At 42.2% G+C, this 111,191-nt stretch overlaps 1 protein-coding gene across 1 annotated transcript; it reads right to left on the reverse strand.

Moving 5' to 3' along the window:
• Window positions 1-16,859: 16,859 nt before the first annotated feature.
• Window positions 16,860-91,861, reverse strand: LOC130115932 (protein furry homolog). Its single transcript, XM_056283819.1, has 61 exons — window positions 91,681-91,861; window positions 74,029-74,228; window positions 68,722-68,775; window positions 67,331-67,470; window positions 67,126-67,216; window positions 66,773-66,852; window positions 66,605-66,685; window positions 65,293-65,461; window positions 63,529-63,621; window positions 63,278-63,376; window positions 62,431-62,532; window positions 61,979-62,082; window positions 59,944-60,052; window positions 59,187-59,273; window positions 57,436-57,607; window positions 56,380-56,512; window positions 56,180-56,287; window positions 55,374-55,629; window positions 53,514-53,696; window positions 53,314-53,400; window positions 52,412-52,671; window positions 49,094-49,283; window positions 48,716-48,840; window positions 48,154-48,211; window positions 47,888-47,979; window positions 46,906-47,078; window positions 42,056-42,216; window positions 40,044-40,154; window positions 39,379-39,533; window positions 38,769-38,868; window positions 38,502-38,673; window positions 37,848-38,104; window positions 37,519-37,665; window positions 37,240-37,408; window positions 36,817-36,907; window positions 36,653-36,735; window positions 35,825-35,975; window positions 34,705-34,808; window positions 33,545-33,730; window positions 31,942-32,143; window positions 31,120-31,241; window positions 30,848-31,035; window positions 30,346-30,440; window positions 29,665-30,245; window positions 29,434-29,531; window positions 29,161-29,331; window positions 28,388-28,528; window positions 27,549-27,728; window positions 26,564-26,728; window positions 26,162-26,236; window positions 25,846-26,016; window positions 23,543-23,743; window positions 22,988-23,128; window positions 21,980-22,140; window positions 21,257-21,464; window positions 20,709-20,858; window positions 20,504-20,602; window positions 20,325-20,408; window positions 18,991-19,101; window positions 18,645-18,850; window positions 16,860-18,488 (listed from the first exon to the last, which is right to left on the reverse strand). Exons 1-61 carry the CDS (start codon window positions 91,859-91,861, stop codon window positions 18,230-18,232), a joined length of 9,123 nt encoding a protein of 3,040 aa, XP_056139794.1. The 3' UTR covers window positions 16,860-18,229.
• Window positions 91,862-111,191: the final 19,330 nt, after the last annotated feature.

Raw genomic sequence — 111,191 nt, forward strand, 5'->3', positions numbered from 1 at the left:
AACTCTCTTGAGGTTCTTCATATGATTTGGTAACGCGTACACTGAAAGAACAGAAAGGGCAACATGTATTATTTGGTTTCCTTATCTTCATACCTGTTCAACAATCACTGAATTGTGAGCTATAACTGTCCTGACAACAATATCTCTGATCTCCTTGGGTGTTTTCATCGAGCTTGATTCATTTCAAATGTTTGAGACCCATGAGCAAAATTAAACCTTCAAAAACATATGAAAGTATATGTACAGTGCATCCGGAAAGTATTCACACCCCTTCACTTTCCCCACATTTTGTTATGTTACAGCCTTATTCCAAAATGGATTAAAAAAAAATTTCTCATCAATCTACGCACAATACCCCATAATGATAAAGTGAAAAAGGTTTTGTAGAAATTTTTGCAAATTTATTAAAAATAAAAAACTGAAATATTGCATGTACATAAGTATTCGCACCCTTTGCTATGACACTCAAAATTGAGCTCAGGTTCATCCTGTGTCCATTGATCATCCTTGAGATGCTTCTACATCTTGATTGGAGTCCACCCGTAGTAAATTCAGTTGATTGGACATGATTTGGAAAGGCACACCTGTCTATATAAGGTCCCACTGTTGACAACGCATGTCAGAGCAGAAACCAAGCCATGAAGTCAAAGGAATTGTCTGTGGACCTCCGAGACAGGTTTGTATCGAGGCACAGATCTGGGGAAGGGTACAAAAAAAATTCTACAGCTTTGAAGGTCCCGAAGAGCACAGTGGTCTCCATCATTCATAATGGAAGAAGTTTGGATCCACCAGGACTCTTCCTAGAGCTGGCCGCCCAGCCAAACTGAGCAATCGGGGGAGAAGGGCCTTGGTCAGGGAGGTGACCAAGAACCCGATGGTCACTCTGACAGAGCTCCAGCGTTCCTCTGTGGAGATGGGAGAACCTTCCAGAAGGACAACCATCTCTGCAGCACTCCACCAATCAGGCCTTTATGGTAGAGTGGCCAGACGGAAGCCTCTGCTCAGTAAAAGGCACATGACAGCCCGCTTGGAGTTTGCCAGAAAGCACTTAAAGGACTCTCAGACCATGAGAAACAAGATTCTCTGGTCTGATGAAACCAAGATTGAACTCTTTTGCCTGAATGCCAAACGTCACGTCTGGAGGAAACCAGGCACCTCTCAACACCTTGCTAATACCATCCCTACAGTGAAGCATGGTGGTGGCAGCCTCATGCTGTGGGGATGTTTTTCAGCGGCAGGAACTGGGAGACTAGTCAGGATCAAGGGAAAGATGAACGGAGCAAAGTACAGAGAGATCCTTGATGAAAATCTGCTCCGGAGCGCTCAGGACCTCAGACTGGGGCGAAGGTCTACCTTTCAACACGGCAATGACCCTAAGCACACAGCCAAGACAACGAAGACAGACAAGTCTGTGAATGTCCTTGAGTGGCCCAACCAGAGCCCAGACTTGAACCCCATTGAACATCTCTGGAAAGACCTGAAAATAGCTGTGCAGCGACGCTCCCCATCTAACCTTACAGAGCTCGAGAGGATCTGCAGGGAAGAATGGGAGAAATACCCCAAATATAGGTGTGCCAAGCTTGTAGCTTCATACCCAAGAAGACTTGAGGCTGTAATCGCTGCCAAGGGTGCCTCAACCAAGTACTGAGTAAAGGGTGTGAATACTTATGTACATGCAATATTTCAGTTTTTTATTTTTAATAAATTTGCAAAAATTTCTACAGAACCTTCTTCGCTTTGTCATTATGGGGTATTGTGTGTAGATTGATGAGAAAAAAAAGGAATTTAATCAATTTTGGAATAAGGCTGTAACATAACAAAACATGGGGAAAGTGAAGGGGTGTGAATACTTTCCGGATGCACTGTATGTTATACACTCACTGGCCACTTTATTAGGTACACCTTGCTAGTACCGGGTTGGACCCCCTTTTGCCTTCAGAGCTGCCTTAATCCTTCGTGGCATAGATTCAACAAGGTACTGGAAACATTCCTCAGAGAGTTTGGTCCATATTGACATGATAGCATCACGCAGTTGCTGCAGATTTGTCGGCTGCACATCCATGATGCGAATCTCCCGGTCCACCACATCCCAAAGGTGCTCTATTGGATTGAGATCTGGTGACTGTGTAGGCCATTTGAGTACAGTGAACTCATTGTCATGTTCAAGAAACCAGTCTGAGATGATTCGAGCTTTATGACATGGCACGTTATCCTGCTGGAAGTAGCCATCAGAAGATGGGAACACTGTGGTCATAAAGGGATGGACATGGTCAGCAACAATACTCAGGTAGGCTGTGGCGCTCAATTGGTACTAAGGGGCCCAAAGTGTGCCAAGAAAATATCCCCCACACCATTACACCACCACCACCAGCCTGAACCGTTGATACAAGGCAGGATGGATCCATGCTTTCATGTTGTTGATGCCAAATTCTGACCCTACCATCCGAATGTCGCAGCAGAAATCGAGACTCATCAGACCAGGCAACGTTTTTCCAGTCTTCTATTGTCCAATTTTGGTGAGCCTGTGCGAACTGTAGCCTCAGTTTCCTGTTCTTAGCTGACAGGAGTGGCACCCGGTGTGGTCTTCTGCTGCTGTAGCCCATCTGCCTCAAGGTTCGACGTGTTGTGTGTTCAGAGATGGTCTTCTGCATACCTCGGTTGTAATGAGTGGTTATTTGAGTTACTGTTGCCTTTCTATCAGCTCGAACCAGTCTGGCCATTCTCCTCTGACCTCTGGCGTCAACAAGGCATTTTCGCCCACAGAACTGCCGCTCACTGGATATTTTCTCTTTTTCGGACCATTCTCTGTAAACCCTAGAGATGGTTGTGCGTGAAAATCCCAGTAGATCAGCAGTTTCTGAAATACTCAGACCAGCCCGTCTGGCACCAACAACCATGCCACGTTCAAAGTCACTTAAATCACCTTTCTTCCCCATTTTGATGCTCGGTTTGAACGGCAGCAGATCGTCTTGACCATGTCTACATGCCTAAATGCATTGAGTTGCTGCCATGTGATTGGCTGATTAAAAATTTGCGTTAACGAGCAGTTGGACAGGTGTGCCTAATAAAGTGGCCGGTGAGTGTATGTTAAATATGTATGTTATATATTAAATAATTTTCACATGTTTTAGGAAAAAAATTACTCGTGTAGCTGATCTTTGTAGTCTACCATTTGTGTATCTCATTCAGAAGTTTGTAAAATACCACTAACATTTAAACAGAGCACAATATTTCAAGTTTCACTATGCCCACTAAATCAGAATTAATGAAAAAAAGGAAACAGGAAAAATGTCACAACCAGTAAAGACAACTTGTCACCACTGCACTCACCCACTTTTTGACGTTCTAAACAAAGACAAACTTGTAGCTGCTGCCAATGTTGCAGTTTCTTTCTCTGGGAAACAGTAAAGGGAAAAAATATTTTAAGATGTAAGATGTCTTTATGCATGCTTAATAATCAAGGTAAGGAAATCACAGAAAGTTTAATCAGTTCATCTCGATAAGTTTACTGAGAGACATGAATAGTTGCAAACAAAGCATTGTAAGATGGTGACAGATGTACACTTACAAGTGTACATATAAAACAGACTGTTGTTTTAAGTCGTTATAAGGGTGGGGATTTCTGCAGTCAGTTCAGACTGAAGAGGTCACTTAGATGAGCGATGAAATGTTTCTCTCAATAAACATTGTGTCCAGATGAACCGATTCAACTTTTTTGTGATTTTAAGATGCAACTTTAAAGGTTTTCACTGCAAATATACAACAAGCTTTGCCAATTAGCAAAGGAATTCAACCGTAAACGGTCAAGTTCCCATTTTCCAAAAAATCAGTGATAGAAATTTGCATCAAATTGAACCTGGCAATACTGCATGAGCTGTTTTAAGTGAAATTTAACATTGTAAACACAACTAACTGTTACCTTGGTCAGAGCAGAAGGATTCCTCATCCTCCGTTTCAGGCGATGAAACTCTTTTTTGCCTAAAAATCTTGGGGGTTGAAAACTGACTCTCCACTAAACTCTTCTCAAAAGGGGTTTTGGAACTTCCAGCTTCATTAACCGTCTTCAAGTTGTCTTGTACAAAACCACCTCTGTCATTAGAAGAAACCTCGATTGAAAGTTTCTCAAACCAATTTGGATCAAGTGATCCTAGCTCTGCATCGAAAGGTACATACAGAGATCATGATTGAACATCTGCAATTTGAACATATGTTAACAAGCTGATGACAATTATGCAAGGCAGCATGGCATGCTTTCGAAGTTGCACGTACATTATTATACTTGCGCACACAAATAAATAGACAAGTCACACCCATCTTACCTTTACAAATGTCATCTTTGAACGTAACGAACATGTTACTTGAGAGTGAATCTGTGACATGGAAGTGACCTCTTAAATCCGCTTGGTGAAACACCTGCAGGGAAAAAGTTTCCATAAAGAAAGAAACAAAAAAAACAAACAAAGAAGAAAGCCATTTAGTTTCTATTAATGCCCATTTTTATCTCAGTCGAGGTTATACAGATGTACCAGATCTCTTACGGTAGCTCACGTAATTTATATGAGCAGCTACTGATAGTTAATGGTTATAACTCACCTAGGCAGTCAACGCATACTCATCTCAGGGCTCATTTTGGTTTTCCTGACAAACGACAGCGATGTTAAAAGATTGTTTTACTTAGCCGCTGAAATCAGACTCAGTCGGGAAACCGCAGCAATTTAATAGTGAGCTTTGCATAAAAACCAGTTAACGTTACTGTTAATCCAGGTAACCTATTTCTAAACAGACAACCAACTTAAAAATTACGAATAGCCTTTAAGAAACTTTGATTTACCATGGGGGAGAATACCCTGCAAACGCGACAGCTACATGCAAAACAAATAAGGCGCCTAGAAACGATCGTCCTTCTTCGTCTCCTTCTTCTTCGTTTTCCCTACTTCTTCTTCTATCGGTTTACTGGCGGATCGCAAACAACTTTAAGGTGCATACCGCCACCTACTGTACAACAGTGTGTAGCATCATGTCATTTTACCCTATTTCTTAAATTCTACCCATCAACCTTGTGTGTCACCGAAAATAAATAGTGCCTTCCTGGTGATTTTAATCCCCTCCCCCTCTCTTTCTGTTCCCGGTATCCCCATCACACTCCACTCCCATCCCGCCTCTCGGGCTTCATCCTGCAACCTTTCTCTTTCCACTTCATACATGTTACAATGTAATATTACATGTTCAGCGTTTTCTTTAACTCCACAGTTCTCACACTTATCACTGTCCCTTTCCCCCATTGTAAACAAAGTGCCATTTAATCCTGTGTGATCCAATCTTAGTCTTGTTACTATGGTTTCCTCCCTTCTGTTCCTTTCTTTGTAATTATTTGTTATGACAGATTTTTGTATTTTGTAATAACCCCTTCCTTTCTGGTCTTGTTCCCACCTTTTCTGCCAAATTTTCCATTCCTTTCCTCTTAATCACTGCTTTTCCTTCCCCTTTTCCAAGTGGAACTGATACTGTTATTTCTTTTTGCAATGCTGTTTTTGATAGTTTGTCTGCACACTCATTCCCTTTCAGTCCCTCGTGTGCTGGTACCTAACAGAATTGTGCAGCTATACCACCTCCGTGTAGTCTTAGCAAATTATAGCAAATTTCAATGATTAAATCTTCTGACAGTTTTTGTTGACTGTATACTTTCCAAGACTGCTATTGAGTCTGTACATATCACCACCCTATCAGGTCTGACCTCTTCAACCCACTGTAACCCAATAATGACTGCCACTATTTCTGCTGTATATACTGATAACTGGTCAGATATTCTTTTGGAAATAGATATTTTAAACCCAGGGACATACACACCAGTTCCCAGACATTCCTGTTTGCTCTTGGAATCATCTGTGTAGATTTTGAGATAACTGTGATAACTATTACTCAGGCACACACTTGTTTTAACTCCCACTTCATTCATTCACCATTCTCTTTTCTTTTCCAGAATACTCATGTCTATCTTTACTTCTGGGAACAACCAAGGGGGTACGCTGCTAAATGGAGTGGACCTGGTGAACTCTAAGGCCTCCATTCTATATGTCCTCCCTCTTTCGTCTCTTGCCCATCCAAACCCATACCTCTGGAACTTGGAATATTCTCAACGATCCTGTAACGTCTTTTTTGTAAGGTTTTCTTCCCCACTTCCTTTTAATCTAACCCAATATGCAAGTGCAAGTTTCTCTCTTCTTAACTCCAGTGGTGTTTCTCCTGCTTCTATTAGTACTGCAATACTAGGGGTTGACTTAATAGCTCCTATACATATTCGTAGTGCTCTATACTGTAGTCTATCTACTTTTTGCAATGTCTTTGCTGCTGCTCCATATACTATACAGCCATAATCTATTGCTGACCTCATAACCACCCTATAAATGTCAAGTAATGACTGTTTATCTGCTCCCCAGTCGCAGCCAGCCACAGCTCGAAATAAATGTATGACTTTTTTGCATTTTGTTTCTAGGTGTTTGATATGTGCTCTCCATGTATATTTGCTATCTAGCCATAGGCCCGGGTACTTAAATTCAACCATCCTCTCCAATGGCTGACCATATAATTTTAACTTCTCAGCATCAATCTTGAGCTTATTTGTAAACATCATGTAACAAGACTTGCTTGTTGACAATTTGAACCCCCACCCATATGCCAGTTCTCCACTTTCTCTATTGCTTTCCCTATATTCTTTAACACATATGGTACATTTCTTCCCCTCATCCATATGGCCCCAACATCTGCATATAGCGCTGATTTGATGCATCCATCTAGATTTGTAAATATATAATTAATCATCATGTTGAACAATAGAGGGCTGATTGCACTCCCGGGGAATACCATTTTCTATTTCATAATCCTTAGATACCTCTGCTCCAATCCAGACTTTGTTTCCTGCCTGTTAAAAAGTCCATAATCCAATTACACATCCTCCCTCCAATACCCATTTTACTTAATTTGATAAGCAACCCTTCCCTACACATAGATCGTATGCCTTTTCGTTGTCAAAATATACTATTGTCATCAACTTTCATCTTCACTGTCTTTTCCACCTCATTACTTACTCTAATTAGAGCATCTTTTGTAGATCGACCTTTTCGAAATCCACTCTGAAAATTACTCAGCAACCCTCTTTGTTCCAGTACATGTGATAGCCTACGAACTATTATCTTCTCCATCCATTTACACAAGTGAGACATCAACGCTATGGGCCTATAGTTACCAGGATTAGCAGGATCCTTCCCTCGCTTGATGAATGGTAATAAGACTGCCCTTTTCCAACAACTCGGCAGCATTCTCTCCCTCCAGATTTTATTAAAAATTCTAAGCGCTAACTTCAATGTTTCCACTGGCAGCTGCCGGAACATGGCATAACATAACTGGTCTTGTCCTGGGGCTGCATATCCAGTATCTTGTAAGGCTATTTTAGGTTCTGACATTGTAAAGTCTACATCCAGAATTGACATCTCATCCTCTCTCTTCTCCCTCACATTCTCATTCTCTCTGAGTACACGCTCTTTCTGCTGCCTATGGAAATCATCAAGGCGCTCACCACTATGTACTGCACTAAATGCCCTACCGAACACATCCGCCTTCTCTTTCTCAGACACTGCCAGCCTCTCCCCATCAACCAATGATGGGATTTTAACTGACTTCCTTTTCCCACTCATTTGCTTGAGCATGGACCAGACATCCCCTAACTTTACTCCTTTGGCAATGGTGGGACAGAATTATCTCCATGCCCTCTTTTTTGTGTGTTTAATTATCCTAAGAGCCACTGCCCTTTTCCTTTGGTAATCTATAACATTCTATTGCGACGTTTTTCTTCAAAGCCCTGAATGCTCGGTTTCGTTCTTTTACAGCTCTGCTGCATTCCTCATTCCACCAAGGCACCACTTTCTTCTTACCCTGTGTTGTTCTCTTCGGTATACTCAAATTTGCAGCATTTAGAATATGTTCCATAACTTGAGTTGAGCATTCCTCTATGCTTCCTTGTAGTGTTACCAAGCATGCTGACTCCTCACAACATATCCTACATTTCTCCCAGTCAGCTTTACAGAAGCACCACCTGGCAAATGTACTTCCTTCTTGTATACACACATTTGTGTTTACTATAGTGAGAACTGGGAAATGATCACCTCCTATAGTTGAATCATTCTTGACATACCATTCGCAAGCATTCACCAAACTATCTGATGCCATTGTGAGATCCAAGCATGATATCATACCCCTGTTCACATCTACTCTCGTACCTTGTCCATCGTTAAGGCAGACCAATGACCTTTCATCCAACATTTCTTCCACTATATTTCCATTACTGTCTGTGTGATTGCTACCCCATAAGCTGCTGTGTGCATTAAAATCTCCACACCATATTTCCTTTCTATAGACAGTCCCTGCTATTTCCTTGAACATTTCACTGGTTAGATTTCTACATGGATTATAAAAAATGATTAAGTTAATATGTCCTTCTTTCCTTGGGCTGCAAATTTCAAATATGATACATTCCATATCCTCAGGGGAGAGAACCTCTCTATAGGCCAACCCATCTTTGAAAAAAGTAGCACACCCTCCACCATTGTGATTGATTAACTCTGTCGTGTCTTATAGAACTGAACCCTGGGATCACGAAATCTAACTGAGGCCATAACCAAGTTTCTTGTACACATACTACATCTGGAACTACTTCTAATTCATATACATACTTTTTCAATTCTTGCCCATTGGCTATTAGGCTTCTCGCATTCCATTGTAGTATGTGGAGTACCATAATTATAATCTCAACCCACATGTATATTTTCTCCAACTAAAGTTTCTGTCATAATGCATGTATCTGATCTGCTTTTACATCCTTCATATCAAGGAAGCTTTCTGCTGCCTCCACAATGTTCCTGGTTCTATCACTTTTCTTTTTCATCTGTGGTGCAACATTATTGGTGTGGCAGATGAAGGCCACAAAGTTCACCTTGTTCACCACTAGTGTTTCCTCATTAACTTTACATCTATGATCACAAACATTTTGCATAGTTATTGGGGCTTGGGTTTAGGCCTGGTTTTCACATGTGTTACTGTCAATTTGTACTGCATTTCTTTGAGCCATTCCACTAACATTCCTGTTGTTAGTTCCTACCCCACTTACTTTCTTTAGTGCTACTGTGTGTGAAGGTTTGTCCATTATCTTAACTTTCTGGACTTCTCTGGCTTCTGTCTGGCCGTCTTTACTTTTTGAGGAGGCTGAGGTCCTTCAGAATCTGCCAGACAATGCTCAGGATGTGGTATGAGTCTGTGGTGGCCAGTACTCTCCTGTTTGCTGTTGTGTGTTGGGGCAGCAGATTGAGGATAGCGGATGCAAACAGGGTCAATAAACTGATCCGCAAGGCCAGTGACGTTGTGGGGGTGGAACTGGATTATCTGGCGGCAGTTTCTGAGAGGAGGACGCTATTGAAATTATGTGCCATCATGGACAATGTCTCCCACCCACTCCATGACGTACTGGCTGGGCACAGGAGTACTTTTAGTAATAGACTCATTCTGCCGAAAAGCACCACAGAGAGCCACAGGAGGTCATTCCTGCCTGTGGCCATCAAACTTTACAACTCCTCCCTCAGTGTCAGACACTCGGAGTTAATGGTCATTGGACTGGCCCCTTGACTTGTTTTACCCTGTCGGGTTTTGTTTGTAGTGTTTGTTTTGTGCTGCGGTAGTGCAGTATAAATAGGGTGTTATGTGCACCGTGCTTGTTGATATATTTTGTTCTTATTTCTATTTTTCTTGTTATCTTGTATCTTGTTAATTTTTAGTTTTTACTTATTAGAGCTTGAGTGTCTGTAATAGAACCCAATTTCCCCTCAGGGATGAATAAAGTATTCTAATTCTGATGATTCTGATTCTCTCTACACTACACAGCCTCCACACACAGCACTGTGCTCTCCTACAGTTACAACATTTAACCTTGGCATCCTTTTCACATTTTCCATACTCATGTTGGCCTCCACATCGTGTGCACCTTAGCTTTCCTTTACACTTGTGTGCCGTGTGCCCCATTCTTTGGCATGCATAACACCTGAGTGGTTTGGGAATGTATTCCCTCACACTATCATTCATATATCCCATTTGCACTGATTTAGGGAGGGTTTTCTCAAACTGACGTACAACTGATAGGGTTTCCTTCAGTGAGCCATCCCTTTTACTTTTAAGCCTTGTGGCATCAATAACTTTTCCTCCTAGTATCTCATTTCTAACATCTTCCATAGACATACTTAGTGGGACTCCTGAGATAACTCTTCTCAACTTTGCCATTGCTCCAGGGATATGAGCCTTCACCCTTTCCCCTTTTAGTGACGACATTCTAAATATCTTTTCTTGTTGTTGTTTGCTATATGCATGTATCAACACTCATTTGTTATTCATAAACCTAACGTATTTGATTCTACTGATCTCTTCCTCGATAGCTCTGGTAAGTTTAATCGGGTGATAGTGCCCACCATCCTGATTGAATTCAATTATTACTTTCAACTCGGTTTCTTGTGCTTGATCCATAATTTATCTGCCTTTCATTCTGACTGGTTCCTGATTTTTTTTTTTTGTATTACTACCTTTTTCCTCACTGTTAACCGACCAGCTTCTTGCTCTGTCTCATCTATCTCTTTCTTCCAAAGCCATTTTCTGCTTCATAGACCTAGGTATCACCTAATCCATTTCTTTCCCATTATCGCTATCTGAACTACTTGACTGCCTCTCCGTCTGTACACACCGAGACCAACTTCCTCTTCCACTGATCCCCCTAAACTACAAGTATGGAAGAGCTGCCCCAGTCCATTCACTATGTCCTGTGCTGCCCGGTTCACACCCAAATGAACTAATCCAAGGAAATCTGAGATAAATTCGCCGTAGCTGGACACAGACACAATGTCCTGCTCCATTTGTGTTATGTCTTCTGATCCATCAATGAGCACACCCCAAAATTCAGCTGTCTTCAATTTTTCACTCACTTCTAACCTGATTGTCTGTACGATGCTCTGTATGATGCGGGTCCCCCCCCCCTTCTCGTGAAGGATATGCACTCCCGACATTAACTCCAAGCCTCTTGAAGAGCGGAATATCTTCCTCACATGAACGCATCAGGCGTGCATGTTTCACTTTGAGAAAGACCAACAGAAAAATATTACACATTGCTTGACACTGTCCTCCATTCACGTCTGTGAATGTTCTCATGCATCCAGGTCATGGTTATCCAAAGGAATTGAATCGAGTGCAACTGGACTTGGTATATATCCGTGAAGACGTCACAATGCGTGGAACACAAAAGAGCCACGCATATCAATACCTCTGGGCGACGGGCCATGCTAAACATCGGAACACAAAGAGCCATGGACATCAATAGCTCTGACAACGACTCCAAAGAGGAAAAATATCTGAGTCTCATCACCAGCCAGTCACACTAGCTTGGTCTAGTCAGAAAGGCACGAACTGATGAAGCCTCTTGGATGAGAGGCGAAACGTCTTCACGGATATATACCAAGTCCAGTTGCACTCGATTCAATTCCTTTGGATGTTCTTCATCCAGTTTGTCCTGACAGGTGTCAAGAGGGCGAGTGGATTTCTGATCCTGGTTGCACCTCTTATCAATAGTCTGCACCATGTTCATGTGCTCTTTACTCTTCTCGTGCTTTTCAAAAGCTGGACGCCTGAAATTTGTTTTTTGTTTTTTTTTGTCCTTGTATAAAAGGCGCTGCTTTTATCCGCGAGATTGGGCTTTTCCAGGCATATTTTGCACCACATCTCTGTGCGGTCGTCATCTGTTTGGAGCCAGGCTACTTCCTGCAGCCAGTTTTCCGCGAATAAACGTTATGTAACGGTTCAGTCTGGCATTTCTTTGACGGTAGTGCAACACCAAAGTAATTACTTAATGCAGCTTACTTCTTGGAAATTTTGATGAACGGACGAAAATCCTAAAACCAGAGAAAAAATGTAATTTTAAGCTAGTTGTAATGTAAGCTAACTATTTGCTGGCGCTCAAGGTTTAACAGTTAACCTTGCTAACTTGGAAAAAAAAACGCATCCACTTAATCAAGAACGAAGGCTAAAAGTTGTATGATTAACAACTGATTATTAAAATTGACACATTTGTCATAATCACTTTCTTACCAGTGATATACTGAAAAAATCCTGTTGTTTCAGTAGGTAAATCCGTCCCAAAAATGTGGGTACACAAAGGCGTCTTTTCGTATTATCTGCTGCGCGTCATTCATTTTGACCACGCATGCGCATCTGCGCACCAGTTACGCGCACCTCTGTGTGTAAGGCACGCATGATTAAACTGTGACGCATTCAGACAGTTGTAATAGCCTAGTTTGGTTAACAATTCGTTTCAGAGCCTATTAAGTATGATTTGTCTCGGAAGGGGTAGGCCCACCTGATTTTCTCTGTGGCCACCCACACTGATGTCTGCCTACGCCACAGGTTCTCGCATAGTTGAAATCCAGTTCCAAACACCGTTAGCTATTAGCCTAAGTCTATAACATTTTACAACCTGAACCCAACACGAATCGGAGATACAAAACAAGTTTATTGCTGTTATAACAGCAATATTTTTATTAAATTTATTTCTAGTTTATTGTTATTATTATTATTAAATTTATTTCTAGTTCTTCCCCTTATTCCACCCGATTAACCCAACGGCATATGGCCGGAACTCTTGTCGAATAACTCCCCTGGCTCACGTTTCCACAGGAAGGAGCTAGTCGTAACACCAGCTTCCTTCAAACTCGTGGCGGCTGCTCTCGCCCGCGAAGCAGACGTAGTGAGAATGCTTTCGGTTGCTTGACTGCAAGAACGGCGGTTTATTCCGCTCGGCCATCAGAGCGGAAACAACAATACTTTTAATTATGTACTACGGAGTGGTGGAGGTTCACACAGTAGTTCGATGCAACATAAAAATTCTTTACTTACAAATGTTGACGCTAGTTTCAACGGGATTTAGGCACGGAAGTAGCCGTGACTGGCTGTTGTGTCGGCCAATAGACAGCGCGGAACCTCGAAGCGCACTGCGTCAACCGCTTCAAAACGCACACTTCCGTAAATCCGTCAACTGTCGTAAAACACCAAACACGGTACTCACATACGCAACATATAGTACTCGATAGTAGACTGTTCTTGCTTTGAACATTATTTGTGCTGTTTCATAATGTAATTTAATTTTACATTTCACAGTGTTTTCTGATTTGTCCTGCATTGCTCTAAAAATTTCTTAAATTTAAAATATATCAAGTTTAACTGCCTGTCCTTCCAACTGTGCCCCAACACATTACATTACATTACATTACAGTCATTTAGCCGACACTTTTATCCAAAGCGACTTACAATAAGTGCATTTAACGTAGGAGATCAGGAGAACTACAAGCATCTAAGAGCAAAACCAGTGCTAAAGTAAAAGTTCAAGAAAGATATTTTTTTTAAATGAGTGAATGCAATAAGTGTTAAGAACAAGTAACAGGGTAGTAGTTCTTAAAGAGGTGAGTTTTCAACCTGCGCCGAAAGATGGGCAGTGACTCCACTGTCCTGACGTCAGTGGGGAGTTCATTCCACCACTGTGGGGCCAGGACAGAAATGAGCCGTGACCGGGTCGATCGGCAGCAAGGGCCTCTGAGCGACGGGGCAACCAGGCATCCCGAGGCAGCAGAGCGAAGTGGTCGGGCGGGGGTGTAGGGCTTGACCATGGCCTGGAGATAGGAAGGAGCTGTTCCTTTCACTGCCCTGTAGGCTAGCACCAGAGTCTTAAACTGGATGCGAGCAGCTGCTGGGAGCCAGTGTAGGGACATGAGAAGGGGAGTTGTGTGGGAGAACTTAGGGCGGTTGAACACCAGACGAGCTGCAGCTTTCTGAACAAGCTCCAGAGGTCTGATGGCTGATGCCAGGGCGCCAGCAAGGAGGGAGTTGCCGTAGTCCAGCTGGGAGATGATCAGAGCCTGGATGAGCACCTGTGCTGTCTCGTCGGTGAGGAATGGGCGAATCCTCCTGATGTTATAGAGGAGAAATCTGCAGAAGCGTGCAACCAATGCAACGTTTTCAGCAAACGACAGTTGGTCGTCCAGGATCACACCCAGATTCCTCACAGTCCGAGTTGGCGTCACCACGGTGTTGTCAATGGTGATGGCCAGGTCTTGGTGCGGGCAACCTTTCCCCGGGAGGATCATCAGCTCTGTCTTGTCCAGATTGAGCTTCAGGTGGTGTGTCGCCATCCACTCCGAGATGTCAGTCAAGCACGCAGCAATGCGTGTCTCTACTTGTGTGTCAGAAGGAGGAAAGGACAAGATCAGCTGGGTGTCATTGGCATAACAATGGTAAGAGAAGTCATGCGAGCGAATAACAGAACCCAGGGATGTCGTGTACAGGGAGAATAGGAGAGGACCCAGAACCGAATCCTGTTGAACGCCTGTAGTCAGTCTGCGAGGCTCCGACACAGATCCCCTCCATGTCACCTGGTAGGAGTGACCCGTCAGATAGGTTGCAAACATTGAGAGTGCAGAGCCTGTGACACCCAGCCCCTCGAGGGTAGAGAGGAGGATCTGGTGGTTCAATGTGTCGAACGCAGCTGACAGGTCCAGGAGTATCAGGACAGAGGAGAGAGAGTTTGCTCTTGCAGAGTGCGGCGATTCTGTCACTGCAAGGAGGGCCGTCTCTGTCGAGTGACCCACCCTGAACCCAGACTGGTTGGGGTCCAGGAGGTTGTTCTGGTGGAGGTACAAAGAAAGTTAGTTAAAGACAGCACGTTCGAAAATTTTGGATAGAAAGGGTAGAAGGGAAACTGGTCTGTAGTTTTTGACGTCATAGGGGTTAAGTGATGGTTTCTTGAGAAGGGGAGTGACTCTAGCAGTCTTGAAGGCATATGGAAAGCTTCCTGCCTGGAGGGAGGTGTTGAAGAGGTGGGTTAGATAAGGAAGGAGTTCAGGTGCTATAGACTGAAGAAGAGGGGAGGGGACCGGGTCAAGGGAGCATGTGGTGGGGCGACTGGATGTGATGAGGTTTAGAACCTCGTCAGGGGAGAAGGGTGCATGGTGGGATAGGGTGGGACGTGGAGAGGTGAGGGAGGGTGCAGAGGGTGGGATAGTGCAAGCAGCACTAACCGGGTGGTGAGAAAAGGAGGATCTGATGTCGTTTACCTTCTTGTCAAAGAAGTTAGCGAAGTCATCAACACCACCCCACTATATGATTTACATAAATTACCTTGTTATATTTTAAATGTACGCCATTCCAACAGTGCCCTGGTCCCTAAATGCTTTTCAAAACAAGCCCCAATCCCTTACCCCATTGGTTGTAATGTTTTCTACCCTACCATTGGTTGCTGCGAATCGTAACTACCCACCCCATTGGTTGTTATAGTTTAGTTTAGTTTATTGTTTATTTGACAGGGACAACGCACAATTTTACAATTGCACCAGAGTTAGCTGGCAGCTAATTTGCATCTGCAGTCCCTGGGCAGGCAAACAAACAACAATCAATACAGAAGTAAAAACATAACAATACATAAGAAAACTATTGGACAGGCAGACAAAAACAATCAAGACAAAATAAAAACATGACAATACATCAGAAAACCAGTCTCGAAAGTTATAAATACAATCTGATCTATTTAAAACAGTGGATATAAATAGCATTCTGGCCTATATGACAACAACATAATATATATGGATTTCATCTATTCAGCAACAATAAGTATAAATAGTAATCTGACCTGAAACATCAAGGAATAACAATCTGACCTAAACTATGACAACAGCTATAAAAATCAATCTGGCCTATTCAATGGCAGGACATATAAATTACACACAGTGTGTGTAATTTGCACCTGGGCTGGTTCCAGCCAGAACCCTAATTTATAGTTATGTTTCCTCATCTGATTGGTTGCTGTCCAACCGAAATTAGGGGCGTGACGCTGGGCAACGTAAACTGTATGTCTTTGTTGAATCATATTAGCAGCTGATGAGTGCGCGACGCACGAGACAGGCCTGTACTGCAATGTATTAAAGTCTTTGTTCCTGTATCTGTGTTGATAGTCCGCTCCTCGTTAGTTGAGCACTCACAACACTATTGACGGTTTCGGAAAGAAACGCGAAGAGGTGATAAAGTGCAATGGGGCAGACAATCTATCAGAGATGCTGAAATAGATGTTACAGGGGTGGCCAATCTTATCCAGAAAGGGCCAGTGTGGGGAAGATTTTTGTTCCAACCAAGCAGTTGCACACCTGCGCCCCCTAATCAAGTTCTTCTACTGGTTTATTCGTGGGATCAGGTGTGTAACTGCTTGGTTGGAATAAAAACCGTCACCCACACTGGCCCTTTCTGGATAAGATTGCCCACCCCAATTAGCAGGTTACTTCCATACATGCCTGAAGCGGATGGACATCTACTTAACGTATCTGTTTTCAGTCAGCTGTAGCATTTGTAAGAGGAATCATTGTGATCCCCAAGGTCTCTGCTTTCCAAACGGTGGGGTAAAATGTGTAGCCGGGGTGAAATAAATGTTTAAATCCAATATTTCCACAGCCTGTACTGTTGAGTGAGTTCTAGGACGGCAGCGTTGAATTTCGCTCATTTGCTGTACATTACGGTAATGTACTGCGGATAAACCCAGGTTTGTGCTTGCGTTGTGCCAGGCCTTGTGGCGGCGTCTGCCGCACGTACGTTACCGTAACGTATAGCGTAGAAGTGCAGCAGATCGAGCCGTCGTTGAGCGCAAAAGCAACAACAGTACGTGCTGCTGAAATATTGGATTTAAATATTTGTTTCACCCCCGTTAAACGTTTTAACCCAGCGGCTGGACAACGGACTTCGAGGATCATGACGATACCTTTGAAAAGGCTACAACTGATTGAAAGCAGGTAAATAGTGAGTCTCCTGTGGACTACAGACAGACCTGCTGTATGCTGTAGACTGCAGCATCAATTAAAGGGCGCTTTGGTAGGTCTGCAGCGTCACCCCAGCGCTGATAATGCCATTAATCTAACTCCCATTTCTATAATAAAAATGACTATTTAGTCTGTGTCACACAGCAAACTCACACCAAGACCACAATTAACAAATGCAGTTTTAATCTGTTTTGTTACATTAGTGTACAGAACAATAAAGTACAGTACGTCGCAAAGGCAGTAGTATTTACAAGTTGAAAGGCTACATCAACTGCCCCATAGAAGCTTTACAAATATGTATTACTTTCAGTCTACATGCAAGTCAAATCGTAATTTAAATTCATAAAAATACAATTTTACAAGCCTGAGCAAAGCAAGTATGTACAATTTTTCATTTAAAATATTTTATTATATTATATGTTCATAAATATTACTATTACCCTTTATAGAACATACAATTTCCATGCTTAGCAGTTTTAACAAATGGAACACAGTATGTGTCAACTATAAAACTAGTCAGTTAAAAGCATGTTTTCTTTTGCAAATAATATAAATAATTCTTCTATTTGCTAAAAACTACAAAATACAAAGATACAGTAAGGTGTATCTAGGTAACAGATAACCCACACAGCGGCATGTAAGTTTTGTTGGACATTACAGTAGAACTGCAGTATGTCAAAGTAGTTAAATGTGTACAGTATCAGTATTCATAATTTCATTTACGACAGGTATCAGATTGCACACACCCACACACACACACGCCCACACAAACTATCAAGCAAGCAAAAACACCTCCCTTTTCCTGCACTAAGAATTTTCATGGAAGCTAAAAGCTCAAATTCAAATACATTCTTTCATGATACAGTAGAAACCTTTCTCTTCCGTGAAGGATTGCACATTTCCCTGTGACAAATAAAATGACATAACTGAAGGATAGAGAGAGAATACATTTGCTTTGGTATGCCATTTGTTGAATGTGAAAGTTGATGACCTCAGTGGCTATGGCCACTTTGTGACATCCGTTATTAGTGCAATAAAAGCGTAACTTTCTTTGCTACAGCAAAGTCTCACATCTCATTCACCCCAAAAGTATTGCTGCGCAGCTGAGGGTCTAAACGAATGACATTCTTAATTGTCCTTAATCTGAGCAAGGTCAGCAAGTGAATAATGGATATTCCATGGTGATGGTAGAGTGACGAATAAACCACTGAGATGACAGCAGCAACCTCAGACAGGACCAAAGGGTTAATGTTGGATAACGTTCTTTATCAGAGCTTCAGTCAAACAATGCAAGTGTGGCATCAAAGACTTGAACCTGACACACTAGAGTCTGGGAGGAAAGTTGTAATGGCCCGATAGCCCTGGGCTCGTCGGATCATGTCTCGGATCTCTCCGTTGAGTTCCATTAACTTAACACAGACTTCCGTGAGATCCTGCTTTGAGCCCACCAGTGCAAAAGTTCCTGTCTGACCCAAAGTCTGATGTCTGAAGTAGATGTTCAGCAAGGTTTGGATCTCTTCTTCGGAGTGACTGCCAAATATGTCATTGGGCCACATTCTTCTGTAATGGAAAAAAAAAGAAAGAAAACTAAACCACAAACACACCCACACAAATGGTTTATGAAGTTATCCGATTTGATTAGACTGAGTGAAACGATGGAAATTTACAGAGTACACTCATGATGTACAAATAAACAAGGCTTTTCCCTATTCTTACCTGCACTCTCGGATGTAGCGGATGGCTGTTGGAAACTCACAGTTCTTCAGACACTCCAGGATGGCCTGCACAGCAGCCTCGGAGGAGCTGAAGGTGGGCTCAAGGCAGGAACTGAGCTGGACAGGAAGGTCGTCTTTCTCTACTGAGGTGGCTGCAACCTTCAGGCAGCTCTTCAAGTCACTTAGCTCTTTGGACATATTTGTTAGCTGTTGGTCGGAGAGTCATTAACATTATTCATGAGTGAAATTAATCAGGTACTGTCTCTTACTACTCCTTAATAAGCAGCAGGTGAGCATACTCTTAAAAACAGATGGAAATGACAAAAACATGATGATGATGAACCAACCTCAGGTATAGAACTTATGGTGTGGACCTGTCCAATCAGCTTACAGTAGGACTGAAAGAGCAGTAACAGCTGGAAGTGGAGTTTGTAGAGTCGTTGACAGAGCTCCAGTTGCTTGAAAGTGAGGAATATAATTGTTATTGGCCTAAGGTCAGTTTACTTTGCTAGATTTCGTTATTTAAATAACACTTTAGTAATAAACTTTTACAGTGTCATATCAGTATTTCTGATTAGGCTGATAATGAATTTATAACCTACTGCCATACATTTCTCTTTGGATATCAACTCTACAGAACTCGGGTCACTATCTCTCTGACAAACACGGCAGCTTAAAGACAGGAGGACACTTTTTGCTCTTCTGAGACAAAAGCGGGGACTATTCAAATGAATCAGGAGGATTAAGCCACTTTTAACTTACTGCCAGAGATTCCATTTGCTACAGAGCAAGCATGGTAAAAGACAGAAAAGAGGTAAGAGGAAACCACAGAGATTCAGTTGGAAGGGCATGCATTACTTAGATGTATTATGTAGAGCATCTGAACAGTCAGGGCATAGGTCATAAAATGCTTGCATTTAACTAGCATGCACAGAAAGAGAAAAGAGAAGATTAATTAAAGTGGGATAAGGTGGATCGGAGGTCCCAGTGAGTAATCCGAAAGCCATGTTAAAAAGCCAAGCACATTAAGATTTTGCTTTTTTAACAAAAAGCACAAATGCACTCACTTCAATGGGAGTCTCTTGCCTTACCGCATTATTATTTCACGCTTTATCAGCTCACTGAAGGCCATGTTTTGTACTAAATGCCACCTTGTGAATATTTTTTTTGCTGGGCTGTCCTATGCTATCAAGTGAGTGTAATTGTTTACGGCTAGAAAAAAATGCAACTTAAGAGAACTTAACTCTCATGCCCAAAAGAATCGATCTTGAGCACAATGCATATTGGGATGAGAGAATCAATGTGATGTGCAGACTGCCCCGTAAAGATTACCCCGAAACTTTGCACTTACAGCACTGATAGAGAGGGGTGTAACACTCACAGATCTACAGTACCACACAGTAAGTGGAAGGCAGAAAGTACAGTGTGAGAAGTCAGTTGAAATGGAATCTGTAGTACTCTGTCATTTAATGTTAATAACCACTTATTTAAAATCATCAGTCACTTTGTTAAAATCATGCAACCTTTTTCACGTTGTCACAATCAGTAAAAGCGTCTTTTAATTGAGCCATACAACATTTCGTATCCTTCTTCAACCAATATGGCAACAGAAAGGTCACTAAATTGAAAAAGCTAACAAATTTGATGATATGATCATAATTAGTCATAATAAAGGTTTTACCTTTTCTTCTTGGTCTCCTGGTTGGCATGTTATTACTGTATCCCCAGCACCCCTGGGAAAGGTGGCCTTACAGTTACGCAACCACTGTGTGAGACAGGCAGCATCGTCAGCACGCAGACAACTTGGCACCAACGCAAAGGTGATATTTTATAAGAATGAACACTTTTTTAATCCCTTACAGAGAGCGCCGCCTCCCTTCTGTTGTGGTAAGTGTCGAGGTACTCTTGAAGCTCCAGTACGCTGAATTTCATTTTTTCAAGCAGTCCATATGAGATGATCTTTGAAAGAAAAGTTTATTATTTATGCCATAATATTTTGCTGTTACTATATATTGTGCTGTTAAGACAAAATTAAACATGTTTCTCACAAAGTCAAGTTACTCACAGTGTCCGCGTCAATAAATAGAGTTGGACACTCAGAGCATAGTGTCAGCATGTGAGATGACCTCAAAAACTTTGAGCCGATACCCCTAAGTCCATCGCCGAGGTAATTCACAGCGTCACAAGTCAAGGTGCAGAATTTGCTCTGAATACTCTGCAAAGAAAATAACAAGGTAACTGTGGCGTTGTCGACATTAATCGCAAACCATCAGAAGTGCAACACTTGAGATCTGTCATTGTTTCATTATTTCAGGTTAATTCTTGAGTCTTCCCCTGTCAGCTTTGGTCAGTGAAGTGAACAACATCTGGTTAATGAATCTGGAGTGATTATCAAGACAAAGGTAAGAAGAAAATATCGACTTCCTAGTTAATGAGACCTCTTCAGTGAGACATTCTCCCTTTATTGCAAGGTTGATCAGCCGGATAACTTACTTTGTTAATCTAGTAACAACTGTTCACCTTCACAAAGCCCCAGCAGTAATGAAATGAAAGTTTAGGCCAGATTAAAAAAAAAACGATTAAAAAGAAAAAACCTGAAAAACATGACGCTACCTGAAACAGTGAAGAGAACACGTGGTAAGTGTAGACAGCACAGGATCCGTCTGAATCAGACACTAGCTGGTTGATGTGACTCCGCCAGGCCTCTTCGGCATCATCACATATGGTCGGCTGGAAAGCCGCGAGGATGGCAGAGAAGAAGGGCGATGGTGGCGGGGAGGAGCGGGACTCCAGCATGTCATCATTCTCCTCCTCGCCAAGACTGATGGGACCGGAGATGCATGTGCATGTTATTCAAGAAATTCAAGACTTAAATGGCTTTATCAAAGAAAGTTGAATCAGTTCATCTGGATACAGCGTTTATTGACAGATGTTTCATCACTCAACTAAGTAAGCTCTTCTAACAACTGAAACCAATGACCAGTTTCATATGCAAATATGGGTGTGACCATTAACTAGAGTTTCAAAGGGGATGTGTACTATTCACTACTCAAACTCTAGTTAATGGTCACACCCATATTTTCATATGACACTGGTTGTTGGTTTCAGTTGTTATGTCACTGTATTGTTTAAAAGGGTGGGGGTACCTGCAGCCAGTTTAGACTGAAATGGTCACTAATGAGTGATGAAACGTTGTGTCCAGATGAGCTGACTCAACCCTCTTTGACTTTCTTACCTGGATTACTGAGCATGCATAAAGACACTTATATGGCTTTATTTGACCAATGCAATGTCCTTTCCATCTAACATACTGTAACATGTTTTGTGAGTCTGTACCTGGGTGGACAGCAGTCGGGGTCTAGTTCTCCTCTGAAATCACCAAGAGTCATGTCAAGTGTGTAACTGTCACTGCAAAGAATTTCAGGGGGCAGCTCACTAATGGAGAGAGAAAGGTCATCCTCATGGCCGTTGGTGTCTTCATCTTCTGTTGACACAGCCTGAGCAGAAGGAAGAAGAGGAGTACTTATGCTGCTTTAGTGGATTGGGAAAAGATTACTTTCATGAAGTAAAATTACTAAGCTGTCATGCAGTAATGATCAATATTAACTGAAATATTGTACGTTCACTCTTACAAACGTGATCAAAACACAACAAACGATATTGGGAATAAAATTGATACACTAACCTTTCCATGGAACACTACGGACACTCCATTTGGTGTTTTTTTTTTCTTCAATTTGGTAAATTTTGCATGGATATATTGAGCCAATTAAATGAATATAAAATACTTCTAGAGGACCGACACCATGGCCCTGCACACTCGTGTTTTGGAACAGGCAATGTGTAAACCTTTTGGGATATCCTTCATGCCAAGAGTTTTTTAGTTGTTGCATAGAGCCACCCACACAGAAGCCGTAGGTATACACATTGCCTTAAATAAAGATGATTCTCTACTGGTTTCTACCACCTCTGAAATCCCATTAGGACAATTTACGCCATGATAAAAGTAAGGCACAAACCAGCCCATAGCCAAAAGCATTATGGAAAAGCCCATGTGTATGTTTTATGTCATTATCCTCCAGCATGCAACTACAGAAAGCTCTAGAAATTATTGAATCATGCTGTACCCTGAAGAGATGAAATGTAGGAGAGTCAGTGTAGCCACAATGCCCCAAAATAAAACTTAACAGAGAGAAACTATAATAATTATAAGTATTTCGCTAGAAAGGCTGACACGGTACAGTTCTACTTGGCCAAGTTAGTAAAGAATTCCAGTATGGAGCTGCGATAGGAATAAGAATTAGCGGGCCCCAATATCTCGGACACTCTGAATCCCTTATTCACCCGGTGCTTCGAGTCCTCTGGCAGGTGGACCTCGAAACTAGGATTTCTGGTGTTCAGAGGTGGTGGGTCAGCTGAAGTTGTATCAAAAGCCGAAACAGAGTCCATGTTATTGGTCTCTGCTGTTGAGGAGAGGGTGATATTCTGCAAAGAGACAAAGTCAATAATATTTACATTTTTGAATGCATTAACAAAATTTAACGAAAAAGATAAAGCAGAAAATTTCAATGATCCAATAACAAATGTGGCAAAAACAAGTTAAGACAAGACATGTGGCAGAATGAGAAGGACAAATTAATGAGTATGGGGAGGGAAGACAGTTGAGTGGACACATCCCTTCCAATCTGCTCACAGCACTTCCCTAAAATCTTAACTGGTAACATACGAGGACCTACGGTCATGTAATAATTCTGTTGAGACAAAACAGCCGAGTCTTTTTTTTTTTTTTAATTCCAATTGCAGTCCAGCTTCAATGGAAAGTGTTGGTTGGGTTTTAGAGGTGTTATTCTGTGATGAAATATTATAATAGGTAATGCAAACAAAAAGAGGTGAACTTACAAGTTGCGAGTGCGAGAGGATCTGGCTGGCAGTGAGGGAGTCCTCCTCGGACGACTCATCTGAGTCTTCGTGGGTGATCTTGTTGAGGCTGGGCATGCTGCCGGACAGCTGGCTCTCCTCCAGGGGTTGCAGGTCGTTTCGGTCCAGGCTATCCATTGAGCGCCTCCGCACACCCCAGTTGAAGTTATCCATGGTCTCTCCCTGCAAAAGGGGTTCAACAGCCTTGAGTAACCAAATGCCAAGCAGCAGTGCACAATCTCATCAGACACACACACACACACACACACACACACACAACTCAAGTCAAGTCAAGTCAAGTCAAGTCAAGGGAAGTGGGGCAGTCCTTGGATGACTATTTCCTCCCTGTATACAAGCATAGGTGGAGTGAAGGCCCTTTACAGTGTCAGAAAACCTTCAGGGTGCATCCTAACATGGACACTGACCATGATGTTGTGCATGAGCAAAAATCTAGGTTCAAGTGAGATCGCCAGTCTTTGTGAGTATTTAGAGGTTGAAATTCCCTCAGACTGGTTGTCATCTTGTTTGAGATGACAGGCACATTTTCGTCTGGACACCACACTGGAGATGTTGGCCAACCTCCATATTCCAATAAACCCCAGTCAAACAGAACAAGAGAGAGAGCTCCTCTCATGCCTAGCTTGATACATAGCAATACTTAAAGACAATGTTTTTTTTAGGATTGTTTGTTTGGTATTTGCACTGAATACAAATATTTTAGTCGCAGTTTTTTTTTTTTGCCAAACAAAAGGAAGAATTGGAAATTCAAGGAAAAAGAGTGAACAATATATGGTGTAAATCCTACTTTCTGTGTCCTCTTCAGACTAATACACTTGGTAAAGAATCACTAAGGCATAAGAATGTGTGTGCTGCACTCTTGTTAATTCTAACTGGTGTCTAGTTTCTTAAAAGTATGAAAATTTAACTGGCACAGGGCGACAGTGAGGTCTGCGTCCCTGGATTCAAAGTCTATATCTTCTGAATAATGCAAACACATGTCCAACGTGCTTTGCAATACAAACTAATGAATGGACGGTCACCATATATATTAGATGTAAAAACAATGTTGGTGTTTTTTTTTTTCCAGGTTTGACATCAGTAAAACACTCAGTGAAAACCGTTCAAATTGTCAAATATCAATAGGACCCTTGCTTACTGAAAGCCAATATTAACAGCGTATAGCAGAATTAGTATGGTTAACACACATGTGGATCTGTATATACACAATGGGCATTACAGTAGCTGAATATTTAAAAAAACAAAAAACAAAAAAACAAGACCTGCTTTTATTGTATTATTGCCTGGATGTAATAAAGCATCTGACCATCAAGCCACACTAACAGCAATACATTTTAAAATTCTCTCCATTGAATTGTTTATATTCATCACCCTCTAGTACTTAGCTCACTCTCTACACATATTTCAGGGAGATGCAGTTGATAGTATATCTATTTTTTCTTTGTAAACATAAAAAAATACTCTAATAATACTCTAATATGAAAATACTCTAATATGAAATCTGAAGTTTTCTAGATTGATAAAAATTCAGCCAGATATAATTATTTTTAAGTAATTTACTCAAATAAGCCACTGTTTACTGTGTACACAATGCGACAATTTTCCATTGCTTAAAGCTAGGTAAAATGATAAAACTGTGCATCAATAAAATAAACGGAAAATAACACAATAAGGCAGCAACAAAACCACTCATTTTGGTGACAGACGCTTTGTGTCGCCATGCATAGTCATTGTTACTATTAGTCTCAGGTAATATGTATATCATATATCAAGGTCCCTTAACATCACATGAAGATCTTGAAAGCTACACTCAGACATGTATAGTGTACTGTATGGCATGCACACACGATGTTACACACTGCTATCATGCCAGCAGTCCACTGTGCAATCTGAACTAACAAACGCCACACTCGCCTAAGAAACATGACACTAGCACTGCAGCACTTACCTGTAGCTCCTAGATGGCACAGACAGAAAACAGAGAAAGAAATACCCCATTATGCAGAGTCCGCAGAGCTTACCCCAACAAATTATTACACACATCAGTCCAGTAACACATTTCTGATGGAGGCAAGCTCAAGCTCTGCTATCAGTTTACTGGCCTTTATCAGCCATGATTTTCAACAGTGTTTCTGTCATATGTTGTGAGTTTGGTTTCTGATGATGTTGCTTTCCTAAAATAATCCCACAGTTGGAAGGAGGAAAGTGGGAGTACGTCTTAAGAGAATGTTTCAGGGTTTTGCAACCAAATATGTACTTGAACTAACCTCTCCATCTTCCAACTCCACATCCAGGAAGTCAAAGTCCCTAAAAACTCTAAACTGCTGCTCTGAAGCGGTGTCATCCATGTTGTCTGGGTCCCTTGTGCTGTCCTCGGAGGACACCAGGCTGGGTTGATGCTCCATGAGATCCAGCTCTCCACAACTGGAGAAGATCACCTGTTAATGAGAGAAGGAGAATTGGAGCATTCAAGTGACACAATGTAAAAGCAGAGAAAACTTTGCATGGTATTCTTGAATGGATGATTCTAAGAAAAACTACAACACGAGGGCTGAATTTAAAGCAGGCAATGTATTATCTTACTGAGGGATTTTTGGTGAGCCCCACTTCTTGTCCACACAAAGTTAATACATTCACCAGCTTTTCTCTTGTTCTTTTCTGGAGAGGAAAAGAGGAAAGTGGAGAAATGTCATAAAACTTGGACCTATCAGGAGTGGATCACGAAGTTAGATAAGAAAATGCATTCTCACTTGAACTTTGAAGTAATTTAAGAGATTCAAACCCAGATTTTGAGGCTCTGTTCATGTTTACCCTACAAAACAATTGTTAAAAGCACTTGAATGTGACATCCTTACCAGCCCTATATTTTACACACAGAACTTTCACTTTCAGATAGGCGAAAATGTGCTCGGTGTTTGCCGTTCTTCTTCTTCCTGGTCTAAGCGTTATTCTAAAAGTGAGTGGAAAGAGCTGCGTACTGCTCACCTGTGACGACTGAGGCCTCTTCCAGCTGACAGGAACCAGAACGGTGTTGGAGACAGATCCAGAAGAGGTAGAGGAAGTACTGCGGGTCACTGCTATGACCCTGTTCTTCCCATCCCGCCCCGGGGAGCCCTGCAGGTCATCATACCGCCTACCAATCACTGGTGTCTACCAGCACGGACAAAAATGAACAGACCCAGGAGCCATGGTGAGTTCACACAAGAGGAGAGGGATTTAATATGAGTAAGTCCCTCTTTGCAACGCAGATCTACGGTCAATGCTCCATGCCTGCTCCTGATTCCCCTCCCTCTGACAGAGCTTAAGGTGTCACGCTGGTGACTGGCTTTGACCCAGTATTCTTTCTTACTCCATTTGTCTTCTAAGCCCAAGATTTTTCAAACTCAAGAAAATAATTGTTCTTCCTTCAGCCCGAGAACATCTTGGTATTTACAGAAAAATTAAGCAGCTCATAAGTTGTTTGTAAAAAGAGCCCCACGCGACAGTACACTGGCCCATAGCTACAGTACCCAGCAGTTTAAACTCAGACAGATTCACACACAAAGGGGCAGCAGCAAGAGCTGACATCATTTCCTGCCATTCATAAAACTCACAAATAGCTCCCTGTTCAGTTCCCACATATGCAACACTCCGCACAGTATCTTCACCATCACTTTCCAACTTTGTGCAGCTTAGCTAATTGTGTTTACCTTCCAAACTAATCTCATGGGGTTTGGTCAAAACGAAATATCAACAATAAGGAAGGGGAAGGAATGTTTCCTTTCCAAAAAAGCTGGAAAAGATTCCATGTGCACACAACCTCACTTTGTACCACACCCTGGAAAACACTGGGAAAAAAACAAAAGACTTACAAAGCTTGCATGGAGAATTCCAGTTTTTCATAGCAATCATTTCCCAACATTACTTCTTAAAATCAGTGCTACTGAAGGTACATCACAATCAGATGAAAGTCACAGGTGATGAATCTAACCTCGGATATGTCAAAGTGGAAATCCAATGTTTTCCCGGGCAGGGCCTTGGAGGACCTGTTCCAGACACGGTTGATGTCCTCATAAGAGAAGTCACTTTGGGGGAATGAAGGCTGAACCAGACTGGCAGAGCGAGAGACCACCAGCTTCAGAATATTCAGCGCTTCTCTCCAATGGACAGTCTACAGTTATACAGATAAACAGACACGCAGACATGCACACGCATAAATACAAACACACATTGAGGTCAATTCAGACAAACAATTGATATGAACATATTTAGAATGAAGCAATAACATCTATTTGCAGAAAATGTGCTATAAATACAGACTACTTTCATGTATCATATATATGAACTATTCATGTTTTATCCATTTTTTTTCTGGCAGCTTCCATAAATAAAGCAAGTGGCCATACTGAAGCCGTAAATTCTGCACGAGAATAAGCAGAGGGATAGTCTACTGTGAATGTGTACACTGTTTATATTTGGGTGTGCCTTCAAATTTACTGTCTTGGTTTAGTTTTCTCCTTTTTTCCCCCTGCACAGTTGCAAAGGGACCAGGAAATAAAACGGGCCCTTTCTCTGTGGCCTTAAATAGTTCCACTAATAACATCATAACATGTGAGAGTCATTCATATGTCTCACTTAAGTGTACAAGTGTATATCCACTGGGACTGATGCAACCAAACAAATATTCCCCCACATGCCAACATCACTCTGGGCTGTTCTCTAATTAGCAATTAAGAAACCCTGGGGGAAATATGCCGTCAATAAAGATTCGAATTAATCAACACATAATAAAATGCTTGTGGTTTTACTCAAAGGTCTAATTAAACTCACCTGGACAAATCTCTCAATGGTCTTGAGTACTTCCACGTTGAAGGGTTTAGCCTGGATTACACTCAGGTCCATGTGACTAAGGAGGCTGTAGATGATCTGGAGGAGAGTCTGCTGCATACTGGGGAGGCCCTTCTCCAACAGCTTTCAAAGCACAACGAAATTACAGTTAAGGCAGTCACAGCGTTTTTTGTTGCATTTGCATCTTTTAAAAAGTTCTATTGTTAAAAAAAAATTGTTTTTAAAGGGAAAATTCATTGATTTTCAACCTTATCTGTCTATTTGCGACAGGGATAGTACATGAAAAACACCTGCTGTTGTTCCTGGTTGTTTCTGCATCTCTGGGGCGGCAGGGTAATTTTTTTTTTGTGGACGCCAAGTGATGTATTGTGACATCAGCTGGCAGCCAATAAAACTACAGCCTAGCAGGGCTTCCGATACGCTAATCTACACTAAACACACCATTCAAAAAACACATGCTCATTCTCTCGGCTGAGCTTCGTTTCCAATAGTGGAAATGATGTGCCATAACACTACCGCAGAGGATTTTAGGGACGACAGTATGGTTTATGTGGGCGCTGAGGGAAAGATGCTGTGAGCAGGAGAACACTGATTTCTCCATCAATATAGCTCGCAGAGAGGACTTTATTGCTTCAGTTGACAATATTACTCATCAGTACTGATTGCACATACACAAAACCATCAGTGAAATGCCCCTTAAACACTTTATTTACTGTGTTCAGCGTGAATATGAGCCCAAATGCAGCAATACTAACCTCTGCCATGTAGGTGACCATGCTGAGGGTGATATCAGAGAAGGATTCATGAAGATATCGACAGACCACATTGACCCAAGAGAAGCAGTCTCGTGTGTAGGAGTGTGTTTTATACAGAGTCATTACGTGAGCAAGGTTGGAGAGTTTGGCATTCTTCTCCTCAAGGCATACCTACACAGAAAAGTTGATTTGGTCAAAACACTGCCAGATAGTTCTGTTTAATGTCTTTCTGTTGCAAGGAATAGGTAATTAATAGGTGAGATTGAGACAAACCTGTGCTATTCTGTCAGCAACGTCTTGACAAAACTGTGTGGGGCTGTCAAAGTTTTGTACAAGATGTGGGAGCAGGCAGAGAACATTTAAGGGAAAACCTGCAAGATAAAACAGAGATGTTTCCACCAAGTTAACCACAAAAACAAGTCCACCGGAAAAATTCTTTTGGGGAATGCTCAGGGCAGTGCACTCTTTGTAAATGTCAGTAAAAATGATATGAAGACAGTTTACCTATGGCTTGTGAAGTGTCCACCACAGGCACTCGTGAGACTGGTGTGAGCTGGCAGAAAAGCTGAAGAGTGAGGTCCGTGGTGGTCACTGAGGTAAAGCCTTTTAGCAGCAGTTGCTGAAGCCCACTGAAACTACTCCATTTCAGCTGGCCTTGCAGTTTTTCCAGCTTCTCTCTGTTCTCTTGTTTGTCTAGCGACACATGTCCCAGCAGCTTGTTCAACAGCCTGAGAGACATCTGATACTCAAACTCAAAGTCTGACTCCATCAATGAAACAGCCACCCAGAAAATGGTGGCCAGTAAGTTGTTGGGGTGGTTGATGTTGTTGGGGTCAGCGATGTTGTCTCTGGATGAGGAGGGGCTATGGACTTTGGCTAATCCACCCTGCTGAACGCAGGCCTGGATGCGATCCATTGTCGCGCTGCGAGGTGGGTCGGTGTATCGGTCTGCCTCTCCAAACTTCTTGGGCACAGAGGAGCTCCTTTGATGCCGGCTCCTTTCAGCTCTTTTGAGGTTGAGCTGCCCTGTGCTCTTCCTGTTGGACATCAGCTTCCCCTTGGTGAGGAAATCAGGAGATGATTCTCTGAAACACAAAAAACAATACATTGCATGAAAATCACTAGAGTTTTGAATCAAATGGTGACTTTCTTTACGTAAGTTTGAAAGGTGGGAGAGGCACCAACCTTGTCAAAATAGCCATTAGGTCATGGTTTTTAAGGCAGTCTGCCAAGTTATCCACCACAGATTCAAGCGTAAGAAGTACCTCCATTACATAGCCCTTAAGGAGAGAAAAACAACTGTATTAACATGGACCTAAGTTCTGAACAAGAGATCATTTCCATTGACAAGTGTAGTACTAATGATCAGTGCAGGACTTCTTTCAGGTTAAGTCTAGGAGTTTGCAGCTCACTTTGACATGAAATCTGAGTAATCCCATCATGCAAGTAGTTAAATAACATAAAAAAAACTTGGGAAAAAAGCAATGAGGACTTAATTCTGAAATGCTGATATAATGAAATTTAAATTTAAAAAGATAATCAATAATACAAATTAGTGCTGGTTAGCAATGAACAATGACCTTGGCTGGATGAAGCCCTGTATGTACAAGCCCATATACCAACATTTGCTTGCACACACACACACACACACACACACACACACACACACACACACAGAGGAAATAACCTGCACTTCTTCTCCATGTTCCCCAACAACTTCCACCAGTCTTGAGAGCAGGTCAGACACAGCGTGGGCAGAAAGGGGCTGGCGTAGAGCTCTAAACACCTGGAAGGAACGTCCTGCGTAGTGTCGCGATGAACTACACAGAGCTGTCTGCAAGGCCACGTCACTAAGCTGCTGCTCCAGGTGGAGGTCTAAGTTGCAAGGGGAGACATATGAGTCCTGTGTGCTGGAGGTTTTGAGTGGTTAGGGTAAGGTTTAAGCTGCTGAAGCTTTACCTGACTTGGACTCTTTGAACACAGATACTACATGCCGCAGAAAGTTGGTCAGCTGCTCAGTGCTTTTTGAATTCTGGTTCTTTGGCGAGATGTCCTCGTGGCACCACAGTGGCCTGTATGCTCTATAAAATATCAGAGACTGTCAATGTGGATCAGATTTTGTGATCAGCTTTCATAACACCCGGTATATGAAAATGACCTAAGTGGAGTGCTATTATGGGAAGAACAGGCTCAGTTTACAAATCATCTACATAACTACAGCACGTGTTTCACACATGTTCATGATGCAATATCCTGCACCATTTTAGCCTGCTCAACATCCCCAATGCAATGGCTATTCAAATGGAATACAAACATTAGTAGGTATAATTCACTTGAGGGTAATTTATGTTCAGACATTGTAGTTACAGGGCTTAAAATGACCATCCTGGCTCACTATCTTGTTCGACTCTACTGAGCCCATGTACGTATGTCTACAACTGTAGATGCTGCCACAAATTACTGCTTTTAATTCTTATAAAATAACCAAAGTAATGAATGAGCGATTGCAACAGAGCAAAAAAACAAAACAAAAAAAAAACCCTGAAAACATATTTCACTCCTCAAAGTAAACCACTAGGTGGCATTGTAAATCAAGAATTCGGAAATGGAGAGTGTCACAAGAACAAGGATGCATCCTTCAAGTTTAAAGCAGAAGTAAAATGGTTCTGGCATCTCTTATGATCTGTTGTATCCTAGCCAAGTGTGTGTGTGTGCATGTGTGCGTGCATGTGTGTGTGAGCGAGAGAGAGGCACACAGACAGGTGGTGCTGGTTTCGACACCTTGTGGTAAGAAACTCGATGAGCTTGTTGGTCTTTTCGTCCAATTCATTGGAAGTCACCAGCTCTTCCACCTCCTGGGATATCTCCGGCAGATTGTTGTTGCTGCTCCCCAGGCTTAGACTGGATGATGTGGAGGAGGAACTCAAACCAGAGTCTGGCACAGGGGATGCCTGACACTCCCGAAGGAAGTCAAAACCTCCTCCTGGACATAGTAGGGGAACAAAGATATTTAATTAAAAAGGCTATATCTTGCTGATATGTTGAGAAATAGTGAGAGGAATGTAGGAGTGAAGAGGGAAGTGTTGGCATGCAGCATAAACTATGTTATAGCATCTCTGGAATTTGAATCCAATTAACCTATCGATGGTACTTGCTTTTGTGACTGAGACTTGGGAGCCTGAGGTGTGAGACATGCTGATTTCTAACCCTAGGTTCCCTGTCATTCCTTGTGTCTGAATTATTGAGAAGCAGTTTGGATTCGCCAGGACTGATGAAGATATTGCATTCGTTTAGTGGCATGGTGAACAAGTATGTGCATTTAGGTGAGGGCCCTTGAAGAATATTGTTACTTTCTGTAAGGCCTTTTTATCACTCAGCCGTTCTACTCTAGAGTAATAAAATGACCTCTCTAATCATCCAACCACTTGAAACGATGTCTATTTATAAGTAAAAACGGACAAGGAAATGACGTGTTTTGTTTCATGCTTCAGTTTTATGGGTAACATAATGTTATCATTGTGTGATAGTATCAACTACAGTGTCTATATTTGGTGGACAAGTTGTAGTCAATTTAACAAATGAATACAGAATCTTTTGAACAGTTTGTCCAGAAAATTGCAAAACAAATCGCCGAGGGAATAACAACTAACTAACCAATCTATAATGACCATTACAGATGGCTCCATTTTGGGAAAGAGGACATAAATAGCACAATGGAATGCATCAAGACTTTTGATGTCCTCACAGCACAATATTGTTTTTGGCGCAGTGACCAAATGCTATCTCCCCAAATAACAACCTAATCCATCCTTGAAAAGGAATGCAAGCCATTCCTTTCTGATATGTTTTGATTTCCCAAACGCAGGAGCAATATGTAAAATGTCAACTGTCAAGCTGCCATGTCAGCAAAACATTGGGGGTAACTGAGTCTTTCACGATCTGGAAACAAAATCCTACCAGAAGATACTTGAAGAAATAAGAGTTAAGAACAAACTATAAAAAAAAACAATCAACAATATAGAATAAAAGCACCCCCCCCCTTTTCTCCCCAGTTGTATCCGGTCAATTACCCTACTTTTCCGAGCAGTCCTGATCTCTGCTCCACCCCCTCTGCGGATCTGGAGAGGACTGCAGACTACCAAGCAGGTGCCCCGACTGACCAGAGGAGGCGCTAGTGCAGCAACCAGGACGCATACCCACATCTGGCTTCCCACCCGCAGACACGGCCAATTGTCTGTAGGGATGCCCGACCAAGCTGGAGGTAACACGGGGATTCGAACTGCCGTATTGGTAGGCAACGGAATAGACCGCTACGCTATCCGGATGCCCCAGAATAAAAGCACATAACTTGTTTATTTATTTATTCATTCATTTATCTATTTACCTGAAGTTAAATTCTCTGGCTGAGGAGTTGGTTTAATTGTAAGGGTTTTGCTCCCATTGATCTCGCGAGTCTGCAGCAGAACAGAGGCAATAACCTGGAAGTTGTTGTTACAGGATAGCGAGATAAGCAGGTGGAGGAGGAGACGCTTGCTGTGCTCATACACTTCTGGACGGTAGTGATCCATGCCTAGAGAGAGGGACATAATCAGAGTACAACACTGGTCAGTCACTGTGTACTTAGATGACACTACTGCCTCACAGCAAGAGGGTCCTAGGTTCTGCATGCGTGGGGTTCCTCTGGGTGCTCCAGGTCACAGCCCCGAGGAACCCCATGTCAGGTGAACAGGCGTGGTATGAATGATGTGTGATTGACAGACCATGCTGCCTTGTGACGTACACATGCTACTACTAGTCTCGGCCAACTAGGATACAAAATGAGAAAGTTATGCCGTAACGAAGGAATCAATAAAGAATAACGTCATACTCATGTTGTGATGTCATTTTGTTGCTAACTTCAACTGTAATTTTCTCATATCCATTAACTCTTGTATGAACTAGCCTGACAAATGGCCATGTTTACTGTTCAAGCGATTTCAGATGCTTTCTTGAACTGGATGAAGAATTTAATTTTTAATGAACGTCAGGGTTGAGTTTTGCATACTTTTCCAATCCTGCGACATCTAACCAGAACAACCAACATCATACTCCACTCAAAATACTTGATCAACTGGTATTTCAGTCACCCTACTTCAACTGTCAAGACGCCAACTGTCTTGTTATTAGTATATAGTAGTTTTTTGGATATTGTTGTAATGGTTACAACTTTCTTTTCTCCTAAAATTCATCTAAATCAAATAACATCTCACACTATTCTTTTACAGTGTCCTACATTAAAGAGATTTTGTAAGTTTTATGCAGCGTGTATTTTTAGACAACACTAAATACATGCTGAATAAAAGTTAACTAAGCTTTTAATTTCTATGCTGGAAGCATTTAGGCAGGCCAGCATTTCATTTATTAAATCATTTTTTAAATCACTGCCAAAAACACATCTTTTTTAGATTTGTAGATAGTAACTTGATTTGTTTGCCTGTGTGATTTTTTGGTTAGCCCATTTTAATTCTGTTTTACGAAGAATGACTTAAGTGGTTGTAGACTCACCCAAAAACAAGGCATGTAACAGCAGTGGGAGGTGCAGAGCCCAGTCCTCCCTCACACTGTGGTCCACGACCATTTCTGTCATGAAGATGACTGCAATGTTACACCTAGGGCAACAAAAAACACAACATGTATGTGGCCTCTAACATACAGACAGTGAGTGCAATTTATTCTTCTGGGGTAAAAGTCGCATGGTGACCTGTGTCCGTCTGCAGCAACAATTTATGGGAAAATGTGAAAGGGCTAAAACAAGAAAAATGGAATCTGCACATTTGCTTAAATGCTCCCATAGAGATTTATTCTTTTTGTCAACGTTTCAATCACACAGGTCTTCATCAAGATGCGAGTTATTGATTAGCAGGTGTGTAGATACACCTAATCTATGGCAATACCCAACTACAAGACATGTGATACAAACCAACACCAATCATATGTCAGTGCAATCTATACAAATATAGTGACACCTTCACAACATAAGGAATGTTGGAAGATAGATATTTACAAAATATACAAACACCTATCTGAACATAAAAGGCAGAAAAAGGCATGAAATACCACCATACTGTCAGCCCAGTGCAGAAAGGGAAGGCATACAAATAACCACACGACTTATACCTCATTATAATGAAAAAGAGGTTACTGGCATAACATGCCGACACCTGTAAATCAACACACCGGATTGCCTAAAGACGCCACTGCCACAAAAAAAGCTTATGAAGAGAAGTGCAAGAGAAACAAGGAAAAGAATGCATGGAAGAAATGTGAAAAAAAGAAGAAGAAATAGACAAGTCTTAAAGAAGAAACTGTCTGACATCCAACTCCTCATTCAAACCTTTGGGTGACAAAATGTTTTGAGTGCAGATCCAAAAACACTCCCTCCCTAATAACATATTTTCCACTTTGCCCCCTCGATGTGGTAAATTTAGTTTTTCAACACCCCAAAGCCCCAATGCCCATGCGACTTGCCTTATGTAGGAAAACGTCACAATCACAGAACATCGATGTTTCGTTAGGAACATGGATGAAAAGAACCCTGTAGCAGCTCACTTCAAAAAGGCTGGACATGGACTTATAGGTCTTGAATTTTGGGGTGTTGAAAAACTAAACTAAAACTAAAACTAACCTGTGCAATGGTCCTCTGGGAGTGATGCTCTCAGGCAAAAAATCCACCAGTGGAGCCCAACATCCTCCATTCAGAGGCATGGGCAACGGATGGGGCTGATTGGTCTCCAAAACCATCATTAGCCAACTGGCGTAACGGGGTAGAGGTTCGCCTAAAATAATACATGACATTAGACCAATGACATTGCAAGTCTAAATCAAAAAATCTAAATCAAATGGTCTACACATAGATACATATTTTTGGTTTTGTATTTATGTTCTAGTTGTTGTTTGGTTGTTACCTGCTTACATTCGCACCTGTTCCCTGGTTTTGCAAAGCACTTTTGGGTTTGATAAAACCCCTATGTATTATTAGGATGAATAATTTTCTCGGTTCTCCATAACTGGACATGACATAAACACACTTTGAAAAGAACAGCACATTTCTCTTTAAAGGTAACATTCAGCGCATTTCTTGTGCATGAAAAATTTAGATAATTTTTATAACTCATGCTATTGGAGGGGGTTAAAGATGTAGTATACACAAGGCCATTACAGAATCCTTTTAAACCAAGATTTCAATGCCATTTTGGACCCAGTGGACAACAAAGCTGTTTTTAGGTCAATGGCAGCAAGAAGTCCCTTGCGTCAGATGCCTTTAATTCATTGCCAGTTCTCAGAGAAGGCTCCAAAAGCTCCAGGCCCCGCTGCACTGCTCATGCATCATCAATGACACCATCCAGACCGCCATCTTACTTCCTATCCAGTCAAGTGTATTTCAAATTTGCAAGATCATGGTAGTCACATGTTTTTTTTAACATAAGTTAATTTTATGGAGTAAGATACTCACTCTTCTCCTCGTCATAAGATCCTCCGGAGCTGTTGCTATAGCGGGACTCTAATCTGTTGTGGGCTCGTACTATGTTGCTGAGCCTAACAGCAGAAAAACAGGAGTTAATCTAAATGGCTAATAAATAGAATACAATTTTCTACTGTCAAGGTCTCATTGCCCACCTCTCCTCATTTTCCTTTGCTGCTTTGGTATCATCAGTATCAAGAAAGATCTCCTGACCAGCCACAACAGTGTTGCTGCTGGAAGTGGTGCCTAGATCATGACAGAAAAAGGAATTGGATGTTTTTTAAAAATTTTTTTTAACTTATCGCATGTTATATCACAGCCAAACACAAATTTCCATTGCTGGCCACTGAGGCAGTTGGGGGCGGAGGTAAAAGCCATGCAGAGGGGTATATTGGTGGCAGTTTTTTTGGTGGTTCTCATCGGCCAGGGTGGTTTCCAACAATTTCTCCATCAAATTGAGGAATTTCAACTGGAAACCTTAAAGGACATATGTCTGCTTCTGTCAAGCTATACTGCCTCCCTGGTCCAAGCCAGTACACAGTAGGGTGTTATTTAAATGAATGCATGAAGAGCCATACCTGAAGCTGCTGCGGAGGCCTTGCTGGTGGCGGTGAAGCGATAGAAGGGAGGGCTATCACAATGCTGCACCACAGGGTTGACTGGATCAGTCTGCTGTAACTCAAATATTAGCTCCTCCATTGTTTGAATGGTGTTGTTCCGGCATAGGTAGATCACTACCTTCTTGATCTGAACAAGCATACCATTAGGAACACAAACATGAATGCCATTAGCACAAAAGGAACAGCTTCAAGAGTTTATGCTTTGTGGGAGTTGTTGAAAGTGTTAACAGGTCTCACATAGGGCAAGAGGGTGGTGTCACTGCTAACACCACACAAGCTGATGAGAAACTGAAGTGTGGTTCTCAGATTGTTGCTCCACTTGTCATTGCTGACCAAAGCATTCCAGGCATTTTCCATCTCTGGCCCAGGTACATCATCCCCATACTGGCATGGGAGACACAAAGAACATGGTAGATGCCATCACATAATAATAATAATAATAACTTTAATTTTATATAGCACCTCTCAAGCATGCAGCATGAAGTGCTCCACAGTAAAATTATACTCTGCAAATGCACAAATGTGAGATATTACAACAAAGGACTCAGTTTACAGCCCGGATGTACCTTGGCAGTCATGAACATAAGGTTGTTGAGAACCATAGATGTGGCTTGCAGGGACCCCCAGCCAGAGCCCTTCAATGCATGGGAAATCCCCACACTGTTCGTCTGACCGGCAGTCTCATAGTCTGGGGTGCATGAGGTGGAGACTGGTGGTAGCAGGCCATTATCTACCAGCTCAATGTTATGGAGCCATGGCAGGAGGTACGTTAGCATGATCTGTCTCCCATTGGGATGCGTAGTAGGGAACCTCTGGCTTACCTCTGGAAGAGGAGATGGAAGACCATAATGACATCAGTCGGGTCTACGGTGTGGTTTTGCCACATGAAAACCAAATACACGTGTAAATATAATCATCCACAAGGATTTCCTCCATAATTACTGTTTTGATCCTGACACAAGTATGAACTCAACTGAAATTAGTAAACTAAAATTTACTGGCTGCTGCTTTTAACAGGTGTTGGGGTCGTGAGAGTGTAAAGCTTATCTGAAAGATGAGAAAGCAACTGAGTCAGAAGACAACAGAGGAAATAAGCTCATGAAAGGGAAGAAATGTACACTAATATTCTATGGCTTAATATATTCTGGACATACATATCATTACACATGTACACACACTAACACTTGTATACAGAGACGCACAGGGAACAATAGCGCTACCTGAGAACAGTGGCAGAGTAAGTTCTGGGTACATTCTGGCCAGCTGGCTTGAGAGCCGAGGCAGAGAGACACTATAAAGAGGTGGCAGGGGGCCATGGGTGCCATACAGGATATTGTTTGGCTTCTGCTCGGCAATCTTCTTAGAGTAAACGAACAGCTTAGCTTCGAGAATCTAAGGTAAGCGGAGAAACAAAGAAATCAGTCACTTCTGCTGCGTTAATAAAGCAAAAGTACCCAGTGACCAACACCGTTGCTCCTGTTCTTCACCTGCATTAGCTGCATTGAAATCTCATAGATTTCTCTGTTGGTATCTGACGCCTTGAAAAAAACCAGATTCAGCAACGTCACTGTGTCACATGGGTAGTTTCTGCAAGAAAAAAAAGAAAGAAAATAAAACAGACATCACCATAAAGTAAGGACTCAATATAAATTATATATAAATATATAAATAAGGACTCAATATAAATAACTAAGATTGTGAAGGTTTGCATATTTCATTTGTACCAGTTGACGCTTAGTTCACTGTTTTTGTGAAACAAACAGGGAGGCCAAAGGAAGCCAAACCAGAAGAATGATGACCTCTTTAAGAGGATTACCTAAGGTTATGCTTTGAAGTCCAAGCTAATTTACCAGTACTTTTCACACTTGGAGAATATATGAGGAAAATCTAGAGCATCTCTAATCTAATTACTAACAACGTTACTTTGCTTCATCTCAAACAAGTGACATGCACATCAATGGAGTGAGGCTCCAAACAAACTTTAGTAAGTAATGTCTCCATAAATTTACATCTATAAAAGATGTAAATGTCATTAGCCATGACACAAAGAGGGAAGTAATGTGGAGCAAAGGACAGAGAGATGGTGAGGTCCTGTACCTGCTGGCACAGACAGCAGCAATAGCCTTGAAGCATCCTGAGGCAAGCTGGTAAGAGCCTGTGTAGCAGCGGTCTACAGCCCAGTTGAATAGATTGACCTGGTCAGCATTGAGTTCTAGGAGCAGGATGACCACTTCACAGCCAAGCTGGTGGACCTGAGCCAGAGAGAGAGGACAAAAACACTATTCTTTCCTTGTTCTTCCCACCGAACTAAAGACCCATGTTATTTACAATTCCACGCTATAAGAATTTCTGAGGCGATATCCTTTTAGAATGATTAAGGCATTTGGTTTGAAAGCTGGTTTTTGGGAGGAAAAAATGGAAGGAATCAACCAAATAGATCCCTGAAAGTATTTTTTTGGTGTACCACAAATATGAAAACCTATAATACGTGGGCTACCTGCCAAGCAAACTCAAGTCATCCCTAGGCTAAATGTAAACATGAGGGCATGAGTTGAAAGTTAACTTTGCCCGAGAGAAAAATAAATCTGAACCAAAAGCCATATGTCAACACTTGCCAACATTCTGGCTTGGAGAATATCAAGCAGTTGGCAGGAATAAGCCTCGTTTTCTTTATAGAGCAAGCCCAGGGAAACTATCAGAGGGGCTTTGTGAGTCCGTCTTTTGTCTAAATGCACCATGGAGATAAATTACTAGGCACATACCCGCTGATCCTGGCAGGCTAGTATATTATCTAGCCACTTATAAAGGTATCCATCTGGAGAGAGGCCGACATTATCAAACACTGGCCCACAGCACAGCACAGCGGACATGGCCTGGTAGAACAAACAACACGACACAAATTAATATCAGAAAGATGGCTACTATATCAGATGACTATTGTATCACAGGGATGGACATGATTCTGACTTTAAACAGGCATGTTTTGGAAATAAAGTGAGATATAACATTAAATTAATAATTCAACAGTTCAGTTACAGTTGCACCTGTATAGTTGCTCTGCCAAACTCTTTGATTGACTATAGATAGTCAATAAAACTGGCATCATCTTAAATGTCTCAACATCCAACATACTCATCCACAGCCCTGCATTTCCCCTTCTTGCTACTCTGCTACAGCTCCATCCACAAGAGGGATGGATAGATTGGAAAACCCTGCAGTGCTAATGCAGGATAGACACAGGGTCAGTGGGACTATTAATGTCGCTACAATTACAAGTCAGGATGAAAATAACATTACAAAAGTCCGTCACCAAGTGAAACGCACTTAGCATTTCTTCTTGACTTTTGTGCTGTATTTGACACCACTGATGGTAAGATTCTCCTTGACTGTATCCACAGCACCATTGGTTTATCTGACACTCCTCCGAATTGTCAGTCCTACCTCTCAGGAAAAAAAACTGAATTTGTCCCAGTGGAGGGAGTCACAGATCCGGGAGACATTCTGTTACCTGTGGTGTCCCCAATAGGTTAGTGCTAAGCCCCATTCTGTTCACCGTCAATATGCTCCCCCTTTGCCATGTCATTAACCATGATGGGAGATCACTTAAGCCAATGACACTTACTCTACATAAAACTCGTCCAAACGCCTCACTGCAACTGTGTCACGCTTAATGGGATGAAGCAATCTTATGTGCTCTGCCCTAGAAAAAATTATCAATTTAATAACCTTTTTTTTTTCTCTCTAAAAGACCTCAGAGAAAAATGTGTAAGGTGGGTTGGGCTTGATCCTAGCTATATATATTGCCTGGGTATCTCATGTATGGGTAACATGGTAGCTTGGTGATTAGCATGCTTGTGTCTCTGTTTTTATGTAGCTTTTTGCTAATTTCCTCTCATACTTCAAAAACATGCATCTCAGCTTAGCTGAAGGCTGCCCATGAGGTATGAATTGCATATGAGGAATGAAATGTGTGAGGGCTCTATGACAGACAGGCAACCTTTTCAGAGTATCTCCCCACCTTCTTAGCTGTATCCCGAGGCCCTGTGCCTGCTGGGATAGGCAAAAGCCTGCTGTGAACCGGGATTGAATATGCCAGGTACAGAGAATGAATAACTGAATGTTGTGGTATGCTGATATAGCAAGTGATAGGTATGTTAGACTTGGTCAGGAGACAGGGAGAATTAGTTGTATCCCACCGAGTCGAGGAGGCCCATCTGTGTGTGTAATTAATATTTCAACATGTCTTTCTGTATATTGTGTATCTGAGTATTCATAGATAAAGAACAAAATGTATGACAAACTCTACTGCATGTCTGGAAAACTGACAAGAAGTGTACTGGACTGTTATAACCCCTGAAAACAAGTTGTAATCTACAAACTCAAGTGGAAAACACTAAGTGCCAGGCTTGCTTATTATCATTTTCCTGACAGTGTCTAAACCAGGCTACGTGGTTACACCACTATGCTATGTTACTATACTATGTTATGAGTGTCACCTCTACATGAATAGCCTGTTGAGGGCCAAAATTAGAGAATCCATATCTGAAGTCATTAATAAACTCCAGCTGGAAAATGAAATATAATCTCAGCAAGCTACAATTTACAGTGGTGCTTTATTCACAGATAGGTTCTTAACACAGACCTTGTGTTTTGAAAAAGTAGGAGCATCCAAAAGCATATTCCAGCAAATTTAACAGAACACCTAACCAGAAAAGGGTGGAGGGTTAATTTGAACGAGAAGATGCTACTGAGGTCAATACAAGAGTATGGTTACCTTGAGGGCACAATATTGATATCTAGTGATCTGGTGATTTCTGTCACTGTAGCGGTCCAGAGGGGTGAACATGATGCTGAAAGGGCCGGCCCATTGGCTGAAAAGTATGAAGAGGTGATGTCGAAGGCTCTGTTGAGGGAACAGGAAGCGCCTGTGGTGCACTGGGGAAAGGTGTATAAACAGTAGTTTAAATACTTACTAAATTCTAAGGGAACACTTTGTGAGATAAGATCGTATTTTATTCACTTTAGATCCGTTACCACTGATCAAACAATCGAGCTTAGCTCGTGGCAACCTATGAGTCATCACCTGCCCTCGCCTCCTTCCTGTTTAAGCTGTACTATTTTTGAAGCTACTCCAGCCCTTGGGGTATATCCAAATCAAGATCAACGTCAAGTGTCTCGTGCACCATGTGCTCTACCGGTCCTTGTTTTATAATTTACAACCCCAAAATGGCTGAAAGGAACATTTACTGATGGATTGTAGAGTATGAGATAGCCACATAAAAGAAATTAAATATTGGCCTGTCAAGAGTGTACTGTTAGAGGGATCAGTTCTGTTTAATATTTATAAAATCATGAAATAGATTACATAACAGCCAATTGGTAAAAACACTTGTTCACTTTAATCTTTTATTTGGTCAGCAATAAAATTAGAATTTGTGTTCTTTGACATTAGCAAAGATTATATTTCATTCATTCTTCTTTTCTTTTGGCCCCCCCGCAATTGTACTTGGCCAATTACCCTATTTTCCGAGCCTGCTGCTCCACCCACTCTGCCAATCCGGGGAGGGCTGCAGACATGCTTCCTCTGATACATGTGAAGTCGCCAGCCGTTTCTTTTCACCTGACAGTGAAGAGTTTCGCCAGGGGGACGTAGCATGTGGGAGGATCATGCTCTTCCCCCCCCCCCCCCTGAACAGGCGCCCCAACTGACCAGAGCAGGCGCTAGTGCAGCGACCAGGACACATACCCACATCCAGCTTCCAACCCGCAGACACGGCCAATTGTGTCTGTAGGATGCCCAACCAAGCCGGTGGCAACACGGGGATTCGAACCAGTGATCCCTGTGTTGGTGGGCAACGGAATAGACCGCTACACTACCCGGACGCCCCCTATTTCATTCTTTTAGTGCTCCAGCTCACAGTTACATTGTAGAATAACTATTTTATATATTAGGGAAAAAAACTGTTCTACATCTTTTTAAAAAGAGAATATAGAGAACACAGTTTAAGGTTATCCAAAATGTTGTCATATTAAAAAAACAAAACAAAACATATTTGCTGCCTTTTCCCACTGGCATTTTTAGAGAAACACCAATTCAGTGTATTAGCAACTCTATATGCTCCTTGTTATGTTATTTTTCATTGGTAACTGCTCCGGCACCCAGCAAGTTTTCACTTGTAAAGGCACTGGCAGATGAAATGCATCAGGTAAGCCACAAAAGGAGAGCAATAGGCGCTAAAATACAAAGTTAAATATTATTGTAACAAGTGGGGTGCAGTCGCATTTGTCTCAAGTCTGTCTAACTGGCTGCCAGTGGCTGTACCCACATTACGTGCGGGGATGCGGACTCATGAAGCTCTCCTCCCAACTTTAAATAGACATTTATTTTTAGTCTTTGTTTGTTTTTAACACTGGTGTTTTTAGCGATTTATCTTTGTAATTCTAACTAAGGCTGTTGAGCCATCAACCAACGTCTGTGTCTACGTCTCTGTGCCAGAGAACCCTGGCTGTGGCTGAGGTTTGCCATGATTATCTAATGTTTAATTAGTTTTAATCAAATGTTTAATATGGATTGATATGCTTCTTGATATTACTGCGTCAGATGGCACTGTTGATCAGTCTTCTTCCTTGCATGATGCCACTGGATTATCTTGGCAATATTACACCAAAATATGTGATGTCAGAAATTCTGACCTGCACAGGAATGCTTTCTGTGCATTCAGGATCACATCCGGGTCGAATGGAATTGCTGGGATTTTCAGCATGAAAACAAACAACTGAAGAAATTAAGGATAACCGCTTTAAAGAACCCAATCAGAGACAGTTGAGGACTTCACTCTTGAGGACTGGAGAACAAAATGCACTGATTGTGGGATGGATTTTGTTCAGAAATGGTTATGTATTAGATCAGCGGTTCTCAATCTGGTCCTCAGGTACCACCAGCACTTTTCTATCCTGCCAGGATACAAAACTCATTATTTCATGTCTAAAACCACTGTGACTAAAGGCTAGAATAACTGACACAACAGATGAATGTAATTAACTATCTGGCAGAATAGAAAACCAGTACTGCCGGTACCTGAGGACTGAGGATTGGGACACACTGTGTTCTAGGGTCCAAGGGTCTAGGGCAGGGGTGGGCAAACTTTTTGGCTTAAGGGCCACACTGGGTTTTAGAACTTGAAAGACGGGCCACTAATACTAGCTGATGAGGGGAAAAATTAACTAGCATAAATTACATAAATGTGAAAACTGTTTCCCAAAAAGTAATGAAAATACACTCACCCCCGAGTGCTTGATTTAATTAGAACAGTGTTGCTGAGTCATCATTTTTTGCGAGCGCATTAAAGTCCAGTGTGAATTTTGTCGTGGCAATTCGCAGGACAGAGCTCAAGTATTCATCACTAAGCTGGGCTGTGACGTGCTTTGTTGATGTTCATCACACTGAACGTTTGCTCACACACATAGGCGGAGCCAAATAACACCAGCATCTTCTGTGCCATCTGTCGGATGTTTGGAAACTTGGTCTCGTTCAGTGAGGCATAAAACTCATCCAGTTTGACGGAGTTGAACTTCTCCTTCAAGACAGAGTGGCACTGGAGATCACTCGGCTCCAACTGCAGTTCCTGTGGTGCTGTCTCACCGTCGAGTGACAGGGGACATGACACCAGCTGCAGTGACTTCTCTATCTTTTCAGAATCAGAGAATCGACGACAGAATTCTCCGTGCAGGTCATGCGGTGATTTGCTGTATTTCTTTGCATGCTGAGGCGTCTTTTCCAGCGTCGCCAGTGTCGGGAAATGAGCGAATGATTTGTTCATTACTTGCCTTGAGAACAAAGTTAACTTGGCTTTGAAAGCCTTCACATTCGAATACAGTTCATGCACAAATACATCCTTCCCTTCTAGCTTCACGTTCAGCTCATTCATGTGTGCTTAAATGTCCACAGCGAACACAAAATCGCAAAGCCAGTCTGCGTAGCTCAGCTCAGGAAAATTGTCGGCTTTACCCATTGACTCCAAAAACGAGCCGATCTCCCCTCTGAGCTGCCACACTCGCTGCCACACTTTCCCCAAACTTAGCCAATGGACATTGGAGTGGTAAAGTAAGTCATGATGGTCAGCATCAGTTTCTTCAAGGAATTGAATGAATTGATGATGACTAAGTCCCCTCGCCTGTATGAAGTTCACAAGTTGTACATCTGGCTTCACTACGTGATCAAGCTGTAATACAGACTTGCACAGGGCTTCCTGGTGGATAATACAGTGTAGGAAAATTACCTCCAACTCAGGGTCCTCTTCTTTCACCCTGTCCTGGATCCTTTTCAGCAGTCCGACATTTTTTCCTGTTAAGTTTGGCGATCCGTCTGTGGTGACATTTGCCAGTTTACACCAAGGTAGCTTCAGCCTCTCAATGCAACTAGACACCCTGTTGTATAAATCCGATCCTCTCGTTGTGCCTTTCATGGACTCCATGGATAAAAACTCCTCCGTGATTTCAAAATTGTCATTAATTCCTCTGACAAAAATTAAGAGGTGTGCAGTGTCCTTTTTGTCACTGCTTTCATCCAGTGCTAACGAATAAAACTTAAAGGACTCTGCTTTCTTGATTAACCCACAAGCCAAGTCTTCGTCAATTAGTTCTATACGGCGAGTCACTGTTAAGCTTATGTTTTCAAATTTGCTTTTGCTCTCTGGACACAGAAGACTTGCTGTCTCCACCATGCATTCCTTCAAAAACTCTCCTTCAGAGAAAGGCTTGCTCGCTTTCGCTAATTTATATGCCAGTAGATAACTCGCCTTTGCGCTGGACTCCTGAATTGTAGACTGTCGGGCAAAAATATTTTGCTGAGCCTGTAAATTGGCTGCTAACCTCAAAGCTGTACTCGCCCTTTCTTGGGATGACAAATTGCTAGTGTAGTTAGCATGCTTGGTGGAAAAGTGTCGGCTGATATTGTATTCCTTGAATACCGCAACATTTTCTTGACAAATCAGACATATGGCCTTTGATCGGACTACAGTAAAAAAATATTTTACTGTCCACTCTTTCTTGGCACTTGCTGTCCACTTTTTGCTTCTTTGGTCCATCCGCTCATTTTGTGAAAGTAGGCGATTGCTACATGCTCTGATGCTCAATGCAAGAGGCAAAAGTAAAGGTCAGGTCAGGTGAAGAGATGAGCGACTCTTGGCCTCTATATTAGAAAAGGCCGGTTGTATTTGCAGCGTGCCATCTAATGGAACCAACCGTAACATATTGCAGGGGAAAAAAAAGGTGAATACCAGTCATTTAAATTGATAATAGTATTAACTTAAATGCCCGACGGGCCGATTAAACAGCCCAACGGGCCATATGTGGCCTGCGGGCCATAGTTTGCCCACCCCTAGTCTAGGGTCAAAGGATGGAAGGGGTTGTATGTCGTATATTTTTGTATATTTTTGTATATTGTTGCATATTGTACTGATTGTAAAGCCCTTTGGGATTACCTTGTGATTCTGGGCTTTTTAAACTTGACTTGAATTGACTTGACTATTAGACCAATAACTGACACACATTAGCAAACAGAGGATGATGACTTGTATATTGTCATTGTGTTCCCAAGATTATAAGAAAGCTCTGACAATTTACCTGGGATGCATTGGATAAGGTTGGCCACCATGGCACTGAAGTGAGCTCGGATGTCCTTGAGGATCTCTGCATCTTTGTCATTCTCAGCTTCCAGAAGCATGCGAGTTAGATCCACATACTCCAGGAACAGAGCACCCAGGGCCAGGGTGTCACGTTCCAGGGCTCCATTTGTACTGTGGGAAATGATAAGAGCCCAGTAAAATGAAGAGACAGGCAAGCACACAATCCCAATGAGATCAACACACAAGGAAACAGAACACAATGTGACAGTTATGTTTTTGGATTAATTTTCACTTCTTGCTATAAGTCAGATGTGCAAATGTGCCAATTTCAAGCAAAATTCCAAAAAGTTGGCAAAAGAAAATCCGATTGTGTGTTTCCATCAACTATTGTTGTTGTGTGACCATTCTGAAGAAGGTACAGCAAAACTGCAAAATCATAAGAGCTTCAGCTGCACAAAATGGAAAGATGGCATGTAGAATTACTTGCGGTTTAAAGAGTGTTCATAGCAACTCTTCATCAGTTGTATACCACTCTATTACATGCAGGTCAGAGGGTAAATGAGGCATGCAATGGCTAATTTAATGAGGGCTGAAATAACACCAAAATTAAGTCCACCATACTTCTGGAAATACCAACACACCAAGCAGTTCTGGGAGATAATTATGCAGAGGCATTTCATTAACCAGCTTTGGGAACCATGTGACACTGTATGTCATAATTTACTCGAAAAATCTTAAGTCACCCTTTACTGCATTTTGTCATTATAGATACACCAACTATTCTTGTGTTCATTTTCAGTTTTTCCTATGTGCGAATTAAAAATGCGCATAAAAATAGATGAATGGAAACCCACTTCCTTACCTTACATGATTCTGGTGTGCAATGACTTGCACTGCCAGTGGTGTCGGGGTCTACATTACCGGTTCGCATGATTCTGACCAATGTGAGGGTGAAATGTGTGAGCTAGTTTGATACTGACCTATCACTGATGACGCCGGCATCAGCCAGCAGCTCAAAGATCCGCAGCAGCTGCAGTCTCAGGAGATCCCTCCGCTCACGTCGCTTCTTGTTCTGTGACGATGAAATGGAAAAAGAGCTTTGTCAGAGCACCGCTGTTACATGCAGTTTCTAAAGCAGGATCATAATCCCCGACGTAATTAAATTAATAAAGAGGTAATGCGCCTTCATTTCTCTAGTTTGAATGTTTCTGCTCGTATATTTTATCATGAAAATGGCCTAACTAACCTCAGGTCTCCTCTCCAATGCTTCTTTCATCAGGGGATGTAGCTCCTCCACAAGTTCCCTGCAAATAGACAATGAAAGAAAAAGGTGGAAGTCATAAGAATTGCCTCTGCATAATACCTAAAATTACTTTTCAACTGCAATTCAGTCAAAATTAAATTTCCAGGAAAGGATATGTAACCGAAAATGGCATGAATGCACCACTTAACCGTAACCCCCTGCTTATCTCTCTGTTAAATCCACAAAAATACAGGTCAACATGGACTTTAATTACAAAGAAACTAATTCACTATGCAATAACCCACATTTCATTTGCTTTTGTCCCATTTAACAGAGACAAACCTGTGGCTTTAAAGTTAGTTAAAAAAATCATGATTTCACACTCTGCTCCTGTCCTGTTTAATCTGGTTGTGACAGGAATGCGTACATCAAATCCATGACCAGAAAAAAACAAAACAAACACAAAAAGACCCACTCTCCTTATGTGACACAGGGAAAGTCATTTTTAGTCTCACATCCAAAATGACTCTGACTGAAAGAGCGATGAGTCTGCATTGTGATATACCTGAAAACAAGGGAATTGGTGCGTCCGAAACCAAGAACTAATGACTCTGTCAGCTCAATGCTCTCTGACCTCATCAGTGGGACCAGCTGCTTCAGAAGCCAAGCCACAGATGGGCTTCCGATAACCTGAAATATCCAACAGTCAACTCAGTGAGAAAGACAAATACCGAGGGAGCACATATACACTAACTACTTAGGTTCAAAGCTAATATGTTTTTTTCTACCGCAAAAAAACAAGAGCTTCATATTACATAAGACTGTTTCTATGTTATCTGATGCTTTGAGCTTGAATGTCGACATGCTGTATATAAACATCTGATCCTGGAGAGACAAAGCACTGGGGAGAACTGATAAGGCTAGAGGACAGGGAGGTAACAACCTTGTTATCGTAGCTGACACCACTGTCAGGTGTGGTGGCCATGATCTCAGGTGTTGATGCTCTCAAATGACCAGGGCTCATGATACTGGGCTTGGCCACCCCAAAGCAAAGGATCAGGTAGTTCCTCCACAGTGTCACATAATTGTCTCCACTGCCAGAGGTGCTGGTCTTCTTGGCATTCACTGGGTTACTGGTGGAATAGGGCAGTGCACAGAAGAACAGTGACTATCTATATATATATATATAACCACCCATTATCCAAACTGCTTATCCTACACCCCTACTCTCAGGGTCGCGGGGTTGCTGGAGCCTATCCTAGCAGTCACTGGGCGGCAGGCGAGGAGACACCCTGGACAGGCCGCCAGGCCACCACAGGGCCTATGGCCTATACATACATACATACATACATACATACACACACACACACACACACACACACACACACACACACACACACACACACACATACATATATATACATACATATGTGTATATATATATCTCAACACGGATACAGGAAAAAAGATTTTAATGCATTGCAGTACAGGCCTGTTTCATGCGTCTCGCACTCATCAGCTGCTAATGTGTTTTCACAAAGAATCATACAGTTTGCGTTGCCTGGCGTCACGCCCCTAATTTCGGTTGGACAGCGACCAATCAGATGGGAAACATTCAAACTATAACAACCAATGGGGTAGATACTTATGATGCACAGCAACCAATGGAGGGGTAGAAAACATTACAACCAATGGGACTGGGCAGAGCCCTAGAAAGAGAGAGTTACGTCAACTCCGTAGATGTCAATGGGCCAATTATTTAACAGCAATGGCGGATCATGGGAGCCCTGGATAGTTCCAAACAGTGTGACCCGGGGCAATAGGATTTCTACAGTGAAGGTATGTTTCTCGCATTAATCAAAGGTTAATTTACAGGTAAGAAGCTACAGTTGACATTTTAATGATGACCATTTTACAAGCACGTTTGAATCAAATTAACGATGTAATTTAAAGCCTGACAGCTTGTCAATTCCTGCACATGCGCATAGAATATGTGTCACGTTGGAATATATCTATATCTATATATAAATGTAAAAATCTGAAAATATTGGTTAGTAGTTACCAGAAATCGCGGCTAAGCAGTTCATTTAAATGACCCGCCAAGCTTCGTTTGAACTATTTGGCGGCTACATGAACCACGTGACCCTCTCGCGTTCTGACCCCTCATTGACGTAACTCTCTCTTTCTAGGGCTCTGGGACAGGGGTTTGTTTTGAAAAGCATTTAGGGGCCAGGGCACCGCTGAAATGGCATACATTAAAAATATAACAAGGTACTTTATGTGAATTATATATTGGGTTGGTGTTGGGGCACAGTGGGAAGGACAGGCAGTTAAAATATTATTATTAAAAAAAAAACCCAATAAAAGTCATATGTGTATCATCTAATGGGGGGGGATAATAAAGACGTTTTACTTACAGTTACAAAGGAGATATTTTTTTCGGTGTCTAAAACTGGTGGTAGAATTGGCCACCTGATTGGTCGCTGTCCAACCGAAATTAGGGGTGTGACGCCGGGCAACGCAAACTGTATGATTCTTTGTGAAAACACATTAGCAGCTGATGAGTGCGAGATGCACGAAACAGGCCTGTACTGCAATGTATTAAAATCTTTTTTCCTGTATCCGTGTTGATATTCCGCTCCTCATTAGTTGAGCACTCACAACACCATTGACAGTTCTGGAAAAAAACGCTATATATATATATTTTTTTTTTTTCAACAAATGAGCGAAATATTAAGATAGATGTAGGAAAAAAACGTTAATTCATAGCAGTACAAACTTGTTTCGTGCGTCACGCACTCATCAGCTGCCAAGTTGGCTATGAACCCAGTTGGTATAGCTGATGATTGCTTATGGCATGAAACAGGTTTTACTGTCTCATAAAGAATTTACTTGACTTACTGGACTTTATATATATATTTAGCTGCACCATAATGTGCACTAAGCTAATACTGAATAGAAAGTGTTTTGAATGCCTGAATATGTATGTGTAACGATGTCAACTATTTACTCTTGCAGCAAAAAGAATTACAGTAAGAGTGCAGGCTGCAGGGGCTCCAGTTTCTGGGCGGTGCAAGGCCAGTGGGTAGTGCTAATGCAGACGGAGTGACAATTTCATTGGGCACAGGGTGATTTTTCTCTCGCTTGGGTGTTTGCTCTTTTCCAGGCTCGCCATGATATCGCTTGCGCCGAAATGGGCGTGAGGGCGCAGTAGAGGGTGTGTCAGTCAAAATCAGGTGGAGCAGTGCTAGTTTGGTGTAAAATAAAACCAAATATTACGCCTGCGTCTCCACCTGGTTACACCACGTCTTAGCGCAGATGCAGATGTTGTGTGATAGTTTCCGGCTTAAGGTGAAGGTGCACTAAGCATAGACTTATCCAAAATCACACACGCCAGTTTTCTGTATGTTATGTTGCCCTATTTCTTGAATAATTTAACTAGTGACTATTGTCCTAAACTTTTTTAAACACAAAACAAAATATATGCACATGTATCATTGTCTTCCAACATAAAGTAGTTAATGTACATCATTACACATGGAAAATAACATGGTGATGGGGATTTCAATAATTCAATTAACCTCATTAAACCTGAAAGAGCAAACGGATTACCTCGGCTAATTGATCCGTGATCACAACTATTTAAGGTCTCCTGCTGTGTTTATAGAAAGCGCAGGAAAGAGAGAAAGACGCTGGTGAGAATGAAGACACGTTAAACGGTAGCCTGTCAAATAACCACGTTTGCGTGTTGTCTTATATCACACTGGAATTGGTGTTAATGTCTGTTATATGTGCACTTGGCGACTCTACACCTCCCGAACAAGGACATCAGTTTCCTCCCAGGAGAAGCTTTTCTGCCTTAGCTGGTCTGGACTTCTACCGTGTATTACAAAACTGGCAGTTTGCCATGACAGAGAGCACGCTGCTTTTAAAGGGAATGAGAGGAGCTGATTTGATTGGCTGTAATTGAAGACAGCCCCCACCACTCCTACTGATCATTTATTCCTTCTAATCAAACCCTTTTACAACTGCACCTCCATTGCGCCCGATTACCACCAGCATAACATATCCCGAAATTAAAAAAATAAGAAGTATTGGCCACACCTTAGATCGACTAGCACCGTGAACTAGCGCCAGCGCCTCCGAGTGTGCTATGACCCAGAAACTAGAGCCCTAGATGTAATGAAGATAGAGCAAATGAGCTGCGTCTATTGGTCTCCCCCTGCCTAGCTCTGATATAGGGGATAAAAGCCAAGCTTACTTTGGGTCTACCAGAGGCATGAGTAACTGCATCCGAGTGAAGGCGTAGGGCCAGGCATAGCTGAGTGCTGTAGGGCAGTGTTTAGGCAAGTTGTCCTGTCGGAGGAGGCTGTACACACACAGCACCCAGGGGTCCTTTGTAGACTGGGCGAAGATCCACACATGCGAAGGACTCCTAATGTCATAGTGACTGTTGACCAGCACTGCGTTCCACTCCACCAGCCACTGAAGGTCGACATGGTGACCCAATGGCATAGGGGCCTGGGGAAACATGAATACACCGATCTGAATAATTTCATCCTTTAGTCTATTCATTTACTGGCCACGAACAGCCATTTAATAGTGGGAATGCTGTGAATTGTAGTCAAAAAGAGAAATGTTAGATAAGCACTTATTTTTAGGACAACAAAATACTTATTGATTTGTGTCACAGTGTAATAACCTTTCCTTCCCTGCGTCATTTTCCTCTGGTTTATTGGTTTATTACAGAAAATAGAAAAATGAACTGTTCAAATCCACTCCATGTTTTCCATTTCTGACAGCTCAATGGAACTTCTGTTGCAGAGTCTATGTAACAAGTATTTCTCATCTGGAAAAGTAAATTTCATTTCATATAGCTAAAGTGATAAATGAGAGCTGACAAGATCATTTGCTTTTAGTACCTTGAAGTTGTACTGCAGACAGAGCTAATTAAAATCTCATGTTGATATCTTCAAGTCAAATAGTCATACATCAATCAGTAAATTCAGACATCAATTAATTCATATATCAATCAATAAATTCAAAGAGAAAACTCTAGAAAAAAAAGAGGACATAGGCAAATTAAGTGCAGCAATAGCTTTATACTATATACGGTGGGTTCCATTATAAATAGATAAATAGTTTGGTCTGAAATCAACTCACTGTGTCAGAAACTGCCACGCTGACAAAACTTTCCAGGATTATGGGGCTGAGCTGGTCCATAATCTCAATCATTGGTTTATCGTCATCCTACAGATTACAAAATATGTATCCAAATTAAATGAGCATCCTGTATTTGCAATCTCACTTCAGATCGTCAATTTTTTTGTTTCCGATTCTTTTGCCGATTGGCCGACTTTTACCTCAGACTGCCCAATGGCCATGAAGAGGCTGCGTATCTCCTTGAGTATGGCGATAGCCAGTCTGCGAGTGCTCAGCTGGCAGGAGCAAAGCAGCACCAATCCAAGTCCTTCTATGGCATGCAGCACAGTGGAGTGTGGACCTCTCTCTGTAGGGACCCTGTGACTTGAACTTGTGTGCAATAGCTGTAAAGAAAAAAAGCACATTCAAATAATAGGGGATTTTTAGCTGATTTTTTTTGTATAGATTTTGTATGTCTTGTATGCATATTATGTGTATAATTTTTAAGTACTTTTGCTTGTTCTCGTGTGATCACATTACATTGCATTTTCTGTAGGAATTGTGCTATATAAATCAAGTTTGATTGAAATTTGTTTAATTTACAGTACAAGAAGGTTGGTGCTGATAATGATATCCTGGCTTTCAGGGTTTGACTTAGTTTTGTTTTTTCACTGGCAATTGTTACAGTGTTGTGAACGGCTATAGATAGTATCAGGACTTAATTTCATTTAAAATGAATTAACAACCATTAGGCCCTCAGGTTTTATGATTAAGTTGGATGGGTAGCTAGCTGTAAGCCAAGATATTAACACTTGATTAGTGGTTGATTTTGATAAGCAATTAAGATTAATGAAAAATAACAAAAGAAAATAAAGAAAAATAATTTTCAAATGTTGAGATATTTTGAACAAAAGAAATTCATGGACCTCACTCCAATTTTATGTTTTTATTTACTGTCACTCTGACATTATGGGCCAAACAACATTTTTCACAGTGCTCATGGCAAATAAGTTACATTTAACACAGGGGTATTAGATCTGTTAATCTGACGCAGCAGTTCCCATTTTATCCAAATTACCATAATTCAATTCCATGAATTCACAAATAATAAATCTGCTAAATAACAAAGATAATATCAGTAATATAATTAATTTATTATTATAATTTTTAAAAAAATTATCCATCCATTATCCAAACCGCTTATCCTACTTAGGGTCGCGGGATGCTGGAGCCTATCCTAGCAGTCACTGGGCAGCAAGCGGGGAGACACCCTGAACAGGCCGCCAGTCCATCACAGGGCTGACACATTCATACCTAGGGACAATTTAGGCGCCAATTCACCTGGCCTACATGTCTTTGAACTGTGGGAGGAAACCAGAACACCCAGAGGAAACCCACGCAGACACGGTGAGAACATGCAAACTACACACAGAGGACGACCCGGGACGACCCCCAAGGTTGGACTACCCCAGGGCTCGAACCCAGAACCTTCTTGCTGTGAGGCGACCATGCTAACCACTGCACCTCCATGCTGCCTATAATTATTATTATTATTATGGGTGGCACGGTGGCGTCTTTTTGATGCCTACAGGGTCGAATGAGGAGTTGTCATTAAGTTGTATTTTTGTGAATGATGGGTGAATTATTTGGGATACCATTAATTTTGTGGGGAATATTTTTGTGGCAATGTTTTTTTTTGTATTATCATCATTATTATTATCACTATTATTTTGAAATGTTTTTCTTGTGTTATCTTTGTTGTTTAGTAAAATTATTTTTTGTGAACTCATAGAATCGATTCGTGGTAACTCGGACAGAATGGGAGCTGCTGTGACGGTTAATTCTGAAAGCACCTGTGTTAAATGTGACTTTTTGTCACCGTCACACTGAAGAGGGGTGTTTCACCTGAAACATCTGTGCGGCAATAAATAAAAAGATAAAATACGCATGCGGTCCATGACCATCTTTTGTTCAAAATAATTTTGAGGATCCACAACCGAGTAAGCTTGAAAGAGCTTTACAGAGTCAAAATTTGCCATAATTTAAAAAAAAAAAGTACAAAGAATGAGTAGAAAGTGTACCTCAGCAGTGTGTATCTTAGCAATGTCATGGGTCTTTCCTGGGACCACCAGGGCGAGTTTCCACTGGGTGAGCAGTTGTAGCAGCAGTTTGAGGGAGGTATCCAGCATTCCTTGGTGAGTATCTTGGACTTCACGCAACAGGAAGTTAGTGAAGCCAAACAGGACGTCGTCACGCCAGTCAGAGAAATCCACCAACAAGCTTTGCAAGGAATTCTGGGCGATGAGTCGTAACTCATCATCCATGTGGATTGTCAACCTAGCAAATAGGGTAAAACATATTGGGATTTTTCAATAAGTGCAAGTCCACATATATACAAAAATAAATCGGACAAGACCACAAAGTATACAACAAAATGAGGAAATAAAGAAGAAATGTTCGTGGTGTGAATTAGAGCAATATCTTCACGACCACAGATGAAGCTTAGGCATCACTCAACATCTGCTCTGTGTGCAAGCTACACCCAGACCGATTCAACGACTGCTGCTAACAGAGCAAGACATTTTATAGAAACTGAAGGACCAATTTTGGGGTTTAATGCTGAAATTTAAAAAAAAAAGAGAAAAAAGTCATTGTCAGAGTCAAAATGTCTATGTGTTCCTATGACTCACATAAGGACATGATTATCTCGCCGGTATCTTGAAATTTGTTTAAAAGTCCGAAAATGTTTTTAACCATAACAAACATTTAATTAGCTCATTAGATGGCTAGACAGTGTGTGGCTATAAATTACAAATTCTAATTTAAGAGGGTTAAAGAAATATAATCAGTCTTTTTTTCTATAAAGTTGGTTTCCCAAGACACTCACCGAGAGAGCATATCTATCAGCTCTGGCCTGGACATACAGTCTGGCAGGATGCGAGGGATAGCAGCGACACAAGTCCTGAACAGGTCAATCTTAGGTTTCCTTTCCCCTCTGCAAAGCCAATGTGGGACTGTAGTTTAAAGGACATTTTCCAAAGTTCAAGTCTGTTTGAAGTTCAAGTTGGAAATGAGTCCTTCACTTACGTGATCATGTCCTCTGGCTCCTTGTTCAGCATCTGAACATTAGTCATCATCATGCAGCGCCCCACCTCCTTGTCCAGGTATCTCAGGATGTTGTCGAGAGCTTTCCGAACTTGACAATAATACTGGGACATGCCTGGAGTAAAATACCACTGATTTCAACTGATAATAAAACCCTTGTAAACCACTGAAAAACTAAGTTTATTATTTAGGCTTATTAATTGAGCATCAGAGAGGGGGCAGGAAATTATAAGTAGTAACTTTCTCCTGCTCCTTTTTGAACAAAAAATATTTGCTGGATTCTCTGTTGAGAATTCTTGTTAAATTCTTCTGGTTTTATTTTTATCATTTGTTGTTTTTTGTTTATTTATGCTTGGTAATTTTTTCTTTGATTTTGCATGTTCGAAATAAAGACATTTGATTTGATTTGATTGGTTGTTTTCAACTGCCCCCCCCCCTTTTCTGCCTAATTTCTGAGCTGTCCCGGTCGCTGCTCCACCCCCTCTGCTGATCCGGGGAGGGCTGCAGACTACCACATGCCTCCTCCAATACATGTGGAGTCGCCAGCTGCTTCTTTTCACCTGACAGTGAGGAGTTTCGCCAGGGGGACATAGCGCATGGGAGGATCACGCTATTCCCCCCCAGTTCCCCCTCCCCCCAAACAGACTCCCCGACCGACCAGAGGAGGCGCTAGTGCAGCGACCAGGACACATACCCACATCTGACTTCCCACCCGCAGACACGGCCAATTGTGTCTGTAGGGACGCCCGACCAAGCCGGAGGTAACATGAGGATTCAAACTGCCGATCCCCATGTTGGTAGGCAACGGAATAGACTGCCACGCCACCCGGATGCCCATTTTCAACTGTTTTGAACTGATAAATCATCTCCCTTTATTTCCATCCTCTCAACGCCAGTTCTCAATTCAGTATAGAGCAGCACTCAGTTTAGTAATAAGCATGAGTCTGATATACACACAGCTGCATCTCCATCCAATTGTAGAAGCAAGTCATTGTTCACACACATATCATTACATATCCCTGAGCGTGTCTCACTCACCAATGACTTTGGCCTCGTCATCAGTCAGTGTTTTGCTTAAGTAGGTCTTCTTCACTCGCAGTGTGTTCCCAGAGGGCAAGGTGCAACCAGTGTTAGGCATGGGAGGCTCGCCATCCTTCTGCTGCAATTTATCGGCTATGACCAGGAATGCTCTCAAACCAATATTCATTCTCTGAAAAAAAAAAAAAAAAAAAAAAGGTCTGTTACATTGTTATAAATTTACAGGAGGAAAGTGGTGTGGAGTGTGTGTTGGAGTGTGTGTCATGGTGTGGAGTGTGTGTCGTGGTGTGGACTGTGTGTCTACAGTTATATGGATAGGACAAGTGTATTCACTCCAGTGCCCAATTTTTTTTTAACGATAACGTGCATGCAACTAGCACGCAGTCTATCGCACACAGTGGGTCAACGCTACACAGGGAAAAGCTGATAAAATTAAATCGATATGTTATTTAGTGATCGTTGCAAACTGTATCCACACTGCACCAAAATCCCCAGCAGCGAAGAGGTCTGCAGTTTCACTCAGTACATCCTGCTGCAGAAATGTCTCAAAATTGTGAGAGTGGTGATTCATCAAATTTTCTATCTTTTGAGAGTTTATTGAGACTTTTCCTTTTAATGTAATGTTTTGTTATGAATTTTAAACCATACATTGACGACAATAGTATTATATTAACTGAATCACTAATCTTGATGTGATTTTGACAGTTAAAACATAAAACTATTGCAGCACAGAAAATCTGTTGTATCTACTCGTTACTTCAGACAATAAGAAAGTCCTGCCAAGAACGAGATGTTTACAGGCAATAAATCTTCCTATGTGTGCATGCTGATATAATTCAAAATTAAAGTGCAGAAGAGTTTAAAATTCGGAAAATTGAACTCCATATAGGAAATGTATTTTCGATGGGACCAATAGCTTGCCTTCTCTAATTTAAAAAAAAAAAAAACATGAATAGAATATCAGTTACTAAAAGTACTTTATACAGGAACGCCAACTATTTCTTGGGCAAATCAGTTGATCTTTGAAAATGATATTATGGGAGAATTTAATCCGGCAAGATAAGAAAGACTAATACTAACTGATGTTTTTAAAAAATTGTTATTATTACTAGGAAACAGGAAACAATTCCAATTTTGGAAACAGACAACTTTACTATCGTGTGAAGGGGGGACAGCGAGTGGACATTTTCGCAGAGACAGCAAATCTTTCTGGCACATATTTTCTTTTTTTTGATTTCCCCCCTTTTTCTCCCCAGTTGTATCCGGCCAATTATCCCGCCCTTCTGAGCCATCTCGGTCATTGCTCAGTCCTCTCTGCCGACCTGGGGAGGGCTGCAGACTACCACATGCCTCCTCCGATCCATGTGGAGTCACCAGCCGCTTTTTTTCACCTGACAGTGAGGTGTTTCACCAGGGGGATGTAGCGTGTGGGACTCCCATGCTGTGGGAAGATCATGCTATTCCCCCCAGTTCCCTCTCCCCCCCGAACAGGCATCCCAACCGACCAGAGGAGGCGCTAGTACAGTGACCAGAACTCATACCCACATCCGGCCTCCCACCCGCAGACACAGCTAATTAATTGTGTCTGTAGGGACGCCCGACCAAGCCAGAGGTAACGCAGGGATTCGAACCCGCGATCCCCATGTTGGTAGGCAACGGAATAGACTGCCACACTACCCGGACGCCGCCTCCGGCATACATTTTCAAACACAAAAAAAAAATGTTCAGAGGAATGGAATCTCAAACAGTACCTCTGGATTAAGACTAAAAGCTTTTGCTTGTTTCCCAACACACAGAAGGTCAAAGATGATCTCTCTCATTGCATAGTCAAGTCTTTCCTGCAATCAAAGAGAAGGAAAAAAACCACAAATGTTTAAACTGTGATGTTGTTTGTGTTCCAACACCAATATCTGTACTGCTTATGTCACCATGCCAATGTCATGGGCCGGTCGTGAGCTTTCGTCAAGAGGATCTTTTTGTATAATGGATTGTGTTAAAGATGTCATAAAACTTTTTTTTTACATTTCATTTGCGCTGACAACATATTGGTATGGGTCTGAGGATGGTGGAATTGATTGCCCTCATGATAAATTCAACAAAAAAATGAGACACATCACCCAGCTGCTTTGAGGGAGAAATTCTACTCTCTTTCTTAGCTCTGAAAGAAACAACAAATACTGCCTATTTGGGAGTGTCGGAAGACATCGAGAGCCATTCGACATAGGTGACACAGGGGGGATCCGGGGTGTGGACCAATAAAATAAGAGGGGGTTGGAAAGGTGACACGCTGGTATTAGCCAACGAAACTCTGGGTAGACTTGTGAGAAGCTGGGACCTGGGCGTTTCTACCACAGCACTGCTATCTTCAGTCTAACCCTCACCACCACCATCACTGTCTTCATCCATACCTGTTTTTTAATCTTTCATCTTAATGTGAGTAGACGGAGACAGGCTAAAAACAAGTGTTTACTCACTCTTAAATAGAATATTACAGCTTACTGTACTTACCTGTGCAATAAACTGGATAATTTTGACAAAGATGTTGAGGGGCGTATCTTTCGGTACCACACTGCGTGATCCTTTGGGGAAGAGAGTTGTAACGATGGTGTTGAGACGACTGCAGACATGGACAGAAGAGAGAGAGTTCATAAACGTGCCTTGTAAGATTTAACACATTTACAGTTTAGAGTCTGTAGACATTCAGAATTATCTATCCATCCATCCATCCATCCATTATCCAAACCGCTTATCTTGCGCTCAGGGTCGCGGGGATGCTGGAGCCTATCCCAGCAATCATTGGGCGGCAGGCGGGGAGACATCCTGGACAGGCCGCCAGTCCATCACAGGGCCCACACACACACACACACACCTAGGGACAAGTTAGTACGGCCGATTCACCTGACCTACATGGCTTAACTGTTCGAGGATAAGAAGCACTTAGATCAGTCTCAAAATTTTGCTGATCTGGGTACAATCTATGTTGCTGTACTGTGGACTCTTCACTGGAACAGTCATTTTTATTATCAGAAGGCCTAAATACAAAGCATCTGTGCTTCATGTACAGGTGTTTTCCAAAAGAACAATTTTCCCGATTCAGAATTATATCAAAATATAATTTGTTTTTTGTAGTCCAGTTTTTTGTACAGGCAATTCTTAAGACAAAATTTGCTTTAAAACAAGTTTATTAAAGGCCAAGTTAGAACGAGTGAAAAGTCTGGCCTGACCAGTTTACAACGCCTCCTGGCTCAAGGATCCTAATCATGTCTGTGAGCTGCTGGAAAACCTGTAGGCCACCAGCGCTCTGAATCTGGCGTGCCCTGACCCCAGGCTTGTACTTCTTTCTACGTGTGTACAGTCTAAACAGAGCATTGCACTTTCTTCCACATCCAATAACACCATAGCGTGCCTGCCCTGAGGCGTAACAGGGGTAGCGCTCCTTCTCCAAAGGTAGAATTTAAACTTCCTGTGAAGCCATCATTTTCACCCCTGGACTACATCAACCACACATCCACCACAGTGGCTTTTAGCACAGCCAGTAATTATCCGGCGGAAAAGAAGTCAGGCTGAATTACGTAACGGTACGCTTGTTTGACTGAATATGTCCTTTCAGTCAGGAATTGAGCCAGCAGCCACAGGTAATGAGGACATAGTGTTTGTTATAAAATAGCTAAATGACACAACTTTTTTTGCTCTACCATTAAATCAAGATTGCAGGTGCATGGCAGGATGTTTTAAGTAAGGGGGCTGCCAGCTAAAAAGAAAAGTATTGTGGCGAGCTGGCGTGGAGGAATGAGTCGAGAGGCGGAGATCTCTTTTTAATCGCAACTCCTGTGCCCCCATACGCTGCACAACCCGTAATGTAACGAGTCCCCCCCCCCATGTCACAAGTGGTGACATCAGTCCGAGTCACGGTCCTACAAAAGTTTAGTCAAGTAAACAGTCTCCTACTTAGTCTGAGTCGAACCCCCAAAACAACAACACAAGAATAACCACAACATGAACGCCACATCATTAAAACACAATTTCAAATGTAACATTAACAGTCCCATCAGCCATTGCGCTCCCCCCGCGCAGAACCGCTGACAGCTGGAGCGACCGCCTCCCCCGGTCTCTACAGTATGATATCATTGTTTTGTTTGTAATGTGCATGCGTAGCAGATTTGGAATGTGAGTGTTTATTCACTTTATTATCAAATTCATTATCACTTTATTATCAAAAATGTACATTCCACACAGCCTTAGCCCACTGTTTAGAATAAAGGTATGTTTTTGTTTTTTGCATTTGTACGTTAGGAAAAGTTAAGCATACTGTTGGGTCTAAGATGTTACACAGCTACCTGCCTCTACTGGGGGGCTGCACCCACCACTGGGGGGGGGGCTGCAGCCCCCTCTTCCTGCGCTAATGCAAGACTGATACTTTAGTTAAATGGTTTGACGAAGCTTAGTCATGACACAGGTTGTGTAATTTATCTTGATCATACAATATCATCATATCAGTCACATCACATGGCACATAGGTCACATTTTGAGTGGAAATACCTACCTCTGTGTTGCAGTGTTGCTCTCACACTTCAGCCTAATCATGTAGACCCATAACAGGCGATATAGGGACTCCAGAGCGACACGTGCCATTTTGGGGTCTTTACTCTGAAAAGTGATTCCACTTGTCAAATCACAGAGAAATAAATAAAGAGAATGTTTGGTACAAAAGGCAAGGCCTCACCCTAGAAAGCAATAAGTAAGTTTGACGCTTACAGTCAGGTTAATTACCACCATTCAAAGCACTCCTGTTATGCCACGCAGACGGTAAATACCAAGTTGGCATGGCAGGTCAGTCAGCAGGGCAGTAAGGATTCTGTTGACAGCTGCGCTACTGTCACACATTATATCTGACCATGCAGACACACAACATTCATGCATCAAGACACTCCTGTGTTTTTAAAGCAAGACCACTGTATACTGTCTCTATGTCTGCTGAATCCCCGGTTACTTTACCTTAAGATTTGAGAGACAGTTGTTAAGGAAATTATGCCACCTGTTGAGGAAAAACGACTTCTGGCTCACACACAGTAGACACGTCACCAAGGGATAAAGAGCCTGTGTAGAAGGAAGCGAATAATATGGCTTTATCGTCTTATGCCAGATCTATTCCATTAAATCAATATGAGCCTAGAAGTTACAAGAAACTGAAACTTTGCAGTGTATGCACCTATTGTTTGTGCTTTCATCTTAATTAGATAACGTAATAGAATATGCAAAAACTATGCAAAAGATTTACCCTGATGATATCGCCATACATGACACCTGTTTACGATGTAAAGTCTTTTGCCCTCTAAGGCATAATGAGTAGTACTCTGCCATCTATGATGTCTTTGCCGACACTGTGTATTTGAAAAATGTTTTCTCTGCAGCAGCCACAGTTACTTATTAGGGGGGAATGTAGGCCCTCTATAAGGGAAAGCTGCAGGTCCATGAGGGTTTCTATCTTTCCATCTCCTTGTGAGCTGCCATTGTGTAACGTTCAATAAAGATACTGTAGGGACACATCTGTAGAATTTTACACAAATCTAATCAGCGCTGTGCCGCTTTTGTGCTCTTTCTCTGCCTTGAAATGGTTCCTGTCCACCCTTGTAAATGGTGTCCAGGGCAGACACTGACACTGAGAGGGAACATTACACAAGAGTGACCTTGAAATGCTTGAGGATTCACAGAGACCACAGGCATCCAAGCAATCTAAGTGTGTTGCAGAGGATGTGACAGCAACTGGGGTGAGGTGGGAGGGGTGGTGAACTAAAACAAACAGACCAAACAGTCTGGGTTGTTTTACTGCTAGATGGCTAACCAGTGACTGCTTCTTTCTGGAGGACAAGTCCAGGGTTGTGTCGTACAAGCTCTCCACAAAGTTCCTCAGACAGGGCACGTTCACCTCGTTCTTCACAGCCTGGGACAACATCACACAAAATCACAAGATGGGATGCCTCCCTTATCTGAGTTGTTCTCTTTTCTCTTTCAAATACCAACCGTAGGAGCTGTGATGCAAATAATAGCTGCTGTAATTTGTTTCACATTTGTTTGAATTGTTGAAAGACTTACCGCTGCAACAGGAACTAAAATCTCTACAAAGAGGCCGGCCAGGGCATGCTTAATGTCCTTGTCCTTTACTTCAAGGAAATACTGAGCACACTCCTGCGGAAGAAAGGAGCACATGGCTTAACACAAAAAAGCTGCTGATATTCAAACTGTAAATATGGACTGAATACACTTTACACATAACATTTCCACACTGATGAACTGACCACTAAATGATGCATGTCCACATACACACGCAGAGGCCAAGTGTGTGTATGATTGCCTTTGTGTACATATGCTCATGAACCAAACTGGGGTTCAACACATACCCTGGTTTGTAGTAATGAAGGTTTGAATGCTACCCAAACTTGGCTCATCGGCACACTAGTGCTGAAACAATTCATGAATTAACCATTTAGTCGTCTGACAGAACATTAGTTGAAAACAATGTTGGTAGTCAGTTAATTTTCTGAGTAATTCATAAAGTAAAAATACCAAGTATTTGTTTGTTGGAGTTTTATAAATGCTAAGATTTAATTGCCTTCCTCTGATTTATATCATTATGGGATGAATACTAGAGGGTTTTTTGGCTGTTGGTCAGGCTAAGTAAACTGTTTTCAGACATTACTTAAGACTCTGGAAACTTGAGATGGGCATTCGTCAGTATTTATTACTTTTAAAAGACTAAATGATTAATTAATTGATTGGAAAAATAATTGATAGATGAATCAATTACGAAAATAATTGTTAGTGGCAGCCCTACAGCACACACACACACACACACACACACACACACACACACACACACACACACACACACACACACACAAACATCTATACAGAGTGTGAATGGGTATTTATGCATGTGTGGGCTATTCTGACCAGGGTTAGTATTCCAACCACTGGGGGCATCCGGGTGGCGTGGCAGTCTATTCCGTTACCTACCAACACAGGGATCACCAGTTCGAATCCCCATGTTACCTCCGGCTTGGTCGGGCGTCCCTACAGACACAATTGGCCGTGTCTGCGGGTGGGAAGCTGGATGTGGGTATGTGTCCTGGTCGCTGCACTAGTGCCTCCTCTGGTCGGTCGGGGCGCCTGTTCACGGGGGAGGGGGAAATGGGGGGAATAGCGTGATCCTCCCATGCGCTACATCCCCTTGGCAAAACCCCTCACTGTCAGGTGAAAAGAAGCAGCTGGCGACTCCACATGTATTGGAGGAGGCATGTGGTAGTCTGCAGCCCTCCCCGGATCGGCAGAGGGGGTGGAGCAGCGACCGGGACAGCTCAGAAGAGTGGGGTTATTGGACGGATTCAATTTGGGAGAGGAGTATTCCAACCACCAACACTTTGTTTTTGCTGGTGGCATTTTCTTTTGTAACATCTGAGTTCTGTTGTCTTGATTGTGAAGCTTTTTGTTAACTTATTTCGACTCATTTCTATACAATCAACTTTGTTATTATCATTATTAAAAGAGACAACTGACACAACTTTGTGGAAGCCTCAGTGAAATCATTACATAAATCATTAAAAGTAGTCCTTTTTTTGAACAGGGATTTTTTTCCCTGACATATCAAACAACCAGCACAAAAAGATGATAACAAATGAAAAGAGCCATGGGAGTCAACACTTCTCACGAGGTTCGATAAAGTGTAAAGGTAGCTGTTAGGTATATAGACAGGAAAGTGAAGAAAGTCTGACACTACTACTTCTGAACAATACAACTGATGATAATTTGGAGCAAACACACGGGACCTAAATTGCTTTTGGACGTTCAAGCCTATCTTACCTGCATGAACTGAAAAGAGGCTTCAAATTCCTCGACGGGATACATCTTAACTCTGAAAAACTTGACCCCCATGATGAGACTAATGGTGCACTGGACTACATAGGGACTCTGCTCTTTCTGTCGCAGCTCCTTGAGCTCAGTCAAAAATTTCTTCTTCACAGCAGGAAACCTAGAAGAAGAAAAAAAACCACTAATTGACACAAAAGCATGCCTGCACAGCTCGGTTAGAGAAAATCACATAAAAGCAACTTTCAAAGTGACTCCACTCATCCCCTTTGGACATAAAACAGACACATCTAAGAGGGTTATGATGTGAGGGAGATAAGGCATCAGTACATCTGAGGAATACCACCTCCAGAAATATCAGCCTCATCATGTCCTCTGTCTGCAGACTCCATGTCTGTGCCCAAGGATAAACTCCTCCAGCACCAGATCCTTCGCTCAAATTGACCCACAGACAGGATTCTTCTTTTAGTCTAAATTTAGTAGGTAATTCATCATGGGAGCTCAAATGAGTGCTCCTTAAAGCCCTTTCCTTGTGGCTGGTACTGTACTTCAGTACCTGAAATTAGCTGGGTATAACTGTGTCCGTGATGAGTAACATGTGAGCTTTCCTGGATGAGTTGCACAAGAGGTGGAAAGAGTAATTGTTATTGTACACATGAGAAAGTTGCTCATATACCTCATTAAATAGTGCAACATTGAAATGAAAATAGCACAAATTCCTTCAAGGGTATTCCATTTCCTATCATAATGAACAGTGTCTTAATCAAAGTCATTTAACAATGCAGGCAACTTGAGTATGACGCCACTTTTTGTCTCTGACTACAAGGAATGTCACAAGACTTCTACATAAGCCTCTCAGTGAGGTATCCCAAACGAAATTAAGCAGCGAGCACTCTGTAAAGGAAGTATGCAGGCTGCTCACCAACCATATCTCTATTTTAAGGATTTGTTCCTTGCTGCAATGATCTGAAACCCTCAAATAAACAGACGTCCATTTCCAGCCCTAGTTTGGTGTGATGGGGACTTGTCCAAAAGTATGTCTCTACAGCATGTTCCAGTCTCTTGAACAGGGGAATGCTGAACAGAAAGGCATCGGAAATGGTACCATAACAGACTACTGAATAAAGCTCAATAGTCAGTAGTCCTTTACCATGATGGAAAGGAGAAATGTGTGCACAATGACAAAATCACAATGTTGTTAAATGTTCAGTATGTTGTAATGTTGAGCAGTAATATTCAATAACATGGTTTAGTAATGTTCAACAACTCATTGACTGTGTATGTTTGTTATAATTTGAAAGCCTACCTGGACTGTGCTAACACACCTATGACTTCTGCATAAAGGTCTGCTACTGTATGCATGTTGCCAGTATTCGGACCGTGGTATCTGTGGGAAAGACGACGTTTTGAAAATTACTCTACAGAAAAACACAGTAACACAGTCAAATGAAAAGCAGAAAAGCAAAACGCTTACCCTTCTTTGTATCTAAAGTGCTTAAAGGCTAAGTTAATGACATCATTAACCAAACTGTCAAGGACAGGGTGGAGCGGCATCTGGTTATGAAGACAAACAAAATGTATTTAGATTGCTTTTTTCTTCACACACAAAAAAGAAGAAATCCAGCCATTGTTCATATTTAATCGGAAGTCAATCAAAACAGCCTTGCTTCAAGAAATGTGTAAGCAGAACGTTAATGTAGACATATTTCTACAGTTTAAATAACAGCCACATTTTGTTTAGCCAGTAGTCCAAGCGTGCCATTTAGTCTGAATCACTCTTTTGTGCAGCGGTAGGGCGGCTGAGTTTGCAGTTTACAGTTGGGTCACCTGTTTTAAAACTTCTATAAGAACAAGGGAGAAGATGAAGTCAATAGCCAAATCCCTCCTTTCAAGTAGGTAATCTCTCTGCTGTTCATCACTGTAAGACAGAAGCAACAGGTTTTTAACAGCATTTACAGTGCGTCGGAAAACATTTCCTCAGCGTCTTCATTATATTCCTTCGCTATCTGTGAATAAATGATGGTTATCTCACTTTTTAGACTTTGTGTTTGATCTTGGTCTGTACTCATGGGATTCTTCCTCTAGCCCATTTTGTCTCTTGTACCAATCGAACAGGGTGCGCAGGATGGAGGGGAGGCAGTACTCAGCCAGAGAGCTCATGGAGCTTATTAACTGAAAGAATAAGATATGCAAATTTAAAACACATCATGATGGTTTACAGTTAACAGGAGCAAGTAACTACCTGAAACAGCTTTGTGCATTCTTTATGACCAAATTTTTAGAGTCATTTTGAAGAACATCCTTCGGCACCATTGACAGGTTAATTTCCATTATCTTCCATATTTATAAAATATGTGTCATGAATTGACTTAGGGTTACAGAAGTATGTGTGTGTGTGTTTTTGTAAATCATTGAAGGCTGAATAAGGAAAATGATACAGGAAGAATAGACAGATAGTCCACTCTTGGTCTCTGTGCGAAGACAAGGTGCCCATGTGGTGCCCTCACTCTCCCTCCCCCTGTCTCTCTCTCTCTCTCGCTCTCTATCCTGTGGAGGGAGAGGGAAGGAAGGAAAGGTGGGACATGACGGGTCCAACTCCCAAGCACACAGGAAGGGAGGAGAGTCTGGTCAGCCCAGGGAACACAGCGGGGCCTTCATTCAGCACAGGCTTGGAGAAGAATTCCTGCTCTGTGCAGCTGCTGAATGGCCTCAAGCAGAAGCACAAACACACCCCTGTGGCTGTGAAAGGGCCTTCTCTGCAGAGCCAGAGACCTGCTGGACACACCTAGTACAGTGGCGCTGCCAGCTCTCTCTAGGTAAACACTCCTGCCCTTGAAAGGCTCTGAAAGAGCTCTTGGTGATGTAGGCAGGGGGCTTTCGGCCATCACCCCCTTTCATGTTCTACTGCGTCATAATGAAGCAGTATTCAAGGGGTGCAAATGAACTTGCACTGGTTTATCATATGAACAGGCATAGTAACAGTTTACAGGCGTAATGTCACTGTCTGATAAACGAAGACGTCACTTTGTGGATGTCCTAGTAAATTACATATTAGGGACCTACAGTGTGCAGACCTTCGTTTATCTTCGTTTTAGTTTCTTTTTGGGCTAGCACCTGATTTAAAGTTTTTGTGATGTGCGCATTCTATTTCGCTTCATTTGTAACGCTAATGTCTTCGATAAAATAATCACATCTTTGCAGGTGGGACAGTAAAGCTTGCAAATTCATTTCTTGTGTAATAAAACTCAGAAAGATTCATGAGAAGGACCCAGCTGACTGCTGATTTCAACCATGTGTAATAGTAGGCAGACCTCATCTTCGTCTTTCATCATTTGCTGTATTATGTATTCATTTCACGCTATTCAGCTAAGCATATCACATTTCTACCATTAAATTCAGTCCATTACACTTAACAATACTTACTTGGTCGAACTGAGGATCCTCTCCCCTCTGCAGTGACTTTGTTAATGGTTTTTCCTAAAAAAATCACATAAAGGGCGAACGTTACAAATTGAACTGATAGCCTTGTAGCCATGAAAAATTAATTGCCAAAGTCCTCTAAAGTTCGGGTGATATTTCTTTCTATATGTCAGGCTACGTCTGAGAGGAGTATTTTTGAAGTGTAAATTATAACCCTCCACTGGTGAGAATGCCATCGATCAGTCTAATTTCAGGCAGGAGCACCCCATGTCACAAATTAGAAATGAGATATTAATGATGGCCCCATTATTACAGTCTTCAATCATCTGGGGGGAAAAAAGCCCCTCATAAGCACTTTCACACACTTTTCTCCAGCACTGAGGTACATCCCTAATTATTTATTTGCTACTGCACCCAGTCAGATCAAGAAAAAAAACAAAACAAAACAAAACATCATGGCAGCATGAGACGTTTGTGTAGACACATTAAAGCTACACTAGGCAAGTTTGGCAGCTGCAGCGCTTGTTGGCTTCGAGTGCTAATACATACCGTGATGAAAGCCTGATGCCGAAACATGTTTTGTCTACCACCATGTATGTATAAGTTTGAGTGAATATATACGTTTATAGATAAACAAATTGCCCCCCACTTCACTTCTAAAGCTTGGTCTGATACGACCAGCCTTCTCGCAGTCTTCTCTATATTATGTTTATGTCTGGTCTCGTAATATTTTCAATAACAAAGAAAGAGGGCTCTTGCTCACTATGGAACGACAAAAGCTTACAGACTTTTACAGGCACCCTATCTGGTAGTACTTAACACGAAACCTGCTTACTGACGTCACAGAAAGGTGAATTAGTTCATCTGGACACAACGTCTATTGGGAGAAAAGTTTCATTTTTTCATCACCCATCCAAATGACTTCTTCAGTCTCAACTGATGCATATGAAACGTATGTAAATTACTGTGACCATGATCACAGTACCTTGGCACAGTAATTTGCATATGAAACCGATCGTTGGTCTTGGTGGTTATGCCACTGTATTGTTTATAAGGGTGGGGATACCTGCAGTTAGCTGAGACTGAAGAGGTCACTTAGATGAGTGATGAAACATTTCTCTCAATAAACGTTGTGTCCATTTGAACCGATTCAACTTTCTGTGATTTCCTTACCTGGCTTATTGACCACGAATACTGCTTACGGACAGTTTCATAACACCAACCGGTATGGTAGACAATAGAATACTTATTTTTCATTTTTTAAATTTGTATCTTAGGTCCAGCTTTCTTGTTTTGATACAGAGAGCTATAAACCGTTTATCACTGGCTCGATGAAGCAACACGGACCAGTGTAAATCCATAGAGGGTTTCTGGAGATTTAGTTTATAGCAATGTTTGAGCAATATCTCCAGGAATCTTCAATATTTCCCAAGCCTTTAGAAGCATGCTCATAAGGTATGTCTATATTTTGGTGTGTTATAAAAGTACTGCGTTATACACTAATCAGCCAAAACATTAACACCATGTGAGGCCACTGCTATCAGGGAATACTGTTGCCATAAAAGGGTGTACTTGGTCTGCAACAATGTTTAGGTAGGTGGTACATGTCAAAGTAACATCCATGTGAATGCCAGGACCACAGGTTTCCCAGCAGAACATTGCCCAGAGCACCACACTGCCTCCACTGGCTTGTCTTCTTCCCATAGTGCATCCTGGTGCCATCTCTTCCCCAGGTAAATGAAACACATGCACCCAGCCGCCCACATAATGTAAAGAAAATGGGATTTATCAGACCAGACCACCTTCTTCAGTTGCTCCATGGTCCAGTTCTGACACTCACGTCCCCATTGTAGGTGCTTTCAGCAGTGGACGGGCCATCATGGGCACTCTGACCGGTCTGCGGCTATGCAGCCCCATATGCAGCAAGCTGCGATGCACTGTGTGCTCTGACACCTGTCTATCATAAATAGCATTAACTTTTTCAGCAATTTGAGCTACAGTAGCTCTTCTCTGGGTTTGGACCAGACAGGGTAGCCTACGCTCCGGTTGTCCTTCCTTGGACCAATTTTGGTAGGTACTGATCACTGCATACCAGAAACACCCCACAAAAACCTGCCATTTTGGAGATGCTCTGACCGAGCCATCTAGCCATCACAACTTTGCCTTTGTCAAAGTCGCTCAGCTCCTTACGCTTGCCCACGCTTTTGCTGCTTCCAACACATTAACTTCCAAGAACTAACTGACTGTTCACTTGCTGCCTAATATATCCCACCCCTTGACGAGTGCCATTTTAACAAGATAATCAGTGTTATTCACTTACCTGTCAGTGGTTTTAATGTTTTGGCTGATTGGTGTATTTCCCCAAACAAACACCTACTCTAAGCTTCCTGTTATCTAGTATCTCTCTTATGTTTAGTTGGCCAGACGACACAGTGCGAAACTAAATTTATGTTTCCACCCATGGACAACATGTTGGCTTGTGGAAATGTTGTTATTTCTGAGTCAGCTGGAAGACTAGTTAAGCCTCTGTTCTAATGAACCTTTTTTGGGGCTTCTGAGAAACACTTACATCCATGAAGGTTGTCTGCAATAAGCTGACAAGAGTCAATTTACCATTCAATATCGGCGTTAGAAAGACTTCATTGCCTTTGTTGGCTGGCTCCCACAGTGTCATATTGCTCACATTTATTATGTTCAGAGAGCTCAAGCATTGTAGGGTAAATCAATTTTCAGCACATGATGTAATATGAGCAACATGCATTGTTAGGAATAATCCTGTTTTTAAAGTTGTCTTAATAAGCAATAGTGTAAACAGTACATATTTTGACTAAAAAAAAGAAAAGAAAAAAACCCCCCAGCTAAATTGACGAACTTAGTGGCAGCAACTGAATGGCAAGTGGCTAAATAATTACTCAGGTACTCTTCAGTGAAGGGGAAAATAAAAGAGAGGACAATCCTCCCTACAGACCTCTTGAGAACATCATCCTGTTCTCTAGAGGTTCACTGAAAAAAATGGCACGAACACGTTTCCTCTTGTAAATAACTATGGATCCGGGGCCATGACTAATAGCTTTCTAAAAATGGCATTCACTAGAACCGAGGACAGCTTGGCAATCCCGACCACACCAAGAAAACTGCAAAGATAACTAAGCACAAGGTAGCAGGTTGGCCATCTTTTACCGATGAATATGTTCTTGCTGCGTCGGAGTCTGCAGCTTTTGTTGGAATATGGATTTGGCCTAGTTGGTCATTTTTGGTTGACTTTCAAAAGGACTTAGATTATTACATGGGACTAGGAGCAGGTGGTGAGTGGTGACAAAGCTCTTCCCCTTCTGTCTGTCAACAGAATTATCTAATGACAGCTGTTTGTGACCTTAACAACCTGTACCAACCCCCCACCAGACAAAAACTAATTCAAAGACTTCACTGACAGATTTTCGCCTTCATCGAATTGGTCAGTATAGCTCATGGATCCATACCGTTCATGACAAGGTCACAATATCAAATAAAGACAATGATAGGCAGCTTGGCAGTTTTATAACTTCTTGATAAATTCCCTGTGGAAATGCTTCAGTCTTAACCAGAAAATGCAGTGATTTCCCTGTACAAAATATCACACAACTGGGCAAACCCTAAAGCAAAGAATTCGTTGTTCCAAGATAGATGGGTGCACTGCGATAATGATCTGATTTTCTCTCAGATGAATTTGGTGCACACAAGACACTGCACAAACCCATCTGTTAAGGTTAAAGCCACGTTATGAGAGAATTTGACAGTGTCTGAAAATAACGATATTCTAAACAAAACTTCAGCAGAAAAGTGTGTTTTTTGCAATTAACGGTTCCTTTCTAAGCAATTCTCCAGTAAAACTGACACGAGTACCTGCATGACATGACATGACATGACATGACATCAGTACATGGTGCATTAAGTTTCTAAAATCACAAAAACAAACATTAAACATAAACTCCTAGGGTGTTAATACTGCCACCCTTTCCTGCTATATTCCAGTGGAGCAATCTTATAAATTCTGGTCCAGAAATTAAACTTCTAAACATTCTCCCGAAGCGTCAAGACCTAAGCCTCTCTGCTGACAGGTGGAGTAAAGACTACACCTTGAACTTTTCCAATGACAACTGACTGATTTTTATTTAAGTGAACTATATTTAAGCACATAGGACCTGTTATACACACATTTATTGCACATGGACCGTCACACTATTTACAAAGCTGGGCTCCAAAATCCATTTCACGATTACCTCATCAAGAAATGGCTTAGCTGTCTGGATTCTTTCGGGTAATGACTTAGTAATGTTTACAGAATTTAAGCAAAATATACCACAGACCATAGAAATAACCTATGTAAAGTATATTTTAGCACAGACTTTTCCTTTAATGAAACTGTTCGTAAAATGGACTCCGTAGTAAAAATGGCATGGGCACTAAAATATGAAAGTGAACTAATAAAAGCTGTACTGTGTGAAAGCCAAGAAATCAATGTCTTGAAATATGACTTCATCCAGCATCAGAGCTGTGTTTTTTTTATGTGTTAAACAGCTAAATCCATTTACTATGAAGAGTGCAGTCTGACATTGGCTGAAACTCCCACACTATGTCCTCGGGCTGTGTCTTTGTAGATGTGCTAATAGGACTATTATTTCAGAGATAACTACCAGGCTTCCCAGCCAACAGTGATTAAATATGACATGTTTTCGGGGAGGTATATTCAACACCTACCCTTTTGTGCCTGGATCTCACTTGTATGCCCAAAGGCTCAGACAGTAATGCATCACTATGGAGTTTCAACAGCTACGGGGTTTTATTAGCAGGGCTTTACGGAATGCTGCCAGCATTTCATGGAAAATAAGTTTTAAGGATCGGATGATACACTTGCTGTTGACAAACCTTGGTAGAGACTTAAAGACAGCAACCCCTCCTTTAAAATGCCTCAACAGGGACAACTTTAATTAGTGGCACTGTGTTAATTGTGAAGGCATTGTTCTCTACAGTGTGTAACAGGATATTTGTGAGTACTGTGTGACAGTGCTTTCATAGTGAATAACGTCATAATCACCAGAGCAACGACAACGGACTATATACAGCCAATACAGTTGTCCTTGACATAGTCACAAATCCATCAATATCAACCAAAGCTTTCTTTGTGGTGTTGTATGATTTTCTATGGCAAAAAGGAACTCATCAGCTAAATACTTCACTTCATGCTTCCTTATAAAGGGAAAACAAAGCAACCGCAGTGAACACCACAAGACATACAAAGCTGCTGCAGACTGCTGCTTTTTGCCGACTCACCAGCGGCTCGGCCATAATGATGCGGATCTTGCGCTCAGACAGCGTGGTGAAGTTTGCGAAAAGGCTCTTGAGGACATATTCGCCCGGCTTGCTCTCTGGATCGATGCTGATGGGCATCATGGCTGGGGGGCCCTTCTCTCCTTGAGGGCAGCAGACTTGAGGAATGGGAGGTTTACTGTATCCGTTCCCCAAGGGAGAGGCTAAGAAAAGAAAAAGAAACAAAGATCAGGTTTGGTAAACAGCTTTTTTTTTTAACTGAACACTCTTGCCGACTTAAGTGCAAAGCATGCACGAAGGGTTCGGTGAATGATCGGGGATTCACCAAGACAGATTACCGAATACGGTATTACTGTACATTTTCCAAACATGGAGATGAAGTTCCTAACATGGTGAACATTCCTGGGGGGAGAGTGCCCAAACGACACAGCTCAGAGTCCATACGGAAATCAAAACACAGCAGCCATGGTCCGGTGTTTTCGTTTTGTACCAAGGACATTATGACCTTTGAAGAAAGCAAAAAAATCCGCTGCATGTGACGATCCTTCAGTCAGTACTATGATGCGTACACTCAAATACTGAGGGCTCTGCTTTGCCTGTGGTACCCAACAAACTAACTCACAAGATTTACTTCAGTGTCACACTTGAATGTCCTTAGACATGAACGCACTATAAACAGCAGAGAACTTTGTACAAACATCTAGTAATTATCATCCATTATCCAAACCGCTTATCCTGCTCAGGGTCGCGGGATGCTGGAGCCTAGCCCAGCAGTCACTGGGTGGCAGGCGGGGAGACACCCTGGACAGGCTGCCAGTCCATCACAGGGCTGACACATTCACACCTAAAGGAAATTTAGTATGGCCAATTCACCTGACCTACATGTCTTTGGACTGTGGGAGGAAGCCGGAGCACCCGCACGCAGACACAGGGAGCACATGCAAACGCCACACAGAGGACGACCCAGGGGCTCGAACCCAGGACCTTCTTGCTGTGAGGCGACCGCGCTAACCACTGCGCTACCACGCCACCCATCTAGTAATTAGAAGTGTGAAATGTTCACTTTGTCTGAATCACTCCAACCCATAATTACAGCATGTCTGGCTTCAAAACGGGGCCTGCTCTAAATCTAACGTGTAAAATATTCTGATGTGTAAAATATTCAGAGAGGCTTTTGGACAGCTACACTAGACTGCCTCGGGGTTAGAGCCTGCATTTTTTCAGCTGCCTGATTCTCTTTCAGTGTGTGTGTGTGTGTGTTTGTTTATGAATGTGTGTGTGTACACCTATGCTTGTGGTAAATGAGACCGGACCCCAAGCACATAATCAGCAGCAAACCTGAACAGTTATGCCTACAGTATGTGAAAAATCCACTTCAAACACCTGACTGAAGAAGACTTTTTAGCAATTCATTCACCTCATGGCCTTACCCAGATTAAAAGATGATTTGAATCATCACTCAAAAAGACAAGAACTCCAACTATATATGCACATTCTGCACTTATTTTTGTCAATGGAAGTTAGTGTTTGATTTCATTACCTCTGTGGTTACTGTCTACTTATTGATGAAACAATAACCAGTAAAAAACTAACAAGCTATTTTAACATCCCTGTTCTTATCCATAGTATGGTATACCACTGCCTGGTCAGGATGCATATTTCATCATATTGCAACAGTGCTGTGATACAGAAATATGTCTCTCTCCAGTGTGATATTTTGAATGGCTGTTGCTGACCACAGCTATTACATAATAGAAGCCCCGCTGTAATCTGCTGTGCACCACCACAGCCTGTTCTTCTCAACTGTATGAGAAAAAGCAGCTGTATTTTATCACAGCAAGTTTTTCCCTTTACATTTTACATAAAATGCCAGATAAATACTCATACTCATTGAGTAAGCCTTGGCTGGCTGCACTTGCAGCTCTAAAACTTTAACACAGTGCGTTAACACTTGATTAAGTTTTAGGTCTATTTTGTCAGTGGAGGTATACTCAGCAGCCATATCAAAATGCTAAAACATATTTTTATCAGGGAGCACTGTGAAATTTGAATACTCTGTTTGTCAAACCATGACGTAAACACCACAAATATCTACCACATGTATTAAAGAAAGGAACTGGAGTTAACAATTGAGGTCAAATTCAATTTAACGATGTCTGCATTCTGCCAAAAGACAGACCGGTGACAACGACATCAATTTCCCGATGGGTCAAAGGTGAATGCGCTGACTAGAGTGCTAATTAATTGCTTAAAACAGCTCGGCTCACAGTAATTGCTTTTCCACACTGGAACTCAAAAACAATGCAAGCGTTACAACAGGGCAGCAACACAGGTAGACATGGAAGTCAATCTGAACCCGTTCGATATCCACGCACATATGATGCCAACTGACATATGAGTTAAGCAGACTTAAGGACAGCATTGTTGTGCTCAAAGCAAGATGGCAGCAAGCAACACTATGCAGCATGGAGCACTGGTAAGGCTGTGAGTGTGTGTGTTTGGTAGTAATGGCGGTGATTGGGGGGGTGTCGGAAAAAAAAAGACAGCCGTTGGCATACAGGTCTTCTTTGCCAGCTCTCTTCAGCACATGCAGGATTTTGACATGCCCCTAGAGGAACTCGGCTGTACATGTGCCTTTCAGCCGCAGCTTTCAGAACATACTTCTGTCACCCATGGGAGCTCAGCACCTACCCAGGCCCTTGATGAAGCTGATAACACTGGCCTTACTCCAGCACACAGCCATCCCGTCCATAGTGGGGAAGGAGGACCCAGAATCCAGGATTGCTTTTGAGTCAAGACAAACTTGCCCTAGCAAAATCCGTTAAATTCCATGTCTTGTGTGTACGTTGGCTCTGTCCTCCTCGGCATAGTTTCTATGTTGAGCAGGCCCGTGACGGGTCTGTTTCAAGAGTGGGAGTAGAATTTGTGACAGCAGACCACGCGATCTCTAGAGCTCCCCCGTTCTCTCTCTTTCTTGCTGCCTTCTGCTATAGCTTGCCCTAGCCTTGTGACCAACCACTGCCTTTCCAAGAGTGAAGGTCAGGCGGGAATTTTTAGCTGAGGCACAGCAGTGATGAGGTCTAACATGCTATGGTGGCATAGTTGTGCGACTATATTTATCCCGGAGTACACACTATACTGACAGTTCAGCCCCCCCCTCCCCCACCCCTGTGATCCTGAAGCACGAGGCACAGACCAGCAAAGTGTAAACACAATTCTCTATCGGGCTTTGTCACAGCATATACTTCCCTTCCAAGACAGGGTATATGGGGGCTTCAGGAAAGATTTTTTTTTGAAAATTCCAGTGAAGAAAACTGCTGTGTTTTTCAAGAACACAAGGCATAAACAGAAACCATTCGACAGAGCTGAATATTTAGGTATTGCTTCCCATCACAGACAACTGTATGTCGCCACAATTTATCTGATTTGAATGAATAAGTCTCATGTTTCAGGGCTCCAGCTGGAGATGGGAGATGAAGAAAGCAGGCAGTGTGGCAGTCAAAAGCCTCTCTCTTGGTCTGGGAACTGGACGCTGTATCAAGGCTCTGAGACGCCACATGTGACTCGGCAAACAAGGGGGCCTGGGCGCAGTGTGCATTACATCATCGCCATGCTGAAAAATTCCCTGAGCATGGTGGTGCTCCCCGGAGGACAATGCAAACAGGAAAACAACTGTCTCCCTTTAACACACACATGCATGCAAATATGCACGCACACACACCCACCCATACACACAGACTGCATTTCCCTATCCACATTCAGAGTTTGTCCTACTGAGTCAAAAGCCATTTTCAAAGCCCTTTGTGAACAGAGTGGGTGGATATTTAGATACCACGGACATCCTTAACTGGACCTAACATTCAGATGTCAACAAGGACCTTTGGGAGCAACTGTCTACAGTTGTGAGAAACACTGGAACCACATTTATGTAAATGGGTAATGGGAAGTGCAAGCTCTCTGATAGCAAAACATTAACATCTAATCCTCTCTTCCACCCTGTTAACATGTGTGATCTCATACGTCATATGTAATGCATAACATGCAGCCATTTTGATAAATGTGCATACGCCATTAAAGATGTTCTCTTTTCAGTGTCGACTGGCAACCAATGTGAGCTGTGTGTTTCATTGCCTCCATTAAAATAAGAACCTAAATAGTTTACCCCGAACGAAAATGGCTGAGCCAACAGGTTATGGGCCCAGGGGGGATGTTGGAAGTTGATGGTATAGGTTGTGCTTTGACGGAGATGAGAAGAATTACGAGCTCTGGGAGACGAAGTTTTTGGGCCATCTGCGACTGCTGGGCCTGAAGTAGACCATACTAAATGAGCCTAACACAGAAGAAGCGAGAGAGGAGGACACCAAGAAAAATGAAGAGGCATATGCTGAATTGATTCCGTTTTTGGATGACAAAAGCCTGTCCCTAGTTATGAGAGAAGCAACAGATCATGGAAGAAAAGCTCTTCAGATATCAAGGGACCATTACACAGACAAAGAAAAACCCCGTGTGATTAGCCCATACACAGAGCTGGTGTCCTTACAGAAAACTGCAAAAGAAAGTGTCACAGACTACATTATTTGGGCAGAAACAACAATTACAGCACTGAGAAATGCTGACGAAACACTAACTGATGGACTTTTGATGGAAATGATCCTGAAAGGTTTGCCAGAGTCATTTAAGCCATTTGTCATCCACATCACACAAGGTAATGAAGACATAACTTTTGTCGAGTTCAAAACCAAGCTGAGAAGTTTCAAAGACACAGAAAAGGATCGTGCTAGTTCTGATAACAACGTGATGAAAGTGACTACCTCAATCCCGGACTGGAAAGGGAGAGAGAAGAGTGTCGGCCCAGATGTTACATGCTACAACTGTGGTGAAAAGGGACATAAGGCCTGGGCATGTCCGAACGAATGTCAAAAAAGACAAGAAACGGTGGTGTGGTTACTGCAAAAGCTCAACACACAAAGACGCATCTTGCAGGTGCAAAAAAAGAGATAACGTGATGCAAGCAGCTGACGAAGGGGGTGAAGAACACGCATATGCCGTCAAAGTGAGTGACTGTCAGCAAAATCGCTTGAAGCACAAGGAGCTTATGATCGACACAGGAGCGACATCACACATAATCACGGACATCTGAAAGTTTAAGAAATTCAACGACACATTCCAGCCAGAAAAACACTTTATTGAGTTGGCCGACGGTACAAGGGCAAACGGCATGGCACTGAAGAGGAGTGATGCTGAGGTGAGCCTAGTGAACCGTGAGGGAGAGCGGGTGACGGCTATGCTGGAGAAAGTGCTGTATATTCTGTCGTATCCACAAGACATCTCCATCAAAGCAGCGATGGCCAACGGAGCTTTGATCAACTTTGGACAAGGATGTGACGAACTCATCCACAAGAGCGGTACCAAGTTTGACATTAAAGAATACAATAGACTTTATTACTTGAACACTGTAAATGATGGAACAGATGAGTTGTAACAGCTGTTATGACATTCAAACTTGGCACGAAATACTTGGTCACTGCAATTATGATGATGTTTCCAAGTTGCAGAATGTTGTAGAGGGAATGGAAATTAAAGGTAAAATTGATGTCTAAACTGAGTTGAGAAATTTGCACACAAGGAAAATTTGTTCAGAGCAGGAACAGAGAAACAGATGCACGAGCAAAAGCAGCACTTGAACTAGTGCACACTGATTTGGCTGGTCCTATTGACCCAGTAGCTTAAGATGGGTTCAGATACGCTCTCGCCTTTACTTATGATTACTCAAGTACAGTGTTTCTGTACTTCCTGTGTTTGTGAAAGCTACTGAAAGGTTTCTGGCTGATGTAGCCCTTTATGGGACTGTGAAGTGTATTAGGTCAGATAATGCCACAGGATTCACAGGGAAGGAGTTTCAATCATTGCTTAACAAGAATGGCATAAGACATGAGTCCTCAGCAACATACTTGCCACATCAAAATGTCACTGCTGAGAGAAACTGGCGAGCCCTATTCGATATGGCAAGGTGTATGCTGATAGAAAGCAATCTACCAAAGGAATTGTGGATGTATGCTGTAATGACTGCTGCAGCAATACGCAACAGATGCTTTAATGGCAGAACTCGACAAACTCCATACTACATGTTGACAGGGAAGAAACCTAACCTTTCTAGGATGAGGGCATTTGGATCTGTGTGCTATGCATACCAACATGACAAGAAGAAGTCAGATTCAAGATGTGATAAGGGAATCTTTGTAGGGTATGACAAAAATAGCCCTTCATATTTAGTTTACTACCCTGACACTAGGAAAGTCCTAAAACACAGGTTTGTGTGGTTGAACATGAAACCCAGACAGACCCGACGATAGCAGATGATGATTTCCATGGGAAGAGATATGTGTCCCCCATGTCAAGTGCAGACGTAACTGACCAGAGTCAAGGGAAGACAGAAGTGTGTCAGATGGGAACTTCTGATAGCCAAGGTACTACTCAAATAGAGGGAAAAGGCCACGAGTCTCGCTACCCCAAAATAAATAGGAGAGCCCTTGAGTACCTCTCTGATTACATATCTGATGTTGGATCTAATGACCAGATGTTGACTAACACTGATTATTGTTACAGGATGTATGATGTACCACAAACTTTCAAAGAAGCTATAAACTTAACTGAGTCAGAGATTTGGGCTAATGCTATGAAAGAGGTGACTTTGGACACAGGTGAAAAACTAGTCTGTAAACTGAACAAGTCACTGTATGGTCTGAAACAGCCAGGTAGAAATTGGAACAAAATGCTGAACGATTACCTAAGCGAGAACAGTTTTGTACAGAATCTAGCCGATCATTGTATCTACCGCAAACAAATTGGAAAAGAAAGAGCAATACTTGTAATTCGGGTTGATGACTTGATTATTGCTGCCAGTAATGATGATTTATTGAATGATGTGACGAAAACATCCATCCACCCATTATCTGAACCACTTATCCTGCTCTCAGGGTCATGGGGATGCTGGAGCCTATTCAAGCAGTCATTGGGCGGCAGGCGGAGAGACACCCTGGACAGGCCGCCAGGCCATCTGATGAAAACATTGACCGTAAAATTTAAGATGAAGGATCTAGGAAAACTGAAACATTTCCTAGGCATTAATTTTGATCAGGATGAAGGAGTTGTGAAGATGAATCAGAAAAAGTACATCTCAAAGGTACTGGAAAGATCTAGCATGTCAGACTGTAAACCAAGGTCAACCGCATGTGAACAGAAGTTAGAGCACAATAGAGATGCTGACCCTGTTGATCCCAAGAGATGCCGTGAGGTAGTGGGGAGCTTGATTTAGATAATAACATGTACGAGACCTGATCTAAGCTGGGGTGTGAGTAAGCTATCACAGCATTTGTCTGAACCAAATGAACAATGCTGGTTGACAGCTAAACATGTGATGAGGTACCTGAAAGGTGCAATTGATCATGAGTTGTGCTAAAGGAAAAGTGACACAAATCTAAAACGTGTGGCATATAGTGATTCTGACTGGGCATCTGATTTGAGTGACAGGCGAAGAACTACAGGATACTGTTTTAGCTTAACTGAAAATGGTCCACTCGTTTCTTGGAAATCAAAGAAGAATGTCACGGTTGCGTTATCAACATCCATCCATTATCTGAACTGCTTATCCTGCTCTCAGGGTCGCGAGGATGCTGCATCCTATACCAGCAGTCATTGGGCAGCAGGTGGGGAGACACCCTGCCTGGCCATCACACAGGGCCCACGCCCACACCCACGCCCACGCCCACGCATTCATACCTAGGGGCAATTTAGTACGGCCGATTCACCTGACCTACGTCTTTGAACTGTGGGAGGAAACCAGAGCACATGGAGGAAACCCACGCAGACACAGGGAGAACATGCAAACTCCACACAGAGGACGACCCGAGACGACCCCCAAGGTTGGACAACCCTGGGGCTCGAACCCAGGACCTTCTTGCTGTGAGGCGACTGTGCTAACCACTGCGCCACCATGCCGCCACTTTATCAACATGTGAAGATGAATACATGGCGTTGGCTGCAACCACGCAAGAAAGTCTATATGTTGAACAGTTACTGAATGGGATGGAGAGTGAGTGCCAGTATGCACCAGTGAAGATTTTAAAGGATAACCAAGGTGCAATTGCTCTGTCCATAGACCCAGCGTGTAGGCACAAACATATTGACATTAGGTATCATTTCGTTCGTTCAGCACTCAAGGATGGCATGAAAACAATTGCATATTGTCCTACAGTGGATATGGTTGCAGATGTTATGACTAAACCAATGACAAAGTTCAAGATGGAGAAATTTATGAGTTTTATCTTTGGTGTTTAAGCTCCATCAAGACATGTGATTGTAAGTGCCTTAAGTTGTTGGTTATAGAATGTGTTGTATGATCTGTACGGTATGAGATCAAGTGGGGGTGTTAACATGTATGATCTCATACATCACATGTAATGCATAATATGCAGCCATTTTGATGAAATGTGCATACGCCATTAAAGATGTTCTCTTTTCCGGTTTATTTTTTTATTTTTTTTACATTGTGATGCTGGTCGCGTGGCTTGGGTCCTGGGCTGTTCCGGTGGCATCTGGACACTGCTTGGCATCCTGTGCATCATATTCTTCATAAATTTTACAAGTCCATTATAACTGTTATCCTCTTTCAATGTTGTATTGTGTAAATTATGTAAACACAACATCCATTGCATGCTGTCCATCTTGGGAGAGAGATCCCTCCTCTGTTGCTCTCCCTGAGGTTTTTTTCTATTTTTTCTCCCAGCTAAAGGTTTTTTTTTTTAGGGAGTTGTTCCTTATCTGATGCAAGAGTCTAAGGACAGGATGTTGTGTTGCTGTAAAACCCCTTGAGGCAAATTAGTAATTTGTGATATTGGGCTATACAAATAAAATTGACTTGACTTGACTGGCAACCAATGTGAGCTGTGTGTTTCATTAGCTCCGCTAAAAAAAAAAGAACCTAAATAGTTTATCCCACACGAAAATGGCGGCGCCAACACACCCCTTTATTAACCTTTCTCCTAGACAGCGAATAAATGGATATTGTGCTCACAGGGACTCCACTGAAGGCAAGTGTTCATAAAAGCGGATGCGTTGTAGAAACTGTCTGATTTAGGTCATTCGGCTTACAGTCAAACGTGACGATTAGAGTCAACGGCCACATGCTCCATAATGCCCATACTTCTCTAGTAAAACTGAAAATGGATACATAAATTCTACATAGAGTAGCATCTTACTGCCAAATCTTGACATCAGTAAATAACAACTTAACTGACTTCAGAGAAAGTACAGTCACTTCTTTTGTAAATAAAGAACCACAGAACTGGAAATTTCCTACAAGGGTAGCTGGCATCAAGGTATCAAGGAAGGAGTTGATGAGGGTGTCCGGGTAGCGTGGCGGTCTATTCCGTTGCCTACCAACACGGGGATTGCCGGTTCGAATCCCTGTTACCTCCGGCTTGGTCGGGCGTCCCTACAGACACAATTGGCTGTTTGTGGGTGGGGAGCCGGATGTGGGTATGTGTCCTGGTCGCTACACTATCGCCTCCTCTGGTCAGTCGGGGCACCTGTTCGGGGGGGGGGGAAATAGCGTGATCCTCCCACATGCTACGTCCCCCTGGCAAAACTCCTAACTGTCAGGTGACAAGAAGCGGCTGGCGACCCCACATGTATCAGAGGAGGCATGTGGTAGTCTGCAGCCCTCCCCAGATCGGCAGAGTGGGCGGAGCAGCAACTGAGATGGTAGTTGGCCAACTACAATTGGGGAGAAAAAGGGGGAAACCCCCCCCCCCAAAATAAAGGAAGGAGTTGATATTTAGCAACTATGGAGTCTACACTAACCATAATGAGCTTACTAGGCTATCTGTCTAGGTCTGTCAACAGGGCAGATGACAGCAGAGCCAATGGGACAAGAACGTCCTCACAGCATGGCATCATCATGGTTTTAACTTTCTCAGAAAAAAAAAAACACATAAATAAGAAAGGGAACAAAAGAGAATGAAGCCATAGAGTGATTACAGACCACTCTGAAGAGCAGATTAAAATGCCAGCCTCAGGCCTTTGAACATCAGTCCTCTTTTAGTAGGCTGACATCATGCCGGAAGAGCATTTTAGGCCCTTTATCTAAGTACCCGTGGGGGTGATGTACACCTGGTTCACACAGAGTCCATCTGTACTATGCGCAGTTCACAAAGGTATTAAAATAGGGTTTTCTACCTTTTACACAGGAAGGAAACCACTGAGGTGAAGCAATGCTGCATACCAAAGGTGAAGGTTCCTCACATGAAAGGTTTAGTTTAGTTTCATTTTTGATTAGTAATAAAACATGGGGAGGAAGTAATAAAAACAAGCAAAAATAATTACAGATTACACATTCACATAAGTTGAGGCAAAAATGCCTCAGGGGCTTATAAACAAAAAGAAAACGACAAATAAGCAACAACAAAAAAAATCAAAATAAGCAAAAACTGCATCAAGGGGACCATAACCAAGAACTGTATTGATAAAATGCTTTGTTGAGCCAACTTTAAGAGTTTACACCTTTGCTTTTACCCACTGCAACTCTTCTGCTGATCTGATTGCCTCACGGCAGATCCTACAAGTCTGTGGTGGATGGAGGCATCGAGGAAGTAAAAAAGTTGAAAACAAGACCTGACATCTCCTGCCTTCCATTTTACCACTTCTGCATTGCTGGCCCCACACTCACATGTGTTGGTTGGCTATATCAGCTAATGAGAAACCAAACCAGAAGACTTGTGCAGGGTCCACCTTGCAGTCATGAAACATGCAGTGACTGACAAACAACAGAGGAACGTGTGGTACAGTGTACACCACATACATTTTCTGTCCTCAAGCCTCATTCTTTACGTGGGAAACACGAAGGAATGATCCTGCTCAGCAGCTCGTACCTTTGACATCCCATACAACGCTAGTGTGTTAAGTCAGTGTAATGATTAAAAAACATTGCCTCTTTTGCTATCTTGTGCCTTATTACATAATTGCCCGTTTGAATGGAGGCAATGTGTTTAGTGGGAGAGATGAGATTAACAGTTCCCACAATTATCAAACAAGTTAAGAGCATAACTGCAGGCCTACAGTGACACAATGTTGGTCTGTGCCTTCATCAGCAGTGACCTACTCAGAGGATTATGCAACATCATCAGGAGATGGCACAATGTACACAGTGTTGACAGGGACAGCATGTTCAACATTATTTCTTTACATTAACGATCAATAGGTATATACAGGGCCTATCCAGGTATCTGAGAGTTACAGCTCACTTGCTAGCAACTCTGCTCAACCTTAACAATTATGAAAGCCTACCATTTCACAGAAAAAAATAACTGATAACATTATGACTCCATCGTGTAGTGTGATTTCTTTTGTCTTCCATTTGTTTTAATTCCCCTTAACTTCTGTTATCACTCCTTGTGAAGCACTTGTATCTTTGTGCTGAAAAGTTATATTTATATAAAAATTATTATTATCATTATTCAAAATACAAAATGTTGCCTACATTCATCAGCAGCACAGATATCTGCAGGTTTGATTAACCCAAATTCTGACAATGCATTATTCTGAATGGGAATCTGCCAGTTTGTATCTAATGTTTTCACATATTTATGGGCATGATGTCTTTTAAAATCATACTTCCAGAGAAAGTGAGGCTTGATCACAAACCTCTCATGAATTACATGATAAAAATGTATGGTATCAGAAGTGTATGAGGTATTCCTTCTCATCTCTGTGTACATGGAAGTCTGCGAGCTTCGGACAGGACATGCAACCAAGCTGAACCTTCACTAATCCTATTACACTGTCCTGGCACATAATAGGAGCTATTTAGACTCTGTGATGGACATCCGAAACAAAAGAAAGCTCCAGCCTAAGAAACAAAATGAAAATGAGAGACATGCAGCCACAAATAAAGGAAGTGAGACTGACATATAAACAACCTCAACTAACATGAGCCTGGGACTGACATTTCTTGTGAGCATGTCATCATTAAGCGGTGACTAGTGTTTTGAGGGCCTGTGTCCGGTGGGCCCCTCTATCTGATCTAACAGCTCTCAGTAGATGCTTAAGGTGGGCGTCTTAGTCATGGCTCCTGTTGTTCCTATGAGGCGACACAGAACTTGTCTGAAGTGAGCCCCCCCTTTTAGCAAGAAGTGAAGCGCTTCGAATTTTCCTCAACTGACATGACATGCTGAAAAATAAAATCTTGCTCAGCCTGGCAGAGAATACACAGCGGCACGTTCTCTCCAACGACAGCAACAGGAAAAAGGGGTTAGCATCCCCAGTTAGCCGAGTGACCTCAGAATAACAACAACAACAAAGACGCACAACAACAAACTACCAAACAACAAGTAAGCCACTACTCACTGCCACTCCATGATTTTAACAGCGATTTGATGCTGATCTCGAAGAAGCCAGAGTCCTGCTGGCTGGTCATGGCTGCAGCTGCCCTGTTGACTACTCCCCTCTGGTTGTGGTCTACTCTCCAGAAGCAGCGGTAGCCGAGCCAGTACCAGCAGGTAGAACCCGATGTCACCTCACGATGACGCGCACAACACTGTGACGCTGACGAGAAAGCAGGGAGAACACACCACTACTGCTCCAACCCTCCTTCCTCTGTGTCCTGTCCTTGGCGGTCAGCCCACTCTCCCTCTCTCTCTTTCACTTCCTCTGCTCCGCTAAATCTCTCTCTCTCCAAATCTCTCTCGCTCTCTCTCGCTCTGTGTAAAAGCTGTGGCAGGCAGCGGGCGGGCGAAGCAAACTCCCTTTAAATAACTGCGCGGAGGCTGGGAGTGCAGGAAGCAATCCTCTTAGCGGCGCGCAGTTAATAATAACTACTGTTTGTCTGCATGCAGGGCCTGATAACAATGATAGCATAGGGGTTGCGCAGGGATTCAAGCGTGCCTGGGAGCATCTGATCAAGCGGCCGCCACTGAGCGCTGGAAATGTAGAATGCAGGATGCAAACCACATTATAGGGACCATCTGGGAGACCAGAGGAAAGGAAATACTCAAGTGATCAGCAAGCGGCTGGGATTAAAAAGCTTTCGTTGAATGTAAACAGGGGATCAGGGCAAAGAGGGATGACTGTCGGCTTTTAACCTTTTTCACTTTACAGCAGCAACTTCGCACAGACTGTACATGAATATCCAAAACCAGGTCAATATTTGATGTACATTCCCTCAGTATTTTGCTGTAGTGTGTACCCTGGGTCTTGGTTGAAGTCACCTGCTTTCTGCTGTTCGCTTTGAGGAAAATCAAGAGATAAGTGGAGAACATTGGAGTGGGAGAAAGAAACAGTGGGGCGGCAACTATGATCAGATATCTATGTATTTGCATCATTAGTCATGGCGCCTGAAATAACAGCGCTAGAAAAGATTAATCTGTTCCTAAGTGGGAGGAACAAGGACAAGGCTTCACATTAATGTACAGTACAACGCTCATCTTGACTGTGGTGATCAAAAATATTAAGATACAGGCAAACGCCACATAGGCCAATGAATACTGTCCTCTGAACATTTTCAAATAGATGCCCTTAAAGAGAGACTGACATGCCCTTTCTGGACACATTTTTAACATTGGGAGTTTGAATCATAACCGAAAATAGGTGTGGTTTTATGAATCCAAAGCTATTGGCTACTGTCTTCCTGGCGTCACCACGCTACCGCTACCGCTCATACCGCTCATGTCCGCCGACATGATAACTGACCGATAAACATCGATAATATCACAATTCAGAGTATTTTGATGTCATAACTCAAAACCTGTTACAAACAACAATAACACACAGGTACGTGGATATAAAGTTTTTATCTTAGGGTTTTAAACATGAGCGGTAGCGCGGTGCCGCTTGACATGGATACAGTTATCCACAGCTCTCATATACGTAGGATAGAGGGCTGTGTAACCCTATTATGCAAATTGACTGGTGTCTACGTATCCACCGGCACAATTTCTCCGTGGTCACATTCCAACTCGGAACTGAATTTCTCCACTGAATTTCTCCATGGAACTGAATTTCGCCACTGAATTTCCCCGTGGTCACATTCCAACTCGGAACATAGCCTATCAATAGGAATTTTCAGCTTTTGATGTCAGTATCACTTCAAGTTCTTTCCATGATCCAGTTCCAAGTACACTGAAATAATAAAAAAAAAATCTGCTACACAACTTTTGTTGAATCCTTATGTTGATGATATATTTTGCACATTCTATGCCAGATACACAACTTCATCCACGTGAGCTATGAAAGCCATCTCCCAATCCCCCTTTCTCCACTGCCTCTCAGCACTATTAATTTAATCCTATCAGAACTCTGTCCATCAAGTGATAACCACTTGGTCTTCATTACATAATGCACTCACACATTTTCAGCCAACAGCCAGTTTGTCTTCTAGGAAATGGTTGCCCTTATGTTAATGTAAAAAAAAAAAAAAGTAACGCGTTCCATGGCTTCTTTGAGGGAGCAAATCCATGATTTTTCTTACATCCAGGGAAAAACGTACATTACCGTCAACTTCCTCCAGGGTGCCCATGTTATATGGGGGCGTCAAAGACTCCGAGACCCACTTGATGTAGGTGACACCACAAGTGGGGTCCATTGCACTGGACCAATAAAATATGAGGCGAGTAGAAAGACAGCACGCCAGTGTTAGCCAACTGAATTGTCTGGGTAAATCTGTGAGAAGCTGGGGTTTAGATTAATTTAGATGCCGACTGCTATGACTACTGCAAAACACGATCAAGTATTGAAAACTCAACGCTGCCTTAATCAATGATTTTTAAGGTAAGAGGGTAAACAAGCTTGCTTCAGTGCCTCGTCCATCAGCCTTAATCTGGTCATCTTATGTTGGCCAGTAGAAGGCCTTCCCATGGGTAAATGATTATGTAATTTCCCACTTAGAAAAATGCACTTTTTTTTTTAAACAAGGCTGCTACACAGGAAAAGTTTGAATGGAGGCAGACAGTTTAGACAACCCCGGACCTCCCTGCGTCTCGAGTTAAATCATAGAAATGATCAACCTCCTAAACAGAACAACACATTTGAAACAACAAAGCCGTTACCATTTACATCAAATAGCGGTGCTGGAATGTGGGACCAAGTACATAAATCATGAGCGCATTGCGGAGCTGAAAATAGTCGATATCAGCTCGAGCAGTGTTGTAACTAACTACAACTTGGTGATAAATCTCACAAGCAAACATCACCACTTTCTAGCCAACGCATTAAGACCATTACTCTCCATCTATACTTACACAGCGGTTCCCCAGAGGGCAGAAAGTAGTCTCGCCTTGACTTTTGGTAGATGCAATTTTGTTTGAATTTGGACCATTTCTGTGAAACTGTTACATCATTTTGTAATAGTTTTTAATACACAAGTTTAATATTTTTTCCTCACTTTTTCTCCCCAGTTGTATTTGGCCAATTACCCCACTCTTCCGAGCCATCCCCGTCACCGCTCCACCCCCTCTGCCGATCCAGGGAGGGCTGCAGGCTACCACATGCCTCCTCCGATACATGTGGAGTCTCCAGCCGCTTCTTTTCACCTGACAGTGAGAAGTTTCACCAGGTGGACGTAGCGCATGGGAGGATCGCGCTATTCCCCCCAGTTCTCCTTCCCCTCGAACAGGTGCCCTGATCGACCAGAGGAGGCGCTAGTGCAGCGACCAGGACACATACTCACATTTGACTTCCCACCAGCAGACACGGCCAATTGTGTCTGTAGGGACACCCGACCAAGCCGGAGGTAACACGGGGATTCGAAATGGCGATCCCTGTGTTGGTAGGCAAAGGAATAGACTGCCACGCCACTCGGACGCCCAAGTTTAACATTACAACAAAAATAATTGATGTCTTCAAATTCAGTCAGGGCCACTAACACACAGTGATACAATAGTAAAAATCCAAACCTCTAAGTGTTCCTCTCCTCATTTCAAAAATACGGTACACTTCGAACAACAGTGGGGAATGATTTTCACAAGAAGGGCCTCTACCGTCCTGAAAGGCTGAGTCTTCACTTTATAACGGCAGCTAATTAAGGAGTGAAAGCTTGCTGAATGGACCTGTCTTTCACACAGACGGGAGTTTACTGCACTAGAAAGCAATAAAACATGCATTTTTACAACCATGGCGGCTTACTAGAGATCTGTCTAATGAAAATGCCACCGTGATGTGCCATGCCAAAGAAGACAACTAATTACAAGCTAGTATCATATCACATTATGAAAGTCTGCCTCTCAGTCTCGCTAGCAGAAAAATATATGACCTACTGTAATCCCTGAGGATCTTTAACCGTGTTTATGGCATAACACCTAATCTTGATGTCTCTGTGCTTGTCACGGGGGAATGTGCTCCATTTAGACGTGGTCTTACACTGACAGATTCTTGGGAATGATGGAGACAAGTGATGGCACTGCATGGAAGTTGGTAATGTCTGAGTTGCTATATGCTCTCAGTATCAGATACACATACCTTGCACATCTGTTGATTGTCAAAATCACCAAATTTATGTTCGCTCTTGAAATGAAATCAAAAGAGCCTTATCAATCAGAGGCATTTTAGTTACAAATGATAAAATGTTCATTAACTGGGCTTTTAAAGTGGGTGATGACTTTGTCACACCAAGCACTTATTAAAAGCATTTACAAGCTCTGATGAAGGTGAGGAATGTCAGGCATGTCTGTCTGGTCAAGCCATCCTTGTGGTATCAGCTCAAACTCTTGACTTCTTCTTATACTCTCTGCCCCTGGTGTCCCTCATTTCTTCCTCTCTCTGTCTCCCTTTGCCACTTAGTCCTTTAGCCTCCCAAATTATTCATTTAAGCTCATTTGGGCCTCATTCATCAATTGTTCGTACATGCAAATTTGTTCTGACACACCCATGGAATTTTCTAGCCCTGAAGTTTGTCTCAGAGACCAGTGCAGAGTCTGGGTAAGCCCTGAATTTAGACACCAGCCGGCTAACACTGATGTCTTTGCAAGCCTGGGTGATTGCTCATTGCAACAGGTAGATAGTAAATGTTGGGGGGAAGAAATTACAAATAACCATCAGGCTTTGCTGCTGACTGTCAGAAAATCTTGAGAGCTAAAAAAATTCCATGATTGTGCAAGGACACATCTGTACGTATGAACGATTGATGAATGAGGCCCATTGTACTGTTACTGATACATTTTTATGACAGATCATGATTTAACTTCACTCCCGACCATTCCAAGGACACAACGAAGAAAGTGGTCTTTGTAAAGTGAAGCCAGTGATGGTGATTCATGACAATGAGCTTGAAATGTTAAGATTCCCAAGCACTGAAAGCCAATTAAAACCTCTTGTACCATACTTATTATGTAATGTACCCTTCCACTGTTTTGTTATTTAAGTGAATCCAACAAACAGCAAGAGTCTTTAGTAACTACGATAAATACAAGCCAAAGGTGAGGCATTTCTCAAAGTGATGGCAGTTAGAGCTGAAACATGTTCAGTATCAATTTGTTGGTGCTGAGTTCGTTACTTGATGCAGTCTATGAAATCTCCCAAAAACATCTTTCAAAGTCTCACCGCTGACAAAATCAATTGGGAAATCATCACGTAATCACCACCGTTCCTCAAAGATAAAGTGGCACCTACTTTCAAGGATGGTTGGCCTCTTCTTATGGCGCATCTTTTTAAACTTCCCTCTGAAGTCCCTTGGTGGGAACAGATCCAGAGGTAAGCTGGCAATGTGCCCCGGGACAACGTCTTCCAATTCCTCGGAGCAATCCAGTTCACGTTCTGCTATGTCTTTCACAGCACTTTCCTCTAAAGACATGTTGAATGGCAGGGAGCCCACACCAAGCTCAATCATTCTTCCAAGAAATCATTTGAGGCTGTGGTCAGTTCTTTTTTTTTTAGGCAATTGTTTATTTTTTCTCTTCCTTTTCCTCCTCCCCAGCCTTGGCTTTTCCCTAAGACGGGTAGCGAAATGACTCTGCTGGTGAGATGCAGCCAGGTCTGCCAGCTTTCACTCAGTTAACGTGTTTTAGCCCCTGCACTTGTCAGGGCAGTTCAGCAAGTTACAGTAACATTCATGAATTGAGCAGGTGTAGAATTACTTAGCCAGTCCCTCCTCTTTTCCACAAAATGAGGCATGAGGCAGGGAAGAGAACGGCACTAATAGAGAGAGAGAGAGAGAGAGAGAGAGAGAGAGAGAGAGAGAGAGAGAGAGAGAGAGAGAGAGAGAGAGAGAGAGAGAGAGAGAGAGAGAGAGAGAGAGAGAGAGAGAGAGAGAGAGAGAGAGAGAGAGAGAGAGAGAGAGAGAGAGAGAGAGAGAGAGAGAGAGAGAGAGAGAGAGAGAGAGAGAGAAGGACCAAATTGAGCTCTAGCAACAACAAAAGCTGACTGTATGCCCACAATATTTTCTAAATAAATATGCTCTATTTTTTAGTCTACCTCTAATAGACATTACATGACCTTGGCAAGTTGAAAGACTAATTTCTTAAAGAAAAAAGAATATAAAAGCCACACCAAAGGCATTCAGACAACTATTTTAAGAACAGAGTGAAAAGACAAATCTTCCGCAGCAAAACTCCCTTTTCGACTTTTGCTGTTTGATTGACAGATGTGTCACCTGCATACACCGAAAAAAAACCCCTACAACCTGTCCTGTTCCCAGCCTGCTTACAACTTCGGTACATTCCCAGTAGTGTTCTGTCCTGTGTCCGGTTCTCTGCGCTTGATGCCCGCCAAGTACTCCAGCTACCTCAACTGTGAGGCTGGTGCCTCTGATGAAATGAATGGGAAAACGGTCAACCCAAAACTGCGGACAAGTTAGTCAAAAGGGATAAAAAACTTTGTTCAAACTGCTATTATATTATGCTGTATCAAATCAATGTTACTCAGCCACTCCAATGAACATAAAACTGGACACACCTACTACATGAACCAGTTTTTCCTAGTCTGACCTACATCAGTAATACAAACACCCTGTGTATGCACTCAGAGGCGTTTTCTGTTTAAGAAAGAGCCCTACGTTAGAACATGGAACAAATGGCCTTTACTCTCTTGTTGTCAGACAGCTGAGGATATATTTCCCTCGGCTTAAGTTTTAAGGCACACAAAAAAATAGGTCAGAGTCAAGATGGCAGATGTCACACACCTAAACATTTAATTACATTCACAGCTGTCTAAACAAACTAAGGTCAACTACATCAATAAAAATACTTGCTGAACTTTTATTAGGGAGTCGTCTGGCAGCCAGTCTTGACGTGGACAGATGAGTTCAACGACCATTTCGCAACGCTTCTCCACCTGTCAGAGGAAAAGGTAGCCTCGAGAAAAATGCTGCAAAGGAATGCACGCTTTAGGAACATGATCGACACCGAACAGTACATAGTGCCACGTTAGTGTTAAAGGTGTCTGCCATTACTACCATTACTTTTAAGCTTGCTAACAACTAAATACATGTACAAAAAAAAAACTTCTCTCAAGGCATGGCTTACCATACCTTCAGACTAAAATGAAAGCAGGCATGATAACGAGCATCATAACAAGCAAACCAGACAAATTTCCTCCATAGCGTCCAAATGAACATTTCCCTTATGGGTACACAAGGTTTGGGGAGAAAAAAATTTCGCACTATGACAACACACAAAACACACAGTCGCTTGAACAGGCAGTCTTATTAAAACCTTCCACAACTATAACTGCACGTTCCCTCAGTCCCACTGAACACAGTTCACAAAAGTCTCCAACTGAATTAATATTTTAAATCCCCTATCTATATAAACATACATTATAATACACTATTGTAATATAAATCTAAGAATCTTGTCTCCCCACATTAATATTCACTTTCTTTATCCATATGCATATTTCTAAATAAACACAACAACTAGAATCAGAAAAAAAACATGATTGCAAACCTTAAAATGTCCATTAGATTTGCAAACTATAAAGCGGCAGACGATAATTACGATGTACAATCTGAAGGCAGCAGTCAGTTTGACGTGTTGTGGGACTAGTGCGCCCTCTGCTGTTCTGGAAGACGTGACAGTGACACTGACAGTGAAAGCACAATTTCACAGTTATCAACTTTAGTTGAGATTAGTTTCATCAGAGATCAGACTTGTGGAGCTGTTCTTGTTTTTGGAGCTTTTGGAGGGTGTTGCTGATACTGTCAGATACTGATGGCATCACTGCTTCCCTTGAATATGTGACTGAAATCAAATCTTCAGCCTGCTCTTAACGGTCTCTTATGCTGTCCTGACTCTGCCTGGTGTGTGTGTGTGTGTGTGTGTGTGTGCGTGTGTGAATTTGATGTACACTAAATGGGCTTTTTTTGTGGAAACACATTTTAATTCATACCATTGCTATGTTTAAAATATAGCCCGATCCACTCAAGCGTTTCCTGAAACTGACTGAATTAATCTCCCACCATACAACCGTAAGTCATGGTCATAATTTCATATGGAGGTAAGTGGATGTTGACGTAATTAAGGTAATATTTCATCATTAATGTTGGGATATTATGCGAACTCATTGTCGTAGGATGAAAGTAAAGTCAATGACAGCCTGAGAGAAATTATAAAAATCATGTTTTAGGTTCAGTATTCATTTGTGCAGTTCCATGTAGGGGTCGACATGAAGAGATATCCTTCAGTAATGCTTAAGGATAATAAGCTAAGATCCTTAGGGTCTCAGATCATCTATTGTTTTATTTATATAAACTAATTTGTATGAAATGTAAATGAGAATTAAAACTTGATGTTCACCCGAATATGTGTAAAATGACGTTTCACTTCTTAGCGAAAACTAAAACCAAATATTTCCAAAAAATAAAGGTTGAAAGACAACTGAAACAAAACTCGAGTTCAAATCACAATTGGACGGTTTTAAGAAAACAGTTGATTATAAAATGTGAACTGCAAACAGTTTGGTACCACGGTTTGAATCTTTTGAATCATATATTTGTGTCGGAAAGTGGGTCAGAGCAGGTCTGCGTGGACTGAGAAAACAGAGCTGGAGTCAGCAGGGCCAGGAAAACCAATAGCCTCCGGCAGACACTGAACACTGTTTCCATGGAGAGAAGTATTTGAATTTGGATGGGCAAAGCAGGACCAGATGAATAATTGATAGCTATCAAGGCCTAAAGTTAGTTCATTCCCAAAGGTTAAGCTAATTCTGTCCAAGCCAATGAAATCTTCAATTGCAGTATGCAACAATTAGGCCAACGCATGGCACACTGTAGATGCTTTGAGCAGTGGAACTCAAGACGACTGGTGCCTCCCTCACACAATTATTAAATTCACACAACGGTACATATGATCTCAGTGTAGAAGAGTAATACTAACAATATTACTTTTTTATTTTCTATAATTCCGAGATGCAAAATAGAGCCATAGAGCGCCCGTAAACTTAAATCAACCCGAGAATGCAAAAACTAGAATGACATTCTCTGATGCTGATGTTCTCTAATACCGTCTGTCATCAGTGGAGTCACCTGACCTCCCCTTAGAGGCCTTGCATGCCACAACCCCTTGAACCCTCATACTTATTCATAAAACTCTACCATCTTCTAGCTGTGCAAAATAAAAAAACATGTTGTAAGTTTGTATGTAACGCCACTGAATGCAGCTGAATGGTTAGCGATAATCCTCTGCAAAAATGGCCCCCACACTGCCTAATTATTCACCGGGTCACCTAGTCCACTCACTGTTCTGTCTGAGTCGGGTTAACATATGATAGGACCATTCACAGCCTGCGGACATGTCCACAAATTGCACCTGTTCCTTCCAATACCTTCCTATTATCTACCCTCCGAGGCCCTGGAAAATGGGTGCAGTGTCCCATCTCTAGCCACTGTGGTAAACATACATATCCAGTTACAGTGAGGTGATTATGTGCTTATGCATTGTGAATAAACACGGATAATTAACTCCCATTGTCTCATTTTAAAAAGAATAATATATTGTTAACACATACGGCAAAAGTTTTTTGTGTGATATCATATTCTCGATTTCCTCTTATAACACCTCCTGCAACTTGCTTTCAATACAGTCGCACTTTAGTTGAGCTGTTCAGCTTAACGCAACCAATTTTGTGCAATAACAATCAGAATACTGATAATGATGTTCATCACCACACAGGCACTTTCCATTCATAAAAAATTCTGACAATTTGTCAGTTACAACGTTTTTTAGTTTGTTATCGCCACCCATTCATTTCACGAGCTAGTTAAGGCTCAAATGAATCAACGGACAGTAGACGAACAGATCCTCTTAAAGATTTGTATCAAGATCTGTAGCGAGTCAGCTAGGCAAACAGCTAACCGGCATTTAACTTGAATGTTTCTGAAGGGAAAGTGCAACGCACACTACAGAGGTTTTCACAGACCAAGTCACTTCCATTCAAAGCAATACTAGGCAGACCTAAAGCAACCACATCATCTTAAATATATCAAGCTAACATGTTTACAAGATAGAAAAGCATACACATCTAAGATTCAAAGCAAGCCGAATAAAACTACGATCAATAAACTAGCAAAACGTGGCCTTAATAGAAGAGTAGCAGTGTCCCCAAAACAAGCCCAAACGGTTAACATGGACCTAAAAATACCAAAATTTCACAGCTGAAGACTGGAAAAAAAGTCTTGTTTACAGATGAATCAAAATTTGAAATGTGTTCAGTTGTAACTGCAGGGCTTATGTAAGGGAATGGCGGCATGAATGAATGAAAAGAAAAGAAAAGAAAAGAAGAAGAAAGACACTTTATTTTGTCATTGTATTTTTACAATGAATTGTATTTTTACAATGAATTTGTTCTCTGCATTTAACCCATCCTATTGTATAGCAGCAGTGGGCAGCTGCAGCGCCCGGGGACCAACTCCAGTTCTTCTTTCCATTGCCTTGGTCAGGGGCACAGACAGGAGTATTAACCCTAACATGCATGTCTTTCTGATGGTGGGAGGAAACCAGAGCACCCACAGGGAACCCACACAGAAATGGGGAGAACATGCAAACTCCACACAGAAAGGACCTGGGACCACCTGGGGCTCAAACCCAGGACCTTCTTGCTGTGAGGCAACAGCGCTCCAGTGGTTAGTGCTGTTGCCTGTTGTTGAATGAAACAACAGCACTGTTGCTGAATGAAACAACGGCGAATAAAACCAACAGTCAAACACAGTGGCAGCAACATTCAGGTTTTGGGCTGTGTTGCCTATTCTGCAGTTTGTAACTTGCACAGGCTCAACTACATACTGGCCAAGGAGAAGTACCCAACTCTACAGCGGCATGCCATGCGTTCTAGCTTAAAGTTTTATGGAAGATGATTTGTTTTCCAACAGGACAATAATCAGAAATACACATCAAATCTTCCCTTGCACAGAGAAAAGCAATGGGTGTTTGCTTGAATGGCCTTCCCTCGACAGCCATCAGACCTTAACCCGACTGAAGATTTGAACAGGGGAAAGGTGAAACACACTGTACCATCAGAGGACATTCCTCTGGAATGTTCTCAAAGACTGCTGAAATAATTTGGGTTCTCAAACCTGCACAAACTTGCAAAATCAATGTAAATGTTGGACATTCAAATGTTGAGAAATACCGACTTTCTTAATATTAGCAAAATGCCCTGACTTGTGCTGGTAAAAAAATTTGCATAATCTCAATCCAGATATATCAGCTGAGTGAAAAAAAAATTGTGTTAGTATTTGAAGAAGGATGAAATTAAGACTCTCTTACCTTTCCTCCGGCCCCAGCCAACACGACCTGGAGCTTATGGAGTCCTCAAAGCTGAATGGATACCTAAAACAAACACGGCCTAATTAGTCAAGTTTATGACTGAATGATAAATTGTGGTCAACAGTAAAATTCAAAGTAGGGCATTGTATCTGTTGCATTGCCGTAAAAGGAAAACCAGACACGGGCGGCTTCCAGCATCCATTTCACTTACATTTTTGGCAGCGATTGTTTGTTTGCTTTTTACTCCTACTGGGTCATGCCTTTTGAGATCCGTCTTTGAAGATTTATAGAGAGCAAGTAATGAATCATTTACCGTCTTGACATTAATTTTTTAGCTATGCACATGGTTTGGTGTAAGAGCCTGACATCCTGACAACTAGGTCGTACATTAAACCAGTGTACTAACCAGTGTACTAACCAGTGCCATCATTTACTAGCCTCAAGCTAGTAGCTACACCCGTCCGTGAGGGTTGAATCTCAGGGCGCTTCTTTGTCATCGGGGTTATCAAGAGGTTAGAAAAAAGGGGTCACTGGGGCACCATTAACGGTTTCCCATTGACACTGACGATTAAAAACGAGAACATAAACAGTCGGTTCCCAGAGTAACTTAGCTGACTCGTAGATATAACGGACATCACCGTGACGAGTGTCCCATCAATATGAGAACGGCGTAGGTTTGATAACCCGGGCTTTGGTGCACCCGGGGTGTGGACGTCAACGTTTCCGGTCAAAGGTGACAGTGTAAAGCGAGAGCCCCGGCAAGGAAAGTTCAAAACCAAACTTTACACGGACATCTTATCTCAGAAGTCTTGGGGGGGGGGGGGGGGAAACCTGCTCGACATTAAAAAGCGGCCGAATTGAAAAAGGTGTTGGCGTCAACGCCGTACTAGAAATTCTAAAGTTGGTAAAAATCAAACTTTAAACTAAACTTCGCCGGTCGATAACAATTAGCCGGCGACCGGGCCGAGGCGCTCGTTAACGGACCTCCTCCGACAAAGTCTGGGTTGGCCTCGACGTTACAGCACAGCGAATGAGGAAGGCCCGCTGAAAAGAAACGGTGCATAGACAGAAAAGAACCCCCCCCCCCCCATCAACCATCTGCTGTGGTCGAGCTGAACTCCCCGACTACGAAAAGACAACGATATAGTTAGTAAGAAAATAAAAATAAGAACGATAAATACCTCAAGACTTTAACGCGTCGTTTATTTGGGGGTTCACTCCATCTTGTTTCTTGAGTGGTACCCTCAACGTGCACTTGCTCCAAATCCACTCCGTCAGTCTCTCCATCCACCGTGCTCTTACTGCTCTCCGGATACAAACTCCACCCCTGGTAACAGGACTCTCTTAATGCCTTCTTGAATAATGAAGAGCCTGTAACAACATTGTCTCTCTGTGCTGTCTAATAACCTGGCCTTGTGTCACAACACAACATGTGCAACCCCCCCCCCCCCAAAAAAACCCCATTAGATCAGATGAGGTTGGTCTGTACATGAGTGTAGCAAAAGTGGGGTTGTGGGGGGGGGGCAATAATTAAAGCTCCATAAAGTCCAACTAAAGTGTCAGCCTTTTCAAATGAAATCAAGCAGCAGTCGCCTTTTGGGGGGGGGGGTTCAAACTCACTACTAAATTATTTAAAGGTGAACAACCATCATTTTCAGCATTATCTCCAGATACACGTTGTAGGAATAAGTCCTCACTAGCAGTCTTATTACTGAGCAGTCTTCTGTAGTCTTGGGGGGGGGGGGGTCTGCCAGTGACATCACTCCCGAACAGCATGCGAATGTGAAAATTCCCAGTTTGTCACTGCCTCCGGTGGGTTATACGCCACCGTACAGGCGACATTGTCTAAGAATTACGTGAACAGCAATGCTACTGTAAACTACTAATAAGACACGTTAGTCCCTAGCTAACGGGTCTGACCCTTTAGCCGAGCGGTTAGTGATGTCGCCTCGTGGTGCAGTACCGGGCAAGAAAATAACCGGTTACACTACATATGGTTGTTGTAGCTAATACCGCCAAATGCCATGTAAGGCGCCTTCCCTTATTTACATGCGCAGACAAGCGTGCGCAGATTGTAAGGCAAAAAGGGGAAACGAGTCTTGTTTGTAAACGTTCATTTCGACGGCGAGATCATCTCGGAGAAACTGATTTAAAACGAAACGCCTCACAGTTGTTGCGCTGTCGGTTGTATAAATCGTAAAGACAGTAAAAAAAAAAAACCAAGCATCTGCATTTTTATCGCATGCCGAAAGGGAAAACTCCAATCGAAAAACGTAGGCGACAGGCGTGGATTCGTGCGATCCGTCGGGAGGCCTGGAGGACGTGGTCAGAAGAGCAAATACCAAACGCGAAGATTTGCGGAGAACATCTCATATCTGGTATGTGTCTGGCATGTATTTCTTACACAAATAAGTATGGCGACTGAACGTACGTAACAGCTCTAAATGTGATACTGTCCTAGTAGAGCAACTGCCAAACCAAAGTGTGAGTTGTTAACGCCTAGCCTTTCTCAAGTTTGACGATTCCATCGGCTGTCTTGTTGTCATGATGTTTGACGTCATAATTTGACTCCAGCCTCGATCTCATTAGCGTACAAACAATTCAACTTTCTCCTGGAGACATATGACGAAGGTAGAAACAAACGTCATTGTCCAACTTGGTTTAAAAGTTTTCTTCATTTTTCAGGAGAGAGAGCAGATGATCCAGAGCACCCAGACTGGATTCCAAGTGTTTTTAAACACACAGCTGCACAGAACAAAGCTATAGTTGGGAGGGTGATAAAAAGGCAGGCATGATAACAAGTCATGTCCTGAAGGGGACATGCCGTGCAATGGCATTGGTGTACGGTGTGATAGTGATTTAAGTGAGGAAATTACACATTTAAAGAACAAGATATCTTAACTTGATGATGAATTGATGGAGAGAAATAGGGAAATTTATAAACTGAGGGAGGAGAATGCCAACCTGAAAGACAAGATGTTTGGGTTCCAATTTGTCAAGCAATCAAATGCAGTGAAATTCTTCACTGGATTAGAAAATCTGTCATTGTTTCTTTGGGTGGTAAGCCAAGTAACAGGCATAAAGGAGTGAGTGCCTCAATAGATTATCAGTTGAGGACCATGTGCTCATAGTTTTCATGAAACTGAGACTTGTGTACACTAGCTTATTAAACAAGGACATTGCCTATCGCTATAATTTGCCAACAACTATGGTGTCCAAAATGTATCATTCCTGGTTACCAGGAATAGCCTCAGCCCTGAAGAATCTCATTATCTGACCTAGTAACTGAGACTTGTGTACACTAGCTTATTAAACAAGGACATTGCCTATCGCTATGATTTGCCAACAACTATGGTGTCCAAAATGTATCATTCCTGGTTACCAGGAATAGCCTCAGCCCTGAAGAATCTCATTATCTGACCTAGTAGGGCAGAAATTCACCTGAATTTACCTAATGCATTTAAAAGAAAATACAGAGACTGTGTTTGCATTACTGACTGTACAGAAGTCTTCACTGAGCGACCAAGAAGTCTGACTGCTAGGGCACAGACTTGATTGAATTATAAGCACAATAATACCTCCAAGTATTTGATAGGAATAAGCCCTGCTGGAGCTGTCAAGTTTCTATCATCTGGCTGGGGTGGCTGTGTTTCTGACAAAAACATACGTAACTGTGGAGTCTGGATTTTAAAAAAATATTTACCCAGGGGACTGTATTTTAGCAGATAGAATTTTCTGGTCGAAGATGAACTTGCCAAAACGTGGATGAATCGCGACATCTTTCAAATGTGAGGATAAATGTAGAGCGAGTTATAAGTCGACTGAAGAAGTTTCGAATCATTCAAAATATTTTGCCGATAACGTAAGTTGACTTAGTAGACAATGCAATGATTGTCAGATCCACTGCAGTTAGCTGCATTTTTTGTAAAGAGATACTCAAATGCAAAAATATCACCTAACATTAACGGCATTCAAAGAAATAAGGTGTATGATGTTTAAGTACAGTACAGGTCTTGTGTATATTAGCAGCAAATAATTCTCAAGGAATTCTTAAGAATTATCCAAATGCAGATAAGCATTCATGAGCAGTATGAAAGACTGCAAACATTTTGGAACAAGAATTCTAACAAATTTCCTACAAATTCTTAGGCAAGAAAACTGTTAATGTACGGAAGGCCTATACAGTATCAAGAATGGAAATGTGTGTTCCAATTAGGGTTCATCATCAATCACTTCAAATAATTGTACGTTGCAAGATTCTCAAAAAGAAAAAAAAGTTTGGATTTAATGTTACCATTAAAGGCTACTGACCAAGAAAGGGAAAGTAGATCTTAACAATAGAGCCTGCAATGAGATGAAAAAAACCCAAAACTGATTGTTGATGATCTCAATTATCTACACTTGTAAATGAGCACAATGCTTTGAGTGAATAAACTTAACTCTTTCCATTGTTAATTTTTTATTCTTAGACTTTCTACAGTTATTACAATACCATTTTCCTTTGAGAGCCCTTGTAATATTAACACAGGGGTAGTAAAAACATTCTGTGGTACAGCATTCACTGTCACAAGCAATCATTGGGCCAAATTCTCTTACAAAAGCAAAATAACTCTCAATCATTGATGTAGCTGACATCCATCTTTCTGCTGACAATCTCTGGCAAAATAAGCTTGAAAAACTTTCCCAAAAGAACCGACTTTAATGTTTGAATGAAATCCTCGTTTCTACCAACCATGCTAAGTAGACCTTGATTGTTTGCCGAGGAATATACAAAGAAATATCCAATCTGGACACTGCAGATGTCCGTTTGAAGATGGATCTGGCTGTAACACTGCTGATCCTTCTTCATTAGCAAATTATCAGATTGAATGGGGAAATTTGGATCATTATCCCAACCACTCAGGCCATCTTTATAAGTGTAGCACTGATAAAGCACTTTATCTCCAGTACCCCTGTCCCATGGCAATTGCAGCTAACTAATCCATCGGGAGATGCCCCTAGGTATGGAGTTTCAGCATTTATCTGCAGTCCTGTCTGTTCTACTTCCTGTTTCATCATCAGACAGGATTCCACCAATGGATTTAACTGTTACTTTCCTTCAAATCCTCTTTAAACAATGATATATCTAAACTTGTAAATACTGCTGCATTCGGATAGATTTTTATAAAGTTCTTTGAAGCTCTCATGAGTAATTGGATGATCACCAGAGTACATGTATAACTCATGCGGTTTGGGGTGGGTATCTCTTTAGCAGACTTGGGGAGTGCATGTCTTTTTGGCCTTGAAAAGTCAATGCTGCTGAATGGTGCCGGCTGAACATACTTTGTTGAGGCTTTCCAAGAGCAATGCTGACTGGTGCATGCAGTTGGATCATTCAGTTTAAAACGAACAGCTGCTTCTAACTTGAAAAGAAGGGCTGCTACATGGCTACACGACGATGATTGTTCACCAATAGAGATTTGACGATATTGTTTCCACCATGGTAGCCTTTCCTTTTAGTATTGGCAGCACTATGTTGCAAATCAGTGGGCAGGGCTACTTTACAATGGGACTGCTTTTCAGGACTGCAGCATTGGCTTTGCATTGAACTGCTTTACATGATTTCCACATGGAGGTGAGTGAAGTTGTAAATGCAAAACAGGATGTCTCTCAAACAACACAAGATGATGGAGAAGAACTTGTTACTAAATCGGGCATCACTTCCATTGTGCGGACATAGTTCGGCTTTAGAAAATCCAACACTGAACAGAACAAGATTAGGTCATAACTTAATATATAGTTGGACCAGGTATGGTCAATGTTTGAAATTGTGGCCTATTTGTTTGCGGGATAGTGGTAGTGTCTCTAATGGGAATTCTTTGATATTAAATGTTCATCTATAATTTTTTTGCCGTGGTCCCAGTAATATGTGATGTTAGAAGTAGCATATGCTATAGGTCCATGTTTATCAGTGACATCGTTGGTTGGCCAACCAATCGTGTAACTTTAGTGACGTTGTTGGTCACCTGATCTAGCGGTCCAATCGTGTAACTTGTTCCCTCAGTCACTCACTGGCAGTCGTGTCTAGATGGTAACCCTAGATTTGCGAAACTCTCATAGGATTTTTAACCTAACCTCAACATAACCCTAACCTTAACCTAATGCTTTTGAAGCACTACTGTATTGAATCAAATGCGCATGTGTGAGAGCATGCGAGAGTTTCCCAAATCTAGGGTATTTAGACACGAGCATCGCTGACAGACATTCCTGGTTGTAAGGCTATGGAAGGCCATTTGAGCAAATAACATCTTGTGTAACTTCAGTGACATCATGGGTCACCTGATCCAGCGGCCCGATCGTGTAGCTTGTTCTCTCAGTCACTCCAATCGTGTAACTTGTTCTCTCAGTAACTCTAACACCATCAGTGGCATTCACGGTTGTGGGGCTGGCCCCGCTAGCTGGTCCATGTAATATCTTGATGGAAATCAATAACTCAGACGGAGCCCGAACTGTGCATGGAGGCTGGGTATCTTTACTGACACGCTCTCAGAAGGCACATGGGCAATTACTATTTATTACAAACACGTCCACTTGGTGGCTGAATAGAAGTATGGATTATTTCCAATATATCCTAATACATTACAGTCCAGCCAGAGTCTTTGCTTGGTGGAAATATGAGCCACCTCTTTTACTACCTGAGGATAAAGCAGTAAACTGTTTCCTAATTCAATTTCTGTAGAAAAATAACTATATTGCGATGTATACTATTATCGTGATATAAGATTTTGGCCGTATTGCCCCCACCCCTACTTTTGCTACAAAAGCTGTATGTAGCGTTGCTATTTGCATTTTCTTTAAAAAAGAAAAAGAAAAAAAAAAGTAGGTTATTTTGATGTAGCTCACCAAATGCAGCAGTAAACCGGGAAGTAAGGGTGGTAGTTTTTACATTCACAGATGATCAGCCAGGAATGTCACCAGCAGCCACTTCCACATAATTTTGGTGGTGTTTCAGAGACACACTGAAGGCTGCTTAGCATGGTGGCTAATGGAGCGCTATCCCTGCAACATATATAGAGATTAAATTAAAACTTGTGATTTTTTTTTTGTGATTTGTGTTTGTGTGTGTGTGTGTGTGTGTGTGTGTGTGTGTGTGTGTGTGTGTGTGGGCCCTGTTATGGCCTGGCGGCCTGTCCAGGGTGTCTCCCTGCCTGCTGCCCAGTGACTGCTGGGATCGGCGGAGCATCCCCGTGACCCTGAGACCCTGAGCAGGATAAGCAGTTCGGACAATGGATGGATGGATGGATTTTTTCCCCTTTAAGCCTAAAATATCAATTATTTGGTGATCCTGTCGCTGAACTATAAGTAGTGTATTTGTCGCCATAGTAGGTCAAGAGCCAGCTTGCATAATGGATCCTATACCCAGAATAAAAAAGTCCACTTTTTAGGAAAGAACACCCACTCCTTATAGTAGGCTGACTACAGGCTGTATTAATTTATCTGAGTCTTGTGTAGCTTGTGCACAATCACATGGGAAATACGGGTCATGGATTCAATCTTGGTTTTGGGCCTATATATATCTGCTTACCTGAATAACCCACTGATGAGATGAAGAGAGTTGATCTCGTCATCTCATCAGTGGGTTATTCAGGGCTACATGCCAAATCAATCAGGTTAACAGAGGGCTTTAAAACCATACCACACTTTTCAAATAAAACCCTAGCAGAAGTTTCCAGAAATGCAAACCACACCAGCCTGGCTAAACAAGGTCGGGTTAACCAGCTAAGGCCCCAGGGCAAGCATGTAAAAATCCCCCTCCTCCTCAACCACATCAGTGTATTTGGGGCTCCTAAAGAAATCAATAGTGTGTTTTAAACACCCACATCATTGGGGTGGTGTGTATCTTTGGCCCCTTGCTTAAATTGCGACTATATGGGACCTCACATCTATTGGTGTAGTGGAGGGTAAACACCTAAACACAATTTACCAACCTAATTATTTGCGGACGATAGTTTATCAACCTGTTTTAGGGCTGACATAAAATGACCTAAATAAATTAATCACATATATCAAATTAAAGAGTATCAAACCAATGTAACATATACAGAATAATGTATTTCAATTGGAAAATACATAAATTAATGCTTTTCCAAAATTTTGCTCATTGGTAGCTGGTTGCCTAATTATGATCACCAACTAAAGATCATGTAGTTTTTATTTACCCTCACATAACTGCTCACGTGAGTACCGCCTGTAGCTGCCATAACCCTTAACCCCGCATCGGTGGAGACTGTAGTTTGTCTCATTGCAACAGTAGTAACCAGAGGTTCCGAGGTTGGGACTTTGGACTCTAAAACTGATCGTTTGTGTAAGGCTTTAGTCTGGGGGCTCGTTTCCCACCCGGAATTGTGTCTGTGCAAATGCAGCATTACCCAACCCTTCTGGGGCTCCCATTAGCCTGGAGCCCCCCAGCTCCATTCCCCTGGTTTGGAACCCAGTCAGGATACTACGGATGAATAACACCAGCGAAAAAGAGCCTTGGTTACTCTGTCCACTGGGCGATAAACAAATTTGCTGATTTCAGCAGGGCTGCTACTGTGACACAGAAACATGGATTTCTTCAAACTGCCCACTATAAATGAATACAGATATAGCTGTAGCATAAACTCACTGTAAGCCAGCAGCCAATTTACAGCTTCAGATGAGAGGAATTTGAAAAACTGGAGAATCCAGCAGAGGGCATTAGAGAACATGATAAGAAAAATTAAACTATCTTCAACCGTACTGTACAACACAGGGAATGACAGTAGGTGCGGAGCAGCACTGAAATAATACACATATAATCACATTTTATTTGAAGAGAACAGGCTGGAGGAAAGTAGTACATGATAAATGAGAAGACCAGCAAGTGAGCACATTAACAGAGCACACACAGACACACACACACACACACACACACACACACACACACACACACACACACACACACACACACCACAAGGCTTGCCATTGTCTACGGCTAAACGGGAATTGAGACTTCAGGCACCTGGAGAGGAAAGACATTTATTGATTTTGGTAGAATAATATTTGTAGCATGTGAATCCGAGGCATTAGATAGATGCAGCTGTTAATGGAAGCGCATATCCTGACACGGTTTGTCAGCGTTCAATGCCTGGCCATCATCCCCTCAAAGTCTACATTTTACCACTTTAAGGGATGCATCGCACTGATTCAAGATGATCGCCCGCCTAAGAGCTTTATCCAGAGCTCAAAGCAAGAAAATTGCTTTGTCGACCCAAGGCTTGTCACAGTGACAAGAGTGCTGTACTGTGCTGGTGATTTATAGAGCATCAGGTGCAAAAAAAAAAAGAGGAAAAAAAGCTAAAAAGTCAGCCTTTCACACATAACCTGTGCAAATATCTACAGTGCCACAAATGAATTAGTCGTGTGATTCAGCTTGTATAAAAAGAGGCTTTGACTTAATGTCATCTGACGACAACTATTTAGAGCCATTTTATGGAAATAGCAAAATATATTTGCTGAGGATAAGTCTTTGTTACTAAGCGGAAGGGTAGGTCACCGCATTGTAATACACGGGGAACACAGAAATCAAAGTAGCTGCAAGACACGACACCGCAGCTCTGACCTGATCGAGAACTCCAGTTGGAAATCTCATAGGAACAGCGCCGCCACAGAGGGTATGAGGCCCTGTGCAAACTTGATGTACGACAGACACCCTGCTCATTGACATGCATGCACATGAATCACACTCACAGTCACATAGCTATTCTAGTGCTGCTGCATGCAGCTATTCTGGTTCGACTGCACGCGTAATCTCAGTGCACTACATTTTTAACAAGTAGAATAATACAGCATCATCATAGTCTCAGCTATGACTTTTTGCTAGTGTAGTCTTTCAAAGGAAAAAAAATCAACTGTAAAACTCTTGGCTTTACATCACCAAGTCAGCTCAACTGTCACAGTTTTTTTTTTTTGGCTTGTGGAAGTATGACAGTATGTTACAACTCAATATTTCAGGTCTATAGCCAACATTTAATTCAGAGTTTAGATCATTTTTCAGACCGGTCATTACACATAGCCGATGGTCACAATCACATGCGCCTGCCAGCTTTGGACATCCTCAGCCACCACATCTCGGGAAGTGTTGACAAATTTATCCAGCGACCCTCATGGTGACTTATGAAATCCTTCCTTCTTTTTAATTTTTTTTCCTTTTCCCAGCGCCTGACTCAGGTTTACGAAATTGGTCGTTCTCTCGTGCAGCCGACACTGTTCCCCCTTCTTCTCCCTCGCAGTGAGATGGAGAACACACTACGTAATGACACAATATCGAAATGAAAAAACCTGAATAATTTGATAGATTTTTGTCATGTGACCTTGACAATGCATAATGGAATTGACACACATGAATTTGGTTTTAGAAGCATGTTGGGTCAATAACAGTCATAAAAGCGTTATAATATATATATATATATATATATATATATATATATATATATATATATATAATTTTTTAAAAATATATATAAACCTGCAGGATTGCAGGCCAGGCGGGAGGCCCTGCAGGGATGGGCAACATGATCCAGAAAGGGCTGGTGTGGGTTCAGGTCTTTGGTCCAACCAAGCAGTTACACACCTGATTTTATTAGTCAACCAAATTGGTCTATTAGTATTCGCTAAGGACCTTGATTTGCAGACTCAGGTGTGTAACTGCTTGGTTGGAAGAAAGACCTGCACCCACACTGGCCCTTTCTGGATCATGTTTTCCATCACTGCACCTAGAGGCACGAGGCCCTGTGCGGTTGCACACTTGGCAACGGCCCATGTCACAGTTCTGCAAGGCAAAACACAGGAAAATGTGGGAAGTGTAGTCAGAGCAGTGCTTTGATGAAGGAAGTGTGTGTACTGTTCAACTTGGGTACAGGTCAAACAATCTAGAAAGACTTGCCCAATGTAGATTTTTAAAGCCACTGCCCAGACAAACTGTGAAACTCTAAAACGACATAAGCCAGATAGTCCCCTGGTTAATAACATATAAGAGTGATGTTGTCTAGGAACTTTACCAATATGTTCTCTTTCATTACCAACATACCACCATTAAAATGCAATCAACTCCACAAGTTGTAGTGATTTAGGACATCTACTTCTGCTTCTACTTTTATTAAGGCAGCTGGAGTTATCCAACCAAGAATCTTTCAATCCTGGGAAACATAACTCAGGGTGGCAGCCACTCAAACTGCTGCAGGAGAGGGTATTGAAGCAGCAGGTCAACATGTGGATCAATGTCTGTTCTCATGTCTGGCAGGGATGCTTTGACTGCACAGACTGGTCCATGCACCACTATTACACAAACAGTATTGATGAGCTTACAGATGAAGTGTGTTGCTACAGTGAGCTCCCCAACAGGGCAAATGTTTGGGTATTGTAGCGCCATACTTATTACATTGGTATATGAACCAAAATCGTAAATTTTACTAAATGAGCAATGCATGGTTTCGATTTGGTCATTTTTCGGGGACAATTTGAGTAGAATAAGTTCTTCAGCTGTTCACCTGTCATGGCTGAAAGCACCCTGCACTTACAGTTGTCAGTCTGCACTTAAATCTAGTAATTCTTGTTCAACTACTACTACTACTACTACTACTACTACTACTTTTGGCTGCTCCCATTAGGGGTTGCCACAATAGATCATCCATTTCCATTTCTTCCTGTCCTCTGCATCTTCCTCTGTCACACCAGCCACCTGAATGTCCTCCCTCCCCACATCCATAAACCTCCTCTTTGGCCTTCCTCTTCCCTGGTAGCTCCATATTCAGCATCCTTCTCCCAATATATATACACAGCATCTCTCCTCCACACATGTCCAAGCCATCTCAGTCTTGCCTGTCTTGCTTTGTCTCCAGACCGTCCAACCTGCGCGGTCCCTCTAATATAATCATTCCTAAACCTGTCCTTCCTCGTCACTCCCAGTGAAAATCTTAGCATCTTAAACTCTGCCACCTCCAGCTCCACCTCCTGTCTTTTCATCAGTGCCACCATCTCCAAACCATATAACATAGCTGATCTCACAAGCATGTTGTAAACCTTCCCATAACTCTTGCTGGTACCCTTCTGTCGTAAATCACTCCTGATACTCTTCTCCACCCACTCCACCCTGCATGCACTCTCTTCTTCACCTCTCTTCTGCACTCCCTGTTACTTTGGACAGTTGACCCCAAGTATTTGAACTCATGTGCCTTCATCACCTCTACTCCTTGCATCCTCACCATTCCACTCTCCTCCCTCTCATTCACGCATAGGTATTTCATCTTGCTCCTACTGACTTTCATTCCTCTTCTCTCCAGTGCATACCTCCACCTCTCCAGGCTCTCCTCAACCTGCACACTACTCTTGTTACAGATCACAATGTTATCCGCGAACATCATCGTCCATGGAGACTCCTGCCTGATCTTGTCCGTCAACCTGTCCATCACCATTACAAACAAGAAAGGGCTCAGAGCTGATCCTTGGTGTAATCCCACCTCTACCTTGAACCCATCTGTCATTCCAACCGCACACCTCACCATTGTCACACTTCCCTCATACATATCCTGCACCACTCCTACATACTTCTCTGCAACTCCGGACTTCCTCATACAATACCACACCTCCTCTCTCGGCACCCTGTCATATGCTTTCTCTAAATCCACAAAGACACAATGTAACTCCTTCAGGCCGTTTCTATACTTCTCAGTCAACATTCTCAAAGCAAACATCGCATCTGTGGGGATCTTTCGTGCCATGAAACCATACTGCTGCTCGCTAGAGCTGTGAACGAATGCCAAAAATAGGCCTCGAACGAATAACGAATATTACACACTGAGGTTCGAATGGCATTCGAATACCTTGAATTTGCATATCACCCCCAAAAATCAATACAGAGAGAGTAAGTCTATTGTAGCCCGTGTTTTTATTAACAGCATATTTATGACAACATACAACTCCAGCACATTGTCCGCACATATTAGTCCAAAAACTGTTGTTGAGCACCCCTAAACATAAAATAAATCTGACTAGGAAAAGGCCAGATGATGTTAACTAGGGCCTACTCTAAGTAACATACAAGTAAAATAAATCTGACTAGGAAAAGGCCAGATGGTGTTAACGAATTTACCGTAAGTAACATAGGCATAGTAAATTATCCATGACCCACGGGGCTTAAAAAAATAAAATCAAGAGTCCTACTCACTGTAGTAGTATAAGAAGTTGTGCTAATAGTGGTTTGCGAGAAAAACCAAAGCGTCCACGTGTTCAGACTCGAGAGCGCTCCTTTTTTTGGTGACTATGTTTCCCGCATCAGAAAAGACACGCTCAGAGCGCACGGATGTCCCTGGCACGGCGAGGTATCTCTGAGCCATCTTCCCGAGGTGTGGATATATTCTCTCT

The sequence above is a fragment of the Lampris incognitus genome, chromosome 7, assembly GCF_029633865.1.
Source record: "Lampris incognitus isolate fLamInc1 chromosome 7, fLamInc1.hap2, whole genome shotgun sequence".
Classification (NCBI taxonomy): Eukaryota; Metazoa; Chordata; class Actinopteri; order Lampriformes; family Lampridae; genus Lampris; species Lampris incognitus.

What these genes read in the sequence shown, in the direction of transcription:
- LOC130115932 (XM_056283819.1), bottom strand. Translation starts at nt 91,861, where the DNA reads ATGTCTTTAGAGGAAAGTGCTGTGAAAGACATAGCAGAACGTGAACTG. An exon ending in CCTCTTTTCAGTTCATGCAG is followed by an intron (nt 63,622 to 65,292) that starts GTAAGATAGGCT and finishes TTTCTTCCGCAG; the next exon opens with GAGTGTGCTCAGTATTTCCT. An exon ending in TCCACTTTGACATATCCGAG is followed by an intron (nt 26,729 to 27,548) that starts GTTAGATTCATC and finishes CCGTGCTGGTAG; the next exon opens with ACACCAGTGATTGGTAGGCG.